Genomic DNA, 121,896 nt, shown 5'->3' with positions numbered 1-121,896 from the left:
TCAGTCACACTTTCTTTTCTCACTGTGATTAGCAACTAAGCTGAATTAGGGCAGATTTCATGCTTCTGTGACCTCCCCGAGTTCCCGTAAAGAAAAAGGAGAAACACCTGCAGGTAGATGTTTTTCCAAAGAGCTAAAACATTAAAATCCCCAACTACTGTTGAACCAGCTGGGTAGTAGTGATATGCTGGTCAGAGTTAAAGGGCAACACTGCATTCACATGTACAGATTCACTCTCTGATTCAAAGCATTGCTCATTAAATAATTTCTATGCATTACAGTATAAATTGCACATAAAAAGAATCTTCTGCATTGTTGTTTTTTGGTTTGCTCTATCTCAAAAGCATTGAGTTTGTGACAAAATTGCGTAATGGTTTATCAATTTACTCACAAGATGCAAAAATAACTTGCAACACCAATCCATACTAGATATAATACAAAGTCAATTCCTACATCTTTCACAAAAAGCTTGCTCTTTCCATAAAGTTGGATAGATCATATATCATATAAAAGATACAAATACTTCCACATATTCTTCTACTTCTGGTCATAACACTTTTTAACATTGTATACAGCACCATTCTAGTCTTCATGATCTGTTATGTTCTGTCACTATCAATATAGTATTGTGAATATACTGAAGTTGTTTCTACAAACTTTGTTCTCTTATATCAATCAACTTGGTTGGCTACGAGTAGATGAGAGGCAATATACATTTTCCATAGGGACAAACAAGTGGCATCTTGGAAAACCTGATATTGTGGGGTTCCTAAAATAAATGTAAAACAGCTGGTGTTATATCAATGAATACAATAGTTCTGGTGGGCAGTTCCAGCTGTTGTGAATATAAAACCTATGGAAAAATCCTAAAAGACATTTTTCAGCTCAGGACATACAATACTTTGCAGAGGATCTGCTACTGTTTCTATCTAAAATGCAGGTGCACAGATGTTTGAGATGCATTAGGTTTATTATTCATATTCAATTGCTGTTACATTTATTGCTTCATTTATTACCATATTCTACAAGTGTCTCCAAATCTCCTTTAAATTGACCCTTTTACCAAAAACCCAACAGTTCCTCAGCATCATTTTATCACCCACTCCCCAGTGCAGGAGATCTTCTACCTTTAAATGGCGCAATTTATAACACAGAGACAGTAATTAAAAGAAACGGAAAATATTCTCGTTAATACTTTATTAGTGTATTTTTTTCTGAGCTTTTCTGTTCAACAACATAAAGCAAACTCCAAATAAAAACCTAGAGTTTTTAGCTGATCCAAAAGAGAGAAAGAGACCATGGCATTCCAAATTGGTTTTCATTCTTTGTTAAAGAAAAGGGGGGAAATATTGAAAGGACCATTAGGCACACAGTTGACACATACTGTACAATGATATGCATAAGTCATTTACTTCACAACTATATTAAGATGTGCTCTTTAGATTTTGCTCCTTGTAATGTAAGAACCATGCTCATGTGAGCACAGAGAAGTAGGGTTTACAGGGAGTGACAAACCAGACTTTTAAAACAAGTCCTTAGATAATCCAACACAGCAGCAATAACAGAATATATATTGTTGGTTAAGACAGGTTACATCTTTCATCTCAATAGCTTAAAAAGGTCTTCCTCCTCCTTTTAGTTATTCAAATACACATGCGTTACATGAAAATATTGCACTAAAATTAAAACTGAGATTGTAGAATTCATATTTTACTTTTAAAAATTGTTACACATTCTGGTAGCAATTAAAATTAACTGTTTAGTTATAGCAAACACCAGAGGCAGAAGCTCGAGGATGAACCATATGAAATATTCCACCTTACTGTTCATTCTCTTGGAATTAAGGCTAAGTGCATTTTGGTGGACGATGGCACATTTATTTTCAGAGGTTGGTCACAGCATTCACAGGCCAGGACATCCCCAGCTCGATGTGTGCTGTGTTTACACAATCAATTTGGGGCAGGGGCACTTTGAAAGATGGTAACCAGGATGGACAGAGTACAGCCTTCCAGATGTTAGACTACAACTCCCATCATTTCTCACCACTGGCTACAATGGCTCTGGTTTCATGAGAGATGCCATCTTTCTGTAAGTGAATCCCCACCCATAGAAATGATACAGGGGCTACAAATGATAAAATGTGAATGAACAACATGTGAACTATGCACAACTGATCAAGAAGAGACATACAGTTCATGGTTCCTGTCTGTAGGCATGTTCTGGAATTAAATACAGATGACAAAAACCCTGTGTGCAATTGAGATACATTGAAAGAAATTGCCGAGTTTCATTCAACCAAGACTTTAGGAATAGAGAATCAAAAATCCAACAGCTGAGCAGAATCCTAACAATTAATGTAGATGCTCAAAGATAGGAGAAACTATATTTGTTTGATTGACCACTGATCATCCTGGTAGTAAAAACTGAACCAACCTCTCTCTCTCTCTCTCTCTCTCTCTCTCTCTCTCTCTCTCTCTCTCTCTCTCTCTCTCTCTCTCTCTCTCTCTATATATATATATATATATATATATATATCAATTCAAGTTGCTTAAGAAGACTTTATTACAATATGTATTTAGGACTAAAACATTTTCTGTATCCAAAGTATGTAGATTTTGGTGTTTAATTACTGGATTGGGCCAACAATGATATATGCCTACTTTTTACAGAATTCTAAATCTGTCTAGACTTCAAACTGCAAGTGGGGGCACTTGGAATTGAATACTCCTTCATGTAAAACTGGCATACTGAAGAAAAGGTCAGCCATAAACGTTTCTCCTGACATGCCTTGTTTTTTAGTGCAAGGATTTTAAAAAACTTTTGTATGTATCTTTTAATTAAAGACCCCACTTGCAATTCAAAATGGTACAGGTCAGCTCTTGGTATCATTTCAGTAATCATCAGGGCATAGACTGACAATCAAATCAAGGTAAATTTTGAGAACATTTATGTTAACTGTTACAATATTTAAAAATATGGAGAACAGGAAGGAATTGATTCTTCATATCTGTCATCTGAAAATATAATGGTAAACAGAATTACTTCTCTACTTGAAACAAGTAGCCTTTGAAGCAAATGCTTACCGTAATGAAAATGTAAATAATTAAGTTAGAGCACACTCAGAACAGGCATCCCCTGCTTATTTGAAGAGTTAGGGATCAGGGTGCTGTAATGAAGTGAAATAGTTAAAAAGCAGAATCCAGTCGGGGGGGTTTTAGCTTGCCAATGCAAGACTGAATACTAGGAGGTGCTAAGGCAACAGAGGAAAATAATAATAATAATAATAATAATAATAATAATAATAATAATAATAATAATAATAATAATGCTGAGTAAACTGAAAGAAAAGCATGACAAGGTGGTCAAAAAAGCAAACTGGGGGCAAAATTGCAGTAAGTGACTATAACATATATCTGTCAAAACAGTGAAACATTGAAAAATAAAGTTGCTGAAAAGGGGATGCTTGTACTGAGCAGACCATGCAGCAAGAAAGTTAACCAAGTGAGATGTTAAGAGCAGCAAGGTGTGTGTCTATAGACAGCATGTCTTAAACCAGACCTCTTCAACCTGCGGCCCTCCAGGTGTTTTGGACTTCAATTCTTGACCACTGAACAAACAGGCTAAGGCTTCTGAGAGTTGGTTGCCCAAACATCTGGAGGACTGCAGGTTGACGAAGCCTACCTTAAACTGATGCTCTTCTTGGCTACTCCCCTCTTGGATCTTCCTAGGTTTGAATTTATTTCTCCTGAATATAAGTTACTAAAGTGGAGGACCTCAGCTGCAAGACCTTTAGGAACTGCATTTACAACCAAACCTTGCCAATTAAAATCAGAACTCTTTTGAGGAAAAAATATGTTAAAAGTGTACTCTATCTTAGATATTTTCTGAATTTTTCTTTCTCTCTCTCTTTTTAAATAATCACTTGGTGATGGGAGTAAGGAAACTCAGAAAGGGAGATGGTGAGTCCAAGATAAATTAAGGCTAAGCAAGTGTGGTCAATTATTATTTCATTCTCAACTGGACACGTTTGGAAGTAAAGAGGGTAGACGGGAAGGGGGGGGGGCTTTCTGTGTTGAAGAGGTTTATTAAAATTTTACATTATGTAAAAAATAAAAAGATTATTATTTAAAAAAATATTGCAATTGTGTCTCTTATTTTCATATATACACTATGGTGCATTCAGGAATTCACAACTGTTTGCATATTATGACTGTTCACCGAAGTCTGTAAGACTTTCATCTCAGCAAGAAACCAAGTTGTTTTAGCTATTTACCGCTTGAGATGAATATACTTAAGTATGTCTTAGGGGGACTTTTAATGGCATATAATACAATCCTTTTTTAAAAAAAATGTTCTTAATGTCAACAGTGTTTTATTTTAAAATGCTGCTTTCCCTCATCCTCCCACTCTCCAGGTTCCTAATAAATAAATGTGGCAACCTCATATTTTAAACACTGTTCCTTCTCTTTGCTAAGTGCTATTATTAATCTTTTCATTTAAAGGTTATAGGAAGACAACAAAGATTATAAGTGTAGATTAAACCAATACTGCTAAACAAGCTGATTCAAAACCATGTTTAATTTCCTGTACTTCTGCCCTCGCTCAGTGAAAAATAAACTCAACCAAGATAATTTATTTAGTTCAGCTTTAAAAAAAAAGAAAATTCAGGTAGATGATGCCATGTGCAAAATCCATATTACCTCAATGTTTAGTTAGAAAATATAGTTTGGGGGAAATTACAACAGTTCTCAGAGCTATTTATCCCACAAAATGTTTCTTCATGCTAGCTCAAGCTTTTCAGACCCGCTGATTGAGATCTACAAGCCTTGACAGTCATAATGCAAATCAAATCGCACCTGATTCTCACATTGCACAATCTCCCAGTTCCAAGCACAGCAGCCAAATCCTCCATTGCTATCACCATAGTTGTGCTTTACTTATGTCTCAGTGGACAAGGTCTAGCACGTTTTCATTGCTGGCATTCATAAATCCCATCAGGAGTGGAAGAAACAGACATTCTTTTCAGAGCGCGCTAGTTTTCTTCTCAATGTTGCATGAAGATGCACCAAATCATTTAAGACACATGAACCCTGTTCATGGTAGTGGTTGCATTAGAGATGAAGGATGAGAAGGACCACATCTTCTATGGATGCATTAATAATCTTATTATGTGACACTAAAAGACTGGTGCAGAAATAACAGCATGAGAGTTATAAGCCCCAGAGAATCTGCCCAGGTTCTGGGCAAACAGACACCAATGAATAAGTTTGGAGTGTCACCTTTTCTGTAAAAAAGGCGCTTGCGTAGATTGTAGTCTATGCATGTATCGCTGCATTTGTTTTGAATGTGAATGCAGTTTTTTGAAGAGATCAGGAAATCCATACACTGGAAATAAGGTTTCCAAGAAGCCCTCCAGAAAGACATATATCAGGCGCTTATTTAGTTGAGTATGTTGAAACATTTCAAAGACTCGGAGAATGCCTTTTCTTGTTGTCTCAGCACCTAGGATATGCTTCAGCTCATCTAGACAAAGATAACAAAATATGACAGTTCAGTAAAATCATTATCTTCACGTGTATTTGAAATGCAGGATGTTTCATAACGATGGATCCAGTTTCAAAGCAGCATATTGCACGATAATAGCATGTTATAAAAATGGTTTAATGCACATGTGTCAAACTCAAGACCCATGGGCTGAATCAGGCCCACCATGTAATTTTATGTAACCCTCCAGGTACATAAATACATAACTTCTGTATTCCTCATTATTAGACATTATGGCTAGAGCTGATGGGAGTCGTGGTACAGAAACATTCAGAAAGCTGCAGTTTGTTCAGTTTAATCAGGAATGTGGGATTTAAATTTGGATACAAGGCTTATGGATGCAATGTCTGACTTTAAAATTTCCCTAACCTCTGAGCCACAAGTGCTGTTGGGTTGCAATTTCCATTATCCCTAGTCTTCATTGTGAGTAATCAAAAGTGATGGGAATTGTTGTTCAATAACACCTGAGGACCAAAATTGGGTAAAAAATAAAGAGCATTGAAACCATATAAAAATTATAATTGGCCCTCTGTACCCATGGATTCTCCCTCCATGGATTCAATGGCTCTTTGAAGGCAACTATAAGGCCGGTGTAGCCCTCAATGAAAATGAGCTTGACACAACTGGTTTAATGAGTTGACAAGTTACCAAGTTTTACTAACCATTTTGAATCAGAAACAAATCTAAAAAATAACACCACAAATAAAGACTCTCATTGGGCCTTATGGTGAGGAATCACCATCTTGCGAATGATTGAGGCTCGGGGTTGTTTTTGTGCTGGAAGAGGCATTAAACCAATGGAAACTCTATGCCCCACCCTTTCAAGTGGTAAAAGTTTCATTCATGGGCATTTATGATTGCCGAGATATAGCAATTTCATATTAGGTCCATCTTTTTTTAAACCCCATACATTATTAATATGCTACATATAAGGTTCTTTTTCTGCCACCCAGTTGTCACAATTGAGAGCATTCTTAACTCTTCAGGTAGCAATCAATTTAATAAATTTCACAAACCTGGCATTATCCCCAGTAATTTTGTTTTTCCAGCTATTCGTGTTCGCATTCGTATTGCATTGTCTCTGCGGGGAACAGTTTCTGCCAAAATACCATTTGGCCAAAAGGCATCTCTGTAGGCAAACAATTTTACAATGAAAAATGAAAATTATGCCACGGTTACCAGCTGCAAACACTACAGTGTATTTAACACACCTCCACATGCAAGCCCATCTGTATATTGTATTAGACCTTGCCTATACAAAGGCTGGCACAAAAGTCTATTGATGATATTCAAGATTCCTAATTTGATCACAGCAAACCAAAGGACTAGCGCTTTGATTCATGCAGAAAGAAAAGAATATGCCTAATGCTAACAGTTTAACCTTGGCTTAAGACCTACAAAATTAAGCAAACATATAGAAACCAGTCTAAACTTCCTTTTCCCTTCAAAACTGGCCAAGTAATATGGGAACTGAGGAAAAGGGATGTAAACATATTTTAAAAGATTCATTAAACGGAAGATCCTTGAAAGAGTTAATCGGTTAAAGGCAAGAGAAGTAACTGGCTCTAATAAAAATACTCGTTCTCAGCTACAAGCATACATATTAAATATAAATATTGTTTAATTACAGGATGGAGATATACAAACCTGAACCGTTTAACCGCATCTGCTACCTGTTCTGGAGATGTCATCCAATCAACGTGATCAACTATTTTTCTGAAATGAAAGCAGGCTTATAAGTTGGGTCAGATCTAGACTAAGTTGAACCTTAGCTTTATTGCAATTGGGATGAAGGGTGACTCTATACTGCCAAATAGTGCTGGAGCTTCATCAGACTAGAACATAAAAGCTTTACAGCTGGGAGATGAGTTGATATCCAAATCCAACACAATACCCAAGATACCACACTGATTCTATGGAGCTGCTACCATGCTTTCACTTGTATCACTAGATGGCCAGTTTCAAAACTATCGAAGTCAAAGAAGAAAGAACAGATATCAGGTATAGATGGACAGTTTGAAAACATGGACTTCTATTTCACCAATTTAGAAAACTATATTGGAAATTAGGTGAGGTAAGGAGCTGTATGGTATGAACACAAGAAAAGACAGAGGTGTCAGTTGCCCAGTCAAAAAACAATTTTGTTTTTCCTGTGTTTTCTTACACGGGGGTGGTGGCGGAGCTATGTTTTCTGTTCAGGTTCACCAAAATATTACTATTCAGCTTTGTTTAAAATTACATCACATATTAAACTAAAAATTAGTGCTTAAATTGGAAATGCATAGTTCTTCACAAGGACTTCATATAATTTTAAAATATTAGAAAAAAAAACTGGAAGGCAGTACTTATTTATCGTATATCCATGCATTGCTCTGATCAGCTGCTGGAGCAAGTTTTTGATATTCCGTCGTAACCACTGATTTCTCTCCTTTAAATCAAAGATTTCATCCATGAGTAGCAGCATTATTTTGAGAGGAACATTGTCATCCACCTAATAAATTGGGGCAGAAAATTAATTTTAATTTTGTTTCCACAGTCAAGAATTAAACTATTATATAATTAATTGAATGCATGCTATATGGAATTTCAGTTAATAATTACTTCTTAGAAAGTTTACAAGAGATTTTATCCCTTAATGCATTTGCTTATTATAATACAAGCATTATATTTTATATATTGATATTACAATTGTTACATTTATCCTTTTATTTTAAAATTTAATTTTTGTCAATTATATCTATTAAAAATCTACTAACCTTCACCAACTTTCCACATAAGCTTTCAGCAAATGGACCCTCAAAAGTTGCAGACCATTACTTGTTTTAGGGCTTAGATGCTGGTTATCTTGCAAGAGACCAACACTGCTACAATTCTGAATTTTGTAAAATTCATTTTCAATATCTATTTTCCCCAGTTACAATCATACAATACATTAAAAAACCCTAACTGTATAGATTTAATCAATACCAAGAATAAAACAAATATATTTAGGGAAACTTCTCTAATAATTTGAAAAAATGCTAACAATGGGACCATCATCCTGAAGGAGAAAAATGACCGTTTTCTAAAATCATAGCAGTCAGTACACAGAAATAGAAAGTGGAATGCTTTGATGTGGCAAAGAAAAATGTGAAGTGTAGAACAGGTGCAGATATATCACCATGGCAAATCTGCATATAATCTTGGATAATGTTATGGTCCTATCCTCATTAAAGATGAAAGTCCTTTTGAACTTGTTCTTCATATATTTAACCACTATTCCAGCCACAACACTAAGAAACAATTCCACCTTTGGAGAATATCTGAAGTTTGGATGTGTAAGCTTCATCCTCATATTCTTGCACAAAAAACCCCCATTAAGAATCTTAAATCTATGAGGAGTTTCATCAAGGTCTATGACCAAAAAATATGGAGGAGGGTGTTTTTGGAGACATGGACAACTTACATCAAATGCAGTAAATCATTATTAGCAAAGATGATACAGAATTAGTGAAATTACTTAAATATCATATACTAGTTGGGATCCAAAGAACTGCTCAACTGACTTCACATACGCAAGCAGGATTGTATTTATCAAAATATTTTCCCTCATACTATATAGGGAACAGCTTTTAAAATGAGAGTGTCAAAGCAAATTGATATAAAGACATGCAGAAAAGAGGGCTGCTGCTCCAAGAACTGGCAATAGAAAGCATTTTTAAGGATGCCCACAATATTTATCGCATTTTGGAACAATAACAATAATATAATGGATGTGTGCACATACAAACAAAAATATTTTAAAAGTTCACTAATCATAAAAGCAATGCAATAAAACAAACCTAAAATCAATATTTCAATCTCAAATGACCAAACAACCAACTCACATTATCATCAAGGTGTGCTGCAACACGGCAGTGTTTAGGATCAACGTATGTCTTCTGCATTAAAGGAGGCTCCTAAATTCCAAAGAAATATTATTAACAGAAACGTAAAGGTGAAAAAACAATTTACAAACCCACAGAGTCATATAACTCAGTTCAAATTTTGAATGGCACAATTAAAATGTTTTACAAATATAATTAAATTAATAAAAATATTATTTGCAAAATTGATGGATTATATCTTGGTGGAAAGGTTAACTAGCTCAATATTCCAACTTGGATCACTGATCAGTGACATACAGAAAAGTCCAAGAGTACTATATTCATTTATGAGAGTAGAAAAATCTAACTTTTACTTAATCTCATGCAGAAATATTCCATATTTCGAAAATGTTCTGCTAAACTACCTAGAACATAAAAGACTAATATTTTCTAATTTCATTTTAATTCTTTTTTTAAAAAATGGTCTCTTTCTACTTACACTATTGGGCAATTTTACTTTCTACTTTATTTTCTACTTACCTAGAATATAAAAGACTAGTATTTTCAGATTGCATTTTAGTCCTTTTTTAAAAAATGGTCTCTTTCTACTTACACTACTGTGCAATTTTACTTTCTACCTATGCTATAAGTGCATTTCGTTAACATTCATAATGCCCTGTATTGGTAATCTTATAATCTTGTTGTTATACAATATGAACAAAGGAAGGAAGGAAAAGGATAAGAGGGAAACTGGATTATTACACTTGGTTTGCAATTGGCATGCATCCTACTTGAGCTTATTTTAACGTTACATACTTGAAATATTTGTTTATTTTGTAAGATGCATACATGTGTGATAGAGCAGAAGTTGAGTTAGCAATGAAAAGGCTAATGGAATAAGTATATCTTATTCAAGGGTGGGAAGGGGGATTGATGAAAGCAAGGCTACAGGCAAAAGTGGAGAAAAAAATTGCTTCAGACATTTGCTCCCATCCAATTCACAAGTGAACATAAGGAGCATCACGAAAGCCAGGACTGTCCAATCTATATTTGTGCTGAAGTTTATACTTTAGGCCCTGAAAACAGAGCATTTCTTTAACACAGAACAAAACATGGCAGCTCCAGTATGGGCAAGGAATCATATGAGCACTGAAGGCTCTGGCTTTCAACTGGATGTGAAGTGATGGGAGAGACATTGAATTAAATCCAGGTCTTTTGGCAATTTAACTAAGGATTTCAAAGTGGTTTGAGAATGCACCATAGGCTATGTGGACTGCTCTGAACTTCTGAGATAACGAAGACTGAACACGCAAAGTATTTTAGGCCAGTCCTAAATTAGCATTTACTATCTATCTTATGTTTTCTATGAATTTGAAAAAAAATAGACTCTGTAGGATGGTATAGCTGTTAAGACAGAAAGAAAAAAACACAGTAGCGTGGATTGTCCATGGAGAAAATACCTAAGTATGCTAAACATTAAGTTTAAGGAAGAAAGGTATATTTATAACAGCAAATATTATTTTTAAGAAACAGTAAACCCAGAGGAATCCCTATAGCCTAGATGGGCATTTCTTTCGGGGGGGGGGGGCCTTCGGGCCACTCTCTGGCCTTCAGGACCTTCTGTGGTCCATACTAGCCCCCCCCCTCCCATAAGCAAATCACCTTTAGCCATCAAAACCATCAGCAACTAAAGATCTACTTCTATTTTTGAGTTTGCAAGCTGTGAGGTGGGGATGGAGGTCTGCAAACCATTTTTCTTAATATTGGTATATTTCTGGAAGATGTTAACTGGAAGTCCTATTTGTGAATAAAATGCAAAGAAAACAGGGAAGCAAAGTTCTGAAAGACCAAATACTGGACGAAGCAGTTTTGAAAAGATTACAAATTGTAACCTGATATTCAGATAGGACAATGAAACTAATAGAATTGGAATCATGCCTGTGCCATTTACACGAAGAAATACTTTTATATGTGTAATGACATATGTTAGAACTTTTTGGTGTGCTGCAAGGACAAGTTGTCCCAAAGCAAATGTATATAAAATTTAATATTGCATGTCATTGCCTACAAGGCTAACACGCAATTACTATCCCTAAATCCTTGCTTCCATCTCTCTCTCCCTTTTTCTAACCTTGCTTCCTCTTGCTTACCTGCATGAAGACAGAAGACAGATTTGTGAATTTAGAGAGATCAACAACTAATAACAAAGACAAAAATTAATTAATAGGAGCGTCTTTTCTTCCAGATAATTTTGTAATATCCAAAAGAAAAGATAATATTACACAAGTCTGAAGAATAAAAAAATCTTTTTATTGTGGCTACAGCAAGTGTTTACTTTCAAATTTATGGCTACAGCAAGTAACTACTGAATTGTGTTTCCTCATTAAAACCAGACGGTTCAAGTTTGTTGCTCAATCAGTTGGCATATGAAGTCAGATGCAATAGACAATATCCCAAGGATCAACAAGGACAGGACATAGCTAAGTAAGATATTCAGCTTCATAGATTTTCTACTTCTGCTACTTTTTCAGAATAAATTTGGATAATGGATATCTGCTTTTACTTTGAAGTCTGTTATGAATGTATTTTATGTAACACTGCCTGTTCTGTCTTTCCTTTTTAAAAAAGATATGGCCCAAAATGGAACATCGTATGTAATGTCTTTTTTCAGTGTATTCTTACCTTGAAAAATGATTGCTTTATGTCTTGTCCCAATCTTTCTGATATTTTGCCCATGTTGTCTGACATTTTAGTCATTCCCTCTGTCAAGCTGTCGGGGAAGGACTTGACAGCATTTGAAACATTTCTCATAGAGTTACGCAGTGGGTTTACAAATGTGTCCATCTGAAGAGGAAAACATTTACCACGATTGCATAAATCTATGAGGATACGACTACAGTAATCCAGTAATGTGTGTTGAAAATGTCACATAGTTTGGAGAGCAGCAATACAAAGCCATTGTTACAAATAATTTTCTTTGTAAATTTCAAGCATCCATAAGACTAACATGGCCTTCGACATGACACTTGGAACTCAAAGGAATGTCATCAACAGACCATTCCTTTTCCTACACTTGACTTACTCTTTAGACAGTAAATTCCTTACAGCAAATATCTGCTTTTTTTTACTTGCGGTACTGTACAAAGCACCACTAAATAATAAATAAACAAAATATTTTATCATTTTAAACCAGGATAGCACTATAAATTCCAAGAAACAGTGTAAGCACTGCTACTATGGATTAAGAAAAAGGTTTTGAAAGTTCTCCATTTAGAAGATAATATTCCATACTTTGGAAGATCCAAATTAGAGTAGACAAGAAGAGAACATGTCTACAACTGAACTGTCATTTACATCCCTCTAGCAACCAATAAAGTGGATACTGTATTACATTGGGGGGGGAGTATTTAGTCAGATACCAATTATGCAAGTTCTCCCACTTAAAAAGATGAGAGAGGCCTGTAATTGACATCATAGGTAGACTTCAACTATGAGAGACAACATGAGAAAACATATCCAGAAAATCACATTGTCTGATTTTTCACAAATTTATGTGCAAATTATGGTAGAAAATAAGTATTTGGTCCATAACAAAAGTTCATCTCAATACTTTGTTATATATCCTTTATTGGCAATGACAGAGGTCAAAAGTCCTCACAATGTTGGCACACACTGTTGCTGATATGTTGGCCCATTCCTCCATGCAGATCTCCTCAAGAGCAGTAATGTTTTGGGGCTGTCGCTGGGCAACATGGACTTTCAACTCCCTCCAAAGGTTTTCTAAAGGGTTGAGATCTGGAGACTGGCTAGGCCACTCCAGGACCTTGAAATGCTTCTTATGAAGTCACTTCTTCATTGCCTTGGTGGTGTGCTTGTGATTATCGTCATGCTGAAAGACTCAACCACGTTTCATCTTCAGTGCCCTTGCTGATGGAAGGAGGTTTGCACTCAAAATCTCACGATACATGGCCCCATTCATTCTTTCATGTATATGGATCAGTCGCCCTGCTCCTTTTGCAGAGAAACAGCCCCAAAGCATGATGTTGCCACCCCCATGCTTCACAGTAGGTATGGTGTTCTTTGGATGCAACTCAGCATTCTTTCTCCTTCAAACATGACGAGTTGTGTTTCTGCCAAACAGTTCTACTTGGTTTCATCTGATCATATGACATTCTTCCAATACTCTTCTGGATCATCCAAATGCTCTCTAGCAAACTTCATCGGGCCCGGACATGTACTGGCTTAAGCAGGGTCTGGCACTGCAGGATCTGAGTCCCTGGCGGCATAGTGTGTTACTGATGGTAGCCTTTGTTATGTTGGTCCCAGCTCTCTGCAGATCATTCACTAAGTCCCCCGTGTGGTTCTGGGATTTTTGCTCACCGTTCTTGTGATCATTTTGACCCCATGGGGTGAGATCTTGTGTGGAGCCCCAGAACAAGGGAGATTATCAGTGGTCTTGTATCTCTTTCATTTTCTAATTATTGCTCCCACAGTTGATTTCTTCACACCAAGCTGCTTGCCTATTGCAGACTCAGTCTTCCCAGTCTGGTGCAGGGCTACAATTTTGTTTCTGGTGTCCTTCAACAGCTCTTTGGTCTTCACCAGAGTGGAGTTTGGAGTGTGCCTGCTTGAGGATGTGGACAGGTGTATTTTATAGTGATAACAAGTTCAAATAGGTGCCATTACTACAGATAATGAGTGGAGGACAGAGGAGCCTCTTAAAGAAGAAGTTACAGGTCTGTAAGACCCAGAAATCTTGTCTCTCTCATCTTTTTAAGTGGGAGAACTTGTACAATTGGTATCTGACAAAATACTTTTCCCCCCACTGTATGAGATCAGAACACCAATAATCCATACTGCGCCTTTTAACTAGAAAATCCATACTGGTCTAGTCTATTTGCTAGCAATCTATGTTTATCATATGCTATTTTACATTATATGTTTACTTAACTAATAACCTGGGCAAGGGCTTGCTCTGTTCACAAACTGCTATATCCTCTTTTTCTATGTTAATTCAGCATGTATTATCTTTATTTTCATGTCATATATGTAGTTGATCGTATATGAACTTCTGAGATAATCCAAACTGACATTCTTCTGGGGTAGCCATCCAGCATTTCTTAAAATGCTTAATTTTTTTTCACTTGCAGTTAGTTCTCCTGAAATTCATTTCATGACAGAATACGGAAGTTCCTCTGCCTCAGCCAAGACTTAGGAAAGAGGGCAACTTTTCCAACTATAAGGCAATTTATAATAGTGGCAGCATCAAAATGAGCTGTTAATTGACTTATTTGGGAGCAACACAGGATGCAGTTGATGAAAGGAAGGGAAGCACATCCCTATATGCAAGTGCTTGCAAGTGAGTAAGCATAGTATATAGGTCAGACACATAGCAGGTTAGAAAGTATTATCAAGCCTATCCACATATATAAAACCAATCAATTATATTTCAATAATATGGGATCCAGATCCACATTTGCCTGTGACTGCACATTGTAGTGCCACTTATTAGTAAACAGCAGCAATGTGAAGGCAGAGATGCTAAAGCTTGCATGTTCACGTGATTGCCATTTAATAATAACGGCTGCGACTGCCTGCATATTGAACCACTGCAGATACAGTAGGCCCAATGTATAATTAAGCATGGCTATTCTGGCATATGCTAAGACATTTTATGGAGCTCTAATCAGATTGACTTACTGATATCTTGTTTCAATTATTACAATGAACAATATGTGAACCCTCTGAAGATTATTTTGAAGCTATGATTGGTACAAATACATCTGCTAGATTGCTGGGTTTTAACACAGAACGTATCGTTCTAATACTTAAATGATGACAATGGATTTGAAGATACAGTTCTAAGTGCTGGCTTTGATAAATGAAATCTTAAACGTCCTGGAACTGGAAAAACTGCTACCATGCAACCCTACAAACTATTGAGATCTTCTTTAGAAACCTTTCTCAACTTTCTTGATGTTTATGAGTGACATTAAGAGTCTATGGCCCTTCACCCATAAACACTATATGCCAAAAGACAATTGGAAATACTGTTTTCCTTAGCCTTTCATGAGGTTGGATGTTTGATACTAGCATAATCTGTACCACATATATTCTTTTTGATTGGGTTAAGTTTTTTGGTAGTTTTATAATTACTTGTTTTTTTGTTAGGAATCTTTGGCTGAACTGTAACTTGAAAAATTTATATAATCTACGTAACATTTGCTAAATATCTATATTATGTTGGCCATTCAGGGATTTCTGTAGAGTGTGTGTGTGGGGGGGGGGGGGGGGGGAGATCATATATGTATGTCTTTAAAGCGTGACATCTTTGTAAGACAGCAAGGTAATAATTTGTTTAAGGTGGCATCCTCAAGGATTTGAAAATCCTGAAAATTTCTAAAAAATGTTGGTATTTGCTTACCAAGAGAAAAGTTATATATTGAGAAATGACATATAGGTGAGTAGAAAGGAAAACATGCACCCACCTGTCATAGTTAAGATTATATGCTGATTTGACTGCTTTTTTAAAAAAAAAGACTGTAAGAACAAATGAACGGTTCAGTCCCTAAGCTATTACAGAAGCTTGAATAATGGTGGACACAAGTTTTGGCTATTTTTTTTTGTTTAAGCCGTCAAATTAGCATTAACTTCTTAAAAACATATAATAGCAATCTATACTTAGTTTATAATAAGGAATCATCAAGTCAAAATTGACAACTGAGCATTTAAAAATCTGCAAAGCGACCTATTCCAAGCACAATGGCTGAAAAATCCACTCTGACAAAGGGCTGTATTCAAAAGTTTTGCATTTAGTTCCTTTGATTCTTTCATACAAAACAGATTCAAAGACGACTCTTAAAGGGAGACATGCAATCTCTCCTTTGAGCAGGTGGATGGAAGTCATGAAGCATGTGGTGTCTGAAATGGGCAGACGGTTTTGGGGTAAATAAAAGGAAAGGGAATAGTAACAATTTTTAAAATACTTTACACTTTAGGGCTGACTGTGCTTTCTAAAATATTTTGTACTGCAAGCAATCTGTTATGTAAATCTGGCTTCACTGACAACAAATATATGCATTTATTTCAAATGTTCTCATCTGCATACTGACTTTAAACCAAGAGGTCATTCGCACATGGGATGAGCTTTCTCATCTGGAAATCAAAAATCTTCCCTAAACCCAAACTTTTTCAGACGCATTTCAACCTATGGGGAAAGGGGGCCAGCCACATGTCAAACATTTGTTGAGTTTCTCCTTTATAAGCCCTAATGTGGAAGAAGAAGAAGAGCATGAAGTAAAAGGGAACTCTATTTACACAAGGCCCCTTTAAAGAGCATACCTCCCAGATGCATCCAAGCTCACCTTACACCCAGCTAATGGTAGGAGTGAAAATGAGCATGGGGCAACACCATTAGCCACTGCCAGTATCCAGTCAAGACAGAGAACTGAAAAAAAAGCTTAGAAAGATTTCCCTCTCATTTCTTGAATACTTTGCTAGAGAGTGGAAGTGTGCTGTTCATAGCCTGAGAAGCATCTGGGAAAACTGCTTTTTATACAGGCTCTGCGTAAATGGAGTCTTCCCCTATCTTTTTCTTTCCCCTTCAGGATTTCTTGAGGGAAAACTTGCAGGCACCCCCTTTCCCCATCTGTAATGCAATTACAGGCATTCCAAAGTTCCCACCCCTCAAATCCCCCAACCCTTTGGTCCCAAACATTTCAGAGAAGAGAGACTCGCTTACATTAAATATAAATATGTTTAGGTTGCAACTGATTCAAGGCATGATTATAGTATCACATCTATTCTTGAGGCCAGCTAGACAACAGACGCCAGTCTTACCTTCCGAGCAAAATCTCCCTTTCCTTTACTGTACGCTTTATTTTCTAAGAAGTCATACGCATAGTGTGCTAAAGCAGGATAAGCTTTCATCACCTCAGGAGCTAGCAAAAGCTAAGAAGAGATGCAAGTAATTTCATTTAACATTTAGAAAGATTAATACTTTGGTTTCAATGATAAAATATATGCAACAAAATATGGTACAACTAATGCAGGATGCTTTTAAACTAATTTTGATTGCTGCCATTCCAGTTATTACTGGAAGCCCTTATGTTTAACTTTTTCCAAATGCCAGTAAAATGCTATGTTTTTAAAAATCTCCAAACCCTTCCTGAGTATTCTAAGGAATATTGATTCCAAATGATATGTCTTGTATTATATATTTGCTAGGAAACTAATAGGGTAAACAATATTTAAAGGTAGTAACTACAGCTGTATATAATGTAAGAAATCTAATTAGATATACATACTCAGCCATGCTATATATTACCAGAAGAATTATTTGATTTTTTTCCTAGCATTCAACGTTTCATTTCCTACTTGAGTAGAACTTAAGGCAGCTAATATTTAAATAATGTAATTAGCAAGTATTTACTGAGCAATAATTAAAACGATTGAACCTGCCACCCCCCTTCCCAACATAAACAGTCTGGTGAAAATTAAAACATCAGAATTAGCTGAAAATATTGTGGCTACACATGACCAAATTTCTTTACTTACTACAAAGGCAAAAAACAGAAATGAACCTTCCACAAAGACAGATTCACACCTAAGGAGCAGCTAGAAACAAATCTCATGCATAATCCTAGTATTTCCATCACTTTTTAGAATCAGGAGCTGATGATATGGCATGAAGCATACAGTCAAAACAATTTGAGGATATATAGCTAATATCTGATGTGTGACAGGAAGCACACTTGTAATTAAAGCAGATGTTCTAAAAATTATATACACAGCAATAACTATGAACATGTGCTTTATTCTGGACAAAATGAAACTTCTGAAGAATATTCGAAGGAAATTTCACAAAGAGGGCATTGTAGCAGCTACATATCCCTGTGGTTAGGTTCAATTTGTTTTGAACATAGGCAGCCTTGCCCATTTCTGTTAACTGAACAAGGCCAGGTTCAGTACATCATATGCTGTTTGTTTCCTCTCAACTGAAATTGTGAAACCAAACCAGATCTTGATAGAAGAAATATACACTCAAATTCCAAACATACAAATAATTTAGATGATAAATCTTTATACCCCCAATCTATGCTTTATGGTTTATGTATAACCAAGGTATACTTAAAACAATTCAGGCACTGAAACTTTACTAAGCCATGAATTTTATTGCATTTTCCAATAGATGGCAGGCTTGAGGATAGGAGAAAAGGATGTGTAAATCAGACATACATTCTTTTTCAAAATCCTGAATATGACAACATACCTGCAAGTATGCATTTAAATCCTTCTTTCTTTTTTCTAAAAAATCTCTATCCATGTTATTGAATGTTTTTTTACCAGGCAGCTTCAATAAATTTGCTAAATTTTCAAACTAGAGAAAAAAATCAAATTGTTACATATTTTTTAAAAATCTATACACTAGACCATTTATCTATTTAATAGTTTTAGTACCTATTACAAAAGTAACATTATCAATTTCTTACTTACGGTTAAAATAAAAATCCCCTATTCATGTCATTGAGTTCAATACTCACAATGCAACCTAAGAAACTGGTTCTTTGTATCCCTCTTCAATATCTGTTATTCACTGTGGAGCAATCTGTTTCTGAACTGAATCCTATCTAAAGTTGAAAGTGTGAGCTCAGTGTTGAAAGTGTGAGCTCAGGCAATACAGAAGAGAGTTTCAATGCATAGAAAGTAGATGGCTGGAAAAATGTTATAGTCCAGCTTTCTCTGAAGAATGCTCTTCTCCCATGTATGGAAAAAAAATCTTTTTCTACACAGAGGAACATTTCAGTGAAACTAAATGTTCAAAAAACCTTTAGTGCCATTCCCTGTTTGTTAAAAGTGGCCTGCAATATCAGATATTAAGCAAAAAGGAGCCTGATCGTAGTGATTCATCTGAACTAGTAATGTATCCAGAGTTTAGTTCTGGAGAGCATGGATGAATGTAACCTTTTTTGACTAGTTATAATCCACACCCTAATTCATGCCCACCTTATTAATTAGTTTAGTCCATATGTACCATTATTGCGAACACAGAGCTGGACTCAATTTCAAAAGCATTCAAATTCGTTCATTTCAGGTTAACCGCATAGGTTAACCATGGCCAACTAAAATCAAAGTGAGAATGTGTTCTGCTTCTTCCACACACAATAATTAGAGGCAGATCTTACTTGTTCAGTGATCCTCATGTGGAAGTCATGGAAGTCACTGTAGCGACGATAGGTCTTCCATACTTCATCACCATTTGGAGTTCGACGGCGAACAGTAATAGCATATAGCGCATATGTCTTTCCATGGTCATTACAAACTCCTGCCACAGTATATGGGTCATAATCAGCATAGACTAGCAATTTAAAATAAAAAAATGAAGAGGAAAAAAGAGACACAGAGAGAGGAGGAAGACGAAAGGGCAGAAGAAAGATGAAATGAAAAGATGTTTGAAATGGAAGAAGAGTGAAGACAATATGGGCATGTAAATGGCCTTTTCTGTGTAAACATTTTTGGAAGCAGCATACTATAACCAAATGCTTCAGCTTTTTCTAGTCCAGAAGCTGAACAAAACTATGCTTATGAAAAACCCTTATTAAGAAAGAAATGTATACTATAGCCAATTAAAAGTTGGCTTGGGTTAATAATAATAATAATAATAATAATAATAATAATAATAATAATAATAATAATAATAATGTTGGCTTGGATATGCGTAGCTGGTGGGGGCAGTAGATGCTTCTGGTGGATTTGAAATTCTATTAGTTTTTGAAGAAAGAGCCATGTTAACTCTTTTGCTGCATAAAAAGGGGGGCAGGGGGCATGTTGTCATAGGATGTCTACATCACTTTGGTGTTCCTCAAGAATGATGGATATCATACTCCTCCTTGACAGTGCTGTGCAAGTGGCCATTTTGGCTACTCATGTGATGCTGCCTTTTTCCAAGCTCAGAACCAAAATATTAGGATGAAGATGCTGTTCAGTGTCCTGTTTTATAAATTCAATTCTTTAAAAATATCCTTCCAAATTATAAAGGGAACCCCTAAATGTAATACATTAAAATAACTGTTAGAAATAAGTGAAGATGAGTGTTAGATGTGGAAAAAATTATATTCTGATGTAGAACATGTGCTGCAATGCAATTTAATGATGATGCTACTATAGAACAAGTATAATGCTAAATTATGTACAAGTTTTAGGAACTTGTACGACTACATAACATTTTATTAACCCAAAGAAACACAATAATTATATGGTTAGATTACAAAGAACAGAGAAACCAGTTCCATTAGTGCAAGGGGTTTATATATAGAACACTTCCTTTCCTTAAAAAAGCATCCCATTAATGCTACCAAAGAAACTACTTTTGAGTGTAAGTCAAAAAGGGGAGAAAGTCAAATTTTAATGATCCAGACCAAGCTTTTTCATAAGCCTATCCAAATTTTTGTGGGGAGTCTGTTAACTCAGGCCAACAAATACCATGAAGGGAAAAATAGTTTCATAGTTTCATATGGAAGAATGAATGACTACAGTGTTAATCAAGGTTTACAAAGCTATCAAAAGCTTGTGAAGAAAACTCAATGAAGCATGAAGCAAATTATAAAAGAGAAAAAGGAAGTGTCCCTATTAAACTCACCAGTATCTGAAATATATGCGTGCAGTTGTATGGACTCATCAGCAGGCACATTTGTAAGGTCGTCCAATGACTAGAAGAAAAATACTCAAAGTTATAAATTCTAGTGTAGAAAAGAAAGATGGTGTACATTCTAAAATACTAGAAGTCACAGATCAAGTAATGGCCTTTCTTCTTTTAGAGTCTTCACTTCTTTAAGTTATCAAATGACATGATCATACTTACATTTCTTCGTGCTGGGAAAAATGAATGAGAGGAGGGTTTCCTCTAACTAACAGCATTAGAAAATCATTCAACCCTTTTTCCACAAAATGACAGCTTTCATCAAAATTACTGCAATCCACAGTTGTTATTTAGCTCATAAAAAACCCCACAAACATTGCTGATCGTATTTACACATCACATCTAGCTTGGCATTATATCCAACAGTCTAGTCTAAACAGTACACCAGGCATAATTTAACAGATATGTTAGGCTTTAAGAGTGAACAAGGTAGGTATTACAGACCAAGTTAGGTTAGTACCATTTGTCTATAAGAATGCTGAAAACTTACCAAGTTAATGCTTCCTGTAGGAGAACCATTAAATGATTCTGCCAAGAGAAAGGGAGGATTGTTATTTAAAATATAGAAGTTTGATCAGCTTAATATGTATTAAGTAAACAAGCACTTCCACTTAATTAGCAAGTCTAAATTAATAGATACTTTAATACTGATGCAAAGTACTGTTAATACTGCCTACTCAGACAGTTTTAATGGTTTTGCGTATTTTAATATGTATTTTGTGGAAATATGTTTTAAGATGTTTATGTCAAAGAATGTTTTTAGCTGAATGTGTGTTTTACAATGTTGTAACTTGCCATAAGTCGTGAGAGAGGCGGGCAAGACGTAATATTTATTACTATTATTAATATACTCTGTTCAACTTGTTTTTGGGTTTTATTCCCCCCCCCCCATGCAAACTGTTTGAAGAGGAAATAGAATCCATTCTATACAATGTCTAGCCAAACTACGACAACTTGTTTAATTATTTCTATTCTATGCAACATTTCTCAATGCAAACAAGGATTGTAAAAGGGACCGACTTTTTCCACTAGTAAAATGACAGCAGCAAGTGTTTCCTTCCTAAAATCTAGGCAATAAAGTGAAGAGGAGCTCTACATCTACATGTCGGTGGCACCAACAGAGAATTAGATCAAGTGATTCTATTTGTGAGGAAAGGTGCCGAATCCCTTGAAATAGCACAAAAGAGCCACATGGTTGAAGTAAACTTTTGAAGGGGACAATTACATACGTAGTATGTAGAATTAAGAAAAGATAGATCTGTAGTTTTACAATTAAAGTGGTGATAAAAGAAGAATCAGACTTTAAAAAAAACCCCAAAGCATCTGTATGGAAAGATGAATGATTGAAAATCTGGCCTAACTATGGAATGGTCTATGGAAATGCCTTTTAATTTTGTTCTTATTAATGCTATTTAATATGTTTTTATTGGTCTTTTATGTTATTACTTTATATGACTGATTGATTTATACTATTTAATTGTACTGCTTAATGTATTGTATGGCACTGAAGATTTGCCTTTCCTTGTTGTAAGCCTGAGTCCCCATGGGGAGATGGGGTGAGATATAAATGATGTTTGCTGCTATTGTTGTATTTCGTAAGTTTTTAAAAAAGGAAAAATATGTCCATTGTTTTAAGATATGTATATTAAATTACATGGTACCCTAAAAAATCCAAATTAGAGTCATTATTCTGCAAGCTACCGAACATTTCGTTTAGAATAAACAAAACAATGTATAGAGTTAAATTCATTATTGACGTGTGTTGCAATTCAGTCCTTTAAAGCTTAAATGTGATGGTATTAATAATATACAACGCTAGGAGGCAGCAAAGTACCTTTCACTATTACATCCCTAGAAAATGGATATCTACAACTGAACTACACTTTACTTTAAAATGGTTCATCATCACATAAAAGCAGCGATCTATCCATTTATAAAGAGAGTAAAATATTTCTAATTTTTAAAAGATTTTGACGCTAAGCAACTTTAATTGATATTACTGAAGCACATTCAAATCTATTTTCATACAACAGAACTTGGATTAATATTCTATTTTGCAAAGCGCCATTTGTGACTTAATATAAAATCATACTTGAAATACACTTTGAGAATACAGGAAGTCCCCAAGTTATGAACAAGATAGAGTCTGCAGGTTTATTCTTAAGTTGAATTTGTATGTAAGTTGGAACAGATATATTCTTTAAGTGTGACTCCAGCCATGTATGTATATGTATACACACACACACACACGATTTGGATAGCATAGGGGAGGGTTAACACCCCTGTGGAGTTTGTGTTGCTGCCTGTGCCTCGGTTCAGAAGACTTCACCTCACTTCTGTCCCTGTGATCACTGGATTTTGAAAAAGTTGGGTTGTTGTGGAAACAAGGACTGGTGATAAAGCTTCAGTAGAGACACCTTTTCCCATGATAACTCTTTCAGAAATGAATTTTCCTTCCGAGGGCTAGATTGCTCTCACTTCCTGTTGTCTCACCCATTATTAACTATGAGTTATTTGTAAGTTGGATGTTTGTAACTTGGGGAATGCTTGTACTTAGTATCTCATGGCCACTTGATACAAATCTAAAAGGCTATGTTTCTGGTGTTATCAAAGCACCTTTGATGAAAGGACAGAATTTTCAGAAAGGAAAAAAGGTATGTATGATATATTTATAAAATTAACTTCCATTAATTAATAAAGACTGATTTAAAGTTTTGAATTCAATCAGAAACATTTATATCACTACAGAATGCAAACAAGTATATTTAAAAACACAGAGAAGTTGTCCATTAATACAATTGTAAAGTTTTTCGTTTTATGAATCTGCATCTCTTTAAAATATTTTGTATGGGCTGTCTCCTTGTTATTAGAGCCAAGGAAGTTATTAAATGGGAGGTAGTTAAACATAGTCTTCGATCTCAATTTATTGAATAAAAAAAATTGGAACAAAACTGTGGGGAAACTGGAAGTTATATCTAAATAGAAAATTCACATGGTAAGTTAGTTTTTGTTTGTTACCAAATAATGACACCATAAATAAGCAGGATGCTTATTAAAGTTTTATGTAACTTACCCCCCTCACCATCATCTGATCCCCTGAAACTAGGATCCTTTAGCATATCTAGTTCAGCAAGCATTCGCACATAAAGTGCATGTTGTTTGAATGATGGATAGAATCTTTCATCCCGCAGCATCAGGTCATATACCTTAAGGAGTAACAGTACAATATTATGTAAATTTTATCATAAATCCAATTTAACAATTTTGACAATGGTACCATTTAAGGTTTTACTGTTATAAACAGTTATGGTTTCCTAATCCTGATCTCAGCTAAAGACATGAGATCCTTGTATGGGAAATGGCACAATTAATAGGAAACCCATTTAGATTTTCATCAATGCATAATAATCAAACGATGTTTCCTTTAACAATCTTAATTTTAATACAAAATCGGCAAAACTGGTTCTTGAGAAACAACTGTCACCCTTCTTTATAAAAGTGACTGTGAATATAGCATACCTTTCTCTGAATTTCATCGAAGATTTCAGGTGTTGGATCTTCATTATTCAGTTTTTCTGCCAGCTTTGCTACTAAATTGTCATCAATATTAACTCTCGGAGATGCCTGCCATAGAGAACTAAATAAACTTGTGCACTATTTGACCTCTAAGTATAAAAAGTTATAAAACTGCACTTGAGTTCATTATTTCTCTTTCATCACTTAAAAGAAAATTGGTATTTACAAATTGAACAAAAATATGAATTGAGTATGAACACAAATATGCTTCTTTTCTGCAGATTAAAGAAAAAGTAAAGCCAAAAAACTGAAGATTTTGCCACAAATCAATCCAAATTAAACTGGACAGATAAAATCAAAAATATGAATGAAAATGAAAGTTTTCTAAAATAAAATGGAAAAAGAATAACCAGATATTTTATCATTTTGTTCTCAGCAAATCTTTTTATGCCAGAAACATCAGACTGACAATGAGCAACTTTATTCTAAGATTTCTATGCCAGCAATGATTAGGCTATGAGATATTTCTATAGCAAAAAGGAAATATGTAATATTTCTACAGAAAAAAGCCCTAACCATCTGACTCCAATTTGGTAGTTTAAATGGTTGGGCTTCTAGGAGAATATACAAGATAGGTATAATTTATACCCCGCCTTTCCCCCATCAGAACTCAAGGAGGCTAACAATCTACACTAGATAAATTTAAAAAGAGCAATACAAAAGTTAAAAAAACAACAACAATTAAATAGAACAGTGTGGTAAAAACAGAATAAAAATACAGCAAATCCACTAAAATAGCCTTTAAAACTCGTATCTCATTCCACAGCTCTTATTCAGCAGGTTAAACACTACAACATTACAAATGCCTAACCTAATAGATTCTGGATGGCTCACCTTCTCTTGTTTATAAAATTCTTCTTTTGTAACCTACAATGAAATATATACTCCTGATCCTATACAGCTTTTCTTTTAAACCCATTCATACCTTCTCTGACAAATACTGATCATAAATTCCAACTGCAGCTGTTCTTAAAAGGCCTTTGGTTTGTGCTGTCTGATGCATTCCATCTTTCTGAAGACTGAACAACACTTCCAGCTGCTTCTGCGCTGTAACCCTGTATCCTTCTACTGTCATCCAGAAAAAAAGGTGTGCTTGGCCTCCCATCTGCTGCATGTAATCTACAAAATAAAATAAATCCAATCATATTATTAGAAAAATATAAAACGGTTCGAGAGTTGTAAAAGCTGTATAAGTAAAATGGTACTGAAGCTAATTTTAAATCAGAGCTGTATTATCTATATATATAAAAGGGTGATGGAATCGCGGCTCCGAGCAAAACAACAAAAGTAAAGGCCCCCCAACCTCGAAATTTGACAACACAACCCATCATCCACGCTTTAAGGTTGAAACAACAAAAACTCCCGTCAAGAACCTCCATGGGGCCTTAAAACCCCAGCCGTCAGCCTGGCTGGAAGGCCCCATGGTGGTTGGAGGAGGAGGGGCCTCCACGCGGCGAGGCCTGTGACGCCAGCCGAACAGGAGGGCCGCGAGGCCCCAAGGTTTTTTTTTCTTTTCCTGCGTTCAGGCCTGCAGAGCCAAAGGTGTGTGTGGGGGGGGGCTTCCAGAAAGACGGGCTTCACAGGCTGGAGGGAGGCCCCCCCCAAAAAGCGGCCTCAGCCTCCCGCCAGCAGAGGGAGGCCACGAAGCCCAAAAGGTTGTTTTGTTTTTGGACTTTCAGCCCTGGAAAGCCGAAGGTCGGGGGGGGGGGGCTTCCACAAAGTCGGGCCCGCCCCCCCTCTCCCCCACGAAGACGCACCTCGGCCTCCCGCTAGCCCGACGCAGGCTGCCAGGCCCCAATGTTTGGGTTTTGGGTTTTGTTTTATTTTTGGGTTTGAGATGGAGGCCTGCAAAGACGGAGGCAGGGGTGGCTGCATGGCCGGGAAGAGCCCCCCCCCCCCCGTGTCCTGAAGACCCTAAACAGCCGGCGAGGGCCCAGGCCTGCCACATGGGCCGGGCCTGGAGAGGCAAACGGCAGCCTAAGGCCATGAAGGCCTAGGCAGGGCCACCGGGGAGCAGGGCCTTGGCTCCTTGCACCCCCCTCCCCCCCTTTCCCCCTCTTCAGAGAAGGGCCCTCCCTTCCCAGCCTCAGCCGCCTGGGCCTCTCTCCCTCCCCCAGGGATTGAAAAGAGGGGCCGCCTGCCTGGACTCTCAGGCAACAAATATAACACCTAACATTACTGTGGTGTAATAATACAGAACAATATAATCTCTAAAATCAGGACATTAAATAAAGAACAACACTCTAAAAACTCCAGAAAGGAAACAACCAGGGCCAGCTAACACCTCCCAACAAGGATTCCCCCAGGCAGGAAGAAACAATATAATCTCTAAAATCAGTACATTAAATAAAAAAACAACACTCTGAAAAGGGGAATTCCAGAAAGGAAACAACCAGGGCCAGCTAACACCTCCCAACAAGGAATCCCCCAGGCAGGAAGCAACCAGGCTTCCAAACAGCAAGGCCTACATAAGGATGTCCCTATGTAGAAAGCAGTCAGTCTTTGAAACAGCGAGGCTATTCAGTGCAATTCAAATTGGCTAAAAAGCCATTTTCCTACAGCGCAAGTACCCAGCTTTCCAAGCAGAAAACCTATTCCATTGTATTCCACCTCACCAAACAAGGATTCACATAAGCAGAAAACACCCAGACTTTAAGGCTGCAAGGCTATTCACTGCTATTCCACCTGGTCAACAAATGATTTCCCTTCAGCCACAGCAACGCGTGGCAGGGCACAGCTAGTAATCTATAAATTACTCATGTGTGAGATACAGGAATGTAGCAAAGTTATAAAGTTTTAAATGTATAATTGAGACAATTTTGAACAGTAGCAAACAAACAGTAATTCATGTACTAAAAATTGTCATGGTGATCTGAAAGTCTAATAAGAGATGTTACTTTTTAACTGGAAGAATGTACAGAAAAAATGTCTGAGACTATTAAATATGAAACATTCCCAGAAGTACATGCTGTCATTTGGTTAAAAGTTTTATCAAAACCATGCAGTGCAAAGAGTCGGAAACGCTAATTTGTTCCAAGTCAAGGAAACTGGATCCTAAATACAGAACTTGTGATGTTAAGGTAAAGAAGATTCATTACACATGATAATATCAAGCTCATGGGAGTATAGAGGAAGCTGGCAGATACTGATATAGTCTGGATACTATACCATCATTTATAATATGGTAAAAAAATGATTGTTTTAGCAAGTTTCCAGATGAGGCTTGCTCTGTGGTATGAATAAACAGGCAATTGTGTTGCTACTTGGCCTTGTAGAACTTGCATTTGCTGTTTTCTTAACTTTCTCTCCCAACAAATATCATACTTGCTACTATAACTGTGGTGCTCTGACTTGGCAGAAGTTAAATATAGCACTATTTTACAAGAGAGAGGAAGTTGGACTCAAAGGGAACACTAAAGATCTACCTGACAAGTGTTCTCCTCAAGATTCAGGATATTTGGGGAGCTTTTATAGGAATCAGAAGGGGGTGGAATGTTGAAGTTATGCATTCTTTTGGTATAAAATGCAATTTTCCAAACCCTGCACCAACATGATTGGATACATTTTGACAGTTTTGATCTGTACAGAATATTCAACTCCTAACAATGTGCTTCCACCTATAACTCATTTTTCATACTTTTTTCTTCTTTTTTTCTTTTTTTTTGGATTTGGTACCTTTTGGAAACAAGATCCACCTTTATACTTCTGCAGCTACATGGACTCCTGCGTGCTTTAAAAAATTGGCAAGAGAGTTTATGTTGAATCAAGCCTTATTTCCAAATTTTGGGCAATCCAGTGTTTCTCAGTCGTTTTAAGGTAAAGGAAAGAATACACATAATAAGACCATAATAAACTTAACTTACAGTAAATTTTAGATTTTTCATGTAGCAATAGTTTATGTAGCTCTTAACCACCAACAGATCAGAATTTTAAAAATTAATGGAGCCACTGCTGACACGATTAAGTCAGAATTATACAATATGGGAAGTGGAAATGTATGGCCCTGCTTTCTTCTTCTTCTTGGGAGTTTTTGGGTGAAACAGGGCTTAACAGCTCTATTATACTGATATCTGTATTAATGGTGTTTTAAATACCATACCAACTAAATCACAATAAACCCACAACATTTCTAACTTGTAAAACAATTCCAGATTAGAATAATGAAGATAAGTGACTGAATTATCCATGGAAACTCCTTTCCCTAAATTCTTCTACCCTCTTAAACAATCTTGGGGTTGTTGACGGCTGCAATCTAGCCTCTTGAACTTTCTGGTAAGGAAGGCTAAGACTTGCTCTGTCCTGCTGTCTTTCTATAGCAGGCAAAGACCTTTTAATACAGTGAGGAATTTGGGAACAGCATGTGGCAGAAAGACATTTAAATGGATGGGTACTGCATGTTTTTTTCATTGTTCTGTTTTTAAACTGCGGCTTCAATTAAAATGCCTTTATTTGTTTTATGTAATTGTACTATTTTATTATTAACTACTTTGAACCCTGTTCATGGGAGTAAACGAAGTAAAAGCAGATTTGTTGTTACTCAGCCTTGTGGAAAGCACATTATTTACTCTTCAAATACATGAATTGTGTTGAGTTAGACAAAATCCTAAATAATTTCTCTTTTTCTCTTTTGAATTCATGAATATGTATAGTATCTCAAGAAACTCCACATATGAAATTGTTTCTTAGAATACATTCATCAATTAAAGATAGGATAAAATACGAAACACACAAAAACAGCATTTGTATTTATTGCGCTCTTACCCATAAAAAATTGTAGTGCAACATTATTTACTAGAATGATGTCCAGAGGGACTGTGCAAAGTTTTCCAAAGTTTGCAGCCAGTTTCACAGCATCTATTTCCTGGATGAAGACAATAGTACAGATACATAACCCCAACAGGAACATGATTTTAGCAGCAACATTTTCACAAGTACAAGTGATCTATATCATAACTAAACTGTCAAAAATGCTTCTTGCCAAAAGATTTTAAGTAAAATGGGGAAACCAAATCAGACTATGTAGTTTTCTGTGTTTATGGATGCAAATATTTTTTTTCCTGTTCTCATATTTGAGAACAAAAAAACAGCATGTTTTTCTCTTTTTCAAAGAGCAAGGCATTTCATGTTGGTTTTGGGGTGATTCTGCAATAGCAAAAATGATTTTTGCATAAATAGCATCAACTGAACAAATTTCACAGCTAAACTATTAAGCAAGGACATTTGAAAATCGCAAGTACTGGATGGACTGACTACATCTTTTTTATAAATCAAAAAGCTTGCTATATACATGCTTTGCTTTGCAAAGGAAAAAAACACTAGTTCTGCCTTAAAAGATTCTGCATAAATTGCAGAAATTTTAATAAAAGGGAGTCTGTCCTCACATTTCTGATCTGGAAATAAGAAATTGAATGACAAGTAATCTCTGACTATAAACATTACATTGTCAAGAATTTTGGAAGATTTCTCCCCCCCCCCCCCCCCAATCATATAATACACTTTCCTCTTGGATAGCAATATTAACCAATGGATTTAGTTCATTGTGGAAGTCATTAAGACTCAAGAATGCCAGAAAATACAGAAAGAATGGCTCAGCCCTGATACAATATTAGACTGCTATATAACAAATTATATATTAGTATAAGAAAATATTTCATATGGAGTTTCATAGTTATATGCATACTTATATAATTAGTATATATACACTAAGCCTGAGTTAACTAGGATGCAATACATTATATTTCCCATTAAGTGATGTATACAATACTGTATATTGTTACAGATAAGCCTAAATATATTTTTAGTTCCAACACGTTCCAGTTGAGAAATCACTTACTTTTCCTGACTGCAGCCTCAGTATTCTTGAATCACATACTTTCTTCACAAATAATAAGCTATTTATTTGATTTTTAATAGTGTTGATATCTGGAAAAAGAAAAAAACCCACTAAAATGTGATACCAGAAAAGACAGGAAAAATTCAATTAGATTTCTGGAGTGCTGCAAAGTATTAATTATGGAAAAAAGGAACACCATCAGACATTGAAAAATGAATTGTATTGTTGTTGACCTGCCTTCAGGTCAAGCTCAAACCATAGTGACTCTATGAACAAGATATATCCAAGACGCCCTTGCCCTCAACAACCTTGATCAAGTCTTGCAGCAGACTGTTTTCAGGTAATCAATCTGAGATCACAGAAGGACATATGTTTGAAAGGTTTTTTCAGTAACTGAGATGACCAGCTCAAGGCTCCTGTGAGATATAGATCCAATCATAGGTTGGTGTAGATTTTTATACACCCTTCGAAAACAAGGCTTGCAAATTTTGGAAATACCAGGAGGATGCCGACAGATAACACTCAATCAAAATCTGTTTGATAAAGAAGCTACAAAGTGCAGCCTGTGGCTGACAGAGTGGCAGTTGCTGAGATACCTTGAGGGACCACAAACTTAAGACAATCTGTTTCACTTATAAGAGTATAAACATTGAGAGGAAGGTTTATGCATTGCTTCAAACAAAAGCCTGGCAGAATCATTTGGAGACATAATAGGAAGATCCTCCACGCAAGCAGCTCGAGAAGTTCATGCCCTTGCCTTGTGAATGGTGAAAAAATCAGGGTGAAGTGGCAGCTGCAGGATTCTCCTTGAGATAGGTGGATCATAGTGGTGAGCCAAGACAGTCTAGTCACAGAGTGATCAGAATGCATCTCATTCTGTCCTGATGAATTTCAGTGATCACACTTATGACAAGGGGAATTGGCAGAAAAGCATACAAAACAAACCCTCCCCAACAGAAAATGAACACATTGCTAAGCAATTCCATTGCTAAGCAATTCCGTTTTTTCACAGTGTTCCCAATGGCAAGGGTGTCATAAAATTCCATATCTTCTAAACAGTTCATGCATTCTTTTATGAGACTGTTGCAAATTTTGTTATTGAGATTAGTAACTTTTAAGTATGCTTTCCTTTTTATCTGTGACTTCTTGTTTTTGATGTGATTTTGTTTTTGTATGCCAATAAAGGCTGTATATGTATGTATTGGCTGGAGTTAAACTTTAAAAATCTACCTGATCCAACTTACAAATTCAACATAAGAACAAACCTACAGAACATATCTTGTTCATAAATTAGGGACTACCTGTACCCCTAATGTACAGGTACCTGTACCTGTACCATGCCGGCCACATGACCTTGGAGGTGTCTACGGACAACGCCGGCTCTTCGGCTTAGAAATGGAGATGAGCACCAACCCCCAGAGTCAGACATGACTGCACTTAACGTCAGTGGAAACCTTTACCTTTTTTTTTTGTACCCCTATACATCCAATTGTTTCTTGAGATCTAGACAAAACAGGGCAAAACAACTTCCTAATGCTAGTAAAAAGACTCTTCCACAATGGGCTCTGGAATAGATCTTTCACAGCTTGTTCTAGGATGTCACAAAGTGTATGAATAATGTGACCCACTTCCTGAAGAAATAAGCAAGGCTGTAGTCAAATTGCACCATTGCCTTGTACAGCAAAGCTCTTGGAGGCTTATCTCCCTACCCATTGCTACACAGATGAAGAGCATTGCAAACATAGTGTGCTGTTACAAGCACGAAGTGCCTGTAACACAGCAGGAAAGCTCGCTCAGTTACTTATCCCGAGGCTTGACAATGGGGACTGGGGAGAAGTGGCACCAACAGCAGCAACAACAACAGGTGAAAAAGAGGATGCAGAGAAGATGTGGCCCTGAGGTTGCAAGACGTGAGCAAAGCTGTTGAGGACAAGTTGACTTGAAGGTTTCCTATACTGAGAGTCATCGTAAGTCCAAATAAATAACAAATCTCTAGGCACCATTTGGGAAAACCCCAACTTTTTTTGCAGGAGTGGGATTGCAGCCCCCAAACTTTTCCTAGCCTCCCAACTGCCCACCTCTGTTCTAAACACTAAACAAATGACGGTATAATAACAATTAAAACATGAAAATGCAAGTACCAACCATCTCCAGCTGTATCCAAGGATCGAAGATACTGCAATTCTTCTGCGGCTTTATCTCTTACTGCTTCCAACTCCCCTATTTTGTCACTTACTTTAACAATGTTCATAAAGGCCTCATAGTTGCAAATTGAATCACGAATCTATAATATGTGAGAAAGAGACAATGTTAAGAAAAATTATCTTATGTTTTCCAAACAGACATGCTTTTGATATACAAGCATGTAAGTTTTGCAAGAACAACATTTTATTTGTCAATCAATTGTTTTTAACTATTAACTTCCTTGCAGAATCAGACTTAACTATTTTCCTGCTATCAACGGCAAAGACAATAAAAATGGCAAAGACAATAAAAATGTATGTGTCCTATTACTGGAAAAATATATAATATACATTCCTAAAGATAGCTAACAAAAGTACTGGAATCCACGTCAACAGGAACTTGGAATACATTCAGCAAACCTCTTATCTTTCTTTTTAGGCCAGCAGTGTTCTAACAGTATGAGGCACTCAAGAAACATTGAAAGTCTTATGAAACCAATAGCCTGGTAAACCATAGCACAAAAAGCTAAATGTACAAAAAAGGAAAACACTGATCTAACCTATGGTAAGTTCACGTTCAGTAGCAAAATGTGAACATTCTGAGATGTGTTGCTTTTCTCTCTGGCCCAACAGGCAGGGATAGTACAGACCTTTGAGAAGCACCTTTTAGTGCGTGGTTCTCAACCTGGGGTCCCCAGATGTTTTTGGCTTTCAACTCCCAGAAATCTCAACACCTGGTAAACTGGCTGGGATTCCTGGGAATTGTAGGCCAAAAACATCTGGGGACCCCAGACTGAGAACCATAGAATAAATTATCTTTTCAATTATACTAAAATATGAATGAACTATTTTCTTATCAAGGTCTCTGTCATGTAGGAATACATAACCAAAGCATTCAAAGTATACTGAAAAAGGTGAGAATATGAGACTCACAAACATTTTCAACCCCCCCCCCTCCCCAAGTTTACCACACTTACCATCCATATGAAATACTGATTAATATAATCAGGATCACTGAGCTGATTTATTAATGGAAGAAGAATTCCTTGAGAAAGGATTTCCTGAAAGAAAAGGGATATTGAGGTCTCATCTACAAGTCAGATAAAGAATGTCGTTATCTTAAAATTTACCCAAGCTGATTTTCATAAGGATGAAAATGGCTGCTTGAGTCCTACATTACTGCCTGTAGAACAATTATTCCAAAGGTTCAATTAAAACATGTCTACCTTGTTTGCAGACTGTAACAAAAGTTGTGCTATACTGAAGTAATTTTAACATATTTGTTTCATTTTAGTAATTGTGATTAAATTTATTGGTAAGACCAAGGATTATGGGATTTGCAGTACACATTGTCTCCGACAGATCACTGTTACTCTAACTAATGACGGATCAGGACCAAACTTCAAACTCATACCCCCTATGACCCACTTTACGGCCTAGTGCCATTTGAGGGAGGATGGGCCACGGATGATGGGATTTGCAGTACTTTCCAATGCTTCAACTCCCCCAGACTACTGTGACACCCACCAGTGACAAAACTGGACCAAACTTGGCACACAGAACCCCAATGTCCCCTTTACATACTGGTGCAGATTGGGGGAGGACATATCTAGGATGATAGGACTTACAGTACCTTCACTCACTTCCTGAGAACACTACAATTGACACGAATTACAGATTTGGACCAAACTTGGCACACATGGCCCACTCTACATCCTGTCGTTGTTTGGAGGAGGATGGACCATGGACGATGGGACTTACATATGGGAGATGTCGTTCACCCACACCCACTGAATCCAGCTGACACTGGATCTAGGCTAAACTTGGAACACAGGCAAACAGTGCCTTTCTCAAATGACCCGGGCACCCACGGGTCCCCAAGCTGGTAATGTATAAATATTAAAATAAATATCGTGTCCCTACTTTGCAGATTTATACTTATTGCGGGTGGTCCTGGAACCTAACCCCAGCAATAAGTGAGGGAACACTGTATTGCTATGGAAGAATAAAAAAATTAATTTACCCTGACAAAATATCTCATGATCTTGTTCTGGAAGTCTCCAGGAGGTAGCAATAAATACAGTAAAACTTCACACAGATCCCTTAGGAATCCTAAAGACAGAAGATAAAAAAGAAAATGTATAAATTAATCTATGATACTGGTGAACATATTCTTTATCTTTCAAAGAATAATGAATTACCTATTTTGCAACTATTGCCACATAAATTTGGGGGGAAATGGCAAAACTCAAAAGATCAAACAACAACAACAACAACAATAACAACAACAACTTTATTTATATCCCACCCTCTCTCCCCATAATACAAAATACAGCTCATAATACAAAAACAATATACATAATGTCAAACAAAAGGGTGTAAATCAAAAACAAAACACAACAAATTAAGAATAAAAAAAATAAATGTAGTTAAACATAGTTAAAACAGCTTGTGGTCGTTATAATGATATCTTCTAAAACTACAAGCTCATCTCGAAATATAATATTATAGTGTAGTATGTATTGTGCAATCTCAGCTTCCATTTTAGAACAATAGAAAGGAGATTACCTTCCTTTAACAAACGTCAATGCTGACTCTATGGTGTACAAGCCAATCTCATTATAACTGAACACTGAAGTAACAACTGTCTATCCAGAAATACCAGTTTACTTCCAGGAGACTACTGGTTGGCATAATTTATTCACACCATATCTTTAAAATGCAAATAAAAAACACCTTCTTCATCTTTGGGAGATGTGCAGACTAGATCACGACATATTTTCTCTTCCATTTCAACTTCAACTTCAAAAAATGTATCTACAAGATCTTCTGCTCCATCTAAAGAGACATTGAGAATTTTACTGGTTCTGAAAACACAGGCTGAAGTATTTTGGTCTGCATTTATCCCTAGGAAATTCCAACTGATACATTAATATTTCTTTTCCACATTAACACCTATGTGAATTGTTACCATTTGCAAATTTCTCCTGCATCACAAATGACATTTTTTCCTCCCACACTTGCCAAGATATGCACTTCTCAGAAAACTCTTTGTAAGTATACTTTTTACACTTTCATTACAGTAAAACAATTTTCAAGGCAGAGACAAGGATATCTGTTATTTGCGCGTAGCGCACAAAGCAAATAGTAATCATTATTAACTGCTGTTGTTTAAATTAGGAGTATAACAGGAAGTCATTCTTCTTCCAACTGTTATTTGTTAGGTCTTATGAAAATATTCCAGTTTAAATAATGCAGAATTTCCAAATTATCCATTTAAGAGATTACAGCAACTGCCCTTACTCCATCAACAATCAACATTTTAATTCAGTTCATTACGAAAATTAACAGAACATTTTTAAAAAATTAATTATTACCTTTATCCTGTTCTTCTTTTTCAGTTATCCTTTGCTGAGCTTTCCTGAAAACTCTAAGGTGAGTGGCAAAGTCATCTACAAGTCGGGTAGTAAAATATGGCTGCCAATCTATTTCTTTTGATCTTTTGTAAGGAGAAATAAAACATTGACAAAAAGTTTAAAAAGCAGGATTAGGGTACATGAACAAATTTCCTCAGAGTAAATTTAGCAATGTTTAGTAGAAAGTTTTTTAAGATCACTTTTATTTTTGAGGATACTCTTTAAAAATAGCGAATTGGTTTAGCAAAAAGTAATAATAAATTATTATCAGTTCTTAATAAATTATACAGCCAGAAGCAACAAGTTTCACTTCCAGTACATCAGTGGCAGATATTTAATTAGAACAACTAGGTGGCAATCTTATATAAAATGTTTGCTCACTTCATGAAGAAGATACCACAAAATAAAGCTATTTCAATGGGGAAAAGCAGAAGCTGTTTCTCCTAATTATCATACACTTCAGTACTAAGCCTAACTGAAATGAACTTGAAAACACAATTTTTAAAGTGACTGCTGAGATGAGCTTCCTGTTTATTTAAATGCAGTTATAGTAATTTTTATAATTATAAAATTTATAATTATAGTTATAAGCAAAACATGGCCCATGGGCCACAAGCTATCTTCATGATCCTTCAGGTGAAAAATAGGCATTTTTAGTCAGTATGATGCAGTTCTGTCATGTCTTATGTATTACATTTTATTTATCATATGTATATTGTAATCCTGAGGGCAAATTAACATTTTGTAAACTTCTCAGAGTGCCTTTGTGGCTGATGAGCGAGATAAAAATTATCTAAATCAATAAATAAAATTTGCACTCCTTGTAATATATTCAGAGAACCTAGTTGAGCCTGAAAGCCAGGTATTACAACTAAGTTTAAAAAAAAACCACTGTCATAAAATATATGGCTTTTTAGGAAATCCAAAATCTGAAAGTTTCCCAAATCCTAACTATTTTGTCATTTCCACATTTGAGAAGAAAGAACTGGTTATCTTGTGCCCTTTGAGCTTTTTCCCAAGGAGCTCTTGCTTTGTGTAAATCAAAGAATAGGACCCGGTGAAAATTTTGGAAATAGTGGAATGAGCTGTCCCCTGTGAAAATTTTGGAAATAGTGGAATGAGCTATTTGTGAAAAAGATCGCAGGTACTTGAAGCTTATTTTCACTTATTGACTATGTATATGCAAACACAGGTATTCCAAAAACCGAAAAAATCTGAAATCCAAAAAATCTCTGGTCCCAAGCATTTCAGACAAAGGAGACTCAGCCTGTACTTTGTTTGCCATTCTTTAAAGAGCATCCCTAGACAAGATTTTATCTCTCTTGTAAACTACTGAATAGTTATAAGGAAAACTTTGCAGATACATTTTTAATTGTTCATAAATATCATTCTTACCTAGAAGAAAACTGAATTAGTGCATTTTGCAGAGCTTGCCTGATTTCAAGAAGAAAAGATTCATCATCACTTAGTGTATAATACCAATACTGGACATAGTCACGCAGAGAAAACTGGATAACCTAAAAGTATATCAAAATATATAAACAAAATATTAAAATATAAATAAAGCAAATCGTTTTAAGAAATATTTTCCAAAAATCAATTGTAATCAAAACTTGTAAAGGCTGAAAGAACATAAAAGTAAAATTTAGGCATAGAACAGCTTTAGCTTACAGTTCCTTATCTTCTGTACTCGACAATTGTAAATTCTAGACTTTATCTGCTGTGAGCAAATGTTTTCCTGCTAGAGGAATTATGAAGGATACAATATTTAGTCCTCCCCCATTTCCAAAACCTTTCTAGAATGTTAGGACAGTAAAAGTAACATCAATGGGGGCCACAGCAAATAAAATAGGCAATTAAAAATTACCTTCTCTTGCTTTTTGCCAGTGGGAACAGACAAATAGGAACTTAAACAAGAGGGGTCCTTCTGGTGGAAACCAAATTTGGACCCAATTGAAAGGCTATTAATTGCATACAGTGGTAGTCCTCAGGTTACAAACAATATAGATAAGTTGGAGCAGGAATCCTTTTTGAGTAAAATGGCAGCCAATTTTTAAAGTTTTGGATGGCATAGGGAAGGGTTTAACACCCCTGTAACGTTTGTTTGGCTGTGTCCCTGTTCGTAAGATTTCACTTCACTTTCTGTCCCTGTGACAATTGGATATTGAAAAATTTGTGTTGGTGGTAAAGTTTCAGTGGAGACACCTTTTTTCTATGATAACTCTTACAGGGGTGAATTTCCCTTTGTAGTGGTAGATTTCTTCTCACTTCCTGTTTCACCCCTGTTTGTAACTAGGAGTCATATGCAAGTAGTATGTTTGTAATTCAGGAATAGTCTGTACGGGTTTCTAAATCAGATATAGGTATATAAGTTATTGTATATAACAAGACAAGTTCCATGCAATCCCATTTAATTTAAGCTGTATTTGATGAGTTTTGGACAAATTTGATAGTGATATAAGTCAATTCCTTAAAATCATAGTTTACTGTATACTTACATTACACCAATCCTGAAGACTGTCTTACCGATAAATAAGAGCCTCTGGCATCTCAGAGGCATCAGAAATAAAGCAAGAGCCAGTATAAATAAATACAGTACATCTGATTGTAGTTTCCAAACTTACACGGAGACAGTGAACATCAGTCACAGTTAGCTGTGACGTGAACATGCCAGTTTTTCCAAATCTTTCAGTTTATCCATGAGACTGTTTTGTTTTTGATCTTAAGTCCACAAATCTTAGAATTAAGTTGTTATATAAGTGGTTAAGCAATTTATTAACAACAACAGCAATCTTTCTATATTTCGTAACAGCACAAAAATGTTAGCTCCAAGATTTTAGAACAAAACAGTAAATAGAATTTAAACCTCCGGATAACTAAGCTAATCTCAGTATTTATCTGGGAATGAATTCACGATATGAAACAGACCTTATAAATTATACTGGAGCTTCGCCAGAGGCGAGCATACAAATCCTAAAAGGTGCTTAGAACAAAAAGGACATATTTTCCTTTAATAAAAGTGCAGCCTCCAGGTAGTGCAGGAATATCTGAATTCAAACAATATCAAAGCATTACACGATATTACAAGAATAAATCAATAGTATCTTTTGAAGTCATGTGTTCCTCACTTTCCTAATCTCTTAACAATCTACAATTAAATTCTACACAAAGAGAAACAGAATTTGCAGCATACAGGATATAACCAACAGAATACAGCAGAAGCAAATACTACATTGTACTTCTTGGGATATCTTTGCATTATCTTTCAATTACTGAAATAGTTAACATAGTGCTAAATCTTATACAAATCTTACCTACATCTGAGCCACTGAAATAAGTGGAACTTGTTATCCATAATAATTTCAATGGGTTCACTCAAAATATGACTAACGTTGGACTTAGCTGAAAAAACATGGAGCAGTTGAATCTTGGGTTTAAACGCCTGCAGATTTTGTTTCTCTCCTAATGGTATGTTTCCTTAAGGATCAATCACAATTGTCTTTTCAAAGTGTGACTTTATGATGAATCTGTAACTTTCACTTTTCAAGTTCCTCAAGCGAGTGTAAAAACAAAAGGCAGAAATAGCAATGTGTGCAGAAAGGCAGCAGGCAGAAACTGTAATGTATATAAACTGAGGAAACAGCAGTTCTGTGCTACATTTTGGTTGCTGGTCAGTGACATCTGTTTCCGGTTATTTGCTTCAACCAAGCCTGTAGCCAAGATCATAAGACAAAAAACTAAACACTGCCTTACCCTTACCCTTTAAACCAAAGGCATTCAAGTCTAGCCGAAAACTGAAAATAATTCAGAAACCAACTTTAGCAAGGATATGTGCTTTGTGTTGAAAAAGTACATGAGACTGGCAACATAGGAGTTATCTGAGATATAGCAGAGTGCTACAAATGTGAGCAGAGAAGGGAAGTTCATGAAGAAAAGTAATTCTCTATTATAAGGCAAATGTGGCTCAAGGAAGAGGGAAATATATTATGTTTGGTTTGTCAAAGATATCTGTTGGGCAGCCTAATCCACAACCCTAAAGAACATAAAAATGTGAAAAAGATCACATTCAAATAATTAGTACAGCCCAGTTTAGTTATTGTTTAAATCCCATGAGAAAGATGAGTGGAAGTATGTGAACACTTCAGGTAAACCAGGCTGTAAATTCTGCAATATTTACATCTAGATTTTAAATGTGCAATATATGAGTAATGGAGATCACAAAATATCAGAGCAATAATGTATTTCAAACAATTCTACTTTTGAACTCACTTGCTGAAGAGGTTCATCGATTATATAGGCACCAGTTAGCCTCCTATCAATCTTAATAGGCTTGCTTTCCTGTTTCATTTCTTCTATGCACTTAGGAAGAGATTAGATATGATTAGTTAACACACTCACAAATTAATGAACAGAAATTAAAAATCTGTTCTATCTCTGTGCTTTATAATGTGAAAAATGATTCACCTATCCCCCCTTTTCAGAGCTAAATTGTTTTCCTTATCAGCAGCTCCTTGTGAAGATCACAATATTTAAAACATCTTACGATGTGGCAAAGGGAGTGGGGTATACTGCAAGGAATATATCACAATTCTACTGTCAAAAGACTAGGTTTGCACCATCCATAGCCATGTTCTCTACCTTAAAATGTGCAACAGTGGTTTGTTTTCACAGCTATAGTGAGATCCAAACAGCCAAGTGTTTGTAAACACATTTTAACCAAGCTTTTCAAAGAAGATCCAATATATTTAACTTTCACATAAGTCAGTGTCTGTCTAGTGGTTTTACAAATCAGTGCTCGCGCTATCTCTGCAGCTTTGGAGTGGTAAAGCAAAGAACTATTACATAACTGAAGCAAAGGATGTACCCAGTGTTCATATTAACACTAGAGATATGCAACTTCGTTAATTTGAATAAGTAGAATGCAAAAATGAAAAAAATATCTAGAAGTTCATTTTGATGTATTTGCAGTATTTGCAGAATACAAACAAAGATGTATCAAAACTCAATCTAGACTGTATTTGAAACTCACAAATGTACTTTACGTATTTTGGATATGTTTTTTTTTTTTTCAATTTTAGAGATCCTCAGCTAAGGACTGTGGGAAGGGAGCAGTTCTTCTACAATGTAGTGTAAAACACATTGACTTGATGCTAATGTGCCAAAATATTCCACTTATGGAAGTTATGTTCCATCAAACATGCAACATGGGAGAAAGAGATATCCCCAACCCAGAAACACAAATTTACATGCCATAATCCCAATCCTGATCTCTCTCTCATCTGGTTATCTGCAATCATGAAACTCAAATAACTGCCTTTTCTGAAAGGAGAAAAGTAGCACTACTTGCAATGGCAAATCATAATCTCTTACAGTGATTAGTCATTTCATATAATTCATCATGAATTACAACATTATATAGTCACATAAAGCAGTATTTAACCACATATTGTTATTTCCAATTCAATTATATGAGTGAGGTCCCTTATATAGCCAAATCAGTAACACCTTTTTACAAGAGAGAAGCAGCAGTAAGCCACTGGTAACTTCTTTACTAAAGTCTATAAAGGTACAAAAACTTTAGGGAGGGAACTGTGAAGAAAAATAGGAAGTAAAAGAAGAGCATTACAGAATATTCACTGACTGCTGAACAAAGGGAAAAGTAATCTGAAAAGTAGGAAGGAAAAAATGAAATGGGTAGAAAAATAAATGGGAACAGACGCAAACATTGTAAAATGACAGGGAAAAATATCTCCAGGTCTAGACAGTCTATTTGAAAATGTTGATAGCCCATGGAAAGGTCTTTCACTCCTTAATTCAATGGAAAAAATAGACACAGATAATTCTCACTCAAAGTCATGTTCCTTACCTTAGTAATTCCAAATGATGTAGGAGGAAGAAAGGAGTGTTCACACAGTTCGAGGTACTTCTCTGAATTTGTTTTTCCAAATAAGAGTGTTACCACAAAACCCCTATAAGAATGATACGACTGCATTTTAAATTTTAACCATTAAAACTTGAATGCAAGTGCTAATTCTGAGAAAATCATCCAATCAAATGGATCCATATCCATAAGTGCTGAAATATTATAATTTATTGAATTATAATTATGATTTATCGAATCCAGGGAGATCACGGATGAGCTCCCTCTATCAGCTTCAGATCGTCATGCAGGGACAAGAGAGAAGGCTCCCACAAGGATGGCAAAACATGAAAACATCTGGGCATCCTCTGGGCAACATCCTTGCAGGAAGTCAATTCTCTCACACCAGAAGCAACTTGCAGTTTCTCAAATCACTCCTGACACACACACAAAATGGATTTAGAAACTAAATATAGGCTGAGACAATTTAATGTTCTAAATAACAATAATATTCTTATATTGTTTCCCATTATTGTGGGATATCCTGGGTTATATGGCTGTGTGTAAGGGCCCTTAGATAGCTGTCTTTCACCCTTCCAGGATTTAGCTATTATCATTCTAGCTGGGTAGGTATTATATAGTATAAGTATCACAGTGAATGACAACAAAATTCCTAGGTGGTGGGATCACAAGTGTTGGATAGGAGGCATAGTTTTGTTTGTTGTGTTTGTTATTATTGTATTTTGTTTGTTTTGTATGTAGTTGCTCGCTTTAGTTGTCATTGGTATATAATTTTAAAAAAGAGAAGAGCACTACCCATAAAACAAAACAGGTTTATAGAAATAAATGAAAACACAATGCAAAATATTATTATGTTTACAATAATTTAGAAAGATCTCTGAGGGCCTCACTTAACTGAATGTGGGACGGGGTTGGTTTTTTCCTGATTCACTGCCAAAGGTTCTTCCTAACCAATTTACCCTTCCCATAGCTGTTCCACTGTTGGGGCTGCAAAATGGGTGAATATAGCATATATTTGGGCAGCTATGGATCCATATCACCTGAAGAAAGCTGAAAGTGATTATGGAAAGGGGAAAATATCTCCTACCTGCATGACCAGTATAAACTGGCAGGACATAGGAATGGCAAAAAAAAAAAACTTCACTCCCACACTGTTCTGTTACATAACTGTATTGGACTATCCTTAGGGGATGGGGATTGAAGTTTCCTTGATGGTTAGAACAAAATTGTTCTTAAGCTGTATCGTGGCTACAGAAGACAAGCTAATGTAATATTCTGAATAATCGATCTATAACAGCAAGGGCCAGATGTAATGAAACCATTTGCTAAAATATAATGGCTATGAAGAACAAAATTATAGAAAGATTAACCATATCACAGCATAGTTGCTTCAATTATGACTGGATTCTATAATACTATATGTTTCTGGATAGACCATGAGTTTGGACATCTAAATAATATGCCATGTTGGTATTATCCATACTTGCTCCTTTCTAATACATATAATGTTACCCCCTCCCACAAAACTTAGATTGTAATGTATCATTCTTAATTGTACTGACTATTTAAACACAAAAATTACACAAAATGCTATATAACCAAACAAAAATGATATACTTACCCACCCACAAAGCAGAGGATATAAAATGTGAAGTAAAATATAGCAAATGGTCCAAACGTTATTAGAAAAAGCACAACACAAAGGCTTCCCCATCCCCATATGGAAAGACTGGTCTGAAAGAAAGTAAGACACAAAACAAGTAAAATAGCACTATTTTCTTAAAGGATAATAGTCAAATCTTTTACCTTTTTTTGAACTCAGGAGAAATTATGTTAGGGCATCCTTAATAAAGATATAATGCTACATTTAATAAAGTTAAGTCAATTAGACTCCTAGATGAATTTTTTAGAAGGAAAAGCGCCTTTCTTCTGGTAGGTTCTCAGTTGTATGGACTCCCAAAAGGCCAAGAAAGAAAGTGGTTTTTCTCTGGGAACTCCAAGACCTATGGGCAGCTGCAGAGTCTATTTCTTAAGTAACTCCTCAAATGGGTGTTCATTTAACTGCAAAAAATTGAAAATGCCCAGGTTTTAACCATTCCTTACTATACAGCTTTTTCAAAAAGGAAAGAAACGAAATTCTGCAAGTGCAAAATATAAACAGCATTTTCAAAACTCTCCCTCTTCAAGACAGCCACCTCTATGCCCAGATGTTATGAGGTCTGCAAGACCAGGGTGTAACCACTCTCATCTAGTGCTTCTTCTGCCTGCAAGCAACAGGAACGGAGATTCCACCTGAACATTAGGAAGAACTTCCTAACTGTGAGAGATGTTCTGCACTGGAACTCTCTGGCCCGGAGTGTGGTTGAGGCTCCTTCTTTGGAGGCTTTTAAGCAGAGGCTGGATGGCCATCTGTTGGGGGTGCTTTGAATGTCATCTTCCTGCTCCTTGGCAGGGGGTTGGACTGGATGGCCCGTGAGGTCTCTTCCAACTCTAAGATACTATGATTCTTTAAGCACCTCTTAGAAATGATAAAGAAGCAGCAGAAATCATCCATATGTAAGTGGGGAAACAAATAATTCTGCAAGCGCATGATATATACGAGGGTTATTCAGAAAGTAGATTACATTTTGGAATTAAAAATGAACAAAGTATAGGAGAAAACATTTACCATATGCAGTTGAAATCCACACACAAATACCACTTCTTAACATAGTTGCCATTCAAATCTAGGCACTTATTACAGCAATGAATGAGCTTGACAACTCCTTCCCCACAAAACTCGGCCGCTTATGTCCTCAACCATCCGGTTACCCCTTCCCGCAGTTGCACATCGTCGCCAAAACGCTGCGTTGAGGATGCAAGCGGCAGAGTTTTGTGGGGAAGGAGTTGCCAAGCTCATTCATCGCTATGATAAGTGCCTAGATTTGAATGGCGACTATGTTGAGAAGTGGTATTTGGGTGTGGCTTTCAACTGCATATGGTAAATATTTTCTCCTATACTTTGTTCATTTTTAATTCCAAAACGTAATCTACTTTCTGGATAACCCTCGTAGTTCATTGGCTCTAAGAAAACACATACACGCAGAGGCACCTTAACCATAGAATAATACTATTTCTCAAAAAGTTTCATTCCCTTCCCATCAATTGGGGAAACTATTTCAATCCTATTCCCACCCATATCCCCATCCCACTGAATGGCTGAGGTATAATGGAAAAGTGAAGAATGAAAAGACCAACCCAACACGATTCAGAACCCAGAAAGAGTGATCCCATAATATCAAAGATTATTGTAGCCAGTTTTAGCAATAGTACCTCTTGATAGATCACTAAACTTGAGATTCAGGAACATATGGCTTCTTCCCAATCTCTATACATTTTTTGTTTGTATACCCTAAATAAGCACGCAGTCTGTTGTCAAGAATTGCAGTAGAAATTATCTCCTTGAAAAATTTTTGGAACAAAATATATAATAGTCTTATTAAATGAAAAAAAAACTCTTTAAAATTATATTCTGTATATTCTGCAAGAAATATCTTTAAAACCATATTCCTCTAAGGGCAACAATATATTTTCCAATTCTTGGTATACAACAATAGTGCCGCCAAAATCATGTATTAGTGAAATCTTGGGGCAACTGTAGAGGGATTACCCATTTCAAGTTGTTCCCCAAAACAGCTCTATTTCAGCTATATGTTAGCCTTTAATATTCTCTGAAGCAAGATGTGTATTTGAACCCAAAAGTGTTTTTTGCCCTCTCATAAGTGCACCATATATAATAAAATATCCCTCCTTGCTGTTGATATTTCTAACACACATTTTAATCTCTCTTTCACATTCTAGACAGCTTTTCTGGAGTCATATACCAATGACTATTACCATTCTGCTGGCCACTGACAAGGAGAGTGGTAGCCGGCAAGACACAGCTACATTGTGTCTTGTGTATTACATAAAACAATTGGAGGAAATCCTCAATGGCAGAACAGGTGGTGCATGTTACAGCAGCTGTGAAGGTGGAAGAAGGCTTCAAGAGGCCACTGATCCATGCCATTTGATTTGAAACTCTTCCTGTGAAGATTGTGTGTTGGTCTATGTGCACCAAACCTCACACATAAAATAAATTCACACACAAGCATCTTCCAAGCCAACTAAAACCAATTATGGCAATTGGTTAATGATAATGGAAGTAGGGCTGTGAAATTCGGAAGCCCCTAGCTATAGACCAGCCCATGGGTGGTAGATATGGATTCAGTTGTTCTAACCCATCACCAAGACTCTAGCTTTGGAAGACAATCCTGCTCAGCCACGAGTAATCACCTATGATGATACCAATGGTACATCATTTTATAAAAATTCTTTTTAATACTACAGCGAAATGTAAATTTTAACCCTTTTGGCTTCTCCTTTCAATTGCTCCATTTGAATATTGTATCCAAAATTCTTAATACATTTTATCACACAATCTTTCACTTGTTCTCTTTCCATTTCATGATAAACTAGACAATTCCTGTCCACGTGGCTCTACTGGCCCAAGAGAAGCCTTCCTGAGAGCTGAAGATCTAGGCCACTTCTACACTGCCATATATCCCAGGATCTGATCTCAAATTATTTGCTTGTCCCAGATTATATGGCAGTGGAAATTCATATACCGATAATCCAGTGCAGAGCAAATAATCTGGGATCAGAACCTGGGATATAGGACAGGGCAGATCCAGTCCTAGCTTTCCCTAGGATACTTTTGAAGATTGTCATCTCTGATAGCTCTCACTCGTGTTCTCCGGGTTGGTTCAAACATGCTGCCATCCTCTTTCTTATTATTTGTGCTGGCTTCAGAGTGGAAGTGCCACCTAACCTTCAAGGTCAAGGCACCTTGCTGACTCCAGAGGCTTAGCCAGTAGGGAATATGGCTGTGATGGGCTCTGGTTTCATCTGCTCATGTGGGACCTTTGGCCTCACTCTGTTTGATACATTTGCTCCAGACAACAATGCTTCTCTCAGACTATTTCTGGCTTCTGGTTCCATTCTGCTTTCCAGGTAAGCTGTTTACTATAATTGGATCCCTGCTCCTTTGTCACTCCAACTCCAACTAAATAGTTACTCATATTGCCCCCTTCTGGCTTACATATTTCTGGCATTAGCTCTTTGTGATCATGGCAAATTATCTCCTACTTTCCTTTAAATGACCTGAAATATTTCCATCACCATTAACAGATGGGTACAGGCACTCCCTGAGTTACAAACATCCAACTTACATACAATTCATAGTTAAGAACGGTGGTGAGACAACAGAAAGTGAAAGAAATATATCCCTAGGAAGGGAAATTCACTCTTGTAAGGGTTATCAGGGGAAAAAGCTGTCTCCACTGAAGTTTATCACCAATCCATGTTGCCACAACAAGACAAAACTTTCAAAATCCAATTATCACAGCAACAGAAAGTGAGGTGAAACCCTCTGAATAGGGGCACTAACAGTCACAGGGGTGTTAACCCTTCCCTATGCTATCCAAAGTGAGGGGAAATGGGGGGGGGGGGGGTGTTACACTTAAAGAATGTACCTGTTCTGACTTAGATACAAATTCAACTTGAGAGCAACCCTACAGAACCTATCTTGTTCATAACTTGGGGACTGCTCCTCACACACAATATTATTAGAAAAATTGTATTAAAGTATCTCAGGCTATGTCCATAAAGTATGCATTAAACAAAAATGAACTTCTTGTTTAGACTAGGGTTTTCCTCCTCTCCACTATATCACATTATGTAAATATATGCCAATACAGGCATTCCAAAATCTGACAAATTCAAAATCCAATCCCACTTCTGGTCTCAAGCATTTTCAGATAAAAGGGACTCAACCTGTACTAAGTTCCCTCATGGATTTCCCTTAGGCAAGAAGATATCACTTACATACCTCATGAACTCAATCCTTTCTAAGGGATTACTTTTTTTCAAAGCTCTTCCTCTTCCCTAATAGTAGCTAGAACACAGATAACTTTTACTGTGCTAATATTGGTCATCTGAGGTAATGGGTATGAAGGAATGGAAAGTTAATAAACTTTCACCTTACCAGAATGCAAAGGTGCATGTTTTTCAGTAAAGAGGTGGTAGTCATGTATTTATGAAGCAGGAAGCAAAATGGCTTGCTGGGTCAAAATAAAAATTGTAGCCAATGAGCATCACTACAGTGCCAGTCTCTGACACATTATAAAACAGTTACTGCTAATCGTTCACATCACAAAGACAAAAAATACTGCTTTCAAGGGGATGATTTGTTTGTGGAGTTCTATGGTAATAAGTTTTTGTTAAACAGGAGAGGGAAAATTCAATTTCATTTTAAAGATTAAATTAAAAATAAATAGTCTCAGTGTCACAACTGTCAAAATTAATTGTAATGAGTTGTTTTGAACTAATCGTTCAATCCCAGATTTGCTGATTAAAAGCTTCTGGGATTCTGTCTTATTTGGGATCTTCTTACTCAGTGTCCTATAAAGTGTTTAACAAATAAACAAATCAGGTTCTGAAATTTTAGGGACAAATCATGAAAAGGAAGTTTACTGTACTCTACTTCAGTTAGGCCTGAGTAACTTTCTGCATAAAATAATAGCTTAAATTGGTACCCAGAATACCTTAAGGAAACAAAGGCCTAAACTGTATATAGAAAGCATACTGTGTGGGAAACAGACTGAACTGAGTCAGATGATGTGGGATGATCCAAAGATAAGACCACAGAACAGCTCAGAACCCATGGACGAATCAGAAGACAGGACAATTAAGAATGCAGAAATACAGCAGACTTCAGTAAGAACATTATGCATCAACGAAGTCCAGCTAGAATGGGATTTCAGATTACATTCTGCAATGGCGAGTCTGGTTGAAATATTCAGTCCATAATGTAGTTCATGAAGAAGACACTTTTGTAGTTCTGTGGCTCAAGGCAGCTTAAGATATCCATGAAAGCAAGAAAAATGTCATTCATCAAGGAAAATTTCAGGTCAAAGTCAGAGTTGAAATCTGTTAAAACTATATAAGAGAAACAGACAACAGCAGGTCAAGAAGTTAGGTAAGTCAGAGGATTGACATGTAAAGAGGGAAAAGTAAACAGACATACAAAGAACAGAAATAGGCGTGATCATGTTGCCACGCACAAGCAGGTTGACTTGACAGTTCATAATCAAGCCAGAATGAGGCTGCTGGGATCATGGAGCCATATTTGGGTCAGCTTTTTTCTCAATGACTGACTACAGTAGAGTCTCACTTATCCAACATAAATGGGCCGGCAGAACGTTGGATAAGCAAATATGTTGGATAATAAGGAGGGATTAAGGAAAAGCCTATTAAACATCAAATTAGGTTATGATTTTACAAATTAAGCACCAAAACATCATGTTATACAACAAATTTGACAGAAAAAGTAGTTCAATACGAAATAATGCTATGTAGTAATTACTGTATTTACTAATTTAGCACCAAAATATCACGATGTATTGAAAACATTGACTACAAAAATGCGTTGGATAATCCAGAATGTTGGATAAGCGAGTGTTGGATAAGTGAGACTCTACTGTAATTATATAGGAGGTATCAAGTTTCTTACACTATCAAAATTATCTTGGAAATCTCAAGCTCTCTCATTTTGTAAGTTCAAGAGGAACTCTCAGTGTATGATATGTGCCCCTACTATTATTTTAACATTACCAATGTTCACAGTGATTTTCAAAGATAGTTTGAAACCTAAAAATAGAAAAGGGTAAGAAAAGAGAAGTAAGAGAAGAATACATGAGCACTTTCTTTGCACATAAAACAAGACAAAATAGAACAGACTATAGTGTGAATGCATTTTGTTAAACTGCAGCCACAGGACACCGCTAACAGACTCATGACTATTACTGTGCAAACAAGTTATAGTCTCAATTCCTTTTGAAATTTCTTTTCTAACTATCACTCTTTTTCTCATCATAAATAACATGTGAGTTTATGAGAAGACCCAGATTGGCAGAAATGTGAATAAATTAAGATGGCACAAGCATAGATTATAGCAAAGGCTTTCACTGTGTATACCAGGGAACCCTTGGGTTCTGCGAGAGTCACTAAGGGTTTCTGAGTGATCATGAATACCTATTTCAAAAAGTTTTGAGCTGTAGATATATATATATTATAATGTAGAGATTTCCTCAGAATTAAATGAAGGCATTGTGAAAATGGAGTAAAGGAACACCAACATTGCAAATGAGAGAAAACTGCATAGACAAAGAACAAGTACTGAAGAAGGCCTAGGAAGAAAGTACAAAAAGATTACAGAAGAACATGAAGAAGAAAAAAAGATCACAGATTATTTAGATAACAAAGGCGGCATCAAGTCTTTCCCAGCTAGAGGGTAAGTGCTGGGTAGTGTATATGAGAATATGAAGCAAACAGGTTTTCACCCTCTGCAAGACAGAAAACTCACAGCTCAGAGATAACTCTTAGTAGTTAGAATCGGTTCCCTAAAAAATAAAGCAGGTGTTCATGTGCATCTATAAATAATTTCACATAAAGTACAAACAGAAACCAAAAAGCTTAATAATACTATTGTTGGATATAAAGCATATTACCAACATGTATACAGCAATTGCTCTGGGAAATATTCTCTAATAGTTTTCATAATTAGATACTACTTCCAAAATCAGCAGCCGCAGCAGAAGCATTTTATCCAAAAATTAGCTCAACTCCTTTTCCAGCCAAGACCTCAGGCTGAGGCAGGACATATAAAACAAAAGGATTTAATTAGGCTTCAGTGGGTTTATTGCTGTTGCTATGTGCCATTGAGTTGTTTCTAGATTATGGCGACTTTAACGTGGTCTATCCTGGGGTTTCTTGGCAACATTTCTTCAGAGAAAGTCTGCCATTGCCATCCTCTGGGGCTGAGAAAATGTGACTTGCCCAACGTCACCCAGTGGATTTCTGTAGCTGAGTAGGATTTTGAATCTTGCTCATTAGAATCCAAAACACAAACCACTGCATCATATTGGCTCTCCTGATGGGTTTTAAAAAATGAAAATAGAAAAAAGTCATAACAGCTGTGGAAATAGTCACATTATGTAGCCACTTGCCAAAGAGCTAATGATACCAGCTTCCTACTAACCTAAATTATTCCCTTTCCCGCAACAATTTCTGAGCTAGATTCAATCACTTCAAATTAGGGATTCCTGAAGAATCTGGTCTACATTTATTCCAAAGAAAACTCACCTGATCCATATTTCCTGATAAATGTGTGAATTGCAACACTGTTACTTTGGTTTTTTAATTAAACTTTATGATGCAATTCTCATTTTCATTAAATATCTGGATGGTGAAGAGACTATTTTTTAAAACCTAAATGTCACAAGCTGGTTTGAGGTAGCTGGAGATAATAAATACTGGAGGCAGCTAGAAAGCATGATTCCTAACAAAACCATATCCACATTCAAGTGCCCCTGTGAGTGATGGGACATAATGATGTAATATTCCTCACATGAAAATTGAACAAGAAAAAAGCTTCCAAAATAGGCTTATAGTTCTACTATCACCAGACATATATAAAGGTTCATGGCAGCATCTTGGAATAGTGTAAATATGTATTTAAAAACAAATTTGTGGGAAAGGCAGGTTTATTTATTTACTCTCTATATATCCTGCTTTCTCTATCCCAAAGGGGAATCAAGGAGGCTTACATAGGGGCAATTATTCAATGCCTTAAAACACATACAATTCCAAAAAATTAAAATTAAATTAAATTAAAATTAAAACATATTAAACATTTAAAAACATTATATTCTATATTAAAATCACATCATCCATAGTCGTAGTCCAAGCCGTTCCATAGTAATTCCGTATTTTCCAGATCTGTTAATTTCACAACACTATTCTCCGAAGGCCTAATCCCACAGCCAAGTTTTTCTACTGAAGGCTCGGAGGTGGCTGATCTAATGTCACTGGGGAGGGAGTTCCATAATCAAGGGGCCACCACTGAAAAGGCCCTCAATGACACTATATAGCAGTAAAGGAGAACCTTTTAGAGACTGAATGCTCAAGCTGCAACCCACAACCCACTTATTTATTGCAAAGTGCCAACATGGCAATTTAACCTGAATACTGAGGTTCTAGTTTGGAGAAAAACAACTCATACTGCTGCTGCTGCTGTTGTTACGATGATTACAAGTAATGGCTATCTGTTTGTGGTGCGCTGATTGTGCTTTTCCTGCATGGAGAAGGGGGTTGGACTGGATGGCCCCTTAGGATCCCAAGCCAGTCTCCACTAAGAGTTGAGGCAAATGGAAAGGTAGGAGTAAGAGGGTGCATCTACATTGCAGAATAGATGCAGTTTGAAACTACTTTCACTACTTTCTTCCTTCCTGTGGCGGCATTCCCACCTATTTCTCTGGCAGGACTCTAAAAGGGACAGCACCCTCATGACAGGGATGAAGGAAGGGGCTCCGGGGCAGAATGAATGCAGCCTGGCACCTCTTGAACTGCCATGGCTCAGAGCTAGAGATGGCCCTGGGAGTTGTGGTTTTACAAGGTATTTAGCTTTCATCTGGTGCCCCCCACCAACTCCAACTGGGATTTTCTCTGGGAGGTTTTCTTTTTCCTTTCTTTCTTTCTTTCCTTGGTCCTTGTTGCCCCCAGAGACACCTCCAGAGAGAAGCACCTGCATCCCTTTCCTCATCTCTCAACGCGTCAGACAAGATCTCAGAAGTGGCAGGCTCCTCCTCCTGCTTCCCCTTCCAAGGTAGACCCCACCTTGAGGGGGAAGATGTGTGGGAAATGGAAAGCAGGGAGGGAGGGGCACTGCTGAGGAGAGGGAGAAACTGTCTCCAGCTCCTGCGGGGAAGAAGGGAGGGAAAGCCAGGAAAGAGGAGGGAGGGAGAACCCTGAAGTGAGGCAACAACAGCTGTGTGCTGGCGCGATGGAAAGCATGCCCTCAGAGAGGGCTCTGTGTCCCCTCTGGCACATGTGCCGTAGGTTCACCATCACTGCTATATAGTATCCTTCCCCGCTAAATCTTCAGTTCTATAGACACCCAGCAGCAGCCACCCAGGTGTTAAAGAAGTCAAGAAACAGGGGGAGGGTGGGCAGGGTTGTGTGAGTTCACAGATTTCTCAAAGAACCTTATTTTCCTTCTTTGTGGTCTCTGTGACTCACACAAACGGGATACTAGCAAACTACTAACGATAGGAGAAGGGAATATTATGACCAATGTAAGTACAAAACAGTTCTCTCAGTGACACAACACTCTGCATTTATGTCCAGTAGTTGGAGAGAAAGTAAAATTTATTTTGTCCTCAGGGAAATTCTTCCCATCGTTCCAAAGATCTTCCATTTACAGATCATAAAGAACCTTCCCATCACTGGATAAAGCAAATACCTGAGCTTTGATTTATTTCATTTATAGACAGAAAGTGCAAGGTACTTACTGTACCTATAACTATGGTAACAACCTTGATACTACCATTTGTAATCTGCATTGCATTAAACATTTGAACAGATTTTTTATTACTTTCACTTTAGATTTTTTTGTATGAGATGTAATGATTCAAGAGTGTTTCTAACAATATAGTTTTCAACACAAGGCTGCTTCTATATGTTTTTTTCCCCAAACATTTCATGTGAAAAAATATTTTGGAAGAAATTGTATTTTCAATCTTTTTGCCAGAAAAATTACAACAACGAGGAGAATTATAGCTTTCTACTTACAAATCTGCTCCTGTCAAAAATCTCCATAAATGACTAATGCTAACAATTTGAATTTGGGGTGTATGACTTTACTGTTATCATGGAAAATTGTAAGGTTTTTTAGAACCTGAAGACACAAATATAAATTCTAATATTTGCTATCAAATAACTAAAAGAAAACAACAATTGGAGTTTTATTGTGCTCAGAAAATAAATATGATTAACAAATGTATTTTTAACAAACTAGGATAATATATTAGACAAAAATGTGGGTTGATTCTTTCAAGGAACAGACCTGCATGGTCCTTGAAAAGAGACCTCTATACATACAAATCAAGGGTCTTCACCATTAGATGAATGCCTAAGAATAAGACTCGCAAATACAGACCAACAAAAAGAGATAAGCATAGTTCAATCTTATTCACTTCCTTCTCCTATCAGCAGGCAATCTAACCCATGGCACTAAAAGCAAGGACTTAATCCAGTCAAGGACAAGCACTGTTAAGCCCCATAGTGTTTAAACAGGCATGTCATACGTGAGTTAACTATGCTGGTCTATGACAGTAATAAAGATTTTTGATTTGATTGACGTGAGTTAACTCAATAGACTGAAATGTGCATATGTTTCCTAGTTTGAGCTTTAAGTTGTCTCATAACTTCCAATGGGCTAATATTTCTTTATAGTATCCTTTAAAAAATGTTGCTGTGTCAATTACTTTATTCTACGATTTTGTTCTACAACTTTATTCTATCCCACAGGAAATCCATGTTCACTGCTACACTGTAAACAGTTCGGGTCAAGGACTATCACTATCTATTGAAGTAACAGTGAAGCATCCATTAAGGAAATTGATTTGAAAACTTCTCCCTTTACAAAACCGGATAAGGTTGCATATTTCACTGTGGAAGAGTCTATAAATGTCACATATGGTTGCATGGCATATTGCAAAGGATCCAGGGCATGTTAAGCTTATGTAGGGCTGAACGTCAATACTAGTTCACATGAAGTACCTTAGAACATAGCCAGCAAGCCCCAACAGCTGCATACCTCAGGCAACAGTGAAAAGGGAGGTGGCTGTAAGCACCTGAATAACAAAGATTTCAGAATATAAACTGGAGTACTCTGAAACAGCAGACTGTATATGATTTACCTTTAATACAAAAGGACATGTTTAAACATGGAAACGGGCAGTCATTTCTACCACTATATTTATACAACAGAAAATCACCTAGTTCAGATCTGTGAATGCAAAAAGATGGGTGATAGGCCACTGCTACTAAAGCAATCACTACTACCCAATATGAATGATTAAAAAACGTATTTATAGGTTACAAAAAGAACATGCAGGACTGCATCAGACTGCCTTACTTCCCTATGCTCATTCAATAAAGACATCATATTTTTATTATGCATTCCTAGAACCATCATATTTATACATTACTCCAAATGTTTCTTCCTCCTTTACCAAGCTTCTTGACTCTTTGAGAGGTCCATAACCTAATTTTTATTGTGCAACACTGTTAAGGAAGTTAACCAAGTAGATGCGTACCTAACTATTAAATCTTTGACACTCTTAACATAAAATGTAACACGCAGATATTACACAGAAAAAATAGAGACAGTTTTTTTAAACACCACAGAGGTGCTCTAGCAGACTTTTAATTCAAAAGTAACAATGTTAAATCAAACAACAAGGTCAGGTAAGTCTTGAATAAGAAACAAAAATACTTTGAACTATCTAAAGAACAGCCTAAAACATTCTTCCAAAATGCATCCAAGAATGACTTGTGGTTCATCAGCCTCTGCTTCTCTTATGATTTCCAAACTTATAAACCGATGAAGAGCAACTGGGGAGATAGTCTTATCTACTGTTTTGCTGTTCACACATACCCAGTAAGAGATTCTGAATGCAGCTGCTGTTTACATTGCCTGTTGTAACTGCTGTTTACATTGCACAGGATAAGCTACAGACGAACTACAATCTGTTTTTGGTGCATTGTTTATTGGACACACTGCTGCAACCCAACATTGAATCTTTGTGTTTCTCCAGGTCTCTTTACATCTTTCTCCTAAAGACAATACTGCTAATAATATTGACCCAAAGAGAGGGTGAGGGTCAGGCATAAGAAGACTATGTAAAATGGAACTTCACTATTATGGATTTTATTAACTGAAATATGCTCCACCTGTGAATTCTGCTCTGGGGTGCATGGTGAGAAAGTCATAACACAAGCTAAAAGGCTCACAGTTGTGTAAAATAAATTCCATTGAAGCCAGTTGCAGGTAATGGTGCAGATTTGTTATCGTGAAATCAACCCCCTTCCAAATTAGTAACTTAAAAGTCTCTGCAGCATGTTATGAATTTATATATAGACAGTTCCCAAGTTTCAAACAAGATAGGTTCTATAGTTTTGTTCTTAAGCTAAATTTGTTTGTAAGTCGGAACAGATACATTTTTAAGTGACTCCAGCCATACATGTATACATATATATAGGCTTTGGATAGCACAGGGAAGGGTTAACAATCCTGTGGTATTTGTTTTGCTCTCTGTACCCTGTTCAGAAGAGTTCACCTTATTTTTTGATAATTAGATTTTGAAAATGTTGGCTTTTTGTGGAAACAAGGATTGGTGAAAGAACTTCAGTTGAAATACCTCTACCCCATCATAACCTTTACAGAAGTAAATTTCTCTTCCTAGGAGTAATTTCTCTCACTTCCTGTTGTCTCACCCATGTGTTGTCTCACTCATTTTTTCCTGTATTTTTAAATTTGTTATTGCTTGGTTTATTTCTTGCCCACATTTTGGACTTGTGAAACAAGATAAGTTGGTCCTGGTGAAGGTGGCACATTTTTTTTGGGGGGGGGGGGGGAGATATAATATAAAGAAATGAAATACAGTAGAGACTTGCTTATCCAGCGTTTTGTATTATCCAACATATTCTACCTCCCACTCGGATCCACGGCTGTTTCTCTAGGCAGCAAGGACTGAACTTTTTATGGATTTAACTTCGAACAATGTTGCTACTGTAAGTTCATTTTATGCAATTCTATCATTATTTATAGCCAATTTTTAGTAGTCACTGTTTTTGTAGTCCATATTTTCAAAACATGATGTTTTGGTGCTAAATTCATAAATACAGTAAGTACTACATAATGTTACTGTGTACTGAACTGCTTTTTCTGTCAATTTGTTGTAAAACATGTTTTGGAGTTTAATTTGTAAATTCATAATGTAATTTGACATTTAATAGGCTTTTCTTTTATCCCTCCTTATTATCCAACATTTTTGCTTATCCAACCTTCTGCTGGCCGATTGATATTGGATAAGTGAGACTCTACTGTATGTATAAGTAGATAAAAATGTGAATTAGTGGTATATGTAGTATAAGCTATAATTGGGGAAAGTTAAGGTGTGTTTGATTTTCTTCTTTTTATTTGTACAAAATATGGCATACTACCCTGTCCAAGGTACTGTAAAAAGGGGAAACAATGTAAACTTATACATTTTGATTGATAAATAAAAATGAAAAATAATTGTTTAAAAAAGGGGTTTCCCCCTTTGATCGGTACAAAGTTGGAAAGCTTACTAGAAAAATACTTTCCACATTGTTAGATTTTGGGTTCCTTATTTGAACTACATGTTCTGAGCAATGATGGTAGATGTTTAAAGCAATTTTGATTTTTTGTGGAGAGGTGGCTGCCAGGGTAGTGGAAGTGGTCAACATTTTCTAACATTACACCATTAAGTTGTATTTCTGGCATTGCAGAGGGATTGGCTGGTATCTGCTCAAAGGGAACTTTGGTTTTCTCGATGTTCAGTGAGAGGCCATGCTTTTCGTATGCTTCTGCAAAGATGTTTAGATGGCTTGTAGGTCTTCTTCTGAATGAGCACAGATTACATTATCATCAGTATATTTGAGTTCTATAACAGATTTTGTTGTGACCTTGGTTTTGGCTTTCAGTCTATTGAGGTTAAATAGCTTGCCATGTATCTGATAGATGATTTCCACACTGGTAGGAAGCTTCCCATCAACAAGGTGCAGTAACATAGCGATGAAGATGAAAAATAAGGCAATAACATCTCCCTATTTGACACCTGATTCTACCTTAAATGGGTTGTTTTGGGAGCCACTGCTGTCCAAAACTGTTGCCATCATGTCATCATGGAGGAGGCACAGGATCATCACAAATTCTGGGCATCCAATTTTTTGCAGGATGGGCCAGAGAGCACTGCGACTCACTGTGTCAAATGCCTTCGCAAGGTCAATAAATGCCATGTACAGTAGGTTGATTTTGTTTCCTGCATTTTTCTTGGAGGTGTCGTGCAGTGCTACTAGAAGACGTACTACTTCTAAGTGAGCTTCAAAAACATTTATCTGTAGAATAAATGACCTAATTGTACAATGGAAAACTGTGTTAAATCTCTCCTTTATTCTAACTATATAGACATTAATCTCCATTCGTGCAATTGATCCATTGATTATAGACTTCTGTTCAAAACGAGAATGAAAAGCAACAAATCAGTGAAATCAGAATAGTAAAGTGTTGGGAAAGGTGAGTTAATTAAACAATTGCAAAGTAAATTTGTACAAAAGCTCCCCTTATACAAAAGCTCCTAGCTGATGAAATAGTGATATATATTCATTTCATATCTATTTTTATAACCATATTTTGGTTTTAATTACTGGTTTATTTCAATTACAAGTCTGGTTTTATTCTTTTTAATTCAAACATCTTTAGTGTCATAAAATTACTTGATTACTTAAATTCCTTTAAAATGTGTATTATTACAAGATGTTTTATATGAAATTCTAAAGATCACAATGATAACAACATGTTAAGATATGCCTGAAAAGGTTTCTCTTATTGGCAAGAAAACATTGTTTACAATCTATGCAATGTTGAGCACCAAAAGAACTATAAATAGCATCCAGCTCACTAGGCTGTTTGATGCTTTCCATGGAGTTTCATCAGAATAACTACATTGACAGGGTTTTTAAAATATAATCTTTAACAGCCATGATCATACAAAGAAACTAAGCATAAAAGTAATAACAAAAAGTTGCAGTTCAAAATGTTGATACTTCCAGTAATTCTCACGAAATCTGAGATACTGTTTTAAAATTGATAAATGATACAAAACCCCTTAAAAGTACAGAAGTAAATTATTAGACTTGTTTTCCTAGTAATGGATCTTTGTATTACAGTAGAGTCTCACTTATCCAACACTCGCTTATCCAACATTCTGGATTATCCAACGCATTTTTGTAGTCAATGTTTTCAATGCATCGTGATATTTTGGTGCTAAATTCGTAAATACAGCAATTACTACATAGCATTACTGCGTATTGAACTACTTTTTCTGTCAAATTTGTTGTTAAACATCATGTTTTGGTGCTTAATTTGTAAAATCATAACCTAATTTGATGTTTAATAGGCTTTTCCTTAATCCCTCCTTATTATCCAACATATTCGCTTATCCAACATTCTGCCGGCCCGTTTATGTTGGATAAGTGAGACTCTACTGTATATAAATCCAGCTATGCTCATACTGCAGTTTATTTTATGCAATGTCTCTATGAAGTTATAAAATAGATAACCTCTTGCAGAGAAATCAACACTCTATAGACACCATTATTCTACATGTATAATAGCATTATGTGCAGTTCTTCAAAATATAGTTTTCCAAAGTTCTTACAAGTGTTTGCCGAACACTGCTTTACAAATAATCTATGAACACCACATTGGCAGATGTTGTCATATTCGAATTAACATACTGAGCAACCTGATGTTTGGAAAAAACTATTTACAAGTGCCCCTTTCAATGAAATGCTGTGATGTGGAATGTTCCTATTCAGAATTTCAGCCATGCTTTACCCCTTAGAATACCCTACTTTTCATGTCATCAGCATTCCATGATCACTACAGAAACTTACCCTATATAATCATGTATATGTTTAGAAATTTTAGTCAAAAAATTAACCCCAAAAAACTGGGTCAATGTACCTACGAGTCAATGTGAGTACTGCACCCTAAATCTTATATAAAATATATGACTGCTGTAGCCTTTATAAAACGCTCTATTATAATTTTTAGCAGAAAGACTAAATAACAACTGTCTTTTAACACCACATCACCCAATCTTTTTCTCTAAAGGAAACGAGAAAGTGAACAAGAAGTATCCAATGATCTGCACTGATATCAAAACAAATTAAGATTTCTCAGGATGAATGCTTACTTCTTAGAATAGTTCCCAACTCATTCAGTAGGAAAGCAATTTAAATCATGTGTTCATAATATGCTGCATATAAAAGGAGAATTCATACAATATAATCTAGCTTTAAAAATGGAGGCACACAGACTGCTATATCGAATTGTTACTTCCAGTTCACAAGTAATGGGAAATTGACATGTTGATTCAAATATGTGTCAAATCAACAAACTCAAGCTGCCAAAGTGAACATGCTTAAGAGACTACAGCCTTAGGCTCAAAAAGTATGCATGTTTATTTGAGAGTCAAACTGAACTCAGAACTTGTACTTCTAAGTACACAGATTCAGAACTGCATATTTAGCAAAACAAATTAGTTTTTAAAGGAAAAATGACATGATGCCTGGATAAAGGCAAGCTGAAGATTAAAGCCTTATAAAATGTCTTAGTGGCAACTTTTCAGTGACAATTTAATTCTATTTATCTTACAACTAGCTGTGCCCGGCCACGCGTTGCTGTGGCTTATGGGAATCATTTGTTGGCCAGGTGGAATAGCAGTGAATAGCCTTGCAGCCTCAAGGCCTAGCTGTTGTCTTCTTTTGGGAATCCTTGTTTGGTGAGCTGGAATGCAACGGAATAGGCTTGCTGCTTGGAAGGCTGGGCACTTGCGTTCTAGGGGAATGGTTTTTTGGGCTGCTAGAATTGCAATGAATAGTCTCAGTACTTCAAATCCTGGCTGCTTGCTACCTAGGGGAACCTTTGGTTGGTCAGATTCAATAGTACATAGTACCGCTGCTTCAAAGTCTGGCTGCCTTTTACCAAGGTCAGTCCTTTGCTGGTCTGTTTGAATTGCAGTGAATAGCCTTGCAGTTTCAATACCTGGCTGTGTTATACCTAGGGGAATCCTTGTTTGGTGAGCTGGAGTAGCACCCTCAATCAAAGAGCCGCTTTGAAGCCTGGCTACTTGCTTTGTAGGGAAATCATTGTTTGGTCAGCTTGAATTGCACTGAATAGTCTTGTTGCTTGCAAGCTTGGCCGCTTTCTACCTTGTGGAATCCTTGGCTGCCCAGGTTGAATGGCAATTAATAGTCTTGGTGCAGCAAGTATGAATGCTGCAATTAGTCACTTTGATTAGCATTTAATGGCCTTGCAACTTCAAAGCCTAGATACTTCCTGCCTGGGGGAATCCTTTGTTGGGAGGTGTTAGCTGGCCCTGGTTTTTTCCTGTCTGGAATTTTCCTGTTTTCAGAGTGTTGTTCTTTATTTACTGTCCCGATTTTAGAGATTATATTGTTCTGTATTATTATACCACAATAATTATTATATATTATATTTATAATCTTCCATTATCTGCTTAGAACTGGGTTATATGATAGTGTGGACTCAAGATAATCCAGTTCAAAGCGGATACTGTGGATTATGTGCCTTGGCATTCTGGGTTATATAGGTGTATGGTAGGGCCTTGAGTCTATACTGCCATATAATCCAGTTCAAATCAGATAATCTGTATTTAATAGGCAGTGTGGAAGAGGCCTGAATGAAGAAGCCCTGAGCTGCATTGTAGCTGAGTGGGTTACTAGGAGACAAAGTGGGCGGGGCCTACCTACTGGCAGCTAGGGGGAAAAAACAGCTTTTCCTGGTCCTCTAATTTGGACTTTATTTTTCTAGGGTTTTTTGATTGAAATACATATTTTGGATGACTATGTCTTTTGTGGACAAATTTGATGTGATTTGGTTCAGTGGTTTAGTTACATTACATTTTTATATATAGAGAAGATACTTAATTGGTTCAGTTGAAATTTCAAACCTGGTTTCTTCAAAATCCAGCTATCTGATGCTACAAACTAAGTTTAAGAACTTATAATGAAAATTCTATTTAACATTACTTTACACTATGTTAACCTTTGTGTAAACACTATACCTATACTTTATATTATTCAGTAAGCTGTGTATCACCTTCATTGTGGTTATGCAGCATACTGTTGTAGAAAGCATTATAACATTTTAAGCAGATGAAACCAGCATAAAGCCAACTTTGAAAGAATTCCTGTTAAAGCAAGGAAGAAAACAGGACTTCAGACTTCTCACTAGACATTGAGTGAGTGGAATGGGTCAGAAGCCTATTACACTATTTTACAGAAATTTGTCTACTTAAGATTTTCCTATGAAGTTACAAATGTATCAAAATAGTCATTTAAAATCAGTTAAACTAGTCTGTCAAAATAAACAAAAGCAAGGATAATTATTTATTTCAAACACAATTATCTGCTTATGAAAGAATAAAGATGTGGCAGTTGCTAAACTTATCAAAGCAAAAAGGTTAGCTTGAAGATGTATAATACTCTAATCCAGTGTTTCTCAAACGGTGTTGCTCCTTTTGGACTGAAGCTGAAGATCCCAGAAATCCCAGCCAGTTTGCCAGCTGTTAAGAATTGTGGGAGTTGAAGTCCAAAACATCTGGAGAAACTCTGCTCAAATCAATTATAACATACTGAGACATCAGTAACTGCAACACCTAAAATACTGGTTCACATTACTGTCTTGAAAATCTGTACACATAAATCTCAGTTACTTTACTAAAGCCACCTGAAAACCAAATTTTGTGAATTCTGAACAAAAGCACACTTCCGTTGAGTCAAGCAAACATCTCACAGAGTTTAAGAAGACATTCCTATTAGAATTCTTAACATCTCTACTCTTTATAATATAGATTAATATCATGGTGCGCCTTCAGTTCAAATATTTGCATTTCAAATGTGTAACACTAAAAAGGTTCATTAAAGCAGCAGCAGACAGAAAACATATCAGTCTCTGAATGCTTTGGACTGGAAATGGATTTTTTTTTACTTGCAATTGCTTAATAGGAACAACAACATAAATCTCTAAATTGGGTTATTAGAATCTAGAATCATAGGAACTCAAGGATGTGCATTGGTAGCTCATTCCATTGGCTCCATCCCTCAGATAGTATTTTCCACTTGGGTTCTACTGATCAATTTCAGAGTTCCCATAACAATACAAAGTATATCTCACAACTGTACCTGTATCAAATGAAAACAGAAATCTCCATAAAAATTAGACTTGTGACTTAGTATTTATAGTTGCCAGAATATCCTAATCTATAGAACCAGAACCTAGTTGTATAAACTGCTCTAGAATTATGCTGAAAAGAGATTAACAACTAACCCAATTATTATTAGCAACAATGCGGACTTTGTTGAGATGGTTACTTAATTGCACTGAGTGAGAAAAACAACAACTGAACTTGGATTTATATTTCCAAAAATATACTACATATATAACCTGCTTGCTTTGTCTATCTTACTTCTATTTTCTTTTACCCTACTGAACTTTCTTTTTCTTTCATCATTTCCATTTCTGAAACAAGACCAAACACATCAAAAACATCAGCCCACTAATACATTTTATAGGTTACAATCCTGCCTTCTTATAGTTCTGTGTCACAACATGATTATAACACATCTTTAAGGCACCATCAATTCACAAGCCAAGAGAAACTTTAAATCCAATGACAGCCTCTATGAGAAATGTGTATCTCGCTTCAAAGGAACAGCACTAGATTATTGTGAAGCCCATGCCTTAATTCTAAGTATGTGTCTATCTGCCTGTGACACTAACAGACCATGATACTTTGTGATGTCATACTTAATTTGGGATTAATAGCATTTACATACAATTCTAGCCACATACTTTCTACGTAAGTGGTAGAAACATTCCTTGTATTCCTTGTATTAGAGCTCAAGATTACACTGCGGAACTAAGCATCTGCATTAGCAGAAGCACATCATGACTTCTTAGGTTAATGAGCCACTAGTATTTGTGCTTATGTGAATAGTAGTAATATGTTTAGTATTATAAGCATGTTGTTATTCATTTTGTTATTTATCTTCAACCAATCAGAACTGGGCATTTGAATGGATGGCTTGATACAAATCAATGGACACAAATGAACTGTCATCTCTCATATTATGTTTCTAATTGTGGTAACACCTCCAGGAAGGCATGATAGTGGAGTCACATGTGAAGATCTGGAGAGCAAATAAAAAGATAATGATCCATCACATTTTACAGTCATGCCTTAATATCTATAGTGAAAGTATGACTCATTTATGGTTAATAGGAGCACACAACTCCCTTGTTAGAATAGCTCCTCTGGCTGCCCCTCTGTTTCCAAGTTCAATTTAAAATGCTGGTAGTTATTGATGTTATGGACTTTATTTATACCTCCCTTTCCCCCCAAAATCAGGATTAAAGGCAGCTTACAAATTAAAATAAATACAGTTACTGTCACGACCCAGGCTACAGAGCACCAATAACCATACGCAGAGGCCAAATTCTATCTAATATCTTTATTAAGGAAATATATAAAGTTAATAAAAGCAAATGTAAAAGTTAGTCCAGAAGCAGACCTTTCAGGAAAGGCCAAAATTAGTCCAAAGAAACAATGTCCAATATGAAATATTAAGGTCCAAAGTTGTAATCCAATAACCGAAACACTCACTTTGCCAGGCAAAGTGAGGGGAGATGACAAGGTCCTTTAGTCCATGAACTTGAGCAAGGCTAGGAAATAACTTGATACTTGAAACAAGGCTTGAATCGTGGAACAAGGTAACGAGGAACAAGAACAAGGTCCGTGGAATAACTTGGTAAAATCCGTGAAACAAGGCAAGGTTTAGTCCTGGGAAACAAGGCAAGGTCCGTAGGTAAACAAGGCTGGGAAACAGGAGCGAAGGCTGGAAACAAGGACAAGGCTTGAGCAGGAACGAGGCTTGAAGCGGAGCGCGCTGTTCAGACACAACTCGCTCCGGAGGCTGACGAATTGACTCCGCAAAGTTACTCCGCGGGTAAAACACCTATATAGAGTCTAACTTTCCCGCCGAGAGCAGTTCTCTGGGAACCAGAAACGAAAGCTAATCTCTGAGACCAGATGTTTGACTCCTTAAAGATTCTCATGGAAAGCAGACTTAATTGGCTAAATTCTTAGCAATTATCCTAGCACTCCTGCGCGAGGCCGCTTCCAAACCTCTCTGTTGTTTACAAAATTCATGGCGAGAAAACACAGGAGATGTAACCTCAGTGTTTGTTTGACATACTTCTGGAACATAACCCTCTTGCAGGTGCAAGGTTCCCAGATCTGGCTGGGAAGAATCTGTCTGGGAAGAATCCAGTTCTGACTGGGAAGGTAAAAAACCCAAGTTTTCTTCTTCATCAGGCATCACAATGTCATGAGCAGGACTACAAGGCCCATAGGTCATCACACTATCCCCCTCCTCAAGCCCCCTCCCAAACTGGGACTCTCTCCCCGAGGCGCGAGGTCGTGGCTTGGCGGGATAGGTCTGATGAAAGCGACGGGTTAGATCAGGAGCATGGACTGTGGAGGCGTCTTCCCAAGAGCGTTCCTCAGGGCCAAAACCCACCCAGTCAATGAGATATTGCAGGCGGCGGCGGTGAAAGCGAGAATCCAAAATGTCCTGAACCTCGAACTCGTCCTCCCCATCTACCAAAATAGGGACGGGGGCCGGCCGGTCTACATCTGGCCGCACACCATCCGCCGGAAGGAGCAGGGAGCGGTGAAACACTGGGTGAATGCGCATTGAACGCGGAAGTTGGAGTTTGAAAGTCACGGGGTTTAATTGCGCCACCACTGGATAGGGGCCAATGAAACGGGCATCTAACTTCCGGCAAGGGCGATGGGAGGGCAAAAAGCGAGTGGACAGAAAAACCCGATCTCCTACCTTGATTTCGGGGCCCGGCTGGCGATGTTTGTCCGCGTGACGTTTATAGTCCTCCTTGGCTTGTTCCAGTTGCTGGAGCAAAAGTTGTTGCACCGCTGTGAGTTCCTGCAGCCAATCTTCTGCTGCGGGAACTTCTGAAGTTTCAATGACAGGGGGAAAGAAACGTGGATGGAAGCCGTAGTTTGCAAAGAACGGCGTTTCTTTTGTAGAAGCCTGGACTCCATTGTTGTAGGCAAACTCCGACAGTGGTAACAGAGAAGCCCAATTGTCCTGTTGGTAGTTTACATAACAGCGAAGGTACTGTTCCAAAGTGGCATTGGTGCGCTCCGTTTGCCCATCCGTTTGGGGATGATGAGCTGAAGATAAACGAGAGTCTATGCCCAATAGTTTTTGTAGTGCCTTCCAGAAACGAGAGGTGAATTGGGATCCACGGTCTGTGACCAAACTCTTGGGCAATCCATGTAGTCTGAAAACATGTTGGAGGAATAAATCTGCAGTCTCTTGGGCCGTGGGAAGGCCTTCACAGGGAATGAAATGGGCTAACTTGGTGAAAAGGTCCACCACCACTAGGATCGTGGCGAATCCACAGGAAGGTGGTAAGTCAGTGATAAAATCCGCAGAAATTATTTCCCATGGGCGAGATGGGGTAGGAAGGGGGTGTAGAAGCCCTGAGGGCTTCTCCCTTCTTATCTTGGAGCGCTGGCATACTGGGCAGGTGTTGACATATTTTTCCACATCTTTGCGGATCTTGGGCCACCAGAAATCTCTTAGGATCAAATGCATGGTTTTAAATAGTCCGAAATGCCCTGCTGGTTTGCAGTCATGACACAGACGAAGTGTTTTTTCCCTGCCCGGTCCGGGTGGGATATAAACATGATTTCTATAGCAAAGCAGTCCATCTTTAAGCGAAAAGGGAAAATGCAGACCTTGACGAAGTTGGTCCTGCGCCCAGGCATCTGCTTGCTGACTAGCCCTGATTTCTTGAGCACAGATGGGTCCTGGAGTTGAATCAATGGGAGTGGATTTGGTGTTCCCCACTGTGAGCGTGGCAAAGTTCTCGGGTTGTAGTAGTTGGGATTCAAAGGTCTCCTTGCGTCCTGCAGCGTATTCCGGTTTACGTGACAGGGCGTCTGCTTGCTTGGTTTGGGCTGGGGTCACATAATGAATCTGGAAGTTGAAACGTTCAAAGAATAAAGCCCAACGTTGCTGCCTCTGATTTAGCTTGCGGGCAGTTCTTAGATGTTCTAGATTCCGATGATCAGTGTGGACTTCAATGGGAAATTTGGCCCCTTCTAGCCAATGTCTCCAAGTCTCAAAAGCTGCCTTTATGGCTAATAGTTCCTTTTCCCAAATGGTATAGTTCCTCTCTGGTGCGGTTAGTTGACGAGAATAATAGGCACAAGGATGAAGGTGATCTCCCACCGGTTGTAGGAGCACAGCCCCAATTGCCACATCAGAGGCGTCCGCTTGCACCACAAAAAGGGTTTCAGGATCTGGATGCTGAAGGATTGGCTGGGATGTGAATAATTTCTTTAGTTGCTGGAACCCTTTCTCTGCTTGATCAGTCCAGCGGAAGGGCTGTTTCCCACGGATGCAGCTGGTGATTGGGTCAGACCAGCGGGCAAAATCTGGAATGAACTTGCGGTAATAGTTCGCGAACCCCAAGAATCGCTGCACCTCTTTCTTGTTGGTTGGCGCCCGCCATTCCAATACTGCTGAAACTTTTGCCGGGTCCATGGAGAGCCCTAGAGGCGAGATGCGGTAGCCCAGGAAATCTACCTCTTGTAGATCAAAAGCGCATTTTTCCAGCTTGGCATAAAGTCCATGATCCCGCAATCGTTGTAACACCATTTTAACGTGGTTCTCATGTTCTGATTGTGATCTAGAAAACACCAAAAAATCGTCCAGGTAGATGATCAAGAACCGATCTAGATAGTCCTGAAAAATGTCATTGACAAAATGCTGGAACGTTGCGGGAGCTCCGCATAAACCATAATTCATAACTCGGGACTCGAATAATCCGAATTTAGTCTGGAAGGCGGTCTTCCACTCGTCCCCTTCTCTGATGCGAACTAGATTATAAGCCCCCCGTAGGTCCAGCTTGGTGTAGACCTTGGCTCCTCGAAGTCGGTCTAGTAGATCCGAGATTAAGGGCAGGGGATAGCTGTTCCGCTTAGTGATATTGTTCAATGCTCTGTAGTCCACCACCAAGCGTAATTCCCCTGACTTCTTCTTCACAAACATCACTGGGGAGGCGGCTGGGGATTGAGAGGGTCTGATGAATCCCTTGCGAAGGTTTGTCTCTATGAATTCCCTGAGAGCTTCTTGCTCTGGTTCAGTCAGGGAGTAGAGATGCCCTCGCGGGATCGGGGCCCCCTCCACCAAGTCAATGGCACAGTCATAAGGTCTATGTGGGGGTAATTTTTCGGCTTCTTTTTCATTGAATACATCCCAATACTCGGAGTACTTCTTTGGCAAGGTGATAATGGGCTCGGTGTCTGTGGCATGGCAGACCTTGGCTACGAGGCAATGGTTTTGGCAGTACTTTGAAGCAAACTGCAGTTCTCTGTTGGACCAGGAGATGCTTGGGTCGTGAAGTGTTAGCCATGGAATCCCCAAAATCACAGGGAAATGGGGAGCCTCAGTAACAAAGAAGGAAATCTCTTCCATATGTTCCCTTATCCACATCCTGGTGGGTTCCGACCACTGGCTTACGGGGCCCGTCTTGAGAGGGCGACCATCGATGGCTTGCACCACACGGGCATTCTTGAAGTCATGATATTGTAATCCCAGAGAGTCGGCATACTCTCTATCAATGAAATTGTTGGTAGCTCCTGAGTCTATCATGGCGTGGATCATGACGGGTCCTTTTTTTGCTGACCATAAGGTGACCACTAGAAGGAACAGGACCCCGGTTGGCGGCTCTTGGATGGGTTTCTTGACCGGGTTGGCGAGCCTCTCTACGCCCGGTCGTTGGCTTCCCCCGCCGGCTGTGTGCCAGCCGCCTCAGACGCCTTCGTCTCCGTGGAGGACGCCGCCGCAAGACGGGCGGCGGGCTTCCCTTTGGCTGGGCACTCTCTGGCGAAGTGGCCCCCATTTCCGCAATACCAACAGAGATTTAGGCGTTGGCGGCGGGCCTTCTCGGCGGCATCTAATCTGGGACGCACATTGCCCAACTGCATCGGCACCTCCTCGCTCCCTCTGGGGTATGGGGATGGTGGTGGGGGTCTCCACACTGGGCGCGGCTGAACGCTGGCGGGAGCGGGGGGTTTTGCCCCAGCTCTACCGCTCTGGCCTCGTACCCACTGTTTCCTGTTGGCAATCATGACTTCAGCCCGTAAACATTGATCGATGAGTGCTTCAAGCGTTTGGGGAGGATCCACCTTGGAGATTTCCTCCAGCATTTCAATGTTGAGACCCTCCCGAAATTGTCCTCTGAGGGCAACATCGTTCCAGCCGGTGTTGTGGGCCAGCACTCGGAACTCGGCTATGTACTGAGACATGGGTCTGTCTCCTTGGAAGAGGCGGCGGAGTTTGTGACCGGCTGCCTCCAAATTGTCCTCGATTCCCCAAGTCTCCTTAAGGTGGTCCAAGAAGCGTTGCGCTGATCTTAGGTGTGGAGAGGCTTGGTCGAACAGTGCCGTCGCCCAGTTGGCCGCTGGCCCGTCTAGAAGACTGTAAACCCACGCCACCTTGATGTCTTCTTGGGGAAACTCGGCAGCACGGGCCTCTAGATAAGCTTGGCATTGGCGACAGAAAACATGAACCTTAGAAGCTTCTCCAGTAAACTTGGTTGGCAACGCCATGGCCGGAAGACGGATTCCGCGTTCCTTCAAACCCTTTATTTCCCCATCCTGTGCATTGAGCTTATCACGGATTCGGTCCACCTCATCCTTGTCGATGGTGTAGGTAAGCGGCTGCCCACCCGGCACGGTTCCGGTAGACATTCTGGCCTTGGTTAATTGGTGCTTATGGGTGGCGGAGTCAAACTGTCACGACCCAGGCTACAGAGCACCAATAACCATACGCAGAGGCCAAATTCTATCTAATATCTTTATTAAGGAAATATATAAAGTTAATAAAAGCAAATGTAAAAGTTAGTCCAGAAGCAGACCTTTCAGGAAAGGCCAAAATTAGTCCAAAGAAACAATGTCCAATATGAAATATTAAGGTCCAAAGTTGTAATCCAATAACCGAAACACTCACTTTGCCAGGCAAAGTGAGGGGAGATGACAAGGTCCTTTAGTCCATGAACTTGAGCAAGGCTAGGAAATAACTTGATACTTGAAACAAGGCTTGAATCGTGGAACAAGGTAACGAGGAACAAGAACAAGGTCCGTGGAATAACTTGGTAAAATCCGTGAAACAAGGCAAGGTTTAGTCCTGGGAAACAAGGCAAGGTCCGTAGGTAAACAAGGCTGGGAAACAGGAGCGAAGGCTGGAAACAAGGACAAGGCTTGAGCAGGAACGAGGCTTGAAGCGGAGCGCGCTGTTCAGACACAACTCGCTCCGGAGGCTGACGAATTGACTCCGCAAAGTTACTCCGCGGGTAAAACACCTATATAGAGTCTAACTTTCCCGCCGAGAGCAGTTCTCTGGGAACCAGAAACGAAAGCTAATCTCTGAGACCAGATGTTTGACTCCTTAAAGATTCTCATGGAAAGCAGACTTAATTGGCTAAATTCTTAGCAATTATCCTAGCACTCCTGCGCGAGGCCGCTTCCAAACCTCTCTGTTGTTTACAAAATTCATGGCGAGAAAACACAGGAGATGTAACCTCAGTGTTTGTTTGACATACTTCTGGAACATAACCCTCTTGCAGGTGCAAGGTTCCCAGATCTGGCTGGGAAGAATCTGTCTGGGAAGAATCCAGTTCTGACTGGGAAGGTAAAAAACCCAAGTTTTCTTCTTCATCAGGCATCACAATGTCATGAGCAGGACTACAAGGCCCATAGGTCATCACAGTTACAACAAAACATTAAAAATGCATTAAATTATGTATAACATTTAAAAATAGTTTGAAGTATACAATGAAAAATTATAAAAATTCTTCAAGAACAGCACCTTTAAAGGTTATAACCAACAAAACTCTATATAGTTCAGGTCTACAATAACTTAAGAACACATCATCCCGAATGAGACTATTCAAACTGAAATCATCAAAGGAGGTGCTTCTCTTAATCTCAGCATTTTCATAGGCACATTTAATAGGAACATGGGAGAGATCCTTCTCCATGGCTAGTCCTAGACTCTGGAGCTCCTTTCTGAACAAGACTAGTTCTGTGTCACAACATGATTATAATACATCTTTAAGGCATCATCAATTCACAAGCTGTATTTCTTTTTCTCTTCAAATTGCTTTGAATTCTAATCTCCAGAAACAGGTAGGGCAGAAATAAAGGGATGGATAAATGGATGCTGTTAAATTTCAAACTAAACTAATCTAGACTGTAATAAATACAAACAGAAAGGCCCACAGTTTATGAACTCTCTCTTTTTGTCTTTTAAACACTTTGATTTTCTTAGATCTGCACAACTATAATTGCTTTAACTTAAAACCAATGTTAGGCACCATTTCCTGTGTCTGTTCAGCATTGGCTTGGCATAGCAAAAATTACTGACACTCGTTTTAATCTAGTTATAATAGATTAAAATGTATGACAAGCTACCGCAAATTATCCTAAAATACTGCTAAAATATCAGTCTTTATAAAAAAATGAAAATTATGCTATTTAAATATATTCTACTTGTACATATTTAATATAGTCCTGAATACTGTTAATAAGTCCTAACTAGAGTAGACATATTGCAAATTGTTAAATGGCGAGGAAATATTTATGCAATTTCAATTGGTTTAATGAGTAGGGGTACCAACAGATTTCAGACTTTAACTCATCTTATGCTAAAAATCAAATTCTTAAGAGTGGTATAGCCATGAACACAGCCTTTTTAGGCTGCCAAGAGCCCTATACAGAGTATCTCCATCCATCTCTCCAAAAATTGTACACAATTATTAGTTAACAACCAGAATAATCTAGGAGTTGGCAGGTTCTCCAGATATAACCACATTCAGTGATCTATTTATGCACGGAAAACGCTGCATCAATTTTAAGACCACTGGCCACATTTTATCCCCCCTCCCTTTTTTTTTTTAATTACGAGTAAAAAGGAACTGTAAACCCAAGTGTGTCAAAACAAGTCCAGTATTACTGCAAGTGTACAAAGAAGACAGTTGTAGAATGACTTAAAGCAGAACATGCCAAGAAAACTATCAGTTACTTCCTTCTGAAAGTACAAACCTGTTTAAAATATCAAGATAAACATCATATCCTTTGTTTTGTTTACAAGTCTATGCAACATTAACTTCACAAGTTAAATGGAAGAAAAGTAAATATTACAACCTATAGGAAGTTAAAATACAACATCTTACTAGTTAATTTTGTTGTGACTGAGATGATGTGCAGACAATCTGAATTATTTTAACAACACAGCTTATCTATTTCTGATCAAGACGGCTAGACTGCAAAGATGTAGATTGTATATTTCTACTGAAGATGAAATTGTAATTGTAACTGATATCTAAACCCAACAAAATGATGAAAACAAAAGCAAAAGGGTAACAAGTAACAACACTATTCAGTTAGCCATAATGGAGATATTATTTAAGCCAGGGATCCCCAAACTAAGGCCCGGGGGCCGGATGCGGCCCATCGAAGCCATTTATCCGGCCCCCACGGCACAAGGGCAGAAGGGGGTTGGGCTAAATGACCCAAGAGGTCTTTTCTTCTCTTACAACCATTATTATTATTATTATTATTATTATTATTATTATTATTATTATTAGAAACACAACAAGATGAGTCCACAGCAGACACTCTGCTGGCTGTTGAATTGGATCACACGTCGGACACTTCCCAAGTGTCTAGGACTGTGTGATGTATCGACGAATAATGTGCGCAGATCCCAGTAAGGTGGCCTTCTGCAGCTGGCAGATGGTAATTTTGTCAGCGCCAATTGTGTTTAAGTGCAGGCCAAGGCCTTTAGGCACTGCACCCAGTGTGCCGATCACCACTGGGACCACCTTGACTGGCTTGTGCCAGAGTCTTTGTAATTCGATCTTTAAATCCTCATATCATGTCAGCTTTTCCAGTTGTTTCTCCTCAATCCTGCTGTCACCTGGGATTGCAACATTGACAATCCATACTTTGTTTTTTAACACGATTGTGAGGTCAGGAGTATTGTGTTCCAAAACCGTGTATTATTATTATTATTATTATTATTATTATTATTATTATTAATATTGAGGCTGGGTGGCCATCTGTCAGGGGTGCTGTGCTTGTGCTTTTGGTGCACAAAGGAGAAGGGGATTGGATTCAATGGCCCAAAGGGTCTCTGCCAACCCTCTTATTATTATTGTTGTTATTATTATTAATTATTATTATTATTATTATTATTATTATTATTATTATTATTATTATTATTATTATTATTATTATTGCTCGGTGGCCAACCATAGTCCGGCCCTCCAACGGTCCGAAGGATTGTGAACTGGCCCCGTGTTTAAAAAGTTTGGGGACCCCTGATTTAAGCCATTCATAGCTTGCTTTCAAATTTTGTGGCAGGCTTCAACTCATCCTGCAATGTGCTTCCCTAATTCTCCTACTTCTTAATCTCATGAATAAAAACATGAACAAAATAGCTCCATTTGTTATGCAGACTGATAATTATAAATGACAATGGATGTTGGCTTCCTTTTCTCATTTACAAAAAAACCTAGACTGAACACGAGGGTTTCTCTTTGATACTGTTTTCTCTTAACATTAAGTAAAAACTTTATTCCTATGTTATTTCAATGAATAAACTTTAAATTATTTTTAATCTGAACCTTATGTTATACCCTGTTTCCCCTAAAATAAGACATCCTCAGAAAATAAGACCTAGTAGAGGTTTTGCTGAATTGTTAAATATAAGGCCTCCCCCGAAAGTAAGACTTAGCAAAGTTTTTGTTTGGAAGCATGCCCGCCGAACACAACACCAGAGCATGCAGGATCAGTAAATGTACGTACCATAAAGTGTTGTACATGGAAATATTGGTAGTAACAAGAAATTCTTGATAGGATTCACAGTTTGTCTGGTTATGCTGGTTTGTGATGACAATTACTGTACAACAATAAATGTGAATTCTTCTTCATGGAAAAATAAGACATCCCCTGAAAATAAGACCTAGCACATCTTTGGGAGCAAAAACTAATATAAGACACTGTCTTATTTTCGGGGAAACACGGTAGTATCAAGGACTATTAATCTATAGCAAACTGAGCCCATATTGTTTGTGTGAGCACAGTAACCACACAACAGGCTACATGCTGGCTGGATCCAGAATTACCTACGCTTATAGTAGACACATTGAAATCAATCACAGTCTACTTGTCCCACTGGTCAGGAACTAACACAAAGACAAACAAACCAGTGGACCCATTGCTAGCAAACCTGTACTGTTAGTTACACAGAGGTAATGGTGCTGTGACTAAAAAACAAAACAGAGCAGACACACTGAATATGGAAGTAGATTTGATTTTGAACATTTCAGATTAGATTATGACTTTAATAATCTTTATTTTAATAGGAATAGCAAGCACTACATTGTAGGATGATGTGATTTAGGTGAATTGTGTGTTATGAATTAATTTATCACATTCAATGTCTATCTAATAAACAGTAATACTCAATTTCACATTTGGTCCATTTATCCCATATGTAGGATGATAGTTTTTTAAGCCTCAATCAAAACAGCCACAGTCCACATTGGGGCATCAAGAAGATGTTGACTGACTTGGATTCTATGAAGTCATTATTCCAAATCTTGGAACAATGAAGAGAAACACCAAAGCTGTAACAGATAGTACAGTGTTGGTCTAGGACTTTGGAAATCAGGGTTTGAATTCTTGGTCAGCCAAGGAAACCACTGAGTCATCTTGGGCAAGCCACTCTCCTAGCCTCGGAAGAAAGCAAATCTCAGCTGAACAAATTTTGCCAACAAAACCTCATGTTAGGGACAGTAAAAACAACCTATTATTCATTACACTTCAATAAATAGGTACCACTAAATCACTTACACATTGCTTATTTTCATTTATTTTATCAATGTAAACTTAAATATAATTTTTAAAAATTCTAACATTTTCATAGATCTAGATAACAGCAAAAAACACACAAACCAAAGAACACGTATCCATCGGTATGTACAGTAAAATCCAATATCCACAAAACTGATACCTTTATTGGGAAAACTAAAATGCACAAAATATATTATGCAAGCTTTTGAAACTTCAATGGCTTCTTCATCAATCTAAGATTCTAAAAACCAGAGAAGGAAAGTGATAATTCTGTAGCTACATGCCTACATTTACTCTCCGATGTCACTTAAGATGGTTTGGGGAAATTCTCAATACAGGCAAAGGCCACGCCCCTTCCTGGCCATGTAGGACAAAGGGCAACGAAACACAGGCGATCAAATTTCAAAGCCATTAGCAGAAGTGTATATATTCATTGTACTCTACCTTTGAAAGTTCTGAATAGGCAACAAAACGGGATGGGAACAGTTTACCTGAAGAAAGCAGGATCACCTGACACTAAGATGATCTTGGTATCCTTTGCCCTATCATGTTACAGCACTGAAGTTAAATAGGGCTGTTACAAGAAAAACTTCTTTCGTGATACACTGGCTGTGGAATACCTTCCCTAAACAAGATCACCTGGCACATACATTGCTGATGTTTTGGTGCCAGGAACAACTTTTTAATTATTTGATGCTTTTGTGGACTGGCCAGTGAACTTTAGACACTTTGTTGTGCAGAAATATAATAAATACATAACTAAAATAAGCAGTGACCACATGGACACAAAATTATAATACAAACTCTGGAGTTCTGGCTAATCGGAAATCAGCTTGATGTGATCACATAGAGATAATCTTCTCCAAATTTTCTCCTTTCTTCCACTCTAACATCTAAACAAACCAGAAAGAGGCTGTTAAAAATAAGATTGATATTTTAACTAGATGATCATCTCTGGCTAAAATCTGGATAAGAGACCCCCAGTGAATACGAGGCAGTGTAAGCTGTGCTGCAGAGTAAAAACTAGTAAAACCACCTTTAAGCATGCCTAAAAATATTCTGTGAAATTTATGAGGTCGCCACAAGTCAACCGACAACTAGAAGGTACATAAACACACACCAAGATTCTAACTTGTTGAAAAAGATGAACTAGAAATCCTAATAAAGGTAGCAGTTATGATAGGCAGGGATCGCAATGATGGAATAACTTGTCTTCACAAAGTAGTAGAGTTCACTCATGACATGTCAGAATTCCAAAGAAATCTTAGTTGTGGATTTAGACTGAGTGTGACTGCCACTGATTCGAGATTGTAAACTGCTAAGTTCGCAATAAGAATATCATGCCATTTCCCTCAAATGTATTTATGTCTTTCATATAATATCCCATGTAAAAGGTTAATGCAGAAGCTGTATTTCACTGCTACTGATTTTACAGACATCAGTGCACAAATATTAGCTAAGCGCAGGCTGTACAAGGCATCTCGGTCTCCAACACTTACATTGGCAGAACTCTACTAGTACCACCCTGTACCTTTGAATCCTGAGACAAAAGCAACTTCAAAACAAGTATTTCATTACTTGTAATAATATGGTGCTAAATTCTCTTGTTCCTGTAAGAACAAGTGGATTTTAAGTCACATTGCAGCACAAACAGGAAACACTGGTATAATCCATGTTTTGCAGTAGAGATTGTGAGCATGAATCTTTCACAAATTAACCAGGTGTGGCTTTAAAGATGCCATTATCTCCCCAAGTCAGCACATTTACATTGTGAAGATACACATACTGATCTTACCCACAGGATTGTTGTGAGAAAATATCAAGATTATATAAGTAGAAAAGCATTCCAATCACTCAAAATGCCATCTAAATAATATTTATTGTCATTCTTACTTGCTTAAAGCTTGTTCTATATTGAGTTGACATGAATAATTCATTTGTATCATCTCTGCTGCTAAAAGAACACACAAATTTCCAAATTAAAATAAACCTTCCCATGCTCACAGGAAGCACAAATATCATTTTTCTATACTTTCCTGTTTCAAAGATTAGTGATGCAGCTACATCAAATCATTACTAAGTTAACTTGAAATCCATTTAGTTACTTGCCCAAGAGAAATAAAAATTAAAATGCCATACTGAATGAGACTAAAGATATATTAGACCCAACATTCTGATCATACTGTGACCAATCAATTGCCAGTTGCTACGATATTTTGTGGTAGTGAATTTGCTAAATATATATGTGAAAACTACTGGTTCTATGTGTCTGAAATTACCCACCCTTTGACTTCAATCGATGACTCTCAGTTCCAGAATTATGAAAATACAAGAAATGGATTTTTGAATTCTTTCTTCACACTTTTATATATCTATTATGTTGTGCTATCTCTTTTTGTCATCTGTTATATTTTAAATACTTTAAACTGTTTTAATTCAGTTTGATTACTTTAACAGATTAAAGTTGCTTTTTCACTACATTTTAGCTATATTCTCCTTCAATGTATTTTTCAAACTGCTTTAGGTATTTAATTAACATGAATTTACTTCTATGATAAATTCTATTTTAATATTTCTATGCTCTCTAGGTGTTAAATTATATTTTCTATTGCTTTTACTATTAGATGCTTTGGGTCTCTTTTTTATAGAGATAAAGCGGAATACTAATACTATGACTTATTATTATGTACTTGCCTTTTTTCTAAATGTCATATGGAGTAATTCCTTTTCACTATCATCCATGTGGAATTCACCTTTTTATAGCAGCTGTAAACTTTGTTGATATTTTCACTAATCTCTTATCCCATCACTAAGATAGTTTCCTTGGTAAATTGCTATCAGCTCAGATTCCCCCAGTGTGTATTGTGAAATTTAGAATTTTACTCAATATGTATCCTTTGCATATATTTACCATTTTAATGTCTTTTCCCACATCTCAAGAATCCTTTTGGTGCTCTTTTCAATCTGTCTGTTGTCCTCACTACTTGAAAAAAGAATCACATAATCAGGAAGCTTGCACACCTCAGTTTACAGTGTTCCCTCACTACTTCACGGTTCACTTTTCGCGGATTCACTGTTTCGAGGTTTTTCAATAAACTCTAAAAGACTATTATAAATCATAAAAAATTACAATTTACAGTCTAAGGAAGGGAGGAAGGAGAAGCCAAATGGAGAGAAAAGGAGCCCAAGCGGCAACGGGAGGAGGAGGCGATTTATCAACACATGACTGGTTAATAAAGACTTAAAATAGTGTATAACTACTAAAATAATGTATAAATATTGAAATAAATATAGTGTCCCTACTTCGTGGATTTTCATTTATTGCGGGTGGTCCTGGAACCTAACCCCCGCGATAAGTGAGGGAACACTGTACTTCAACTCCAGAGCATACAAACTAATGATTACCATTAAATGAGATGCCATGCAACCAGAATGCCCCATTTTCACCACTACTGTCTCAATTTAAATGAATTTCGGGTATCAGGTAAAAAAAAAAAATGCCGCCTAAAACTCCACGGAGCTTCTGCAACATCAATGGCTCAATACTATACAGCTGATCAATTTGTTTAGTAAGTTCCAGACCAATACTTTTAAGATGAGGTTGGTGTAGTTATTTAAAGAGTAGACTGTGACTCTGCACACCATGATTCTAGTTCTCACTCAGCCATGGCTACCCACTGGGTGACCTTAAGCAAATCACGCTCTCTCAACCTCAGAGGAAGGCAAAGGCAGAACACATCTTGCCTCTGAACACATCCTGCCAAGAAAACTCTGTGAAAGAGTCACCATAAGTAGGAAATGACTTGATGCCACACAACAATAACTAGTAAATAATTTCAGTGGAAACCTATCCCACCACAAGGCATTTCACATATACAATACACACTTCCATTTATAAATCTAAAACATACAACAGTAAAGAATTAACAGCATCATGATCAACTGTGTGTAGTTTTAAAGTCTTCAAACTTTTTCACACTTTACCTTGGTAACACACATCAATTGCTCTTTATTCCAAAAGAATATCCCTGGCACTCAACCAAGAACTCAGTGTACAAACTATTAAATCAATCACTCAGACTGACTGAAAAAGTACTAAACTTAAAGGAAAACTGAATGACAACAATGTGATCACTTTTTCTCCCCTTTGGCCAATCACACTCCCAGTTCTAAAGACACATCCCAAGTAAACTTCGGGACTGTTTTTCTGGATCTTTTTTGGTAAATGGTTTGTAAGGACAACATTGACACAATTGGTCCCTGCCTGTCCAAAATCAGCTGCACATTCACATGCTAGAAACTAAGGCTGAGAAGGAAGCTGCTGATGGATATATACGATGACTGAGGGTATGGATCCCTTTGAATTCACGACTAAAGCTGCCTCAATGGTCAGTCTGAAAATGGAGGGACTTGGGATCTACACTGGAGAAAGAATGCAGTTTGACACCCCAACTGCAGTGATTTCAATGCTATTTATCATTTTACAAGGCATCTTCTGGCAAAGAGTACCAATGCCTCAAAAAACTACACCTCCCACGATTCCATAGCAGTTAAAGTAATGTCAAACTGAATTCATTCTATAGTTTAGAGCAGGCATGGGCAATCTTGGCCCTCCATGTGTTTTGGATTTCAACTCCCACAATTCCCATCAGTCTACTGGCTGTTAGGAATAGTGGGAGTTGGAATCCAAGAACATCTGGCAGGCTGAAGTGTGCCCATGCCTGGTGCAGATACACAACCCAGGCTTCAAATCTCTGCCCAGTCGTGGACCTTGTGGTCGAGTCACACTCGCTTCGCCTCAGAGGAAAGCAAGCAAATCCTCTTCTTCTGAACAAACTATGCTAAGAAACCCTGCAATGGGTAGGAAAGGGCTCACAGCAGCAGCAGCAGCACAAGAAGGGCAAAGGGCTGGATCAGGCATGGGCAAACTTCAGCCCTCCAGGTGTTTTGGACTTCAACTCCCACAATTTCTAACAGTTGAAATCCAAAACACCTGGAGGGCTGAAGTTTGCCTATGCCTGGGCTGGATGAACTTCTGGTCTTTTTCTCTCACATACAGAATGCACTCAGCACTGCAAAACTCATACAATTTGGCACCAACTGCATTGCCAGGCCTCAGTGCTAGAGAACCATGGGAACTGGAGGGAAAGTGGTGTCAAACTGCCTTCATCCTACAGTGCAGATGCGCCCTGGGAATGAAAGCAGGCCTTATATTTTGGACTAAAAAAAAAGAGAGGCCTAATGGAGCAGAGTCTCCTCTCGTTTGATCTGGCTGACGTCTTCAGGAAAGGCAAAGGGACCTTCTTAAGCCAGAGAAAGAGACCTTTCGCCATGGCAACTTGGCGCAGAGAATGACATAGGTTAGGTTTCTGATGGGGATGAAAGCCAGAGGGCCCAAGGAAGACAGAAAGGAAGATGGGAAGCCTCGGAGGCGGCAACAGAAGGACGGAGACCTCCCCTCACGAGACCGCCGCCCCGCAAACCTCCCTCCGTCTCTTCTATTTCTTCCTCGGGCCGGCCTCTTCTTACCTCTGCTAACATTATTAACTCGCGGTGGAAGCCTCAGGCTCTAGCCCCGCCGCATGGCGTTGAAGCCGCAGCCCGCGAAGGGAGACGGGGGCCGCCGCCTGTCAGCCTGCCTTCCCCTCAGCGGCGCCTTCCTCCCGCCGCCGCCTCCGCAGGTCGGTCAGGAGAGGCGGCCATCTTGAGGAGGCTGCGTGAGGCGCCGCCCAGGCCGCTCCGCCCGGCCCCGCCTTCGAAGCCCTGCGGCCTCTTCCCTCCCCGCCCACACGGCTCTCCCCTCACGGAACAGGCGCGGGTTAATCCCGCCCGGTTTGGTCTTCGCAGAAAGAAAGGGGCGTGCCGTGCGTGTGGAGCAAAGGGCTGGAGAATCCAGTACCACACGGAGCCGCTGCTTCAAGAGCGGCGCTTCCGCTCTCAATCCCTTGGAATCCTGGGATTTGCAGTCTGAGGAGAGCGCTTTTAATATGCTCCGCCAGGGAAGCCTTAGGCCTCCGTGAACTACAAACCCCAGAAATCCGCAAATGGCAGGCATAGGATTTAAAGTGGCCTCGCTCTTTTACACTGTAGTGCGGGCATGGGCAAACTTCGGCCCTCCAGCTGTTTGGGACTTCAACTCCCACAATCCCTAACAGCCGGCGACACACCTTTTTGGACATGAACATTATGTGACACAGTAATTCAGCTTTACTAGGAACTAAGGGGTTCAAAACAACCCCTTATAAAAGATACGGACACATATATGGATTGTAATAATGAAATTTACAGGGACACAACATAACTCATGAAAACCTTTCATATATACAGTAGAGTCTCACTTATCCAAGCTAAACGGGCCGGCAGAAGCTTGGATAAGCGAATATCTTGGATAATAAGGAGGGATTAAGGAAAAGCCTATTAAATATCAAATTAGGTTATGATTTTACAAATTAAGCACCAAAACGTCATGTTATACAACACATTTGACAGAAAAAGTAGTTCAATGCGCAGTAATGTTATGTTGTAATTACTGTATTTACGAATTTAGCACCAAAATATCACGATATATTGAAAACATTCACTACAAAAATGGCTTGGATTATCCAGAGGCTTGGATAAGTGAGACTCTACTGTACATATATATTTTTCACAGCAGTACGTGTGAAAAAAAATCTTGGAGTCCTGTGGACAACAAATTAAAACATGAGCCAACAATGCGATGCAGCAGCAAAAAAAAAAAAAAAAAGCCAATGGGATTTTGGCCTGCATAAATAGGAGTATAGTTTATCAGGATTTCTGGGAGTTGAAGACCAAAACATCTGGGGACCCACAGGTTGAGAACCACTGGTCTAGAGCCAGGGAAGTCATGCTACCCCTCTATTCTGCCTTGGTCCACACCTGGAATACTGTGTCCAATTCTGGGCAATAGAAGGAAATGTTGAGAAGCTGGAATGTGTCCAGAGGAGCGACTCAAATCACCAAGGGTCTGGAGAATAAGCCCTATGAGGAGTGGCTTAAAGAGCTGGGCATGTTTAGCCTGCAGAAGAGAAGCCTGAGAGGAGACATGATGGCCATGTATAAATATGGGAGGAGGGAGCAAGCTTGTTTTCTGCTGCCCTGCAGACTAGGACATGGAAGAATGGCTTCAAACTACAGGAAAGGAGATTCCACCTGAACATCCTCACAGTGAAGGCTGTTCGGCAGTGGAACTCTCTCCCCCGGACTGTGGTGGAGGCTCCTTCTTTGGAGGCTTTTAAGCAGAGGTTGGATGGCCATCTGTCGGGGGTGCTTTGAATGTGATTTTCCTGCTTCTTGGCAGGGGTTGTACTGAATAGCCCATGAGGTCTCTTCTAATTCTATGATTTCAAGATATATCATTGATTGCTTATTTGACATAGACTCAGAGGTTTCTCCATATGTTTCGATGACATGCTTACACATTGCCCCCGGCACACTTACTTGGAAAGCTTTGGTGTAGTGTGATAAGTTTAATAAAATAATTTCGCATATCTCGTTTGTAGTGCAAAAAGGGAAACGAACAATAGAATCATAGAGTTAGAAGAGACTTCATGGGCCATCCAGTCCAACCCCCTGCCAAGAAGCAGGGAATTGCATTCAAAGCACCCCTGACAGATGGCCATCCAGCTTCTGCTTAAAAGCCTCCAAAGAAGGAGCCTCCACCTCAAGAAAGAAACAACAATACGATATTTGAAAGGAAGAACAATTTTAACCAATATAAACGTAACGGTATTTCACTGGAAACCGCCAGGGGCCATCCAGTTCAACCTCCTTTTGCCATATAATAAAAGCACAATCAAAGCACTCCCAACAGATGGCCATTCAGCTGTTGTAATAAATAATAATAATAATAATAATAATAATAATAATAATAATAATAATAATAATAATAGCAGAAACCCAGAGGCCATCCAGTTCAACTCTCTTCTTCCATGCAGGAAAAGCACAAAGCATCCCCGAGCAGTGGGAGGGAAATAGAGTTTTGGAAGCAAGGAAGGCAAGGGGGAAAGTGTCTGGGCAGCGAGGAAGGCGAGAGGAAAAGGCTTTTGATGGCAAGGGAGGCAGACGGAGTGGGAGGAGCACTACTTTGCCTAGAAACTAATTGGCAACTAGTGGAGTGACTTTAGTGTATGAGTGATATACTCACTCCTAGATATTCCTGTAACTAGTCTGGCTGCTGTGTTTTGAACTAATCGGAGTTTCTGAACTTGGTACAGAGATAGCCCAATGTAAAGCACATTGCAGAGCCCAACCTTGAGGTTACCAGCAAGTGCACTACCATATTTAGGTCCTCCAAATCTCTTATCCAGGAGCACTCCCAAATTGCAAACACAGTCTTTCAGGGGGAGTGTAACCATCCAGAATTGGGTGACACACTTCCATTCCTTGGTTGGACTCTTGATAACAAGCACCTCTGTCTGTCTTGTCTGGATTCAGTTGCAATATGTTTTGCTTCATCCAGCCCATTACCTCATCCAGGCAAGCATTCAGGGGATGCATGCTATCCCTACCTAAAGTTGTTTTTGAATGCATGGAGAAACATGTTTGAGTGTCATCAGCATACTGATAGCACCCCACCCCATGCCTCCGGATGAGCTCTCTCAGCGGTTTTTGTGTAAATGTTAAAAAGCACTGAAGATAGAATGGACAAGGCTAAAGATCTTACAAAATAGAAATTCTCACAATTCCATAGCATTGAGCCATGGCAATTCAAGTGGTATCAAGCCGCATTCATTCTACGGAGTAGATGCATCCTTAATGGAGAGAGGAGATTAGGTGAGAGAACCAGAAAAGGCAGTTGGACAGATGGATGCAACAGACCATTTTCCTTTGAGTCCCAAATACAGATTGAGTCTCCCTTATCCAAATAGGCCTGAAGCCAAACATGTTTTGAAGCTTTTGGGGAATACAGTAGAGTCTCACTTAACCAACATTCGCTTATCCAACATTCTGGATTATCCAATGCATTTTTTTAGTCAATGTTTTCAACATATCGTGATTTTTTGGTGCTAAATTAATAAATACAGTAATTACTACGTAGCATTACTGCATATTGAACTACTTTTTCTATCAAATTTGTTGTATAACATGATGTTTTGGTGCTTAATTTGTAAAATCATAACCTAATTTGATGTTGAATAGGCTTCTCCTTCATCTCTCCTTATTATCCAACATATTCGCTTATCCAACGTTCTACCATCCCGTTTATGTTGGATAAGTGAGACTCTACTGCACCTACATTTGCACATAATTGGAGTACATCTATGCTGTAGAATTGGTGCAGTTTGACACCAATTTCATCACCATGGTTCAATGCAATTGAATAGGAATTGTTTGGTGAGACACCATTATTCTTTCACTAAGGGTAAAAATCTTGTTAAACTACAATATTTGAAAGCCCTGAGCCATTGTAGTTAAAGTGGTGTTAAAATACAGTGCAGATGCACCCTTGGAGATGGAAGCCAAGTCTAAACTCAAAATTCATTTATGTATAACATGACCTGATGGATTAATATTAATTCGAACACAGACTGGCTCTGACTTTGGCTTGAAATTTCCCCTTTTGTAATGGTCACATGGTTTTAATTGTTTTAATTTGATTTGGATACTAGCTTTCATTTGTGTTTTATGTTTGGTTTTTCTACATGTTGTATTATATGTGGCATTCTGCCATTACGTAAGACCGTTCTGGGTCCCCCTGAGGGAGAAGAGCGGTATATAAATTAAATAAATAAATAAATAAATGTGTGTATATATACAGAGAGGGGGGAGGTAATTGTATACAATATACTAAATAATTTTGTGCAGGAAACAAAATTTGTGCAAACTGAACCATGAGAAAACAAAGGTGCTGCTATCTCAGCCACTATCTCAGAGTATTTTTGATTTCAAAACTCAGGATAAGTGATGCTCAGCCTGTATATTAAGGCAGGCATGCATTACACTGACCATAATGTAGTTTCCTCAGATTTCTGATATACGCTGTTCCTTCCTTAACCACACTGACACACTCATCTGAAGAGTATGCCCTTTTCTCACCCTTTCAGCACTTGTTTATGGGTGTTGTCAAATATAGATTCTTATCTCCTCCACTGACTGTTTAAGGACATGAACTGGTAGTTCTACCAAATTAATCGACTGAAGTGTCTAGTTATGTATATCTAAGGGAGCAAAAGAAGGCGTAGCAGAACAGCAGACTTTTTAAAACCAGAATGCCAAGCAAGAGATGGGTCCAAAAGGGGTTGAAAGAGCACTTAACACAGATTGCTGTGACAGACGCTGAGGTTGGATACTCATTCCCAGTTTCCTATTTCTCAGAGCAGTCAGCTGAATAAGGAACTAAGTTACATATGCCTTTGCACCCATTTTTTATTTTTGCACAAAGAACACAGCACATTGCAAAGCTCGGTTAAAAAAAGGAAAAGTTGCTGCACATGCCACAGTTAGCTATAGTCCACCTGAAATTGTGCATATACATGTCCAGGACAGTGTCATCCCCATGATATTCCTACTGGTGGCCCATGGACTACCAAACTAGTTGACGAATGAGATTCCAAACAAGGAATTGCAGCTAATGAGCACAAAGTTGGTCACGGACACATTGAAATAATATTAACTGCCAGCTTCATCATGTCCCACCTAAAGTTTTCTGAAGCTTTGAGTCTGCTTTAAGATATGAAAATGGGATATTAATAAGAATAATGAGAATAAGAATAATTATTCTGTGCTCAGGGAAGCAATGTCAATAACAGCCCAAATAGCTACAAATGAATAAATAACTGAGACCATGCATTCATTATCAATTTTACGGTGTGATACATACACACATTCATATACCCAAAAGAGATTTCCATATGTCTATAGTGGGAAATTATCCAGATTTGTTAAACTTAAAATCCCAGAAGCCCCACTCAGCATGGTGTTGTGGTCTGCGCACTGGATTATGGAAGTTGTAGCCCAATACATCTGGAAGGCCCAAAATTCACCACGCAAGCTGCATGTGATATTGGTGAGACTTGTGTAAAATGTATGTTTGCATAAGATGCTATGAATAAATACCAAGCCAAATAATGGCAACAGCAGAAACAAAAGGCCTAGGATCTGTGTAATATAATAAACTGCAAGCCAGCCTAAATCACTCTCTATATATGAGAAAAGTACCCTCAATGGATATAGCATCTGACTCAAAACATTATTGCAATGTAAGTAATTACTTGGAGTTGCCAAGTAATACAAGCTCATCAGGATGATCATGCTTTGTAGAGAAATCGTGGCTTGATGATTGCTTACTTTGAAGCTGTGCAGTCCCATAGCCACAGAGATAAAGAGCATTCCTAAGTTTATAGTGCAGTGTAGGGCTGTATATATGTTTCAGCTTTTTCATTTTACTCATTCAGTTTTGTTCCAAAGTTTCATGCATATAAGGAGCTGGAGCATAGTATCTTCAGCATTTTCAGAAGTGTGTTTTATCCTGATCTGTTGCGGCAAACCCACAAAGAATAATTCAGCACCTTCACTGTAGTTGTGAAATAAGTGGAGAGGATGAAAGTAGAAGTTGGAGTGTTTTAGGTTAGGAGATCATTGTATAAGTGTAGTATCAACTTCTAAGAGAAGATTATTGGGAAAGGTAAGAGGCAGTGTAATATTTCTGTTAATTGTACCATTTTTTGTGTTTGGATAGGACAATTTTGGCTACATAAGGATCCACGTTTTAAGAATTTAGCTTAGTATTAGTATATCAGGTGCCTATTTTTAGAGGTGTGGTGTTGTAGTTTTAGCATTGGACTATGGTTCTGGAGACCTCATTTGGCTATGGAAACCCACTTGGGGACCTTGGAAAAGTCATACAGTATAGTCTCACTTATCCAAGCTAAACGGGCCGGCAGAAGCTTGGATAAGCGAATATCTTGGATAATAAGGAGGGATTAAGGAAAAGCCTATTAAACATCAAATTAGGTTATGATTTTACAAATTAAGCACCAAAACATCATGTTATACAACAAATTTGACAGAAAACGTAGTTCAATACACAGTAATGTTATGTTGTAATTACTGTATTTACGAATGTAGCACCAAAATATCACGATATATTGAAAACCTTGACTACAAAATGGCTTGGATAATCCAGAGGCTTGGATAAGCAAGGCTTGGATAAGTGAGACTCTAATGTATGGGGCCGGGCTGTGGCACAGCTGGCTAGTAACCAGCTGCTATAAATCACTACTGACCGAGAAGTCATGAGTTCGAAGCCCGGGTCGGGTTAAGCCTCCGACCATTAATAGCCTCGGCTTGCTGTTGACCTATGCAGCCCCGAAAGACAGTTGCATCTGTCAATTAGGGAAATTTAGGGACGCTTTATGCGGGAGGCTAATTTACAACACCATAAAACTGCCAGCAAAACACGAGGAAAGGAATGCGGAAGTACAGCCACTACTGGATGGTGAAGCAACAGCTCCCCCTGTGGCCGGAATCGTGAAGCTGGAAAAATGTTAAAAATGCCTCTGAGTCTGTCTAATGTATGTTGTTTGTTGGCATTGAATGTGTGCCATATATGTGTTCATTATAATCCGCCCTGAGTCCCCTTCGGGGTGAGAAGGGCGGAATATAAATACTGTAAATAAATAAATAAATAAATATTTTAGCCTGAAAGAAAGGCAAAGTCATAGGCAAACCCTCTCCAAACAAATCTTGCCAAGAAAACCCCATGGTAGGTTCACTGTAGGGTTGGCATTAGTAAGAAATGACTTGAAGGCACACAGCAATAACAATTTTTATTTTCATATCAGAATAAATTTTATTTTACTGCGTATACATTGGATATATCATGCATGATTTAGCATATATAATTGCATCACTTGGTTTGTTTACAACATTTAACAGTCCAATAAAAACACAAATTTACCAAGAAGTAAATGCGATGGTATTCAGCCTTTTTCCCAGGTAAGTGTGCATAGAATTGCAGACCAAATTTGCTTTATTCAGACAAAGATATAGGTATAGCCTCTATTAAAGATAGGATAACAAAATATTACACTCACTTGGTTTGATTTTTATTTGTAACCATTGGGAAAAGATGGGGGGAAAGTCAGTTGAAAACAGAAACTATCTATGTTACAATAAACAAAAATAGGTTGTTAATATTAGAACATGTAAAGAGTTTCATTACTTGCTGGCTGTTCCAGAGTAATTATCCACTATGGAGCAAATGACCACATTAAAGCAACGACTTTACCTTATTATTCTTTATAGCAAGTGGAAGAACACATGAATATTTATATAAGAAAACAAGGTTACTTATATAATAATGCATAAATGTTTGAAGATGGTTTGATATAAGCATGTGTAGACTTGCCTTTTTGCAGAAATATTGAAGTTCTAACATAGGATTATTAAATCATACTTTGCAATGCTTAAAAACTAACTGGCACATAAAACACATCCATCAGATTTAATGTATTTAATTACAATCTATTTTCTGTCTCCTTGCATCTTTTGAAAATAAATATGAAAACTGAAAAAGTAATGTTCAAACTTCAAGTAGAGAACAATTTTTTAACTTACATATTCAATTTCACTGCAAAATGCCTTCTGAATGGAAGATACTGCATTGGTTTGGAGAGAGTTATGCTGGGATTTGAAGTTAAACGGAGTAGTGTCCAGAACATGGAAAACTGGGAAACTTTCATTCTGATACCTGACCCTACAAGGAAAATATTGCATTACAACATCTTTTGTTTTGTTTTTCCTGTCCCACTTTAAAAACAGAAGAAGAAAATGGAGCTGGTATTTGAATTTGAGCTGTGGAATTGTCCTAAATGCACGTACCAAGTTTCACCCTGGTATCTCAGTTTTCATGGAAACTATTGTATTACAAGCAAGTAGAATGCAAAACAGACTAGTTAAATCAAAAGCGTCACATTGCTTCACATTGCATAGTCAACAACATTTCTGAACTAATGTAACACAGAGAAATGTGAACGGCAAAGGTAGTCATGTTTAATACAAAAGTTTGAATAAAGAATTGAGAAAACATTGATAGGTGAGTAAACAGTGTGTGTGGGACCTGTTGGGCTTTTACCGGAGGTGTCCCAATGAGGCCTCAGATAAAAGAATTAAATCCCAAATTAATTTGATACCCCATTAGATCTGGGCCTTCCTGAAAGGACCAGGTCTAATGGGGTATTGGCCAGTGGGGACAGACTACCCGGTAGTCTTGGAACTACCCAGGGGTCAGTCCCCACAGCTGTCTTTGTTCTTCGAGCTCCATGAGCCCGGAGAACCGAGAAGGAACCCATCCCCTTCCCCAAAACTACCCAAACCAGCCTTAAAATTGTAAAAAAAAAAAAATACTAGGCTGCCATTATGCTGCTCCGGCAGTCCTCCTGGCGCATAGAAATGATGCGCTAGAAGGTGGGAGGGAGGAGCAAAATCACTCCCCCCTCCGCCTCCTGGGGCTTTTGGGTGCCCTTCCAGAGTTACCGGGAGGGCATCTAAACACCCCACTTGGAAAGCCCAGTTTTCTTTGGAGTGTGTGAGGACAGAAATGTTCACCAAAGCGGGTTTTAAAAATGAAAACGGGGGAAATTGTTTCCCTTCTTCAATTCCCCCAACATAAAATGGACTATCCTTCTTTGTCTAGCACCCCCTTTTGACCTCCGCTCGGATAATTGTACAGACTATAAATTTGAACAGACTATTTAACAAGTTAAAATAGGTTTAAAAACGTAAAGCATTTTACACATGGGGTGCCACAGCTCAGGAAACCCTCTCCGATGCCTTTCCTCAAGTATGTTAAACTCACTCCTTGAACATAAGTGATGTCCCATCTACACTGCCATATAATACAGTTTCTGAATCTAGATTATCTGGATTATATGGCAATGTCGACTCATATAATCCAGTTCAAAGCAGATAATCTAGATTTAGAAACTGGATTATATGGCAGTATAGATCCAGCCTGAGTTCCAACAGACCAATATCTTCAAGCAGGTATATTATATATAGGGAGATGTGGTTCAAGCACTGATGTGTGAAACCATTTAGGCCTTTAAATGTCATCATATGAACCTTCCTTTCAGGCTGGAACCATCTCCAGTGGAAAATATTATTTAAGAGCAGTTAGATGGCATGACTCATTGTTAAAGTGGGCAATGCTAAGCAAACTGGAAGGCAGCTGGGAAAATAAGAAGACCACTTTACTGATGGATTGATTCAATCAAAGGAGCAAGACCTAATAATGAGGTGCCTTGGAAGGTCCCTTTAAGTTGAAATTGACTTGATAGCAACTAACAACAATATAGGACTTTGTATAGCATTCCCACCAGCAACTTAACAGTTGAAATTAGCACTATTTGCAGCCTTCCACTGATCAACATATAAAATTAGTGATTATTAACAATCTATGGTCCCATTTATAATGACCATTTAATGCAATTTGAAGCTAGCTTCCAACTGTGGCAGCCAGACAACAAATTCCCACAATAGCCTGCAAAAGAAAGCTTTCAATACACATCAGTGCTCTTTGGGGCCCCAAACTGGTTCCAGGAGTTCCTTTGTAATCATCTGCAAATCAAAACTATTTTCTTCAACACCAGTGTGCAACTGATTTCAGTGGTTTGTGTAAATGGCCCCTATATGTCACCCCCAGATTATTCAGTTTACTTCTGTAGCCCTGGTGCTTTAATTTTTAGTGTTATACTCTCATAAGAACAAAGTGGGAACTCTTCTGAGTCATAATCAAGTCTTTCTTAGTCCAATACAGATTCCTTGGTATCAAATCAGATTTGGCTCCAGGACGCCCTGTGGATACCAGAGCCCATTGAAGCTCAACTCACGTTACATACAGTGATATAGTAAAATGTTGTCCCTTATATAGAATGGTAAAATCAAGTTTGCTTGCTGAATTTTTAGAATATTTTTTCAAGTCATGGATAGTTGAATCCATAAATACAGAATCCGTGGATGGAGACCCAGCTGTATCTAGTTCACAATAGCTAACCAGATGCTGTTGGAAGCTCACATGCAGAACATTAGTGCAATAGCTAACCTCCCAGTTATGTTTCCCAGCACCTAAAATAAAAATATAATTATTTCTTCTGATCACTCCCATGACTAGTAGGCACTGAGAGCCTTATTCTTCAGTGCTAAGATGACTTCACTGCTGAGTAATTCATTTCGAGTTCTACTACTACATTAATCTATCTAGGGCACCAGATGTAGTGACTATGTTCCTATAAAAATGTGAGGGCTAGCAAAATATCTGCATGGATAAACAGTGTTGCACATTGTCTCTGAAATAGCATCTGCTATTTCTGGTAAATCAGCATTTGCCTAAACCACAGACCTTGGTACTTTGTTATCTGACACTTTCATTCTTTCCTCTCTGCTCTGTTCCCCCCGCACTTCCCTGTATTTGGAAGAAAGAATTATTCCCAAATTGCCTCCACAATTTAAGATGAATTTCTCTTCCTTTGGTTTATTCCTGTGATCATCCATAAGATTTTTCAGGGATTGCCACTCTTTTATCTAATTAGTTCTGCTGCATTATTCCTCTCATTAGTACCTTTGTTAAAACAATACAAGATGCTAAACCAACACAATCACTTACGGAAAAATATTTGCGGAGAATGTAAAGTGAACGAGATCACTAATGACAGCTAGGCACAATAACATTCTTACTACCCAACTGAGTGTGAACTTATCAATTTAAATTGGCATGTGTCTCCAAAAATCCGTGGCTCTTGTCACCTTCTAGCTTGGCTGCTAAGGAGAGAAGCATCTTTCCTTGAGGTGATAAAATACAATGGCCTCTGCTTACTCCTGATTTTCACACATGGGGTTTGCTTACTTAAATTAACATAATACTATTTGTCTGTCAAAAAAATTCCCCAAAGTAACTAACCAATTTCACACACACATACACACACAAATTAAATAAATATAGAAAATCACAAACTATTGTAGCCAATTCTTTATTTGAAGGCATCCTCTCTTTCGAATGAGTTAACAAATGGCTTCTTGCACATTTGGTGGATTACAATTCCCAGCAGCCCTTACCAATATAGCCATTGAAGAATGATGGGATTTGCAGTACAACATCATTTAAGCTACATTACTAACAAGTCCTACCAACTCGAGTAAGTCTATTTCAGATAGGATTGGCATTGGATTAATTCTACAGGATTCATTCACAGCAACCCACTTTCTGAAATATCCTTGTTAATTTGAGTTTGTAGGGCTAGTTAAAATAAATGTACGGTCAGTATAACAGTTGAATAACTCTCAAATATAACAACTGTTAAAGGAATATGTCTTTTATTCTATAATTTTCCCAGTATAAATAGAAATAACCCTTGTTTTTGCTTGAAAACTGAGCTTTGTGGCTTATTCATACTGACACAATTTGGCTAATAAACCCAGTCAAAATATTGAATTTACAACATTCCATTGTGTATTTTCATATCTCTCGTTGTTCTTAGCTGTTAGTCTCAGCTATTTTAGTGTGCTCATACTGTCAAAGGCACTGAAGCGACATCAAAGTGGCATTACTGAACTATCTTGATGTGTTATTCTGAACTAATGGAGATTAAAGAAATAGCCACATACATAGCTTGGGCAAAAACAAGACTCAATATTTCACACCCACACAGCAATGTGCATTTTTAAAGCACAAAATATAGTAGTATAAAATGGTATTAAATGAAAGCACAGCAAGGGAGAGGGAAAAGAGAATACAGAGTGGAATGACTAAATGAAAGTATATCAATTCCTTTTGTGAATGAAAGCAATCAAAAGCCCAAGTATGAAACACTAAATATTACCAGTGCTGCAAATAGAATCTTTGGTGATATCTAGAATTTGAGGGATGAGAAAAGAAGATGTGTACTGATCTCAACAGGGAACTAATCTAGATCGATAATGTGGTACTGATCTGACCAGAGCCTTCATAGATGCTTTAAAAAACCCTAAACTGCCTTGTTCAATACCAGTCCATACTCATGGAAATAATGCCTGGCTGCGCACTGGAGGGAAGGATATTAGAGGCAAAGATGAAGTACTTTGGCCACATCATGAGAAGACAGGAAAGCTTGAAGAAGGGAATGATGCTGGGGGAAATGGAAGGAAAAAGGAAGAGGGGTTGGCCAAGAGCACGATGGATGGATGGTATCCTTGAAGTGACTGGCTTGACCTTGAAGGAGCTGGGGGTGGCGATGACCGACAGGGACCTCTGGCGTAGGCTGGTCCATGAGGTCATAAAGAGTCAGAAGTGACTGAACGAATAAACAACAAACTTTATTTTATTGAACTATATGAAATAGAAGGCAGCCAAAATGAACTTTATTAGCATCTTGAGCAATCTCAGCCATTTCAGGAATTTTTTCCACACCCTGTGTGGAAAACATGAACAGGACCATAATCTGTTGGACAAAGATCTTTACTGACAACCAGCAGTGGGCCATCCACTTGTCATCCTGAACTTCCCCTCTGGGGATCTCAGCTACTTGCTGGACAAAGACCCAGGAAAAGACTGATGACACACTCATCCCCAATAAACATTTCCTGGACCTTTTCTTTGTTTTCCCAGCATGGGAAGATGTCTGGGGGATCCAATACTCATTGTCCTCACATCTAGGACCTGGTACCTGCATCTTCCGGACTCTCATTGTCTTCAGCATTCCATTTCCACTTGCCCAGGGATGATCACAGCCCCCTGGAGACCTTTCCACCCCAGGAATCGCCGCCTCCACCAATAAGCGCATGCACTGGCTGAAGCCCACCTCTCAACTAATCAGAGGCCTGGGAAATTCTGGCTGGCATTCTGGCACTGGCCAATCAGGGAAATGGGAGGGAATTTGGTACCGTAGCAATGTTAATGCATGGAAACTCCTATGTATAAAGATGCCTGCTTTTTCCTTGTACTTTACACTTCTACCCTTTGAGCACCTGTTGCTGTGCAAGCATCCCTTCGGCAGATTGAATAAAACTTCTGTTATTTGCCTTCATGCTGGTGAGATCCTGATTTCTGACACAGAACATTCGCAGTTAGCAGAACCCACCAAGCATCCCTTAGTATCTGCGGGTCTTCAAAAAGTCAATTGTTTGGCTTCAGACTCGTCTGAACAACTGGGCCAGTTCCAGAATGGAACCATCCACAACTGTTCCCACTGCCATCCTGTGTTTTGCCAGCCCCCCCCCCAAAAAAACAAAAAAACAAAAAACAAACAAACACCAAACGTGTTTTCCATGTTGCAGCAGTCTCTGGGCATGACGTGGATCCTATCAATCAGTTGTCCCCTTCAGTGATGTCAGCAGTGGTGATAGGGCTCCAGCCAATTGCACTGCAGGTGACAGCAAACAGGTAAGATCCATGTTGTGACAAAGATCATTGCAACAAAGAGGGAATGTGTCCAGCAGCATTCATTGCCGCTCGGCAGTCAGGACTCCCTTTTGGCTCTGCAGTGGCTATAAGAGCCTCTGTGTAATAGGACCAATCCAGCATATGCCATGGCAGATCAGCCCTGGATTTGGGGATCAGTGTAGGTTCATCCTATGACTCTGGAAACCAGGGTTAAATTTTCTGATCAGCCATGAAACCCACTGGGTGACCTTGGGCGAGTCATTTTTTCTCAGCCTGAGAGGAAGGCAATGGCAAACCTCCTCTCAATAAATTTTGCTAAGAAACGACTTGAAGGTGTACAACAACAAATCTACTGCTCTGGCTTTAGAATATCAATTCTACAAGTCAGTTTGTATACAAAAGTGAAAAGGTTTCACTTCATTTTTAATACTAGCTTTTGGAGGAGGGAGGAGTTGTTTGGGTGTTTTGAAGCTTGCACAAGAGTTAGTCTGAATTTACTTTATTACTCACATTACCTGTTTGGCTTTCCGGGTAAGCCCTTGGAGATCTAATTTGGTGGATCATTTCCTTCATTGCTTGGGCTTCCCTGCACAGCTTAGTGCAAGTTTAAAATAAATTATAGTTAAAAATTAATAACTCTGTAATACCAAATGAGGAAGCTGATTATAGGCTAATGGATTTCTAACATTATTTCAAGGCAGCAAACCTATATCAAACAGCTACCGCCTATCACAACAGATAAAAATGAATAAACATAATGCAATTCCTGTATAACTTCAAACTAAAATTGTTCAACCGTTATTTTTCACAATTTCAGACTGAAGATTCTTGGAGAACATATGGCTGCATAGGGAGAGAAAAAGCGGCAGGCACAGCTTCATCATAACTAGGCCCAGGAATAGATGGAAGATCCTTCATCCCAAATGCCACTGCCTTGGCCTTGGAGGGAGAGAAGCAGCAGCAGCAATACTGCATCTACTGGACTTAATCCCCTCCCACACTGCCATGCTCTTTTCCTTTTGGGTCAAGTCTTAATTGCATTATAAGCCTGAGGGCAGGGAACTGTTTTCTTGTTTGTTTACTTGCAAAGTACCATGTTCAATATAAAGAAAGGAGGAGGAAAAATAGGGCACTGAATTTGACTGTATTGATTGAGCTCGGATATGACACTAGACCACGATTTGGCAGTGCTGAACATTCATGTGAGCTCTTTTTGTGCTCTCATGAAACGTGTCCTCTCGGTTTTATTGTGTGCTCTAACCAGTAGCTTACTATGGTGTCCAAACTGGAAATAATATAATTAATTTTTTTCTCCCAATCATGGTTTGCACATCCACTATAAAAATAATTTCAGTTCACAGTTTGTAAGCAAGGCAGTAATTATATTGTTAGTTAATATATCTTAGCAACCACAGTTGAAAACAACCAAAACAGAAAATCCAAATAGCAATGATGTGTGGGGTCTAAGGGGTTATATATAACTTAGACAATATAGTTAAATCTGTAATGATTTATACATTTGTTAAAGTGATCTCTGCTGCTGTTCAATAAACATTTTGTTTTCAAAGTTGTCTACAAAATCATATTCAATTTAATGTTAAAATAATGAAACGAGATGAGCAATAAAACTATTCCATTTAATTTCAAACCAGGCAACTCACTAGGGGATTTTAAACCCTCACATACACAGTAATTAAAATAATATCCAGCATTAGGCCATTAGTGTTTCCTCTTAATATAAAGCAGAGTGAAATAAAAGCATAATTAAGATTTCCCTAGAATACAATAGGGATATAGTCATCTATCTAAAGGGGGAAAAAATTGACAAACACAGGGTAGTATTCCCAAAACCTTTTTCGTTGTGTCAGGTTTGTCCTAAAGATGCTTCATTGTAAATACAATCCAAGGGAACACAGACTCACATATGGAATGGAAACTGAAATGTTATCACATCATTTGTTTTCCTTTCAATCTCTGGTAGTAAGCCATGGCTGAGGTGTCTCAGCTGTTGCATATCTTGGCTGTATTCTCTAGTGGTGACACAAATACAGCATCAATATGAATGAGGCCTCCTCATATAGATCTTCTCTGTGCAAATAGCCTATATAGTGGGTCCTTGGTTTCTACTGAGGTTTTGTTCCATGTCTCCCCGTGGATATCAAAATCAATTGATGTTCAAGTCCTACTGTTGTCAAGCTAAGACCCCCCCTCCCTAATTATTTGTGGACATTAACAAGACTTCAAGCAAGATATATGATTTTTCATATATTTTTAAACATTTTCCGCTCTTTCAAAGTCCTGCAATATCAAAGCTGCTGAAGAATCCAAGAGGACCCAGCAGCAACTATACCTTCAACTATATTAAAACTAAAACACTTTAATAAATGTACTAAATGTATTTTCTGTGTAATTTGTATCGTGTACTGTATCAATTCTTAAAATATAAAAGTGTATCAGAAATACAGTAGAGTCTCACTTATTATTAAACGGGCCAGCAGAATGTTGGATAAGCGAAGATGTTGGATAATAAGGAGAAATTAAGGAAAAGCCTATTAAACATCAAATTAGGTTATGGTTTTACAAATTAAGCACCAAAACATCATGTTATAAAACAAATTTGACAGAAAAAGTAGTTCAATGCACAGTAATGCTATGTAGTAATTACTGTATTTACGAATTTAGCACCAAAATATCACGATGTATTGAAAACATTGACTACAAAAATGCGTTGGATAATCCAGAATGTTGGATAAGTGAGTATTGGATAAGTGAGACTCTACTGTACTGTAAGGGCACCTGCTCCCCCAATGCCCCCTATTTACATAAGCTTATGAGAATGGAAATTGTGAACAATAGTTCCCTCCAGTAATTTCCTAGATGTGTTAAGGAAATTTCCTTTGTACATGTATTAAATACAAATGATCCCTTTATCACCAGGGATGTGTTTATATTGTTCACCTGTTCAAATGTGACTGGAGGCTTATAGTTCCCACAGGCTAAGACAAAGATTAATACATTAGCCTTCTGAAAGGGCAGCCAAGCCTATGGTTCCCCAAGGTTACCACCTTTTGTTTTCCGGGTTTTGCACCTTTGTCTTCTTGGGACTGGAAAGTTAAATCAATCAAAGAATCATCTGCATACTCATGCCATCATCCTCTTTGGTTTTGTGCCCTCCATAGGGGGACCTTTAAACTCATCCATTATCAGCTGTTCTTCTTCCCGCCATAGCAGGAACCCCCTAGAAATTAATTTTTTAAAAATTTAATAGCAATTAAACAGAAAGATATATGTATTAATGTTTCTACCATTTTTGTAAAATATAGTAAAGAAAGGTGTAAATTAGAAACATTTAAGTTTGAAATTATGAAACTATTTTTTGAACTCAGAATAGAAAGGTAATACAAAAAAAGTTTAAACATTCAAATGCTCTGTGGCCGTCACCGCCCCCCCGGATTGCTGCAGTGCCCACCAGGGGGCGGTAGCGGCCACTTTGGGAATCACTGATATGGACAATAGCATATGTGAATTTGGTTCTTTTTTATTTATTGTGTCAGAAGCAGACCGAGGGTGCGAATTGTAATGTATTTGAAAACACAAAGTTTTTTTTAAAAAAACTTGGCATTGTACTAAATATCGTTGACCAATAGCTGGCCACTTGGAATGCCTCTGGTGTTGCTATAAAAAGGTCCTCCATTGTGCATGTGGCAGGGCTCAGACTGCATTGTAATAAATGGTTTGTGGTGTGCTCTTCTCCACACTCGCATGTTGTGGACTCCACTTTGTAGCCCCATTTCTTAAGGTTGCCTCTGCATCTCGTGGTGCCAGAGTGCAGTGTTCAGTGCCTTCCAAGTCGCCCAGTTTTCTGTGTGCCCAGGAGGGAAGTCTCTCATTCAGTCTCAGCCATGGTTTGAGGTTTAGCCTGGCACTTTTGGACTTTTGCTTGCTGAGATGTTCCTGCAAGTATCTCTGTAGATCTTCGAAAACTATTTCTTGATTTAAGCTGTTGGTGTGCTGGCTGATATCCAAACAGGGGATGGGTGGGAGATGTCAATGCCTTGGTCCTTTCATTGCTTGCTGTACTTCCCAGCAGATGTCAGGTGGTGCAATGCCGGCTAAACAGCATAATTTATCCAGTGGTGTGGGGCGTAGACATCCTGTGATAATGCAGCATGTCTCATTAAGAGCCACGTTCACTGTTTCAATGTGGTGAAATGTATTCCACACTGGACATGTGTACTCAGCAGCAGAGTAGCAAAATGCAAGGGCAGATGTCTTCACTGTGTCTGGTTCTAGTCCCCAGGTTGTGCCAGTCAGCTTTCGTATGATATTATTTCTAGTGCCCACTTTTTACTTGATAGTTCTGTGATTATAACTATAATTTAGTCTCAGATTTGGCACATGACTTGTTACATGACATGCTTTTTTTAACTTTACCTTTTCTCTTGTTATTTAAAGACAACTGAAGCTTACCAGGCAGTCTTGTAAAGCTCTTATAAGAAATTGGAACTTCCCTGAGTTCTTTGGAGGATAAATGCAATATATAAAGCTAGAAAGAAAGTATATGTTGTTCGTTTTTGCCTTGAAATTTTATACTTATATTTTGTTCATCACCTTAGGGGATTTGGTATGCAAAAGGGACTTATAAATAATGAAGTTAAAAATGAATGTTTAAAAAGCAGAAGTATCCAAACTGTATTTTTTTTCAAAACTGTTAAACAGTCGATTCTTAATATTCCTAAGCAAGCACTCTATATGTTGTAACTAATTACATTATTTATCACCACCTTAAGCATTCTTTTTAGGACAGAGGCAGAATATATATATAATACATAAATAACTATAGTGGAATCTTGTCAGGACCCAGGCTGCAGAGCACCAATGCACGGAGACCAGAATCTATCTAATATCTTTATTAAAGGAATATATAAAGTCAATAAAAACAAGTGAAGAATAAAGTTCAGAAGTAGAGCTTTCAGGAAAGGTCAAATATAGTCCAGGAAAACAATGTCCAATATGTGATATTAGAGTCCAAAGTTATAATCCAATAACCGAAACACACACTTTGCCAGGCAAAGTGTGGGGAAATGACAGGGTCCTTTAGTCCAATGAAGCTTGACACAAGGCTGGAAGCAAACTAGATTCTTGGCAACAAGGCTTGATACGTGGCTACAAAGACAATAAGCAAGAACAGGGTCCGTGGCGAGGTCCGTGGAACAAGGAAAGCTTGATGCTAGAACAAGGTCCGTGAAACAAGGCTTGGAACTTGGTCTTGGAGGCAAGGGAATGGAGTAGCGTAGTCCACACACGATCTCACTCCACAAGGTGACAAATTGACTCCGCAAGGATTCCTTTGCGGGCAAACACCTATATAGGATCTTGTTTTCCCGCCAAGGAACACTTTCTCTGGGGAACAAGAAACGAAACCCATACTGTGTCCAGATGCACGACTCCTTAAAGTTTCCCAAGGGAAACAGACTTAATCAGATAATTGTCTGGCAGCTATCCTGGCGCTCCTGCGAGTCGCCTCCCGAGCGCTTCTATCTTGATTATAATAATCCCGGCGAGAAAATGGGGGAGATTTCTGCTCAAGGCTTGTTTGGCTGACTTCTGGTGGGCAAACATCTTGCAGGTGCAAGGGCTCCAATTTTGGCTGAAACGGTGGGAAACCCAAGTTTTCCTCTTCATCTGTCACCATAGTACTGGGAACGGGACTACATGGCCCATGAGTCATCACACTATCCCCCTCCTCAAGGCCCCTCTCCAAAAAGGGCCCTCTTCCCGAGGTGCGGGGCCGCGGCTTGGCAGGGTAGGCCTGATGGAAGCGGCGGACTAAATCGGGGGCATGGACTGTGGAAGCATCTTCCCAAGAGTGTTCTTCGGGGCCAAAACCCACCCAGTCAATGAGATATTGAAGGCGGCGGCGGTGGAAGCGAGAATCCAAAATGTCCTGAACCTCGAATTCCTCCTCCCCATCCACCAAAACAGGAGTGGGGGCCGGCCGGTCTACATCGGGGAGGACACCATCCGCCGGAAGGAGCAGGGAGCGATGAAACACTGGATGGATGCGCATAGAGCGTGGGAGTTGGAGTTTGAAAGTCACGGGGTTAAGTTGCGCCACCACTGGGTAGGGACCAATGAAATGGGCATCTAGCTTCCGGCAGGGACGGTGGGAGGGCAAAAAGCGAGTGGACAGCAGAACCTGATCTCCTACCTTGATTTCGGGGCCCGGCTGGCGATGGCTGTCAGCGTGGCGTTTATAGTCCTCCTTGGCTTGGTCCAGTTGCTGGAGCAATAGTTGTTGCACCGCTGTGAGTTCCTGCAGCCAGTCCTCTGCTGCAGGGACTTCTGAGGTTTCAATGACAGGAGGAAAGAAACGTGGATGGAAGCCGTAGTTCGCAAAGAACGGGGTTTCCTTGGTTGAAGCCTGGACACCGTTGTTGTAGGCAAACTCTGACAGAGGTAATATTGAAGCCCAATTGTCCTGTTGATAGTTTACATAACAGCGAAGGTATTGTTCCAAAGTGGCATTGGTGCGCTCTGTTTGCCCATCTGTTAGGGGATGATGAGCTGAGGATAAACGAGAGTCTATGCCCAATAGTTTTTGCAGAGCCTTCCAGAATGGAGAGGTGAATTGAGATCCACGGTCAGTGACTAAACTCTTGGGTAATCCATGTAGTCGGAAAACATGCTGAAGGAATAAATCTGCTGTCTCTTTGGCCGTGGGAAGGCCATCACAAGGAATGAAGTGGGCCAACTTGGTGAAAAGGTCCACCACCACTAGGATCGTGGTATATCCAAGGGAGGGTGGTAGGTCGGTGATAAAATCCGCAGAAATTATCTCTCATGGACGAGATGGAGTAGGAAGGGGATGCAGTAGCCCTGAGGGCTTCTCCCTTCTTGTCTTGGAACGTTGGCATACCGGGCAGGTATTGACGTATTTTTCTACATCCTTGCGGATCTTGGGCCACCAAAAATCTCGTAGGATCAAATGCATGGTTTTCAATAGTCCAAAATGCCCTGCTGGCTTGCAGTCATGACATAGGCGAAGTGCCTTTTCTCTGCCTGATCCTGGAGGGATGTAGACATGATTTCTGTAGCATAGTAACCCATCCTTAAGTGAGAAAGGGAAACGTAGTCCTTGGCGAATTTGGTCCTGAGCCCAGGCATCCGCCTGTTGACTCAGTTTCTTGAGCACAAAGGGATCCTGGAGTAGAAGGAGTTGGTTCAATTGCAGTGGATTTGGTGTTTCCCACTGTGAGCGTGGCAAAGTTCTCGGGCTGCAACAGTTGGGATTCGAAGGTCTCTCTGCGCCCTGCAGCATACTCTGGTTTCCGTGATAGAGCATCTGCTTGCTTGGTCTGAGCTGGGGTTACATAATGGATCTGGAAGTCAAAGCGCTCAAAAAATAAAGCCCAGCGCTGCTGCCTCTGATTTAACTTGCGGGCAGTTCTTAGGTGTTCCAAATTACGATGGTCAGTATGGACCTCAATGGGAAATTTGGCCCCTTCTAACCAATGTCTCCAATTTTCAAAGGCTGCCTTTATGGCCAAAAGTTCCTTCTCCCAAATAGTGTAATTTCTCTCTGGGGCTGTTAGTTGACGGGAGTAATAGGCACAAGGATGAAGATGTTCTCCCACTGGTTGCATGAGTACAGCCCCAATTGCCACATCGGAGGCGTCAGCCTGCACAACAAAAGGGGTTTTAGGATCAGGGTGCTGTAGAATTGGCTGGGACGTGAATAACTTCTTTAGTTGCTGGAACCCTTTCTCTGCTTTCTCCGTCCAGCGGAAAGGCTGTTTTCCACGGATGCAGCTGGTGATTGGGTCAGACCAGCGGGCAAAGTCTGGAATGAACTTGCGGTCGTAGTTCGCGAACCCCAAGAAGCGTTGCACCTCTTTCTTGTTGGTTGGCGCCCACCATTCCAATACTGCTGAAACCTTTGTCGGGTCCATGGAGAGCCCTAGTGGCGAGACACGGTATCCCAGGAAATCTACCTCTTGTAGATCAAAAGCGCATTTTTCCAACTTGGCATATAGTCCATGATCCCGCAATCGTTGTAACACCATTCTGACGTGTTTCTCATGTTCTAATTGTGATCTAGAAAACACCAAAAAATCATCCAGGTATATGATCAAGAACCGATCTAGATAATCCTGAAAAATGTCATTGACAAAGTGCTGGAACGTTGCGGGAGCTCCGGATAATCTGTAATTCATGACTAGGGACTCGAATAATCCGAATTTGGTCTGGAAGGCAGTTTTCCACTCGTCCCCCTCCCTGATGCGAACTAGATTGTAAGCCCCCCGAAGATCCAGCTTGGTGTAAACCTTGGCCCCTCGAAGCTGGTCTAATAGGTCCGAGATCAAAGGCAGGGGATAGCGGTTCCGCTTTGTGATGTTGTTCAATGCTCTATAGTCCACAACCAAGCGTAGGTCCCCTGACTTCTTTTTCACAAACATCACCGGGGAAGCGGCTGGGGATTGAGAGGGTCTGATGAACCCCTTGCGAAGGTTTGATTCTATGAACTCCCTGAGAGCTTCTTGCTCTGGTTCAGTCAGGGAGTAGAGGTGTCCTCGCGGAATTGGGGCCCCCTCCACCAGGTCAATGGCACAGTCGTAGGGTCTATGTGGGGGTAGTTTCTCGGCTTCCTTTTCATTGAACACATCCCAAAAGTCTGAGTATTTCTTGGGCAAGGTGATGATGGGTTCAGCGTCTGTGGCATGACAGACCTTGGCTACAAGACAATGGTTATGGCAATATTTAGAAGCAAACTGCAGTTCTCTGTTGGTCCAGGAGATGTTGGGGTCGTGGAGTGTCAGCCATGGAATTCCCAAAATCACAGGGAAGTGAGGGACCTCGGTAACAAAGAAGGAAATCTCTTCCATGTGTTCCCTTATCCACATTCTGGTGGGTTCAGTCCATTGGCTTACTGGACCTGTCTTTAGGGGACAGCCATCTATGGCTTGCACCACCCGGGCGTTCTTGAAATCGTGATATTGTAATCCCAGAGAGTCGGCATACTCCCTGTCGATGAAATTGTTTGTTGCTCCTGAGTCTATCATGGCATGGATCATGACGGGTCCTTTTTTCGCTGACCACAAGGTGACCACTAGGAGGAATAGGACCCCGGTTTGCGGCTCTTGAGTGGGGTTTTTGACCGGGTTGGCGAGCCTCTCTACGCCCGGTTGCTGGCTTCCCCCGCCGGCTTTGCACCAGCCGCCTCGGCCGTCTCTGTCTCTGCGGAGGACGCCGCCGCTAAGCGAGCAGCGGGCTTTCTTTTGGCTGGACATTCTCTGGCAAAGTGGCCCCCGTTCCCGCAGTACTAACAGAGGTTTAGACGTTGACGGCAGGCCTTCTCGGCAACATCTAATCTGGGACGCACATTGCCCAACTGCATCGGCTCCTCCTCGCTTCCTCTGGGGTATGGGGCTGGTGGTGGGGGTCTCCACACTGAACGTGGCTGAATGCTGGCGGGAGCGGGAGGTTTTACTCCTGCTCTTCCACCCTGACCTTGGAGCCACTGTTTTCTGTTGGCAAGCATGACTTCGGCTCGCAAACATTGATCAATAAGTCTCTCAAGAGAGTTTGGAGGATCCACCTTGGAAATTTCTTCCTGCATCTCGATGTTGAGACCCTCACGAAACTGTCCTCTGAGGGCTATATCGTTCCAACCGGTGTTTTGGGCCAGCACTCGGAACTCGGCTATGTACTGGGACAACGGCCTGTCCCCTTGGAAAAGGCGCCGGAGTTTATGGCCGGCCGCCTCTAGATTGTCCTTGATCCCCCAAGTCGCCTTAAGGTGATTCAGGAAGTTTTGCGCGGAACTTAGGTGCATGGAGGCTTCATCGAATAGCGCCGTCGCCCAATTGGCCGCTGGCCCTTCTAGGAGGCTGTAAATCCATGCCACCTTGACTTCTTCTTGGGGAAACTCGGCGTGGCGGGCTTCCATGTACGCCTGGCATTGGCGACGGAAAACATGAACCTTGGAAGCTTCTCCAGAAAACTTGGTTGGTAGCGCCAGGGCAGGGAGACGAGCTCCGCGCTCCTTCAAGCCCCGTATTTCTCCCTCCTGCGTATGGAGCGTATCACGGATTCGGTCTAATTCATCCTTGGAAATGGTGTAGCTGAGTGGTTGGGCTTCCGCCCTGGTTCCTGTAGACATTCTGGTCTAGGTTAATTGGTGCTTAGGGTGGCGGAGTCAAACTGTCAGGACCCAGGCTGCAGAGCACCAATAACCATGCACGGAGACCAGAATCTATCTAATATCTTTATTAAAGGAATATATAAAGTCAATAAAAACAAGTGAAGAATAAAGTTCAGAAGTAGAGCTTTCAGGAAAGGTCAAAAATAGTCCAGGAAAACAATGTCCAATATGTGATATTAGAGTCCAAAGTTATAATCCAATAACCGAAACACACACTTTGCCAGGCAAAGTGTGGGGAAATGACAGGGTCCTTTAGTCCAATGAAGCATGACACAAGGCTGGAAGCAAACTAGATTCTTGGCAATAAGGCTTGATACGTGGCTACAAAGACAATAAGCAAGAACAGGGTCCGTGGCAAGGTCCGTGGAACAAGGAAAGCTTGATGCTAGAACAAGGTCCGTGAAACAAGGCTTGGAACTTGGTCTTGGAGGCAAGGGAATGGAGTAGCGTAGTCCACACACGATCTCACTCCACAAGGTGACAAATTGACTCCGCAAAGATTCCTTTGGGGGAAAAAACACCTATATAGGATCTTGTTTTCCCGCCAAGGAACACTTTCTCTGGGGAACAAGAAACGAAACCCATACTGTGTCCAGATGCACGACTCCTTAAAGTTTCCCAAGGGAAACAGACTTAATCAGATAATTGTCTGGCAGATATCCTGGCGCTCCTGCGAGTCGCCTCCCGAGCGCTTCTATCTTGATTATAATAATCCCGGCGAGAAAATGGGGGAGATTTCTGCTCAAGGCTTGTTTGGCTGACTTCTGGTGGGCAAACATCTTGCAGGTGCAAGGGCTCCAATTCTGGCTGAAACGGTGGGAAACCCAAGTTTTCCTCTTCATCTGTCACCATAGTACTGGGAACGGGACTACATGGCCCATGAGTCATCACAAATCTAAAGATCTTTGGGTGGAACAGAATACAGTATATATTCAATTCTTTTAGTGAAAAACCTTCAATGTTACTCTAATAATACCCTGTAAGCCCCCTGCTGTTCAGCATATTATATTACACACAGTAGCAGAATACAAGAAGCACTCATTATTAATCTATTGAATTTATTAGCAACAATGAGTTTATAGTTACATCATCCTTAGTTGTTTTGAAATGATAACATGTTAAGGTAAATAATACAGTTCTAAACTCTGCTTCCTTCAGTATACCATGTGTCAATAGTAAGGGTTGATTGGGGTTTCTATCCAGCAAAAATTGAATTCACGGGGAAGGCTTTAAAAACCCTCTTACCAATATTACAGTCTAGATTCAGATCACAAGGCCTACAACATGGGTTTTGTAGTTGGTTTTGTTCCTGTTAAGAAAATTGAGACTATTTTTGTTGTTTTTTTTATTACTCTAGCTCCTGGAGCATGACAAATCACACACCTCTCCGGGTGTTGGACCACAACCCATGGCATTCGTCATCTTTGTTTATTGTGGTTAGTGGCTTCTAGGCCTTGAAGGCCAACCATATATGGAGAGTCACATGGTCCTCATCTTTGATTTGGAATCTGGAGATTCTGGGAGTTCAGTTACCAAAAGAAACATTTTTCAAGGCCTGGGAAAGAGTCATATTCATTCCTAAGCTTGTTGTTTTAATATGCTATTAACATACTAACTGTATGGAATCTGACTTACATTGAGATCATTGGTCCATTGAGACCAAAGATTTTTCCCTCTAACTTTACCTGGAAATTCAAGGAACTAAACTTGGGATTTTCTGCATGTGATCCTATGAGATAACATCACCACATAGTTAGAGTGGATATTACCAAGATTGCATGTCCTCAGTTTTAGTTACACTTTGTATCTTTGTCTGTGCTGCAAGATGATGTTCTCAAATTCTATCTCAAAGCAATATGTAAAATATAGTTATAATTACTAAACTGGTTCTCAACTCTAGGTGGCAGTTTATTCCATCATTTTTCTAAAAGGGAAGCATGAATAGAATATTTACTCATTTACTGCTTCTGAATGACATCTATGGCTAATTCCACAGTCAGACAGAAATGTCAATTTTAATATGATTTAGTAGTGAAAGAAAAAACTACAAGCTTGAGCCATCTTACCTTATAAAGTGATCTTGTGTAAACTTTTTCAATGAATCTAAGATTCTTTTACATCTTTCAGATGTTGGTTAGTAATGCTCAACAGCCTGGACAGCTTAGTCAATTGTAAGGAGAGTCCAGACAGAACCAAATTTCTTTTGTTATTTCTGCACCTAAAACTATGCATTTACATGGTTCCAGTAAGAATATACAAGGGAGAGAGTGGAAAAAAGAATGGAAATGAAGTTAGAGGAGGTTAGATAATTTTTCTAACAACCAGACAGGATAGAAATAGATAGGTAGCCTAATGGAATAGCTGCTTCAAGGAGGAGTGAGAGGAGATCTATGTGGACTCTCCACAGAGCCAGTGGACTAGCTCTGTTTGTGGCTTCTGCTTTCATACTAAATCTTTGATGTTGTGGAACTTCAGGCAGTCATCCTGGCCTTCATACCACAATGCACAAACTCACTATTTACCAACATATTTTGAGTTAGGATGTAAATTTCCCATTAGCTAGGCAAGAAAGATGTACCTGTAACTTAGAAATGATACTTTTTTGAAGTAGAATTCCCAGAATGCCAATGGTATAAACTCTGTGTTTTTCAGAAAGGAAAACAGGAATAACTCAGTTCAAAGCAAATACTGTGGATTATCTGCCTTGATTTTTTTTTTGGGTTATATGGCCATGTGGAAGAACCTCAGTTACCTCTGTCTCACTGTTTCTTTGAGTTCCTCAACAAAGGGGTCCAAACTAATCTGGCTAACAGAAGAGGAACCTGGCTGGTCTTTGGGTGTCTGTTGGATTGTCTCCCTTTCCTGTTGACAAGATTAATCTAGCTCTTCATCTGATAGCGTGCGGGTGGACATGTACGAGATTCTGTATATATTTTACAGGAGTTCCATTAAGCTTCCCTGATATTTGAAGAAATACAGTAGCTACAGTGTTTAAATACCTGGCAGAATACTTTGCAACAACAAGCTTTTTTCCTTCACTCAGTCTCTGTTGCTTTTGTGGATGAGGATCATAGCATTAGTTTCTGCTGCTTATTCCTGATTTGAGGTCATAATCCTTGCTTTGCAGATATCTTAATCTTTTTCCATTGCTACCAGCAAGAATGTCAAAAACAAAAGATTATGACTCCACTAATAGAAGTATGCAGTAGGAGCTGTAGGTATTCAGAACCATGATAGCATGGAACTGGCCCAAATATGTTCAGTGGAATTTGTTTTAATTTATTGGGTTGGATTTGCTCTCGATAACCTCTAAAGATGTCTGAACATCCTACTGAACTTGATGAGCTCACTTCTCTGTGTTAAAATATATTCACTGTCTTCTAATTTGTTTTTACTTACCACGCTACATGGACTTCAACTCCCAACACTTCTCACCCTTACTATGCAAACTAAAATATTAGCTTATAAATGCTTTCCAGTGATAACCCTAATTTCTGGATAAAGTATACCATAGAATTACTGTGAAGACCCCTCTATATGCATGTAAGTGAAACTGCTGGTATGGATTCCACAATTACTTACTTACTTACTACTACTACTACTACTAAATATAAAGATTGAATCTGAGTAGTGCTGTCCTTCAACCTTGCAATACTATCATTGCAACACTGGATGGGGGAGTCCGGGAACTGTAGTCCAAAATGTTCCCCATCCGTATTCAAGGAACCGTGGAGTGTATTTACTAGAACTCAAAATAAGGCATGTATTTCTCAATAAAGTGTCAAATATATAAACAAGCACAGAAAGGGTGGAAAAACAGGATAAAGATCTAAAGGAAAAAGCAAGGAAAAGCTTCTAAGCATAACAGGAAATGGATGTGACACACTGGAACTTAACACTAAGGCTACCTATAAAAAGATACAATCCTTTCACACTCCCATGTCATTCATCTAGTTTCCTCTTTATTCTGGAGTATTATAAAACTAGCTGTGGGTTTGAATGAAACACGCAGAAGATCCCCCCCCCCCCCCCCCAAATCACATAGGATATAAAGTATTTTCAGATTAGAGATTACTAATCTACAGTTAAATTTCAATAATAAAATCAAACAATTTACTCAGGAATCTACTGACTCTTTAACTGTAACATCTTGTTCTCAGGGGCAATAAGTATTCTGTATATTTTTCTACAGGTATATGCTATGGTTTAAGCATCAATTAATTACTCTGAATTGCAGGAACTGCAATTAAGCCACAATTCAGGGGCTTTCAAAGCATGTCTTCAGACATCTCTTGAATCACTTTGATAAAAAAGAACCATGCAGCACTATTCTATGTATGCTTACTACCAGCTGGCAACAACTTTAAAGGCAAGAATTGACACTAGCTACCAAGGCTGTCACTTCAGAATAGGTGTAATATATTCCCTAAAAGTCCTGTACAACTACTAGGTTCCCACATTTTGTGCCAGCTACAGCTAACTCCAAGACATCTCTCTATAATAGTAATAACATTCATAACTCCTCAGTCCATTATCTATTGATTAAGGCCCACAACAACTAATATTATCATCTCTGTGTTGTCGAAGGCTTTCATGGCCAAAATCATTGGATTGCTGTGAGTTTTCCAGGCTGTATGGCCATGTTCCAGAAACATTCTCTCCTGCCTGCCATAGATGTGGGTGAAATGTCAAGAGAGAAGACTTTTGGAATATGGCCATACAACCCAGAAAACTCAAAGCAACCCATTATCATCTCTGTTAGTTTCTCTTACCACACACCCTTTTTGCTTGTCAATCTGTTAGAAAGAATTACATTTTGGTCCATAAAACCCTGATAATTCTTGTATGTTGTCCTCATAACCATTTTTGGGCATCTGAAGCCTGTAGAACTAGCCCAACGCCTGCCTGCCTGCCTTCCTTCCTTCCACAATCTACATATAAATAAAAATCAACACTCCTGGAAGCATCAAAGAAGCATGTTGTTGTTGCATGCCCTCAAGTTATTTCCAATTTATTGCAACACTCTCACAGGGTTTTCTTGACAAGGTTTGTTCAGAGATGTTTGCCTTCTTCTGAGGTTGAAAGAGTGTGTCATGCCTGAGGTCACCCAATGGATTTCCATGGCCAATTGGTGATTTGAATTCTGGTCTCCTAGACTCCTGATCTAACACTGAAATGCTGGCTCATAGTTTTGTCTTCTTTCAAAATCCTACTACTTTCTGGGCTGTACAAGAGCAAAAGAAATGAGCACTATTATTGATGAAAAACGCTTGGTTCACTGTAGCATTGTAGTATAGACTTGGAAAGGTGGTGGAGTTCTAATTTCAACTGCCCCTGAGTAAAAACTTCCCACAAATAAAATAAGAAAAGCTTCAGATTTTCAGAGAGAAAATTCACTCCTTGCTATTCTGACTTCTACATTTTGGGACAACAGTTATGAGTGTCATGAGGAATGCCAGATAGTTCTCATATGGGTAAGGTAGTGAGTCAACTCAAGGATTCAATATCGAATTCAAAGAAGCTCTTTAAGGTGCTGAATCTTTTTTGGAAATAGACTTCAGTGCTTTTTATAGTGTTGGGGAAAAGGCAGTGATATGTAAAGTAATACAATGCACATCAATTTAAAATATTGTTTAGTCTTACCTCTATGGTACAGTATGAGGAGAATGGAAAGATGCAGAGGAAAGGATGTAAAATCCACTTTAACAATTTCATAGTACCATTTCAGGAATGCAAAATTGCTCCACATGACCCACATTCCACACTTTGTATCCACATTCTAAAATGCACATGTTTTAAAGCATCTAAAATCTTTAAGAATCTTACTGCCTCTGGCTTTAAAATACTTTACTCTCAAAATAAAGTTCATTCGGATCAGTAAAAGTGTGCTATTTGACAGAGGTATTTACTTTGCTTACAGTTCAGGGAGGAAACCTGATGCTAAAACTGCAGTTTCTTCTTTCCAGCATTGTATTCTTCCCTTAAGGCTTTTTGCTGTTTTTAAATTTGTTTACATTCAAAACACAGCTTGTTCAATTTGCCCTTATTGCTATCAAAACACGCAGCAAACCACAGAACATTATTCTTTAAATAAAAATGTGTTATATCCACTGGGTTCTGGTATGTGATTTCTTCATATACTATTATGTATCAAAACACGCAGCAAACCACAGAACATTATTCTTTAAATAAAAATATGTTATATCCACTGGGTTCTGGTGTGTGATTTCTTCATATACTATTATGTTTGCTTTCAAATTCAAATATCTTTCCTTTGATTATTTAGAAAACTGTGTGAGCCCTCAATGTTCACACAGCACAGACTCGTTTCAGTGCATTTCTAGTTGGCAAGGATTTGATATGCATCTTTCAGTCTGGGAACTGTCAACTTAAAAAAAATCCCAAGCCTTCAGAGGTGATATCTGCTGTCTGCACACATTAATTTCTCAGAGATGTGAAACTGATATTAGAGTGATTAATTATTTGATTGCTTGATTTGATATATTTCCCCTGGCGAAGTGTGTTAAAGCACTGAGCTACTGAACTTGCAGACCAAAAGGTCCCAGGTTCAAATCCCGGGAATGGAGTGAGCGCCCGCTGTTAGCTTCAGCTTCTGCCAACCTAGCAGTTTGAAAACATGCCAATGTGAGTAGATCAATAGGTACCGCTCCAGCGGGAAGGTAAAGGCGCTCCATGCAGTCATGCTGGCCATATGACCTTGGAGGTGTCTACGGACAACGCCGGCTCTTCGGCTTAGAAATGGAGATGAGCACCAATCCCCAGAGTCAGACATGACTGGACTTAACGTCAGGGGAAACCTTTACCTTTACCTACCAAAGAATGGCAATTGATGCCGTTAACGATGTTACTTAAAATGTAAACAGATTAAAATGGCATATAAATCAGATTAAAAAATAACATAAAGTGCTCCATCCACCATCATTCAGTTTAAGTACCAAGGTTGAAGGGAACCAGTTTTGTGACACAGGTGAACTCCCATATAAGCATTTGTACTCAACCAATATGGAAACATTGGTCTTGGGTAGAAAGATGGCATAAAATGGCAGAATATGTTCTCGGCTAGTTCAAAAATATGAGTAAAAATAAGCTTGAAATGTAAATTTGAACAATAATCCTGCCTGCTCTCACTGTGAGAAATGGCCACCATGAATTCTGCATGGCAAACAATAAGCTGCACAAGAACTTTTCCAGGAGTGTAGATTCCTTCATGGCAGGTGGCTGGACTATTCTATAGTTTTCTACTGAGACTTTAGGCCCCCAAAGAAACTGGTTTGGAGGTCTGGAAGGCTTTTGCCTTGATGTGGAGAGTCCATTTTAACTTTATTCAATTACAAGATGAAGCAGGTAACAGACTTTAATACAGATGGATAGAAAGTATACTGTTGTCATGTTTTGTTTTGCTCCAAACTACCCTGAATCTATGAACCATGCAGCCTTTCAAAGCAAATATTGCATTATGAAAGCTGCAAGGGCAAGTTAGGGGAAGCTTCAGTGATCCAGATGTTTGGCGCTTCATTCCCCAGGATCTCCAATCACCATATACTATGGTGATGCTAATCAAATATAAATGTAAAAATCACTGTGGATGAGCTTCTCAGTAACATGACAAAGATGTGAGAAATAATACTAATATATAATTTAAACATATGTCTATATTTGCCCTGATTCGGCAATTTGAGAGGAGATGCAGGTGTTCACAGGAATGCTGCATTGCCTCCAAGTATTTTTCTATTCAGCCATGGAAACACATTGATGTTTAGATAATTACTCATATTTATTCCTAATTAAAAATATTGAAGCATTGAATGCAATCTCATTTGCTGTTGTATCCACCTGGTCATTGGCTGTGTAATATCATCCAAACAGAGATCATGTAGCTTGTAAAAACCCAGCTTTCAATTACTCTGAAGCAGAGAAGTGTTACTCTGCTTCTCTGGTGTTCCTTTTTAAGAACTAAGCCAAAGGGAGGACACATTTTATGAACATTTTCATTTGGTGATTTTTTCCCCAAGGGTTTTTTTTTGTCAAAATGGGCTAAATTGTTCACCTAAAAGCTCAGAACTCCAAAAAGCAGAATGACTGCAGCACGATCATCGCGCTCATGCCTAGTCTTGAATAAGATAGCTATTTATGGTCGAGTGTTGAAGGAAGGGCACTGAAAAGCCAAGGCATTGAGAGGCAGCAAAAAACCAGGAGCAAAGGGGAACTGTTTCAACACACAATCTGCAGAGAGCGCGAGAGCAAGGGCTGCTGTATAGAACCATGAAGTCCATCCAATAAATGTGCCCTTCTTTCCTCCCAATGATACCATCACCAAAATCTTTATTGGGGGAAAATATTTTCATATACTTTTTTGAGGAAAAGTGAACAGCAAACACAACAGAAAAAGCATAGAAAAGATAGAGTTAATACATCCTTCTAGTCCTATATCTACTGTAATTTGCATCTGATTCAGATGAAGTATTGGAGCTGAAAGTATAGTGAGACCCATGTTAACACCGAAAGTTGCTTCACTTACCTGATCTGGGAAAAAATGATTTCTCTAGGAATTTGCAATTCACTGACATGTTTCCCCAAGAAATTCTCATAGAGTCACACTGGAGAATATAGCAAATTACCAGCATCTCTAGGACTCTCTAGGTCTTCCATAGCAACAATAATTCTATGGTTTATGGTATTTTCTATGGGGCCGGAAGTCAGGTAATTTAATACTGTTCAGCCATATCCACAGTTTCCGGTAACTGCGGTTTATTTTATTTATTTCTCACATTTATATCCCGTCCTTCTCACCCGAAGGGACTCAGGGCGGGTTTGGCAAGGAATGCATCCCATGTGGATATGAGAGTCCTACTGTACTAAATTGGGATCTGGAATAAGGAGGCAGAGGCTTGTCTTGTTTAGGGAGAGTTGTCTGCACGGAGAAAAGGAATTCTGTGTGTGCATACACATATTCAGGGCACTGCAAGAACGATAACCATCTTTTAGAACATACAATGCCTATCACCAGATGACACTGGTGGGCTGACTGTGAAATTTAGGAGAGTAATTAGTCATATAAAACAAAACACAACCTTCAAAATTATCAATGGCATTGATATAGAGAATCCTTTTTACAACTCTGTGTGTGTCGAAACTATCACTTTAATTCTATATGGGTTCTACAAAAAAAAAGGTGAGTTTCAGATGAGTACAATGCTCTTTCCTGTTAATTCCACCCAAGGGTTCCTGATCCATTTCTGAGCAAAATTTCAAGTGCGATTACTTTTCTCTAAAGCAGTGGTTCTCAACCTGTGGTTCCCCAGATATTTTGGCCTACAACTCCCAGAAACCCCAGGCAGTTTACCAGCTGTTAGGATTTTTGGGAGTTGAAGTCCAAAACATCTGGGGACCCACAGGTTGAGAACCACCGCTCTAAAGCCTGGAAGACCAGGTTGCTTAGAGAGTGGAGAGCTGGAAGGATCCTTGATGAAATAATGGAGCAACCTGAGAAAATAGATACTCGTGAACAATCCTACCCAAAAGGAAAAAGAGAGAAGGAGGAAAGAGAGAAGATAAACAGATTATATTGAAAGTACAGTGTTTGCTCTAAAAATCTAGTGCCTGCCATCTTTTTTTCCTTTTTGTTACTCCAGGTCAAGGGTGGGCACCTATTGGCCTTCAGATGAGTTTGACCTAAAGACAACACAACAAATAGTCCAAAAACATCTGAAAACTATAGTTGCCAAGTCCTGGGATACTATCTAGATACATATGCATAGCCTCATATCTTGGTCAAGTGAATACTGTACAAGTCTAATTAGCTCCAGACTTTATTTTATCTTTGGTTTCATACTTCCTTGTCATTCCAGAAAGTGGAAAAACTAAAATAGAGCATTTCTTACAGACAATAACAATGTTACCAAGGGCAGATCATCATCATGAAGAATAAAAATGGAAGAGAATTACAGGAATTTCCCAAGATACATTCTTACATAAACTCATGGAAGTCCCCAGGTTGTCATCTTGAGTAGTAGTTCATTATTTTCTATCATTTGCTATAACCTTGGCATGCATATTCCTGAGACATCTGCTGTTCAGTGATTAATAATGCTGGTGGAAAGAAATGGTTGAAGGGCAGAGCTATATTGCATGACTAATTAGTTTCTTAAATTATGTGCCCATGCATTTTAAAAAACATTGTCCACACTTAAGTGAAAAGTTGCTCAGTTCCCCAAGTGTAGCCTAGCAGCACACAGGATGGGGTGACATTTGGTGGGAGTCTGTTCTTAGTTTTGTTTCAAATGGTGGATTTTCACAAACCATTAAAACTGGTCTCTGTTCAACTTGGGCAGCAAAAAGTATAGTCACCCTTAACATAAGAAAGTGCATACTGAAGTCGAGTATTTGGCAAAGTTACTGTTTTGGACTACTATTTCAAAAATTCCCCAACCAGCATAGTCACTTTAATACTACAATCTAGTTATGTCACGACAATAGACTTAAGGTTTTTCAGACCTGTACCCAGAGTGCACATTTAATCAAAACCTGCCTTTCAAAACCTTCTTTTTAATATTCAATGGCACATTTGTATGGTACTAGGTTGTGCTATTGTCATGACTAGAAATGGATGAATTTGTTAGGTGGAGATCCCCCACATCTGAAATTCTTATGCAAAAATTAATCAAATAGTTTTCTCAACTACAGCACGGGTCAAACTGTACTTTTAATACAGTCTTTTCCATGGTGCTTTTCAAATAGTTTGGACTTCAAGTTTCAGGAGAACTAGCCACTATGGTCAAAATTCAGGAGTGCTTGGTGTTGTAATCCAACACTTGTCCTCAATTTATATATGAGGCCAATTTACACATGAGCACATAGGCAGTCCTTGAGTTTGTTCTTAAGTTGTACATTTTTCAAGAGTAATTCCATCTGATCAATCAATCAACATGTGTGTATGTGTTGGATAGCGCAAGGAAGTGTTAACACCATATTAATGTTTGTTTTACTATCTTTGCCCCTATTCAGATGATTTCACCTCACTTTCTGTCCCTGTGACAATTAGATTTTGAAAGTTTTGGGTTGTCATGGAAACAAGGATTGGTGATAAGCTTCGGCGGGGACACCTTTTTGCCATGATAGCTCTTTCAGAAATAAATTTCTTTTTCTAGGAGTAATATTTCTCTCACTTCCTGTTGTCTGACCACTGTTTGTAAGTAGGAATCACACAAGTTGCATGTTTGTAAGTTGGGGACTACTTGTATATGAAAGATAACAATATGAATGATGGAGGGAATTATTGCAATGTAGTGTAATTCTAGTTGGAAACCAGAAAGGAGATGTGATAAACTGGCAAAAGAGACAGTCCACACAAGACTGGGGTGTTTTACTAGTGTAGTGTACTAGGAAACCAGTTTCTCTCCGTAATCCATTGTGGATATATTCCAATTTCATTGTTTCTCTTTCCAATTTTCCTTTGTAGGTTTTTTTTAATCGAGTACTTCATTAAAATCATAAAGGCCCCTTTCAAATAGCTGAATAAAATCCCACATTTTCTGTCTTAAACTGGGATATATGGCAGTGTGGATTCAGATAATCCAGTTCAAAGCAAATACTGTGGGATTTTCTGCCTTGATATTCTGGATTGTATGGATGTGTGGAAGAGCCCATAGTCTGCTAAACTTAATGAAGGGAAGAATATGCTGCAGACTTTCAAACAGGATTAGTCAAATATAAATTACACCCTGAATGATTTCAAGTTTATTGGAACAATAAGAGCAGTAGGATTCGATGTTGAAGATATGAATGACCAGCCCTCTGAAAACTCAAACTATTTCTACCTAGAATCGGGATAATAGGTGGTCATTATGACATTCTGCATAGCCACAACCCCAAAAAGAGCCTTCATCCACACGAAAAGTAACAGTGCTGATAAATGTGTGTTTATGAATTACCTATGTAACACAGACAACCTTGCTTCCCCTCCATCCCCACAATACCTATTTAATAAATAGCCTTCCAGCTTTTCAGTCTTTGGACCAACTTTTACTCCCATATGCAGCAAGGGACCCACTTTTGACTTGATAATAGGCCCCTTTTATATATATATTTCAGCTGTACTTCCCCTTTGCCCTCTCTTTTTGCTTTACTGAAGTCAGGAATATAATTGGGCCAAAATGCCCAACTGCCTTAAATTTGTCCTGCATTGGAAAATATTTTATTCATTTTTACAGGTAGATGAACTAGAGCAGCAATATGCTTCTGTTTAGAAGAGGAAAGCATTATGGAGGGGGATGCATTCTCTGCTAAACCTACCTTGTAGTAAGAAAATCCTGAAACCCATCTGACCTCTATTAGCTCCTTCTTTACTTCTTTTCTGGATAACTTGTTTTGTTCATTTTATATGCCAACACTGATAGATGACTCTACTATAATTAGAAGAACTGAACAGGGGTTGTTTTTTCTCCAGAGAGGAAACTCCCGTCCCATTAAAATGAGAATGATGATTATATTTATAGAATTCAACCTTCTATATTTAGATCAATGAGATCTGATTACTTGGAAGATGCGATCTTAAATTCAGATATGTAAATATACACCAGGGAAGTTGATGTTGATGTAATTATTTTATCTCTATGGCTCCCTTTGTTCCAAGAAGCTCAAGTGTTTAATGCTCAGAAGAGCCTCAAATTAGAATAAAAGACTGGCCCACTGTAACTGGTAAATATCACGGATGAGAGGGGAATTAGGCCTGGGCCCTTCCAGTTCTAATTCTAAGGCAGAGGTTTCCAAACTGTGTGTCAAGACACATTAATGTGTCGGCTGCAATGTGTAGGCGTGTCGCACGAGTGTAACAAAAAACTTCTGAATCTATGTGAAATAACCAATACATCATATATTTTAAATATATATAAATGAAAGGTTTCATGAGATTACATTGTTTCCCCACATGTTTCAATATTACAATTTATGTATGTCTCCATATCTCTTATAAGAGGTTGGTTTAACCTCTGGTTTGCTAGTGAAACTGAATGACTGTGCTGCAAAATGATGCATGTCTAAAAAGTATGTCTCCAACATGAAATGTTTGGGAAACTGTTCTAAGGGACCTGTTGTAGTAGAGCCTGTGAGTAACGTTACAAACAGTAGTATGGGTGCCAGAAGGGGGGAAAAGGGTTACTTGGGAGCAGGAATCTGATGATGAGCAGCAGAGAAAGAGGATCCGGGACATACTTACAGCACCTACAGATGAAGAGTCGTTTGAGGGATTCTCTGGGGATGATGGGTCAATGAGTGAAGGAGAAGAAGGAGACACCATGGATTGGACTAAGATAAGAGAAGTGCAAGCTATTTGTAAGGCGCCAACAACTAGTGAAACCTTTATGGGGTTCTCTGGGAGTGAAGACTGGCAATCAGGGGATCCAACTGATTCTTGGGGGGATCTAAGTCTTGACAGGAGATGGGGGAATTAGAGGGAGAGTCAAGGGAATTCACGTGAAGAGCTGGGAGCAGCTGTGGGGGACGGTGATGGGGCGGTGGTCAGTTCATCTTCTGATGGTGATTTGTAGATAAAAGTGGGTTCAGGGATGAGGAGTCTTTGCAGAAGGCAAGGTGTTGATGTGCGTTCATGTGCTGGGTGCTATGTATTGGGAAAGTTTCTTGTAGTCTTGCTGCTGCCTGTTTCATGTTTGGCATTGGACTTGGGTCTGCGGTTTGGACCTGAACCGGTTTGGCTAAAGACGCTGCTTCTGCAGACACTGGAGCAATGCTGCTTTGGATTCCTCCTGCTTCGACCTTGGACTTCGGCTGACTACGCTTCTCTTCTTGCAACTCCCTTTGTTAACCATTTGTGTACTGTGCCTTTTTGTTTTGCTTTAGAGCGCTTTGTTTGACTTGTTGCTCTTCACATCCAGTTGATTTGGATTACATTTCTGTTTACCTTTTGGACCAGGTCTAGTTTGGGTTTTTGAGTTTTGACAGTGGAACTGCATTTAAGTATCCCTGCGTCCTTTTCCCTTTGTTTCAATAAACTCTGTTTTGAAGACACTTTTAAGTCTGGTCCTTTAAGACGTCTGTGATTCCAACAGGACCCTTTCATCACATTGGAAGTATAGTAATGAAAACAATTGTTCTCATTTAGGTGTCATATTTACACCCATTTTATGACCGCTCTTGGTGTTCAGGGCTCAATCATATCCATGTCAAATTGACTATATATTCATCTGATTGCAAACTGTATTTATTGATATTCTGCACAATGACATAATGAAATACTGCTGTAGAAGGAGCCATAACAAGTAGGGCTTCCAAATCACCCAGAAAGATGGGTTTTACCTGCATTCTAGGAAAACCACTTGGTGCTCACTTGGACTATCAGTTGTCCTGGATTCCCAGCTGTCTTTTCCTCTTTCTCCTCCTCCTCTTTTTTATATTAAAGCTGTTTAAAGAAGTTATGGGGAAAATGTGTATGCACTCTTGTGTCAAACTGATCTGCAAAAAAACAAGGCCACCTTGGAATTTCACCCATGAGGGAAGTGAGGGAAAGTTGTGCAAGCAGTGGTATGAAAGAAGCAATGGGAGCACACTGCAAGAGTGCAAGGTGGGGGAAGGAATAGGAAAGACAAGAGAATGGTGGTGTTAGCAATGGAGTGCAAGAAGCACAAGAGAGCAAGTGGTGGAGCACAAAAAAGTAAGGGAGGGCATAAGGTAAGGGGAGAAGAGGAGAGACGGGAGAACTGGATGGCAGAGTGAAGGAAACCAAGGGGCAAGCTATATGAATGACTGAGATGAGGGAGTGAGAAGGAGGGAAGGGAATGTTAACTGAGGGAGGTAGGGAAGAGAGGGGTGCACTGTCAGGTTTCAGGAAACAAAAGAGATAGACATGATGAGGAATAAGGTGCAAAGATGTCATCAGAGAAAGGAACAGCTGCAGTGGCGCAATGGGTTAAACCCTTGTGCCGGCTGGACTGCTAACCTAAAGACCTGGAGGTTGGCGGTTCAAATCCATGCGACGAGGTGAGCTCCTGTCTGTCAGCCCCAGCTTCCCATGCGGGGACATGAGAGAAGCCTCCCACAAGCGTCCCCCTTGCAGACAGCCAATTCTCTCACACCAGAGGTGACTTGCAGTGTATTTTCAATTTGCTTCTGACACAATAAAAAAAATCAGAGGAAGGCAGAGAGGGAGAGATGCAGCAGCATGCTGTACAGAATAGCAGTGGGGCAGCAGAGGCATGCAATGAATTCAGGGAGAGAGGAGAATGGTGTGAGGCAAGTTAGAAGCACAGTTACCAAAGCAAGGAAGCAGTAACAGAGGTCCCTAGGAACTGGAAGAGAGGAACAGTGCAATTTGGGGCTGTGCTGTGGCGCAGGCTGTTGAGCAGCTGCAATAAAGCACTCTGACCATGAGGTCATGAGTTCGAGGCCAGCCCGTGGCGGGGTGAGCACCCATCAATTAAAAATAAAAAATAGTCCCTGCTCGTTGCTGACCTAGCAACCCGAAAGATAGTTGCATCTATCAAGTAGGAAATAAGGTACCACTTATAAAAAAGTGGGGAGGCAGGTTTAACTAATTTACGACCTGGAATGAGGAAGTGCCATCAGAGTGGATGATGAAGCAGCTGCTCCCCACTGTGGCCAGAATCGAACATCCCCTCAGGAGAAGGTTAAATTGCCTCTGCGTCTGTCTGTCTCGGTCTCTGTTTGATGTGTTTATGGGCATTGAATGTTTGCCCTATGTGTGTATAATGTGATCCGCCCTGAGTCCCCTTCGGGGTGAGAAGGGCGGAATATAAATACTGTAAACAAATAAATAAATAAATAAATAAATCGTTGCTTCTGCACTCTGCTTTCTGTGGTGGCCACTTCATGATGTTACTCTGAAAAAGAAGTTGAGAAGAAGCAAAACAAAAAGAAGAAGAAGAAGAAGAAGAAGAAGAAGAAGAAGAAGGAGAGAGAGAGAGAGAGAGAGAGAGAGAGAGAGAGAGAGAGAGAGAGAGAGAGAGAGAGAGAGAGCAGACAGAAGCTTCTTAAGGCAGATGGTTGGTGCAAATCTTTACATTTTTAGGGAATGGACCCAAAAAATTATAAAGAAGAGATCTTTTTTGATAAACGTGATTCCACATTTATCTGTGTTAGGAATATGCTACGAGCATTTGAAGTGTGTATTCACACATTTTTCTTACTAAATCATTTCTTACAGTTCGAGAACTGCTTACAGTAATTGATATATAAACACAATGGTGTTTTACAACTGAATTAATATTGAGTTTAATAAGTATTATGTTTTACCATAAACTCTTCCTATGCCCCTGTGTCTCTGGCTAGAAAAGGCTACTAGCATGGAAGGGGAATGAGTTGCAACCGTTAATGAGCAAAGAAAAGTTCTGTCAGCTCTTTCTGGGGAAAAAAAATTAATGCTTTCCCTTGGCACAATTGCCGTTGACAAAATGCTGGCTGTTTAGGTAGCAATTATAGCTCTTTCAGAAACTGTCAACTCTTGTCATAACACATGCCATAAACAAGGACAGATTTAGAGGTTCTTCATGACAGCAATGTGTAGGATGTAGACATTTGGCTGTTAAATTTCAAGTGCAGGGGAAAACTTCCCTTCCAATCGATCTTTGCTTGTTTATTAGGAGGGTGTTTTCTTTATGCAAGTTGAATATTTTTCTGCATCACGTTTTCAACATTTGACGTTTTCATTTAACTATCTTCGTGACAGTCACTGAAGAGTAGATGGAAAGGGAAAGCAACCATCAAGTGTGCTTCCGATGTGAGCAAGTTTTTATAAACTTTGGGATGTTTTCTTCCCTTGGTTTTTTTTAATACATTTAATTATATATGCATGGATATATCCCAGGAAAGCAAAAAGAATGCATCTGACATTGTATTGAAGAGAAAGGCGGAGGTGTTGTGATGAATCTGAAATCTGAGTTGACACTAGGCCCAGAAGACAGTTTAAGACACCTAACTATATTTAATCATTATCATTAAAATCATAACTGATGAAATGGTAATGCATTTCATTGGGTGATGTTTTCTGTGTATGAAATATTTTCTCTCAAGGTGTCTTATCTCAGGCGGTCCCTCTCCCACTACAATTACATTGTCTGTAAAAATGCCTTGCATTTGAAACTGCTGTCTTTCCTTGGGCACCTTTGGAACCTTTATGGGGTTACCTTATCACACACAGACTGCCTACCAACCACCCACTCCAACATTTTCCCCACCCCTTTGCATTGTTTCTTTTCTGAGAAATGTTGAAGAAGGAGGGAAGAGAGCACACAAGAGTGTACAAGTGAACATCTGCAAAGTGCCAATCAAAAGCCACTTGGTGTCCCTTCTCAAAAGAGTCTCCCTCCCAGGGGCAGGCAGGTAATAAATTTATCATCATCATCATCATCATCATCAATATCCCTGCCCATATTTTTTAGGCATGGTGTTGTGGATGGAAGTTTAAGTACAATCCCTACATGAAAAGGGACATGCAGAAAGTCAAAGCCAAGAACTCCTGTCTTCTTTTTTGTGTTTCTTTTCCACTCAATCTTGTGCACCTCAATTTTACAACAGCAGAG

The 121,896-nt window shown here is 38.7% G+C and overlaps 1 protein-coding gene across 4 annotated transcripts; it reads right to left on the bottom strand.

Moving 5' to 3' along the window:
- Positions 1-1,180: 1,180 nt before the first annotated feature.
- On the bottom strand, positions 1,181-80,669 carry snx13 (sorting nexin 13). 4 transcript variants are annotated; one of them, XM_008112618.2, is made up of 26 exons: positions 80,277-80,668; positions 43,598-43,710; positions 41,962-42,064; positions 40,365-40,454; positions 37,491-37,612; positions 36,057-36,178; positions 35,416-35,517; positions 34,703-34,791; positions 33,657-33,740; positions 32,642-32,780; positions 30,497-30,585; positions 29,425-29,524; positions 25,589-25,782; positions 24,607-24,711; positions 24,161-24,293; positions 21,578-21,615; positions 21,028-21,097; positions 19,574-19,746; positions 18,661-18,768; positions 17,229-17,339; positions 12,072-12,233; positions 9,411-9,482; positions 7,890-8,035; positions 7,192-7,260; positions 6,561-6,673; positions 1,181-5,523 (listed from the first exon to the last, which is right to left on the bottom strand). In XM_008112618.2, the coding sequence occupies exons 1-26, from the start codon at positions 80,286-80,288 to the stop codon at positions 5,276-5,278; spliced, it is 2,907 nt and encodes a 968-aa protein (XP_008110825.1). In that variant the 5' UTR covers positions 80,289-80,668; the 3' UTR covers positions 1,181-5,275. The 4 variants fall into 4 exon arrangements, with proteins under 4 accessions (XP_008110825.1, XP_008110828.1, XP_062814121.1 ...); XM_008112621.2 differs by having other exon boundaries at positions 19,574-19,713; positions 80,277-80,667; XM_062958051.1 differs by lacking the exon at positions 80,277-80,668 and adding an exon at positions 77,659-77,703.
- Between the last annotated feature and the right edge of the window lie 41,227 nt (positions 80,670-121,896).

This window comes from Anolis carolinensis, chromosome 6, assembly GCF_035594765.1.
Source record: "Anolis carolinensis isolate JA03-04 chromosome 6, rAnoCar3.1.pri, whole genome shotgun sequence".
Taxonomy (NCBI): Eukaryota; Metazoa; Chordata; class Lepidosauria; order Squamata; family Dactyloidae; genus Anolis; species Anolis carolinensis.
Note: the sequence above shows the minus strand (reverse complement) of the source record. Positions and strands in the feature narration are given on the sequence as shown.

Excerpts from the sequence above, each read along its gene's own strand:
- snx13 (XM_008112618.2), bottom strand. Across the intron at positions 32,781-33,656 it reads ATCAGTATTTCATATGGATG|ATTCGTGATTCAATTTGCAA; the intron begins GTAAGTGTGGTA and ends CACATATTATAG. Across the intron at positions 9,483-12,071 it reads TAAAGCAATCATTTTTCAAG|GAGCCTCCTTTAATGCAGAA; the intron begins GTAAGAATACAC and ends TTTGGAATTTAG.